This window comes from Pseudophryne corroboree, chromosome 2 (assembly GCF_028390025.1).
Source record: "Pseudophryne corroboree isolate aPseCor3 chromosome 2, aPseCor3.hap2, whole genome shotgun sequence".
In the NCBI taxonomy this organism is placed as follows: domain Eukaryota; kingdom Metazoa; phylum Chordata; class Amphibia; order Anura; family Myobatrachidae; genus Pseudophryne; species Pseudophryne corroboree.
The window spans coordinates 727,648,875-727,793,053 of record NC_086445.1 but is presented as its reverse complement, the minus strand read 5'-3'; the positions used below and the strand labels follow the sequence as shown (position 1 = coordinate 727,793,053).

Below are 144,179 nucleotides of genomic sequence, written 5' to 3'. Positions count from 1 at the left end.
CACTGTGACATAGAACCCACATTAAATAAATGAGACTCGTACCGAGGTTCTCACTCGTGTGGTTGGGGTTACCACATGATGTATACAGAATTAAAGCTCCAATCCCTGTCTGCCAGTGTGAGCTGTGCTGCCCTGGGAACCGGGACCTTACACCACGCCAGCGGCTTACGGGACAACCAACACAGGCTGTAGGCACAAACTGGTGATCAGCTTGGAGGCGGATACGTCTAGCAGGCCATGCCTCTACGCGTTTCGCATGTAGCTTCGCGTTTTGCATGTAGCTTTTTGAAAGGGGCTACAGCAAAAAGGTGGTTGATGGCTGCCTGTGTAGGGCACGTATGGGGCTACGCAAAGAAAAGTCAGCAAAAGGCAATCATATGATCTTTGTCACACAATATGACACTTAGTCACAGTCTATAGCGAAATCTATCAGGAGTCACTGGCTGGTTGTTAAATCGGATCCATGATTGGGTGCTGTTTTGGGAGATGTACCATTGATCGCCTACAGACGAGGACAGAACCTAAAACAACTTCTTATACAACCAATCCGCCAAACCAGTAACGATAATGGAACTGGTTGAATGAACGTAGACCTGGCTATATAAGATGCACGGGTTGCACTACATGTCGTGCGATGTTAACAGGTGGTACTTTCCCACAAACGCAAAATGGTAAACCGGTCAAAATAAGATATAAACTCCACTGTAGAATGGACCATGTGGTCTTCATGTTAATTTGTCCATGTGGGCTGGCCTATGTTGGCATGACGGCATGCACTTTTCGTGAGCGTATGGCAAATCACAAAAGCTCAATACATCAAGCTTTGCTTACAGGTGGCACAGATAAACCAGTAGCACAACATTTTTTGTTGATGGGCTATCAGGTGGCATCACTCAAATGCAGGATTATTGATTGGGTACTAGTGCCTAAACAGGGTGGTGACCGAACTGTTATTTTGAAAAAACTGGAGGCCCGATGGATTTTTAAGCTCGGAACGGTGGCACCTAATGGACTTAATGAGTCTAATGCTTTAAATATTTTTTTGCGGTAATAACAAAAAAATTTGGATTTTGGAATATATAAGAAAAGATGCACTTCACGACCAATACATGAAACCCCTTTTTTGTAATGTGTTGTATATAAATTTCTTGTATTGTTTTTTTGTATGTAGTTGTATGCTTAGGCACAATTGTGATAATTTGTAATGGGATAAGTATGTTCAATCTAGTACTGAAAGGCTTTTCATTCTAAAGAACACATATTAATGATGTGCATGCCCATTTTGATGAGTCTTTTAGATAGACACACGTTTTTGGTGTTTTAGAAGTTATTTGTTAATGGTGCATTTTTTGATGCATGGGCTCTTGTTTATTGCTCAATGGATTGGACATACTCACCTAATTTTGGCTCCCTTTGATTTCTCAATTGATATTGATTTAATATTGATTCAATATTAATGTTATTATTCTATGATCCTATAATGTATGTGGCATGTTAGGATAATGAGTATACAATATTTCATAATGCTGTGACTCGTTGTTATTCTATTTAATTGATTCCAGTGCACCCCCACTAAAACCATCTATGTGGACACCAATATGTGATGCTGATCGGCGCCGCTGAGTGTAGTCGCTGCGGCGGTTTGCGCTCCACGGCCTCTTTCCGGTTGACACGATGCATTTCAAATACCGGAGGTGACGTGGTGTGCACACCGCTGTGCGATCGCTCAGAGTGGAGGCGCTGGTCCTTTCGATGTAAGTGACCTAAAGGGTTCTTGATTAAACATAAAATGTATGATCCATTATATTTAGACAGGTGGTGCGCCGGATCTTATTGTAGATGCCAGATAGGATGAAAGGGGATATTGTATGATGTATACAGGATGTGATGTCAAGAAGTGAGCGTTTTGGCGCTGTTTTTGTAATTAGAGAGATATAAAGGGAGCCACGGGGCATTACCAGCCTTGCTGCTGGACTGTGATGAGGAATGCAACTAATGCCTGTCATGCTGTAATGACTTTTGAGCTGAGTATGCAAGTTTAACCAATAAATAGATTGCTGTTTATATGTAAATCTGGAGAGTGTCCCTTCTATATCTCTATATGTCAATACTTTGTTGTATTTTGGGTGACACCCCAGTGGCTATGGTTTGCAAGATGAGAGTGCGTCCCAATATGGATTTATATATATATATATATATATATATATATACAGATCTGTCCATTTAAGTCTTTGCTGCATTTGGGAGCTCATCGAGCGCACATAGTGTTGCACATGTAGGCACGCACCCGCTTTTATACACTATGCCACGGCATATATAAACATGTACTTGTTTAATAGACTCGACATATACAAGGTCACCTCTGTCCATCTGTAAAATTTTCTCTGCCTCATTGAACAAGTATACCTTTATTATTTATCCTGCAGTGAATGGGGATCTGTACTGAAGTGTGAAGAGTGTGATGAGTTCTGTAGCAGTGCCCTGTAATATGCTAAGAAGTAGTAATCCACCAGTATTACCCAAAGTAGCAGTAACACCCAGATTGCAGCCAGTTGTAGCAATAATAAAAATGTACCACCAGTAAGAATACCTGGTGCAGTGACAGTATTACACTGTAGTATTATTCATAGCACGTAGCAGCAATGACCAGTAATATAGCAGCAGTGGCTGGCAACATATGTTGCAGCAGTAGCATGCAACATGTATGCAGTGGCAGATCTGGTCTGCAGCATGTAAGTCAGTGGCAGCACTGACCTGCAGCATATAAGTGAGTGGGATCAGTGGCCAGCAGCATTTAAGTGAGTGGGAGCAGTGGCCAGCAGCATATATGTGAGAGTGACCACGAGACAGCAGCATATACAGTATATATTTAGATAGGCAAGTCCGACATATGCAGACACTCAAAAACAAATATTAGCAGTGGTGCACACCAATATAAATACATAGAGGCTCCACAGAAGGTGGCACTCTCCATGTAGGGGATGCCCAATTTATATCAGAATGGGCATGATTAAAAAGTTGTATTATTCGCATTGAGTTATGTATCAATGTATATTTTATTGTGGAAAATGTATTAGGCTGACAACTGGTTGAAACTTAATTACTTTGCAAGGACACTGATTGTTTACAATACAGCACAGAGGTATCACATCTCCTTTGATGTTAAGATACCTCCAAAGGGGTGTGGGCTGCATGTGGGCTGCAGTGGGTTTAAATCATACTTGCCTACTTTTGAAAAAGCATTTCAGGGAGATTGTGAAAGTAACACCTATCAGCGCGGCTGTGCACTGCTACATCTGAGAGGCGTGTCATAAAAATGACATATCCAAATGTAAATGAGCCCCAAAGTTTGTAAGATCTACTTGTTAAAGAAAAGACACTGATATTTTTCAGGAATTGTTCGTATCTTGGGGTCATTCCGAGTTGTTCGCTCGTTATTTTTTTTCCCGCAACGGAGCGATTAGTCGCGATTGCGCATGCGCAATGTCCGCAGTGCGACTGCGCCAAGTAAATTTGCTATGCAGTTAGGAATTTTACTCACGGTTTTTTCTTCGTTCTGGTGATCGTAATGTGATTGACAGGAAGTGGGTGTTTCTGGGCGGAAACAGGCTGTTTTATGGGTGTGTGCGAAAAAACGCTACCGTTTCTGGGAAAAACGCGGGAGTGGCTGAAGAAACGGAGGAGTGTCTGGGCGAACGCTGGGTGTGTTTGTGACGTCAAACCAGGAACGACAAGCACTGAACTGATCGCAGATGCCGAGTAAGTTTCAAGCTACTCAGAAACTGCTAAGAGGTGTGTAATCGCAATTTTGAGAATCTTTCGTTCGCAATTTTACTATGCTAAGATTCATTCCCAGTAGGCGGCGGCTTAGCGTGTGCAAAGCTGCTAAAAGCAGCTTGCGAGCGAACAACTCGGAATGAGGGCCCTTGTGTTTTAGAAGAGCTTCCATATACTATAAGTGGCCATGAGAAACCTTATTTAAAATACATGTAGCCATAGGGATCATTGTGCCTTATAACAATGCAGGGAAAAAGCACTGCTGAACGCATTTGAATGTATGTATCTCTGATTTATTTTTTTATCCCAAGAATGTAAAGTAAAATCAGGGAGATTGCTGATCTATTCAGGGAGTGAGGGAGATTGCTGCTATTTCAGGGAGTCTCCTGCAGAATGAGGGAGAGTAGGCAACTATGGTTTAAATATGAGAAACACTCCACAGATTTTGTGCATTGTCGTGAGGTAGATCAAGTGAGAGTACAGAAAAAATGGGATGTGACTCCACACAGGCAAAAAATATTCTATAAACAAATAATGGAAAAATAAAAGAAAAAACCAGCATTCAAAAAATAATTGACTAACCGTCAGTGTTACTGCTGCTGGCGGTGCACCATGAAGCCAATATTTGTAAGTTAAAATATACAAGAGAAAAGAGAGAGCTTCTTTGATGCACTCTTCAGACAGAAAAGGAATTTTGGTGATATATTGGTGAGAGACTTGATCCTATAATAACACCTGGATATCGGAAAAAGCCTCACTTCCCCAGCATTCTACACTGCAGTTCACCTGAATGTTGTTTTGTTCTTTTATTTTATTTCTTGAAATTGTGATTACTTGTGTGACTATATAAATTATTATTATTCTTGAAACCTTTTTTTTTTGTAACTATAAGGTTTGAAGATCTTCTTGAATTAAATACAATAATTCTAGTTCTAATTCTGTGTTTTATGACCCAAGACCCCAAGCTGCCTATGGTACATATTTTTCAAGTATAAATAATTGTGTGTGTGGGTGACAGCTGAAGTTTGCCCTGGGCCTTGTCCCAAAAGTCACTTCAGCTGGTGGCAGTGACTGTGTAGATTAACCACACTCGCTGAGGTAATCAAAGTGTCATGGGCGACGATTCTCAGATTGGCGTATCTGGATGATCGGCACGCTGGAGTTGTGACACTCCGGACTTGTAAATGGTAATAAAAAGATGTCCTTAGTCGTCAACATTTTGGGTTTACTCAAAACTCGTCATCAGTATACACAATCCTTACCAGTGCTTACCCTATGTAAAATCCTCATCACCCAGACGCATGGTTGCCAGTAACTCCCACAGGCTGCACCCGGCCCAGCTTCCAGAAATTTGGCACTGGTGCAGCATGGAACCGCCCACCATTACTATGGCAACTCGACGTCTATGAATACATCATAACCACAAACTTCACATAATGAAAATGTATTAAAGCTACAAAAGTACACACAAATAACAACATAACGATTATAGTATATGCAGAACATCTGGGGAAAAATATATATATATATATATACAGGCTGCTAGAACCTATTAAAGCCTTACACCTCCACTAATCAAAGTAAATGTTGATATATAACCAGACGGTATGCATGCTTTTTGTACATAACTTCTGTATAAATGCATACCGCTGGTTCTATATCAATACTTTGATCAGCAGAGGTGTAAGGCTTTAATAGGTTACAGAAATGGAATGAGGTAGCTATATGGCACCATTTCTGTGCATAAAGAATTTTAATCACTGGTAATATGTTTTGTTTTTAGTAAATATACTGGTCACCATGGAAACGCATAGTCCGGCCAGGATTGGCTTCCTGCACAGGCGCTGTCCGATCGTCCTAGCGTGGTAAGGCGCCTGGCAGGTGAGTACAATTCTGGCTAACGGAGAAGGTGTGTCTTAGGGTATATGGCAATTGTCTGTTTTAATTGCACTGTGTTTGTCCCTGACGACGGGCTGTGTTCCGAAACAAGTGTTGGACTGTAATGCAATAAAGGAAGGTTTCCCCTGATTTCTAGTCTACTGAGTGCTGCTGTCTGCTTGATAGATTATATATATATATATATATATATATATATATTATATATATATATAATATATATATATATATATATATATATAATTTATAATTAGCAGTGGGGTGTACCTGCTAAATTGATTGCACTCCCTAATTCAGTTAGCTATGGGATCTCTGCGAGCTGATCCCCAGAGGCAGGATTTTTCCTCCTAGCCTCAGAAGACAGGCTAGATGCATCATCGCTTGGAAAGTGATAAAATGGAGAGTGAAAAAGTACCAGCCAATCAGCTCCTAACTGCCATGTCACAAGCACTGTATGAAAAATGACAATTAGGAGCTGGTTGGCTGGAACTTTATCACTTTACATTTTTCTCACTCTCCAAGCGATGATGCATCTAGCCATCTGTATTTTAACAAGTGCGGGAACCATAAATACCATTTATCAGATTTTGCACTGTGCTGTACATGTGAACAAAGACATAATCCCCAACAAGTTATCTTATCCTCAATGTCAAGCACATAAGTCTGGACAGCCAGGTCACTAATGAGAACCTAGCACAGCCATTACACATTCTCCTGTCAAAGACAGTGACCTAGGCAAAGAGCTGTACATTGGTATAGTTAAGTAGCTGACTTTTTAAGGCGCATGTATAGCCCTCAAAACCACAAATACATATTTAATAGATCTATTAAAAGTCTGAATACACCAATAAGGATTAACCACAGCTTTTAAATATTGCTTAGCACTTGGAGGGGTTAAATTAACAAAACATATTTCTTCCTGGATCTGTGTACTAATTTTTGTCAAAGCAGTTGCAGGCCTGGCAGTGGGGCCTCCTTTCTCCAAACTTCTGCTATGCGTTAAGTGAAAAAAATGCAGTTGGACATGGCTGTGATTAATTCCTTTGCAGTCCCTTGCTGGCTGTATTGTAAGCATGGGCTTAGCTATCTGCTCCATCAGTTCCTCTAGGACTATGTTAACTGGACTGCACGGTTTTGCAGATAGGCGTAAATTAGGGTTCACAAGCCCAACGTTCCGTTATCTCCTATAGGAATACCGGACAGGTCTGTATGTCTACTTTGCAGTGTTTTCTAAGCAAGAGAGGGGTTAATTCAAAGCCTGAGGTGATCCCATATTTTACCACAGTGGTGGGGGTTACTAGCTGTGGTGAATATAACAGTGATTTTAGGGAGGAAGTATGGTATAATGTCTTCTATTTAGTCTATTATAGTTAGGCACACACTGAAGTGGTAAAGAACAGGTTAAGAGCATGACAATCAGTATTAAATGTAAAAACATTCTTGAGAAATAGGTAGCATGGGATATAAACATATATCAAACAGAGCAAAATTCCTTACATATACTATTGCCAAGATAAACTGATAGTTTCCAAGCCCCTAAACAAACCCTGCTTACAATCAATTTAGTTTTCTCTATAAACACTGTCTTTTGTCTGTCTGAGGCAGAATGGCGCATGGACAGCCTCACAGCTGCGTCCATATCTGTACATACCATGATTAGATGTCTGTCTTGTCTTGTGTAATTTCTTCCATTTGTAGGGTGCAAAGACTGTCAGTATACTGTACATTTATATGTTTTGTATTTGGAATCGACTATGTTCATGGACTTAAAGCACAATGTTATGTGAGCGACATACTGTTGCTATACTGAAGAATACAGACTGATCACATTTGGTGTACCATTTTTGGCTATGTAACTTATATATTGATGTTAGCATGTTGTGTTATCTGTATCGTAATAGGTAGAAGATTTAATAATCATTCCAAAGAACTGAAAATATTTACAAAATAAGTAGTTTGCATATCTTACGTTAATCACTATCACTGTGTAGGATATACCTGCTCTCCCCAAATAACTAGGAGACTCCTGAATCCTGAGAGGATATCCCAAACTGACAAAAGAGTAAACTAGTACCCTGGTTGCCACCTAACTCCCTTGTTAAGTTGGTGGTCTGGGCATTTGATGCAGCAGTTCGCGTTGAGTCTAGACATGTGAGCCGGACCATTTTTGCTCGATTTGGCTTTGATTCATTGTCCAGCTTTGGATTTGGATTTGCCAAACCGCCGTGACTGGTTTTGGATTTGGATTTTTTTTTAAATCGACAAAAATAGCTAAAATCACAAAATGTGGCCTTTTTTTGTTCTTAGAGTATAATTAACCTCAATAACAGTCATTTCCAGTCAATTTTTTACCACCTCACAGCTCACAATATTGTTTTCACCAATATTGGCCAAAGACTACAGTGAGCTGCCTGGTTACTAAATGAGTGGGCAACAGCACAAACGCATGGCAGTTTATCGCACATCTATGAAACTTTGACACAGCAGTGGCAGAAATGAAAGGTGATGCAAGATGGAATTGTCCTTGCCCCCCCCCCCACACCCTTATGTTGGAAATTAAAAAAGAGCATGCACACTTTAACAAATCTAGCACTTTAGGGTCAGGGACTGCCACTTTTGTGGCTGAAGTGCTTGGTTTGTTTGAGCCCCCACAAAACTAGCTACAATCGGCTTAAGGCAATAGCTCTACAGTGGCAAGATGTCATCGTCATTGCCACCCTTACCCTCATCAGTGTGTACATCATCCTCACACAATATTAATTCATCCCCACTGGACTCCACCATTACAGATGTCTCTGTACTTTGACATAATTGCCAGGAAAGTTCTACCTTGTGGAATTTTTCTCAACATTTTTCTCCACATTTTGAGGAAGTATCCTCCCATGCCATTTACTCACAAGGTTCCTGGCTGTGCTGAAAACCCTCTCCAAGTACACAATGAAGGGTGGGCAGCTTACGTAATGTCAGTTTGTACGAGAGCCTCCAAATTGCCTGACACCGTAGAGGTGTCAGTAATGTTGGACAATTCTTTTAGACTGAACCAGATGTCGAAATTTTGTGTTTTATTATCTGTATCACCACTGGGTCTTTTGAGAAAGTTTTTTTCCTGGCTTCTGCCATAGAAACTGAAGGAGGAGTCGTAATGCTGTGTATCACTTGAGCTGCCAACTTACTCACCAGGAGCTATTTTCATCTCTTAAGATCTGGGTCAGTTGGAAAGAAAGACACAGTATACGACTTAAATGTAGGATCAAGTACAGTTGTCAAAATGTAGTTATCTGATTTCAAGATATTGGCAACCCTTGGGTCCTGGAGAAACGAATAAAGGACTTGATCTACAAGTCTGGCATACTTTCCGGATTCACTTTGTTTCATCTCCTCCTTCAATTTCTCCAGATGATTTTCCAAAAGCCTATTTAGGGGAGTCACCAGACTCAAGCTATCAGTGTCGGAACTCACTTCCCAGGTGGCTACTTTGAAGGGTTTGAACACCTTGCACAAGATAGAAGATACTCTTCACTGTGCTGGGCTAAGGTACACTCCCCCTCCTCTCCCAATGTCATGGCTTGCTGGATAGCTATGGATGGCTTTTTGCTGTTCCTCCATCCACTGAAGCATGTACTTTAAAGGGTGGTGTTCCACCTTGTTACCACCTCTTGTTTCAGTTGATGTCAGGGCAAATCAAACTGTTCTTGCAGGTGCTGCAATCTCCTGCATGCTGTTTCTGAATGCCGAAAATGTTCCAAAAAATTTTCAGGCCACAGACAGCATCTCTTGAATGCCTGTCATTCAAGAAAAAACAAACAAACCTGTACCACCAAGCTGATCATATGAGCAAAACAGGGAATGGCTTGGAATTCACCAAGGTGTAATGCTTTCACAATATTTGTGGCATTATGAAATCACAAATCCTGAGGAGAGTTCAAGTGGGGCAGTGTTGGACTGGGGCATGAAGGGCCCACTGGGGGAATGCTGATGTAGGGGGCCATGCTTAAAGGTGTAACCAGGTTCCAGTGGGGGTGTGGCCAGCCACCACAGAGGTTTGGCTAACCATTACATGTTCTGTGCCCCATGGTAAATATATATTAATCCAAATTATTGTAAAGTATAATGTAACATATGTATAATGCATAAATCCAGTGCACTAGGATATTCTGGAACTTGATCCCTAGAGGAGGAGGGCCCACAGGCAGTAGGGCCCACCAGTGGTTTCCCCTGTTCCCCTGTGGGCCAGTCCGACCCTGGATGTTGCTATGACATTCTTTAATTTTTTTAAGAGGTTGTCAGCGGCAGGGACATGCGGTGAGGTATATGGCTCTGGAGGCACTGGCTAGTACCAGAGCCAAATATGCACACAATATATGAGCCAGAGGATTCACGTGGGCATTATTTGATGAGTTTTGATCAGATATGTGTGGAAATGATATGCTCACCTGCCATAGACTTTTTACTCCAGAATTTTTACTATAAAAATGATTAAAATAATACAAAGAAGATATTTATAACATATTCTTTGTATTTTTCATTTACTTTATACAGTCAAAACTAAGATGCAACATTAGTATGACATGAAAGGCTCCGCCTCACCTGTTTCCCCCCACCGCACGTCATTGGTCAGTGGTATGCCTATTAGTGAAGCCAGTAATACACAGAGTAGCCTGCCTCTGAATGAGCTGGTGTTGTTTGTTACCTGGGACACAGTACCTCAATTAACAGTGTAAAACCCACTGCATTAATGGCAAACATTGGGCGCAAATCTAATACTACAGTAGCATAGCCGTCATGGCATCACTGATCCGCTGTGCGACTGGGTGAGACCTGACTTACTTGCTTTCCCTTGCAAAGGATTCTTTAAGTCAATTGTTTTATGAAACTACTACGAGTGGTCTTCTTGGTCCACTTCTGGGATGAAGACCCATCCCCAGCAGCATCAGTAGCAACTTGCCTATGCTCATGTATTATTCTGAGGAATCCTGTTAGGAGTGGAGTAACCTAGCCTTAACAAATTGGATGTAGGACTACTTCAGATAATTTCTGAGGATATTGAGGATTAAGGTGTTAGCGGTGGAGATTGCAGATGTTGGGCTCTAATTGAGAGAAGAGACCTATCTGATGCTGGACTGCTAGTTGTTATTTTTTAACAACAATTTCTGATGTCATCAAAACTTGTCATAAGCTTGCTGCAAATTATGTAACAGGGTGGATGTTCCTAGATGCTTAATGTCCCTACCTTTACTTACTGTATGTTTACATACATATGGATTGACAAATGTCAGGATTGGGGTAAAAATAATTCTTATCATGGCCAAGAGCTGCTTCCACTGGTGCCTACCTTACACAAACAACACCCTCATCCTCAACATCCTCATTAATACCAGTGCAAGCTACACAAATATCCCCCTCATCCTCTTGCAATTCTATGGTGACATCCTCAATTTCTTTGTCATCAGCTATACTTCTGGTGCTCATCTCCACATTTGCAGAGGAAGAATAAATGGTGTAAGGTTGCTTCTCTGTGAGTACATTATCAGAAAGGTCAAGCTCACACATAGCACTCAAGGACACACTTAGGCTTTCAGGGATTTGTGACATTTCTGTTTCTGAATGCAGTTTGTTGGTTTTCCATTTTTTTTACACCTCTTCTAGACTCTGAAGAAAAAGGTCTTGCATCATCATGAGAGGCAGAAGAAGATGCCTCACTGACAGTTGCAGAATCACGACTCATAAATGAACCTTTCCTTGTCACTGCATGTGGTGAATGGCATGTTGGCAATTTTATGTTTTTTTCTGCTCTAAACCTTCCCTTTAGAAGATGTGTTTTTTTCTTTTTCACTATATATTAGGTTTTTGATTTTAGATGCCCTGACTTAGACCCGCTATGCCCTTGAGCTTCAGCTTTAACAGATGAGCATTGTCATCATGACTGTGCCCCAGTCATGATGTTCATATGCCCCAGTCATATGCCCCAACATCATGACTGTGCCCCAGTCATGATGTTCATATGCTTCTATAAACCCTGTGACTCAATGCAGTGACCTGCTAATTGAAAAATGGATAACGATCAGTTTAGAGAAGAGCAACCAAATATTAGTGCAGCAGCTGCTGCTGGTGGCAGCAGCTGCTGCACTAGTATTTGGTTGCTCTTCTCTAAACTGATCGTTATCCATTTTTCAATTCGCAGGTCACTGCATGGAGTCACAGGGCTTATAGAAGCATATGAACAAGCGCACCTAGGCTTAAGTGCACCAAACAGTGCAAACAATAGATTTTTTATTCTTCTGTTTTTTTACTTGCAGCTCGTTTCAAACTACGTGGATTACATTGCTTATGTATGTACGTACGTGAACAAAGCACGCTAGGATAAAGTGCACCTAACAAACAATACGAACAATAGATATGTATGTATATATATACATATATATATATATATATATATATATATATATATAAACACGTTGAGCCCGGCACTTCTCCGCATACAAAAGATTACCTTTGCCCGTTGCCTTCCGTTAAAAGGAGACTGACACAGCTTCCTTATAGAGACTTGCGTGTACGGCGGCACTCAGGTCAATAATATATATATATATATATATATATATGGACTTGCGTGTACGGCGGCACTCAGGTCAATAATGACCGGACACACAGCCACTGACAGCCACTGTGTGTCCTGTCATATATATATATATATACACACACATATATATATATATATTCTATATCACAACAGTGGGTTCAAGAGGCTAACCTATAACATTACAAGATACTATTGCCCGCAAAGGTACAGGAGTAGGTAGTTCCTGGCACCTTCTCATACCCATCCACTGTTATTGTCCCCTTCAGCACTTGCATAGGAATGGACTGGCATCGTGACCAGTGTAGGAGAGGGGGTGCTCTGGGAGCACAGGTAGGAATCTGTATAAATATATCAGTTTGTACAATAAATCTTCCTTCTCCGTACACCACGATGTTCTGGTTTCTTACTGGTATCACCAATCAGGCCAGCATATACATAAGCACTTTAATCATAGCACACCTAGCTACTCACTAACCGTCAACACTCTGTCCCCTGACCCATATACTCTGCAGCGCTGTATCAACCCCTTGTATCTGTATAACACTGGGAGATTAGACTCCTCCAGATACAGCAGTGCACCTAAACCAATCCCAGTGAGCTCAGTACCTCATTCCCATATCCACTATCAGGGGCATAGCTACACATTTGGGGGCCCCATAGCACAATTTCCACGGGGCCCCCAGTGCAACATCCCCTCCCCCCCTGCACTGAACAGCAGAAGCGCAGAAGCGGCGCCCGCGGCCGGCACTTACTTCGCCAGCAACACTGCACACCCAGAAAAGTGTCAAATGCTCGCTCGGGGGCCCCACGATGCGAGGGGAGATTGGGACTCGTGGAACGGTCGGCTGCTGCCTGCCCTGCTGGGATGCCACGCAGAGCCGGCCCTAACCAATATGATGCCCTAGGCAAGATTTTGTCTGGTGCCCCCTAGCACCACCGCTAGTTCTGCAGGAGATGCCAGACATGAGTCAGCTGGCAGCTCTGCTAACGTCGGGCGCCTTTTGTTTATGAAAATGCGTCTTATTTGCATTACTATGTGGCTAGGACACAGAAGCAGCTTCTGCTGATTAAAATGATATGCAGTATGCTTATATTCTGTGTGCGACTGCAGTTGTATCTGCATATAAAATGCTACATTACAGTGATTTCCAGGAACACACTGCAACGTAGCATTTTGTATGTAGATACAGCCGTAGTCACACACAGAATATAGGCATGCCGCATATCATTTTAATCATCAGAAGCTGCTGGTGCCCCTAAGCATACCAAATGCCCTAGGCATTTGCCTAGTTTGCCTATGCCTAAGGCCGGCTCTGATGCCACGTCTTTGCCTCCTCCCACAGACGTCTCTCAACAGAACAGCAGCACCGTATCAAGCAGTGACCAGTGTCTCTTCCGCGACCTGGCTGCTTTGTGCTGTAGCATGACAGGGTGCAGGGGAGCTACGGGCACTGCAGGCTTCTCGAGCCCCGTAGTAGCAGCATCCCCTGCACCTATGGTAGCTACACCAGTGTCCACTATTACTGTCTTGGTGCTCTGCCTTTCATCAGAATACCAGCAGCAGGTCCTAATGGTCAGAATCTCAAAGGATCCTTATGGTAAGTACTGGGTTTAGGGTTAGGCGCTAGGAAGAGCATTAAGGTTAGGCTGTGAGGGGGTGAGGGAGGTTAGAGATAGGCTGCAGGGGGTGGGGGGTGGTTAGGGAAAGGATTTGGGGTAGGGAATGAGCTAAATTACTTACCTGGACACATCAGGATTTTGGCTGTCGGCATCCTGACCCTGGGAATTTTCAATGCCAGGATCTCGCTCCCCACCCATATTTATACAGTCCAGAGTATCCGCACTCACAGTATGAAGGATGAGTGTGGGGTGCTTCAATAAAGGCCAAAGGTCCTAGTACATCCAAGAATAAATATGTGCAGGCACTCACCAATTTGATGCAAAAAACCTTTTCTACTTTAATCATAACTCACAGGCAACATAAAGTGCAGTTAATACAGTCAACGTTCTTCACAACATAACAGCAGACCATTGTGCAAACCAAGTAGTACGAATATATATAGATATTATTTATTTATAAGCTCATTAACAGTTTCTTATACAGCGTAGCATATTCCATTACAATTAAACAACAGTAATAGAAGAAAAAAGTAAAAGCAGACAAACATAGAGGTAGGAAGGCCCTGCTCACAAGCTTGCAGTCTATAAGGAAATTGGCTTTGATATACAAGGAACAGGTGCTACCTGTCGCATAATGATTCTGTCAGATTGCAAATGATATTAATGGGCTGTATGATATAGTCACACAGCAATGTTGGCTTGAGGTCAGGAGGATGTGAAAGTGAATACAGATAAAATATGTGAGGATATGTGTAGACTGTATAGAGAGGATAGCTTATGAAGGTTACAGTATGTGGTTGGTTCTGGAATCTGATAAGCTTGTCTGAAGAGGTGATTTTTCGCTTAAAGGTTTGGAGACTAGAGGAAAGTCTTATTGTTTGTGGGACGGCATTCCACAGAGTGGGTGCAGCCTGAAAATGTCCTGTTATCATAAGTGGGAGCGGTGGGTGACATCTTTTGAGATAAGTGAGGAGATGTATGTTGGTGCAGCTTGATTAATAGCCTTATGTGTAAGTTAAAGTATTTTATATTGATTATGGTAGAATCCAGGTAACCAATGGAGTGACTGACAGAGCGGATTAACAGACGATGAATGGTTGGTGAGGAAGATCAGCCTCACAGCTGCATTCAAAATGGATTGTAGAAGACTAGTGCAATACTCAATGTGGGAGATAATGTGTGCGGTTTTGCAGTGTCTTGTGTAAGGTACAATATGGTCATATTTTGGAAATGTTTTTTAGATGTATGTAACATGATTTTGAAACACATTGAATGCAGGGAACATCGGACAGTTCAGAGTCAAAGATGACACCTAGGCAGTGAGCGTGTGGGGCAGGGTTGATTGTTGAGTTATCAACATTGAGAGAGATATCAGGTTGGTAACTACTATTGGCAGGGCCGGATTAAGCCTTGGGGGTGCCCGGTGCACTTAAGATAGGGGGGCCCCCGGTGGAAGGTGGGGGGTGTATATTAGATTGTGTATACCTCCCAACATGTCCCATTCCAGGAGGGTCAAAATGCTCTCTACCTGGACTTTCCACTTAATATATGATTGGCGTCACCTGTGTTGAACTATTTCATTTATAAGAAAGGCATTTCAACACGGGGAGTTGTAATCATAAATAAAGAAGGAAGTCCAGGTAGAGAGCATGTTGTCCCTCCTGGAATGGGTCATGGTGGGAGGTATGGATTGTGTATATTCAATTTAAACCAATGGTTTATATTAGTTTTAACTAATAGTTTGATAATGCCTGGGTACTGTTTACAGCTCCAAGTAATTGAAAGACAACTATTTTATAAAATTTTCTTGTAGTGTAACAAAGACAACTTAACCTTAAAATACACATAGAAAAATTAAACAATTTATCTTGTCACATGCAAAAATAGCAGCAGCCTCTATACTACTTACACACTGCGACAGGACTCAGGAGGACTCTGTGTGTGTGTCTCTATCTCTAGACCCAAATGGTTTAGTTGCATAACAGTTTACACAAGACTCAGACACCCAAGCAGGGAAGAGGAGAAGCTGGGATCCCTGTGCCACTTACAGTTCTTTCCACCCTCCTATCTCTCCTCTGGTCGGAAAGCTCTGGCGGTAGCTCATGAAACATGATATTCCTGTGTCTCCGCCTTCACTGCGTACTGTTCTGCTCATATCCTGGCTTCTGGTTCTTCTGCTGCTTACGAGGGAAAGCTAGTGATGTCAGTGTGCTCTGGCTGGGGGAGGGGGGGAGGGGGGGGGGGGGGCATGACAAAGGGAGGCCGGGGTACAGTATGCCCTGCATCCCACCCCTTAATCTGGCTATGACTATTGGTTGGTGGATATATAATTAATTCTGTTTTGGAAATGTAATACCCCGCTGTAAGGTGAATGGGTAGTTTGGTGTATTACTCTTGAATATGACAGAGAGATAAGGAGGGTAACGCTGATTACAGAGAACTTTAACTGTCTTTAAATAACTTTCATTTTATTCAGGAAAATAGTGATTCAGATAAGGTGGAATAGTCACCATTAAGATAACAGCTACTTAGCATTATAGGTATACATTCAAGCCAATAACATATACAAGTAGTTTACACTCACAATAAATGTAACAATTTATTTGACTGGAACTCTGAGCCCAGAGCTGTTTGGATAGAATCCATTAGTATTTTGCAATTACTTTACCAGTACCGTAATAATTCAGCAGATTAAACTAGCATATTTAGATCATAAGTAGTAATTCCTTACGATTAACACTGTTTAACAAGTTATCAGTTAACTCATTTCTAATCAGTGACTCTTTATCTTTAATTACTCTCTTGCTATATACATGTTAAGGTAGGCTAGAGATAATGAAACTCAGTATATATTATACAGGGCCGGCCCGAGCTTAATTATTTTGGTAAGCACGTTTAGACTTTGGCGCCCCTTGACGGGATCAAATTGTAAAAGGGGTGTGGTCTCACAAGAAAGGGGTGTGGCCACACAATAGTACCCCCAAGTAGTGGCGGAACTAGCGAGTGGTGGGCCCAGGTGCGACAAAATGCTTTGGGCCCCCCCCCTTCATCCCATCCAAGTCCACCCCCTCACCCCTGGAGAGGATCTGGTGAGGGGGACCTGCTCAGGGCCAGAGAAATGGATACCTAGCAACAGTGTCGTAACTAGACATTTTAGCACTGTGTGCAAGAAACGGCATCAGAGCCCCACCCCTGCATGCAAAACAGGGGCAGTGCGCGCCTTAGGCGCGCGCAAAAATACATAGGGGCGTGGCTTTGTGGGGAAGGGGTGTGACCACAAAATAATACCAATTCATATAACGGTGCACAGTAGTCTCCATTATTCAAATTACGCCACACAGTAGCGCCACTATACCAGGTAGAGACCCTTTTACACCTTATGGCGGACAGATTCCCCTTTTTACACATTACGGCAGACAGCGTCCCCTTTTTACACATTAAGGCAGACAGCGTGCCCTTTTTACACATTAAGGCAGACAGTGTCCTCTTTTTACACATTACGGCAGACAGCGTCCCCCTTTTTACACATTACGGCAGACAGCGTCCCCCTTTTTACACATTACGGCAGACAGCGTCCCCCTTTTTACACATTACGGCAGACAGAGTCCCCTTTTTACACATTAAGGCAGACAGCGTCCCCCTTTTTACACATTACGGCAGACAGCGTCCCCCTTTTTAGAAAGAAAGAAAGAAAGAAAGAAAGAAAGAAAGAAAGAAAGAAAGAAAGAATTATACTTACTGTCTCCTCGGTGCAGCTTCTGGCAGAGATCCTGATTCCCGGGCAGGAGAGAAGGAGGAGGAGGGAGGCGGAGGAGGGAGCCGCAGCAGCGCTGTGTTATTGGTGGAGGTGCTGACGTCCCAGTCCTTCACCATAGGCTGTTCTCCGCCACTGTGAATGCTGGGATGCACTGACTCATTACATGCCGCTATGTGCTGCGGGCAACCGCCGCCTGCAGCACACAGCCGCCCGCCGAGGAGAGGAGCGCAGCGGCCACGGGGGGGGAAGGAGGAGGAGGGAGGTGGAGGAGGGAGCCGCAGCAGCGCTGTGTTATTGGTGGAGGCGCTGCTGTCCCCCTGCTTCACCATAGGCTGTCATCCGACGCTGTGAAGTGCATCCCAGCATTCACAGTGGCAGAGAACAGCCTATGGTGAAGCAGAGGGACAGCAGCAGCAGCGCCTCCACCAATAACACAGCGCTGCTGCGGCTCCCTCCTCCACCTCCCTCCTCCTCCTTCCCCCCATGGCCGCTGTGCTCCTCTCCTCGGCGGGCGGCTGTGTGCTGCGGGCGGCGGTTGCCCGCAGCACATAGCGGCATGTAATAAATCAGTTTGACTCATTACATGCTTTGGGCCCCTGGACAGTGGCGGGCCCCAGTGCAACGCACTGCTTGCACTGGCAGTAGTTCTACCTCTGCCCCCAAGGGTACAGGGAGTTAGTGTGTGACTGGGGAGGCAGAGGCAACTGAGGTAGTGGATGACTGAGGAGGCTGGCATGACAGGGAAATAGTGGGTGACTGTGGAGGCTGGGGTGAAAGTGAGATAGTGTCAGGAAGATCTATCCCAGTGCTTACCCTCCTCGGCTCCTAGGTGCACCCTAACACACACACACACACACACACACACACACACACACACACACACACACACACACACACACACACACACACACACACACACGTTACATGGAGCAGGGACACATACACACACTGTACAGGACCAGGGGCACACTGACACACACATACACTGTACAGGGAATCCTCACTCCCCAGGACGAAAAGTACCTCTGGTGTCTTGGAGTGGAACCTTCATGCGGTCAGTGGGGTTTGTGACCCGGCCAAATGCAGGACATGGCGCGCTTGCCAACCTGGCACCTGCCTACTGAGACCTGACACCACTACCCCATGACACCTAGCACTGCTGGCCCCTAGACCTGACACTACTACCCCCTGATACCTGGCACTGCTGCTCCCGAGACCTGACACTCCTACCCCCTGAGACCTAACACTCCTACCCCCTGAGACCTAACACTCCTACCCCTGAGACCTAACACTCCTACCCCCTGAGACCTAACACTCCTACCCCCTGAGACCTAACACTCCTACCCCCTGAGACCTGACACTCCTACCCCCTGAGACCTAACACTCCTACCCCCTGAGACCTGACACTGTTGCCCCCTGAGACCTTAAACTACTAACCTCTGACACCTGGCACTGCTGCCCCCTGAGACGTGACAGTAGCAGGTCCAAGCTACAAGCAGCAGCAAGAGAGTCTGGAGCAACAGAAAGAGAATCACGGAGCAGAGCTGGATTAAGGCTTCAGGGGGCCCGGTGTACTTACGACAGGGGGGCCCTAAGAGCTAAAATGAAAACCATAATTTCTTTAATCACTACAAAGTACAATATACACACACACACACACACACACACACACACACACACACACACACACACACACACACACACACACACACACACACATGTCTATATTATACTATACTGTGTATATTAGTGATGTGCACCGGCCATTTTTCGGGTTTTGTGTTTTGGTTTTGGATTCGGTTCCGCGGCCGTGTTTTGGATTCGGACGCGTTTTGGCAAAGCCTCCCTGAAAATTTTTTGTCGGATTCGGGTGTGTTTTGGATTCGTTTTTTTTTTTTACAAAAAACCCTCAAAAACAGCTTAAATCATAGAATTTGGGGGTCATTTTGATCCCATAGTATTATTAACCTCAATAACCATAATTTACACTCGTTTTCAGTCTATTCTGAACACCTCACACCTCACAATATTATTTTTAGTCCTAAAATTTGCACCGAGGTCGCTGGATGGCTAAGCTAAGCGACACAAGTGGCCGACACAAACACCTGGCCCATCTAGGAGTGGCACTGCAGTATCAGGCAGGATGGCACTTCAAATAAATTGTCCCCAAACAGCACATGATGCAAAGAAAAAAAGAGGCGCACCAAGGTTGCTGTGTGACTAAGCTAAGCGACACAAGTGGCCGACACAAACACCTGGCCCATCTAGGAGTGGCACTGCAGTGTCAGACAGGATGGCACTTCAAAAAAATAGTCCCCAAACAGCACATGATGCAAAGAAAAAAAGAGGCGCAATGAGGTAGCTGTGTGACTAAGCTAAGCGACCCAAGTGGCCGACACAAACACCTGGCCCATCTAGGAGTGGCACTGCAGTGTCAGACAGGATGGCACTTCAAAAAAATAGTCCCCAAACAGCACATGATGCAAAGAAAAAAAGAGGCGCACCAAGGTCGCTGTGTGACTAAGCTAGAAACATAGAATTTGTCGGCAGATAAGAACCACTTGGCCCATCAAGTCTGCCCCTTTTTTTTTTTTATATATATTTTTATCTCTAACCTTATTTGATCCTTATTTCTTTGTAAGGATATCCTTATGTCTATCCCATGCATGTTTAAATTGCTCTACTGTCTTAGCCTCTACCACCTCTGATGGGAGGCTATTCCACTTGTCCACTACCCTTTCTGAGAAATAATTTTTCCGCAAATTTCCCCTGAACCTCCCCCCCTCCAGTCTCAGTGCATGTCCTCGTGTCCTATTGCTTCTCTTCATTTGGAGAATGTTTCCCTCCTGGACTTTGTTAAAACCCTTGATATATTTGAAAGTTTCTATCATGTCCCCCCTTTCCCTTCTCTGCTCCAAACTATACATATTGAGATTTCTTAGTCTTTCTGGGTATGTTTTGTGATGTAGGCCATGCACCATTTTAGTTGCCCTCCTTTGTACAGTTTCTAATGTATTAATATCCTTTTGAAGATATGGCCTCCAGAACTGAATACAGTATTCTAGATGAGGCCGTACCAATGACCTATACAGTGGCATTATTACTTCTTTCTTTCTGCTGCTGATTCCTCTCCCAATGCAGCCAAGCATCTGACTAGCCTTCCTCATTGCCTTGTTACATTGCTTACCTGCCTTTAAGTCATCTGAAATAGTGACTCCTAGATCCCTTTCCTCCTCAGTAGTTTCCAGTATAGTGCCATTAATACTGTATTTAGCTTTAGGATTTTTGAGACCTAAGCGACACAAGTGGCCGACACAAACACCTGTCCCATCTAGGAGTGGCACTGCAGTGTCAGACAGGATGGCAGATTAAAAAAATTGTCCCCAAACAGCACATGATGCAAAGAAAAAAAGAGGCGCAATGAGGTAGCTGTGTGACTAAGCTAAGCGACCCAAGTGGCCGACACAAACACCTGGCCCATCTAGGAGTGGCACTGCAGTGTCAGGCAGGATGGCACTTCAAAAAAATTGTCCCCAAACAGCACATGATGCAAAGAAAAAAAGAGGCACACCAAGGTCGCTGTGTGACTAAGCTAAGCGACCCAAGTGGCCGACACAAACACCTGGCCCATCTAGGAGTGGCACTGCAGTGTCAGGCAGGATGGCACTTCAAAAAAATTGTCCCCAAACAGCACATGATGCAAAGGAAAATGAAAGAGAAAAGAGGTGCAAGATGGAATTGTCCTTGGGCCCTCCCACCCACCCTTATGTTGTATAAACAGGACATGCACACTTTAACGAACCCATCATTTCAGCGACAGGGTCTGCCACACGACTGTGACTGAAATGACTGGTTGGTTTGGGCCCCCCACCAAAAAAAGAAGCAATCAATCTCTCCTTGCACAAACTGGCTCTACAGAGGCAAGATGTCCACCTCATCATCATCCTCGGATTCCTCACCCCTTTCACTGTGTACATCCCCCTCCTCACAGATTATTAATTCGTCCCCACTGGAATCCACAATCTCAGGTCCCTGTGTACTTTCTGGAGGCAATTGCTGCTGGTGAATGTCTCCACGGAGGAATTGATTATAATTCATTTTGATGAACATCATCTTCTCCACATTTTCTGGAAGTAACCTCGTACGCCGATTGCTGACAAGGTGAGCGGCTGCACTAAACACTCTTTCGGAGTACACACTGGAGGGAGGGCAACTTAGGTAGAATAAAGCCAGTTTGTGCAAGGGCCTCCAAATTGCCTCTTTTTCCTGCCAGTATACGTACGGACTGTCTGACGTGCCTACTTGGATGCGGTCACTCATATAATCCTCCACCATTCTTTCAATGGTGAGAGAATCATATGCAGTGACAGTAGACGACATGTCAGTAATCGTTGGCAGGTCCTTCAGTCCGGACCAGATGTCAGCACTCGCTCCAGGCTATCCTGCATCACCGCCAGCGGGTGGGCTCGGAAATCTTAGCCTTTTCCTCGCACCCCCAGTTGCGGAGGAATGTGAAGCAGGAGATGTTGACGGGTCACGTTCCGCTTGACTTGACAATTTTCTCACCAGCAGGTCTTTGAACCTCTGCAGACTTGTGTCTGCCGGAAAGAGAGATACAACGTAGGTTTTAAATCTAGGATCGAGCACGGTGGCCAAAATGTAGTGCTCTGATTTCAACAGATTGACCACCTGTGAATCCTGGTTAAGCGAATTAAGGGCTCCATCCACAAGTCCCACATGCCTAGCGGAATCGCTCTGTTTTAGCTCCTCCTTCAATGTCTCCAGCTTCTTCTGCAAAAGCCTGATGAGGGGAATGACCTGACTCAGGCTGGCAGTGTCTGAACTGACTTCACGTGTGGCAAGTTCAAAGGGTTGCAGAACCTTGCACAACATTGAAATCATTCTCCACTGCGCTTGAGTCAGGTGCATTCCCCCTCCTTTGCCTATATCGTGGGCAGATGTATAGGCTTGAATGGCCTTTTGCTGCTCCTCCATCCTCTGAAGCATATAGAGGGTTGAATTCCACCTCGTTACCACCTCTTGCTTCAGATGATGGCAGGGCAGGTTCAGGAATGTTTGGTGGTGCTCCAGTCTTCGGCATGCGGTGGTTGAATGCCGAAAGTGGCCCGCAATTCTTCGGCCACCGACAGCATCTCTTGCACGCCCCTGTCATTTTTTAAATAATTCTGCACCACTAAATTCAATGTATGTGCAAAACATGGGACGTGCTGGAATTTGCCCAGATGTAATGCACGCACAATATTGGTGGCATTGTCCGATGTCACAAATCCCCAGGAGAGTCCAATTGGGGTAAGCCATGCTGCGATGATGTTCCTCAGTTTCCGTAAGAGGTTGACAGCTGTGTGCCTCTTCTGGAAAGAGGTGATACAAAGCGTAGCCTGCCTAGGAACGAGTTGGCGTTTGCAAGATGCTGCTATTGGTGCCGCCGCTGCTGTTGTTGCTGCGGGAGGCAATACATCTACCCAGTGGGCTGTCACAGTCATATAGTCCTGAGTCTGCCCTGCTTCACTTGTCCACATGTCCGTGGTTAAGTGGACATTGGGTACAACTGCATTTTTTAGGACACTGGTGACTCTTTTTCTGAGGTCTGTGTACATTTTCGGTATCGCCTGCCTAGAGAAATGGAACCTAGATGGTATTTGGTACCGGGGACACAGTACCTCAATCAAGTCTCTAGTTGCCTCTGAATTAACGGTGGATACCGGAACCACGTTTCTCACCGCCCAGGCTGCCAAGGCCTGAGTTATCCGCTTTGCAGCAGGATGATTGCTGTGATATTTCATCTTCCTTCCAAAGGACTGTTGGACAGTCAATTGCTTACTGGAAGTAGTACAAGTGGTCTTCCGACTTCCCCTCTGGGATGACGATCGACTCCCAGCAGCAACAACAGCAGCACTAGCAGCAGTAGGCGTTACACTCAAGGATGCATCAAAGGAATCCCAGGCAGGAGAGGACTCGTCAGACTTGCCAGTGACATGGCCTGCAGGACTATTGGCTTTCCTGTGTAAGGAGGAAATTGACACTGAGGGAGTTGGTGGTGTGGTTTGCAGGAGCTTGGTTACAAGAGGAAGGGATTTAGTTGTCAGTGGACTCCTTCCGCTGTCACCCAAAGTTTTTGAACTTGTCACTGACTTCTGATGAATGCGGTCCAGGTGACGTATAAGGGAGGATGTTCCTAGGTGGTTAACGTCCTTACCCCTACTTATTACAGCTTGACAAAGGCAACACACGGCTTGACACCTGGGCCAGTATTTACTAAAAATCCGAGTTTGGCCGATTTGTGTTTTTTTTTTCTAAGTCCCAATCCGGGAATTCACTAAGCACCAATCTCGACAGTGTCTGGTCTATTCGTAATGATTTGAATGACAACGTTCCGAAATACGAATGAATAGACCATCGGTCAAACGCGGCTGTTATTTCATAGAATACGGGAATTCACTATTCATTCGTATTTGGGTGTTAGTCTCTGAGTGCTCCAATGCGGTCATATTTTTTTGCGATTCGTTAAAAAATGCGGCAAAAAAAATAGACCTGCTTTTTTCAGTCGTGCTTACATGTGTTGCAAATAAAAAATCACTCACACCTGAATTAGGATGCCTATAAAAGGATGTTAGGCCCATTTCAATACACCTACACTCAGAAATGGCAGTAGGACTGTGGGCCAGTGATCTTTTGTGTGCTGTGGGATTCCTCAGACATCAGCCTGTAAGTACCCAGGGTCAAGAAACTGAACATGGTCAGCAGGTTGTACAGGTTCCGCGGAGGCTGCGCAGGCCTCGTTTTTTTAGGGGGCGTTTAAACTTGAACGCATTGTCCGATGATAAGGTCATACAGATGTTCCGTCTAAATCGTAACAACATTTTCCGTCTGTATGACCTTGTCAAACTGGGCCTAGACCCTGAGACAGCACGCTCTCGCCCTGTCTCAGGCCTGCACAAACTCCTGGCTGTGTTGCACTTTCTGGCTACTGGCAGCTTTCAGGCTGTGTCTGGGGATGTCATAGGAATCTCACAGCCCTCATTTTCCAGAATCTTAACACAGGTGATGTATACCTAATGACATCTTCTGTTTTGTGTTTGTTTTAATTTCTCGGTGGCCAGTTCTGTCCTAAAATCTAATGTTTATTGTTCTTTAAAATGTACACACAGGTGTTGGCTGTTTTGCAGCCCCACATCGAGGCCTCAATCTGCTTCCCTACCCAGGAGTCTCAGTGGCATGCCGTCAGGGTAGATTTCTATGAGCTGGCTGGCATGCCCAATGTGCTTGGAGCCATAGATTGCACACACATTCAGCTGAGACCACCTAGGGGCAGGCAGCACATATATACAAACCGCCATTTCGAACACTCCACAAATGTGCAGGTGGTTTGTGATGCAAATCTCAAAATAATGAGTGTTGTTGCTGGTTACCCTGGGGGCTGCCATGACTCCTTCAACCTCAGTCAGTCATCCCTCTTTGATAAGTTTGAGGATGGACAAATGCCAGATGGATGGCTGCTGGGTATGTAATTTGATATGTGTAGGCCTGCGTATACTTTGTCCAAATACAGGTGCAGATGTATTAACCTGTAGAAGGCATAAGGAAGTGTGAAACCAGTGATCTGTGCAAGGTGATAAAGGCACCAGCCAATCAGCTCCAATATGTGAATTAACATTTAGGAACAGATTGTCTGCTGCCTTTATTACCTTGCACATATCACTTGTTTTTCACTTCCTTATGCCTTCTACAGGTTAATACATCTGCCCCACAGTGTGTTACTTATGTGTTGCTGTATCTTAACATGAATCACGTTACTATATCTGTCTTTTAGGTGATGGAGGATATGGCTGTTTCTCTTGGCTTCTAACTCTATTGTCCCGACCTGATACCCCTGCTGAACACAATTACAATCATGCACATAAGTCCACGCGGAGTGTGATAGAAAGATGTTTTGGTGTGCTGAAATCTAGGTTTCGGTGTCTGGATAAGTCTGGTGGCCTTTTGTTGTATAGTCCCTCCAAGGTGACTCAAATTGTGTTCTGCTGCTGCTTTCTTCATAACATGTGTTTGCAACAACATCTGCCACATGTTGAGGAGGAGGAGGAGGAGGAAGAAAGCAGCCAGCAAGCAGAGGAATTAGAGACATCTGGTGATACTTGGAGTACTGATGTAGGGAGGCAGGTTAGGCAACAGATCATCAATCGCTATTTCTAAGGTAAGCTTGGTTTGCTTATTTCATTTGTTGTGTAATCATAAGTAGATGTTTTGTTTTTTTTATCCAAAACCATTACTCAGAATGTGTCTGTCTCCTTGACACATACAAACATACCCTCGCTATATGAAAAACAAATGTCGCATGTGTATTGTGTGTATTTTTAATCTCAAAACAACAGATTATGAGTGGCATGCATTAAGTCTGGATAAGTGATCGTAAACTTGCAGTGCTAATTTCTTACAAGCCCACATCATCCATTTAGTATTTCACTTTATCATTGTGTGTAACTTCCTAATGCACAGGTTCACAAACTCGGCCCTCAGGACCACACACAGTGCATGTTTTTCACGTAACCCAGTAGAAGCACAGGTGTATGAATTACTCACAAACATATGTTAAAAGGTTCACAGGTGGAGCTAATTATGTCACTTGTGATTCTGTGAGGAGACCTGCAAAACATGCACTGTGTGGGTTCCTGAGGGCCGAGTTTGAGAACCTGTGTTCCCAAAAAACACTCCTCAACATATAATATGTTAGCCTTGAGGAATACATGTGTCCCTATGTGTGATGCACCATCATATTTAAGACTCACAAACTTACTGTAATCAGGAATAATTTATTTCCTAATGTTTGATGCTGTAAACTTGATGATGTGTAAGTAAATACAGTTTGCCACACATATACATTATTATACACAGTTTGTGCTTTTTGTTGTAAAATTACATATTTGTTTGTTTCAGCATCACGTGTCAAAACATTCTTAATAATTTTTAACACACACAAACATGTCCCAACAATACTGACATTCATTTGGACAATGTTTTTCAAACAAAACAAAGGCAACATATTACAAGCTTTTTACGCAACTCAATTGTGTTCTTCTTGTAATGTTGTATAGATAAGATAGCTAAGATATGTATCACTAACATTGTATTTTGGATTGTCTGCAGGCAAAGAGAATGATTGGAATCTAGAAAGAGTAATGATTAGAAAAAAATCAAGTGGTCAGTTTACTTCCTGCTAACATGTATGTGTGGCTCCATCAACATTTCCCTCCTCCAATACCAAATAAAAATGGTAATGAATAAATGTGCGTCCTAAATTTATGTGTTTTTTTTGGCCCACTTATAATTAATGATGTTTAAAAAAGGGTAAAGGAGCTAAGTGTTAAATTATTTTAGCAACAAAAACACTTGCTAACTTTTTGAGTTACTTATCACAAATGTCTAGCTTGTTTTTTTCACATTTTTTTTGGTGGCTGCTTGTCCTGCCCTTTGCCTTTAGCACTGTCATGTTGTCGTGCTCTGGTGGAGCGTCTTGGTGGTGATGAGACTGGCGTGATATTTGAAGTAGTCGTACCAGAACTGCTGCTTATTTGCTGTTGGTGCATGCATCTGAGTGTTTCATTCAGGTTAGTGAGGGTGGCATTGAGTTCATGTGTAGCAGCATTTTGATTGTCTACTATTCGGAATAAACTTTCATTAATCTTTTGATTGTTTTGAAAAATGCTCATATAACTTTGCTGTTGTCTGTGCTGTTCTTCCATTATGCGCTGTAAGTTGCCCATGACCTGTGTAATATCTGTACGCATGAGTTCCATGGTATTGCCTATTCTGGTTGTTTGTTCATTTTGTCTACTCAGATTTCTTGATATTCTTCTGAGGTGAGATGGTAGGCTTGCAAACATTTGTGTCTGCTTACACAGGCAATCTTCATTAGTGGCCTGCTGTCTAGCCCAAATGGTCCAAAACACCTGATCAGGGCCTTGTGTTCCTGGTGTTGTTGGGCTGTGTTGTGGTAGTGGTGTGCTTTGCTGTGGTGGTGTACTCACAGGTGCTGGGGGGCTCATTCCTTGCATTAATGGCTGCATTTCTAAGATGTTTGTCTCCTCCATGTCACTGTGTTGCTGTTGTTGCGGAGGGATGCTGTTCCCAGGACTAGAAGCTGAAATGTTAAACAAATCTCCGTTAGCTATCCATATGTTTGAGAAATGTAAACAAATCACTACACATGGGGGGCAATTTACTAAGATGGGAGTTATATTTAAGATGGGATGTTGCCCATAGCAACCAATCAGCTTCTACTTCTCATTTATCTAGCACCTTCTAGAAGATAATACCTGGAATCTGATTGGTTGCTATGGGCAACATCCCATCTTCAATAGAATGCCCATCTTAGTAAATTTTCCCCATGGAACACATGTGATTCACTGTTGCTTTCAACTATTCTGCATAGCAACATCATCACTCATAGCTTAAATGCATACATATGCCTGTTTGTGGCAAATGTGTCTGGTTACTTAATTGTGAAAGCAAACACTTTAGTTTTATTGTAGCTCACACATACTCCACCATAAATACACATTGGAATACATAATGTCTTACCTTATAGCTTTGTTCAAACAAACATAGTAATGTTTTTATATGTATTTTGCAATGTTACCTCAAACACACATGTAAAATGTTGAAAAACAACCTTACTTTTTTCAATAAAACAAACATGCTTTTTTGTTGCAGCATCTTACACACAATGTCATACTGTATGGCTCAAGTGGACATACATATCTTTACTGGATGTGGACAAGGACATTTAGCTTGGATTACATTTCAGCTTTTACTTACTGCGGTAAGTATTTACTTTTTTGATGTGTTTTGACTTAATGCGGTTATGAAATATTTTAATTACGTACTGAATTTTTACAAATTTTTTACAGTTTGATACTCACAATCAAGATGAGGGGAGTGTGGATGATGCCTTGGAGGTGTGTCCAAAATTTGGAGTAGGGGGACAGAACATACGGACGATAATCTTCGTGGCGGGGGAGCCTGCTGTGTTTGGGCCGGGACATATGACCTTGCTTTCTTTTCGGCCACAGGTTTTTTGTGGTGATGTCTTTCAGAAGTGCCACTTCTGCTGCTCCATACTTCTTTTGATGGACCTTTTAATGAAAGTGCAATTTTGTTATGGCCATTCCATTACAAGCATACCCTATACTAGAATGGACACTTTACCTGCTTCCACAGCGTCATCATCATCAGATGTGATAGGAGTTACTGGCCGACGAGGAGTGCTGCTTTTTTCAGACACTGTATAAAATGAATTATATTAAAAAATCATGCTATTGTGTATACATCCACCCATTATGCTTATAAACATGTATTCTTTTAGAAATGCTTGGTTTTTAATTAAAACAAACATAAGGACCAGAAAAAAAAAAAAAAACAATGACCAAAACACATATGCACTATGGCAACATCAACACATGAAAACATGTACAGGACACTGACATAGGCCACAAGTTCAAGGAAAGGTTTTTAAAAATTAAAAAAAAAACACAACTTCATTTTGTATTGGAAGGAAAAATATTAGAGATGCAATATCTAATTTGCTCTGTGATGTGGCACTCCAAAGACACATTACCACTATATGAGCAAAAACAAAATGCAGCAATTTCTAAAAAAAAAACACTGCAGTGTGGTGTCACGGTACAAATACAAGCAAAAAAGAAAAAAAAATGTTTTTGTAAATTAAATAATTAACATTATCTAAAGATGACATTACACATGTAAGTGGTTTCCAAACCACTTTCCAGTACTCCAGCCTCTAACATCACAACCACTTTTTTTTTTAAAAACAACCACATGGATCACTTAAATATAAAACATAGTCACAATTTTTAAAAAACAAAAAACCAAAAGGAAAACATTATTGCAGGACAATTCAGAGACACACCAAGTCCAAACTACACATGCAAAAAATCTGTCTGAAAAACACATGACTAATAAACTAAGATGTTACATTGACTTTTATATAAAACATTAACCAAAACAATGTATTTGCTGACACACACTTGAAGATGGGAGTAATATGCAACGTCACATGACACACATTACAAAAAAAAACAAATAATAAAAATAAAAAAAAAATGCAAATACACATGCTCACCATTCTTCCTGGGCCTATCTGAATCCCGGACATGGGTTGCAGAGACAACTTCTGGAGGTATTACACTCCACATGGGCTCCTCATACTCCAGATAACTTGCAATATAAGGCTGCCCACCACCGGTTTTCCGAGCCGACTTGGCCTCCTTGGCCATTTTGGACTTGACACGTCGCCAGGGCCGGATTAACAATGGGGCGGATGGAGCTGCAGCTCTAGGCCCCCCATCAAAATAGGCCCATAGCTTCAGCTGTGCTGCTGCAGACAGGAAAAAATGTTTTCCTGCTACAGCAGCCTACTACTGACCGTCCGCGGTCCCCCTACACCCAGGTTGTGATTCCCCCTCCAGTAGCACCGCCAAACTAAACATGGCAGCCGGCGTAATCTTGACACATATGGTGCCGCAGCGGAAAGGCTTCACTAGCCCCCCTCCCTGCACCCCATCCGCTTACAGGAGGCGCAGCCGCACAGGGAGGGAGGGAGTGATGGGAAACGAGTGACGGCGCAAATGGGCTGACCATCCCGACCAGTGACCACTACCTTCTGTAACCTGTCCTGAAAGAAACAGTAACAGCAGACAGGAAACAAGTACTTGAAATCAGCCGGAGCCTGGGAAACTGACTGATCCCTCTGAGGTGACGGCAAGCCGCAGCAGCAAGCTGACCGCAGCGCTACTATTTCAAATCTGCCGCGGACCGGCGGCCAATCAGGAGATGCCGCGGCAGATTTGAAATAGTACAGTGTCCGGCTCCCTTCCCTGGGCCCTGTCAAAAGTGCGGCTACAAGGTTCGGCTCTCCGCATGCGGCCTGATTACGCCAGGGCTCCGGATCTCGCCCCCCTGACAGCTCCGCTGCCCATCTCCGGCTTTCGACTGATGACAACCCGGGTGGCCAGCTCACGCTCCACAGTACAGCTGCCCGGCTCCCGCATGCTGATACCCCGGCTACCCGGCAACTGGTGAGCAGTGGGGAACTCATGGAGCGTCAGGGTGGGGACAGTGTGTGTGTGTATATATGTGACTTTGTATGTAAATGTATATACAGTGTGTGTGTGTGTGTGTATGTGTATATATATATATATATATATATATATATATACCTGTGTGTGTATATGTATATATGTGTGTGTGTATCTACTGTATGTGGCTGTGAGTATGTAGATATGTGTCATAATGTGAATTTCGGCTCTTACCGTGTGCTCTAATGTGAATTTCGGCTCATACTGCGTGCTCTAATGTGAATTTCGGCTCATACTGCATGCTCTAATGTGAATTTCGGCTCTTACTGTGTGCTCTAATGTGAATTTCGGCTCATACTGCGTGCTCTAATGTGAATTTCGGCTCATACTGCGTGCTCTAATGTGAATTTCGGCTCATACTTCGTGCTCTAATGTGAATTTCGGCTCCTACCGCGTGCTCTAATGTGAATTTTGGCTCATACTGTGAGCTAAAATGTGAATTTCGGCTCATTCTGTGTGCTTTAATGTGAAATTCGGCTCATACTGTGTGGTATAATGTGATTTTTGGCTCATACTGTTAGCTATAATGTGAATTTCGGCTCATTCTGTGTGCTATAATGTGAAATTCGGCTCATACTGTGTGGTATAATGTGAAAGGGGCACCAGTACTAGATAGTATAAGGGGTCCTACTATTGTTGTGCAAAATGTGTATAACAGTATTTTGGATGAGACGCACTGTGTCCTTGAACATAGTTGGGGAAATCCAAATGGTCCTTGGGTGCCCTACAGCTATTCACCTGTAATGCAAGCGAGTATCGCAGACGCCCATTACTTATCACACCCAAAAGCACTGGGTTTAGCTACGTAAATCGCTAAACCCATATAAACTATTCGGCATGCTGATGAAATGGCAATTTTTTGCAGAAGCTGTGAGCAGAAATCATGCAGTCATGCCCTATCAGCAAAACAATTTATTAGTTCTGTTGGGCGCTCAAAAAACTTGAATTCCCCCCCCCCCCCCCCACAGTGACACTCTTCTGTCTGTCTTCTCTATATCTACCTTTCTTGATAGATACATCTTTATATTTTTCAAACTTGCCTACACACACACACACACACACACACACACACACACACACACACACACACACACACACACACACACTAAATACACAACTGGTGACATACCTGTATCAGTAGCCTCCCACTACCCTCCCCACGCCATGTTGGTCACACACCGCTCTGCGCTCCCGGGGACAACTTTATTGTGCATGCACGAATCACGGGAAAATGGCCACGGCTGCCACTTTCTGAGTGATATTTGAAGCTCTGCAGCTGGAGTCGGACCGACGGAGCGGTGAGTATAATCAAATGGGTGCAGTGTGTGGGTCCCCGTGGACCCAGTGTCCCATATGCACTGCACACCTTGCACCCATTATAGATACACCAGCGCCCCAGCCCCTGCAACAGCACACAATAGGCCCTTCATAAATTTCAGCTCCAGGCCCATGAGTACCTTAATCTGGCACTGCACGTCGCTTTATGTCATAGTATCGTTTGCGGCACGTGTCCTCCGTCCACTTGACCACCCCCTCACTATTGACAGCAGCAACTACTTTCGCCCACAACACCGTCTTCCTCCGTGTTGGTACCTTGGCGGACTCAGGGCCAAATAACTGCCTCTGATACTTCATCAGCTCACGCACCAATGCCACATTTTCAGCAAAACTAAACTTAACATTCCGCCCAGTCTTAGTAGTGGTGCGTGGCTGCGGAGCACTCTGACTGTCACTATCACTTGAGGCTGCTGCAGCAACCTCACCCACCTCCTCCACCTCACTAACCTCACTAACACTCACCTCCTCCACCTGACCAACCTCCTCCCCCTCACTCACACCCTCCACCTCTGAGTCACACATAATTGTGTGTGTAAACAGTAGAGATGAGCGCCTGAAATTTTTCGGGTTTTGTGTTTTGGTTTTGGGTTCGGTTCCGCGGCCGTGTTTTGGGTTCGACCGCGTTTTGGCAAAACCTCACCGAATTTTTTTTGTCGGATTCGGGTGTGTTTTGGATTCGGGTGTTTTTTTTAAAAAACACTAAAAAACAGCTTAAATCATAGAATTTGGGGGTCATTTTGATCCCATATTATTATTAACCTCAAAAACCATAATTTCCACTCATTTTCAGTCTATTCTGAATACCTCACACCTCACAATATTATTTTTAGTCCTAAAATTTGCACCAAGGTCGCTGGATGACTAAGCTAAGCGACACTAGTGGCCGACACAAACACCTGGCCCATCTAGGAGTGGCACTGCAGTGTCACGCAGGATGTCCCTTCCAAAAAACCCTCCCCAATCAGCACATGACGCAAAGAAAAAAAGAGGCGCAATGAGGTAGCTGACTGTGTGAGTAAGATAAGCGACCCTAGTGGCCGACACAAACACCGGGCCCATTTAGGAGTGGCACTGCAGTGTCACGCAGGATGTCCCTTCCAAAAAACCCTCCCCAATCAGCACATGACGCAAAGAAAAAAAGAGGCGCAATGAGGTAGCTGACTGTGTGAGTAAGATTAGCGACCCTAGTGGCCGACACAAACACCGGGCCCATTTAGGAGTGGCACTGCAGTGTCACGCAGGATGTCCCTTCCAAAAAACCCTCCCCAATCAGCACATGACGCAAAGAAAAAAAGAGGCGCAATGAGGTAGCTGACTGTGTGAGTAAGATTAGCGACCCTAGTGGCCGACACAAACACCGGGCCCATTTAGGAGTGGCACTGCAGTGTCACGCAGGATGTCCCTTCCAAAAAACCCTCCCCAATCAGCACATGACGCAAAGAAAAAAAGAGGCGCAATGAGGTAGCTGACTGTGTGAGTAAGATTAGCGACCCTAGTGGCCGACACAAACACCGGGCCCATTTAGGAGTGGCACTGCAGTGTCACGCAGGATGTCCCTTCCAAAAAACCCTCCCCAATCAGCACATGACGCAAAGAAAAAAAGAGGCGCAATGAGGTAGCTGACTGTGTGAGTAAGATTAGCGACCCTAGTGGCCGACACAAACACCGGGCCCATTTAGGAGTGGCACTGCAGTGTCACGCAGGATGTCCCTTCCAAAAAACCCTCCCCAAACAGCACATGACGCAAAGAAAAATAAAAGAAAAAAGAGGTGCAAGATGGAATTGTCCTTGGGCCCTCCCACCCACCCTTATGTTGTATAAACAAAACAGGACATGCACACTTTAACCAACCCATCATTTCAGTGACAGGGTCTGCCACACGACTGTGACTGATATGACGGGTTGGTTTGGACCCCCCCCAAAAAAGAAGCAATTAATCTCTCCTTGCACAAACTGGCTCTACAGAGGCAAGATGTCCACCTCATCATCACCCTCCGATATATCACCGTGTACATCCCCCTCCTCACAGATTATCAATTCGTCCCCACTGGAATCCACCATCTCAGCTCCCTGTGTACTTTGTGGAGGCAATTGCTGCTGGTCAATGTCTCTGCGGAGGAATTGATTATAATTCATTTTAATGAACATCATCTTCTCCACATTTTCTGGATGTAACCTCGTACGCCGATTGCTGACAAGGTGAGCGGCGGCACTAAACACTCTTTCGGAGTACACACTTGTGGGAGGGCAACTTAGGTAGAATAAAGCCAGTTTGTGCAATGGCCTCCAAATTGCCTCTTTTTCCTGCCAGTATAAGTATGGACTGTGTGACGTGCCTACTTGGATGCGGTCACTCATATAATCCTCCACCATTCTTTCAATGGTGAGAGAATCATATGCAGTGACAGTAGACGACATGTCCGTAATCGTTGTCAGGTCCTTCAGTCCGGACCAGATGTCAGCATCAGCAGTCGCTCCAGACTGCCCTGCATCACCGCCAGCGGGTGGGCTCGGAATTCTGAGCCTTTTCCTCGCACCCCCAGTTGCGGGAGAATGTGAAGGAGGAGATGTTAACAGGTCGCGTTCCGCTTGACTTGACAATTTTCTCACCAGCAGGTCTTTCAACCCCAGCAGACTTGTGTCTGCCGGAAAGAGAGATCCAAGGTAGGCTTTAAATCTAGGATCGAGCACGGTGGCCAAAATGTAGTGCTCTGATTTCAACAGATTGACCACCCGTGAATCCTTGTTAAGCGAATTAAGGGCTCCATCCACAAGTCCCACATGCCTAGCGGAATCGCTCCGTGTTAGCTCCTCCTTCAATGTCTCCAGCTTCTTCTGCAAAAGCCTGATGAGGGGAATGACCTGACTCAGGCTGGCAGTGTCTGAACTGACTTCACGTGTGGCAAGTTCAAAGGGCATCAGAACCTTGCACAACGTTGAAATCATTCTCCACTGCGCTTGAGACAGGTGCATTCCACCTCCTATATCGTGCTCAATTGTATAGGCTTGAATGGCCTTTTGCTGCTCCTCCAACCTCTGAAGCATATAGAGGGTTGAATTCCACCTCGTTACCACTTCTTGCTTCTGATGATGGCAGGGCAGGTTCAGTAGTTTTTGGTGATGCTCCAGTCTTCTGTACGTGGTGCCTGTACGCCGAAAGTGTCCCGCAATTTTTCTGGCCACCGACAGCATCTCATGCACGCCCCTGTCGTTTTTTAAAAAATTCTGCACCACCAAATTCAAGGTATGTGCAAAACATGGGACGTGCTGGAATTTGCCCATATTTAATGCACACACAATATTGCTGGCGTTGTCCGATGCCACAAATCCACAGGAGAGTCCAATTGGGGTAAGCCATTCCGCGATGATCTTCCTCAGTTGCCGTAAGAGGTTTTCAGCTGTGTGCGTATTCTGGAAACCGGTGATACAAAGCGTAGCCTGCCTAGGAAAGAGTTGGCGTTTGCGAGATGCTGCTACTGGTGCCGCCGCTGCTGTTCTTGCGGCGGGAGTCCATACATCTACCCAGTGGGCTGTCACAGTCATATAGTCCTGACCCTGCCCTGCTCCACTTGTCCACATGTCCGTGGTTAAGTGGACATTGGGTACAACTGCATTTTTTAGGACACTGGTGAGTCTTTTTCTGACGTCCGTGTACATTCTCGGTATCGCCTGCCTAGAGAAGTGGAACCTAGATGGTATTTGGTAACGGGGGCACACTGCCTCAATAAATTGTCTAGTTCCCTGTGAACTAACGGCGGATACCGGACGCACGTCTAACACCAACATAGTTGTCAAGGCCTCAGTTATCCGCTTTGCAGCAGGATGACTGCTGTGATATTTCATCTTCCTCGCAAAGGACTGTTGAACAGTCAATTGCTTACTGGAAGTAGTACAAGTGGGCTTACGACTTCCCCTCTGGGATGACCATCGACTCCCAGCAGCAACAACAGCAGCGCCAGCAGCAGTAGGCGTTACACGCAAGGATGCATCGGAGGAATCCCAGGCAGGAGAGGACTCGTCAGAATTGCCAGTGACATGGCCTGCAGGACTATTGGCATTCCTGGGGAAGGAGGAAATTGACACTGAGGGAGTTGGTGGGGTGGTTTGCGTGAGCTTGGTTACAAGAGGAAGGGATTTACTGGTCAGTGGACTGCTTCCGCTGTCACCCAAAGTTTTTGAACTTGTCACTGTCTTATTATGAATGCGCTGCAGGTGACGTATAAGGGAGGATGTTCCGAGGTGGTTAATGTCCTTACCCCTACTTATTACAGCTCGACAAAGGGAACACACGGCTTGACACCTGTTGTCCGCATTTCTGTTGAAATACCTCCACACCGAAGAGCTGATTTTTTTGGTATTTTCACCTGGCATGTCAACGGCCATATTCCTCCCACCGACAACAAGTGTCTCCCCGGGTGCCTGACTTAAACAAACCACCTCACCATCAGAATCCTCCTGGTCAATTTCCTCCCCAGCGCCAGCAACACCCATATCCTCCTCATCCTGGTGTACTTCAACACTGACATCTTCAATCTGACTATCAGGAACTGGACTGCGGGTGCTCCTTCCAGCACTTGCAGGGGGCGTGCAAATGGTGGAAGGCGCATGCTCTTCACGTCCAGTGTTGGGAAGGTCAGGCATCGCAACCGACACAATTGGACTCTCCTTGTGGATTTGGGATTTCGAAGAATGCACAGTTCTTTGCTGTGCTTTTGCCAGCTTGAGTCTTTTCATTTTTCTAGCGAGAGGCTGAGTGCTTCCATCCTCATGTGAAGCTGAACCACTAGCCATGAACATAGGCCAGGGCCTCAGCCGTTCCTTGCCACTCCGTGTGGTAAATGGCATATTGGCAAGTTTACGCTTCTCCTCCGACAATTTTATTTTAGGTTTTGGAGTCCTTTTTTTACTGATATTTGGTGTTTTGGATTTGACATGCTCTGTACTATGACACTGGGCATCGGCCTTGGCAGACGACGTTGCTGGCATTTCATCGTCTCGGCCATGACTAGTGGCAGCAGCTTCAGCACGAGGTGGAAGTGGATCTTGATCTTTCCCTAATTTTGGAACCTCAACATTTTTGTTCTCCATATTTTAATAGGCACAACTAAAAGGCACCTCAGGTAAACAATGGAGATGGATGGATACTAGTATACAATTATGGACGGACTGCCGAGTGCCGACACAGAGGTAGCCACAGCCGTGAACTACCGTACTGTACTGTGTCTGCTGCTAATATAGACTGGTTGATAAAGAGATGTCGTAGTATGTATGTATGAAGAAGAAAGAAAAAAAAACCACGGGTAGGTGGTATACAATTATGGACGGACTGCCGAGTGCCGACACAGAGGTAGCCACAGCCGTGAACTACCGTACTGTACTGTGTCTGCTGCTAATATAGACTGGTTGATAAAGAGATGTCGTAGTATGTATGTATAAAGAAGAAAGAAAAAAAAACCATGGTTAGGTGGTATACAATTATGGACGGACTGCCGAGTGCCGACACAGAGGCCGACACAGAGGTAGCCACAGCCGTGAACTACCGTACTGTACTGTGTCTGCTGCTAATATAGACTGGTTGATAAAGAGATGTAGTAGTATGTATGTATAAAGAAGAAAGAAAAAAAAACCACGGGTAGGTGGTATACAATTATGGACGGACTGCCGAGTGCCGACACAGAGGTAGCCACAGCCGTGAACTACCGTACTGTACTGTGTCTGCTGCTAATATAGACTGGTTGATAAAGAGATGTCGTAGTATGTATGTATAAAGAAGAAAGAAAAAAAAACCACGGTTAGGTGGTATACAATTATGGACGGACTGCCGAGTGCCGACACAGAGGTAGCCACAGCCGTGAACTACCGTACTGTACTGTGTCTGCTGCTAATATAGACTGGTTGATAAAGAGATGTCGTAGTATGTATGTATGAAGAAGAAAGAAAAAAAAACCACGGTTAGGTGGTATACAATTATGGACGGACTGCCGAGTGCCGACACAGAGGTAGCCACAGCCGTGAACTACCGTACTGTACTGTGTCTGCTGCTAATATAGACTGGTTGATAAAGAGATGTCGTAGTATGTATGTATAAAGAAGAAAGAAAAAAAAACCACGGTTAGGTGGTATACAATTATGGACGGACTGCCGAGTGCCGACACAGAGGTAGCCACAGCCGTGAACTACCGTACTGTACTGTGTCTGCTGCTAATATAGACTGGTTGATAAAGAGATGTAGTAGTATGTATGTATAAAGAAGAAAGGAAAAAAAAACCACGGGTAGGTGGTATACAATTATGGATGGACTGCCGGAGGTAGCTACAGCCGTGAACTACCGTACTGTGTCTGCTGCGACTGGATGATAAATAATGATATAAAAAATATATATATATCACTACTGCAGCCGGACAGGTATATATATTATATAATGACGGACCTGCTGGACACTGTCTGTCAGCAGAATGAGTTTTTTATAGAATAAAAAAAAAAACACCACACAAGTGAAGTCACACGACGAGTGTTTAACTTTTTCAGGCAATCACAATATAGTATACTACTAACTATACTGGTGGTCAGTGTGGTCAGGTCACTGGTCAGTCACACTGGCAGTGGCACTCCTGCAGCAAAAGTGTGCACTGTTTAATTTTAATATAATATGTACTCCTGGCTCCTGCTATAACCTATAACTGGCACTGCAGTGCTCCCCAGTCTCCCCCACAATTATAAGCTGTGTGAGCTGAGCACAGTCAGATATATAATATATACATAGATGATGCAGCACACTGGGCTGAGCAGTGCACACAGATATGGTATGTGACTGTCTTGTACTCCTGGCTCCTGCTATAACCTATAACTGGCACTGCAGTGCTCCCCAGTCTCCCCCACAATTATAAGCTGTGTGAGCTGAGCACAGTCAGATATATAATATATACATAGATGATGCAGGCATGCAGCACACTGGGCTGAGCAGTGCACACAGATATGGTATGTGACTGAGTCACTGTGTGTACCGTTTTTTTCAGGCAGAGAACGGATATATTAAATAAAACAACTGCACTGCTGGTGGTCACTGTGGTCAGTCACTAAACTCGGCACTCTCTTCTACAGTATCAGCCTCAGGTCAATCTCTCTCTCTCTCTCCTAATCTAAATGGAGAGGACGCCAGCCACGTCCTCTCCCTATCAATCTCAATGCACGTGTGAAAATGGCGGCGACGCGCGGCTCCTTATATAGAATCCGAGTTTTGCGAGAATCCGACAGCGTCATGATGACGTTCGGGCGCGCTCGGGTTAACCGAGCAAGGCGGGAAGATCCGAGTCGCTCGGACCCGTGAAAAAAAACATGAAGTTCGTGCGGGTTCGGATTCAGAGAAACCGAACCCGCTCATCTCTAGTAAACAGTAAACACAGGAAAAAAAAACCAAACAACACACTCCTCCACTACCACTACACAACTCACACACACACACACACACACACACACACACACACACACACACACACACACACACTGACAAGGGACGATAAAGAAAAATAACTTGGACTAAAAATGAGACAAAACCACAAAATACAAGACAACAAGAATGACAAGACGACTTTCAAACACAATACCACACTCAGAAATCGCTACCACCACTCCTCTTCAAACCACAAATTCACCTACCTCCACAGCACAACCTCCCTCCTCCTCACCACTAACTAAACCCACGAGGTGCGGACGGTTTGGGGCGTATTTATATGGTTGCGTACAGACACTCCTACCATCTGAAACACAACCAATCACGAACAGGGATGAAAATAGAAACTGAAAGTGAAAATGCGGCGGCGGGGGAAAAAAAAACCTGCCGCGTTTAACTTAGGAAAAAACCAGCAAATACATCAAAAACACGTACGCAAACGACAATGACGGCCGTAAATGTGCCAAAAAAACCTGACTGGCATCGACATCGGAAAACACGAAAACAATAAAGTCGACTGCTTTGTAACTTTGCGTATATGGGGGGTAATTCCAAGTTGATCGCAGCAGGATTTTTTTTTAGCAATTGGGCAAAACCATGTGCACTGCAGGGGAGGCAGATGTAACATTTGCAGAGAGAGTTAGATTTGGGTGGGTTATTTTGTTTCTATGCAGGTTAAATACTGGCTGCTTTATTTTTACACTGCAAATTAGATAGCAGATTGAACACACCCCACCCAAATCTAACTCTCTCTGCACATGTTATATCTGCCTCCCCTGCAGTGCACATGGTTTTTCCCAATTGCTATCAAAAATCCTGCTGCGATCAGCTTGGAATTACCCCCATGGATTCAAAAAGTTGCATGAAAATGCACCCGATACAAAACGAGTTTAAACACTACACAAACCGACTCAAACACGAATATTAGTAAATATTGCCCCTGTTGTCCGCATTTGTGTTGAAATAATTCCACACCGAAGAGCTGATTTTTTTTGCATTTTGACCAGGCATGTCAATGGCCATATTCGTCCCACGGACAACAAGTGTCTCCCCGGGTGCCTGACTTAAACAAACCACCTCACCATCAGAATCCTCCTTGTCAATTTCCTCCCCAGCGCCAGCAACACCCATATCCTCATCCTGGTGTACTTCAACAGTGACATCTTCAATTTGACTATCAGGAACTGTACTGCGGGTGCTCCTTCCAGCACTTGCATGGGGCATGCAAATGGTGGAAGGCGCAAGCTCTTCCCGTCCAGTGTTGGGAAGGTCAGGCATCGCAACCGACACAATTGGACTCTCCTTGGGGATTTGTGATTTAGAAGAACGCACAGTTCTTTGCTGTGCTTTTGCCAGCTTAAGTCTTTTCATTTTTCTAGCGAGAGGATGAGTGCTTCCATCCTCATGTGAATCTGAACCACTAGCCATGAACATAGGCCAGGGCCTCAGCCGTTCCTTGCCACTCTGTGTCGTAAATGGCATATTGGCAAGTTTACGCTTCTCCTCAGACGCTTTCAATTTTGATTTTTGGGTCATTTTACTGAACTTTTGTTTTTTGGATTTTACATGCTCTCTACTATGACATTGGGCATCGGCCTAGGCAGACGACGTTGATGGCATTTCATCGTCTCGGCCATGACTAGTGGCAGCAGCTTCAGCACGAGGTAGAAGTGGATCTTGATCTTTCCCTATTTTAACCTCCACATTTTTGTTCTCCATTTTTTAATGTGTGAAATTATATGCCAGTATCAATAGCAATGGCCTACTACTATATATACTGCGCACAACTGAAATGCACCACAGGTATGGATGGATAGTAAACTTGACGACACAGAGGTAGGTACAGCAGTGGCCTTTCTGTACCGTACTGCTATATATTATATACTGGTGGTCAGCAAACTGTGCAAAATTGAAATGCACCACAGGTATGGATGGATAGTATACTTGACGACACAGAGGTAGGTACAGCAGTGGCCTACTGTACCGTAATGCTATATATTATATACTGGTGGTCAGCAAACTGTGCAAAAATGAAATGCACCACAGGTATGGATGGATAGTATACTTGACGACACAGAGGTAGGTACAGCAGTGGCCTACTGTACCGTACTGCTATATATTATATACTGGTGGTCAGCAAACTGTGCAAAACTGAAATGCACCACAGGTATGGATGGATAGTATACTTGACGACACAGAGGTAGGTACAGCAGTGGCCTACTGCACCGTAATGCTATATATTATATACTGGTGGTCAGCAAACTGTGCAAACCTGAAATGCACTACAGGTATGGATGGATAGTATACTTGACGACACAGAGGTAGGTACAGCAGTGGCCTACTGCACCGTAATGCTATATATTATATACTGGTGGTCAGCAAACTGTGCAAAACTGAAATGCACTACAGGTATGGATGGATAGTATACTTGACGACACAGAGGTAGGTACAGCAGTGGCCTACTGTACCGTACTGCTATATATTATATACTGGTGGTCAGCAAACTGTGCAAAACTGAAATGCACTACAGGTATGGATGGATAGTATACTTGACGACACAGAGGTAGGTACAGCAGTGGCCTACTGTACCGTACTGCTATATATTATATACTGGTGGTCAGCAAACTGTGCAAAAATGAAATGCACCACAGGTATGGATGGATAGTATACTTGACGACACAGAGGTAGGTACAGCAGTGGCCTACTGTACCGTACTGCTATATATTATATACTGGTGGTCAGCAAACTGTGCAAAACTGAAATGTACCACAGGTATGGATGGATAGTATACTTGACGACACAGAGGTAGGTACAGCAGTGGCCTACTGTACCATACTGCTATATATTATATACTGGTGGTCAGCAAACTGTGCAAAAATGAAATGCACCACAGGTATGGATGGATAGTATACTTGACGACACAGAGGTAGGTACAGCAGTGGCCTACTGTACCGTAATGCTATAGATTATATACTGGTGGTCAGCAAACTGTGCAAAACTGAAATGCACCACAGGTATGGATGGATAGTATACTTGACGACACAGAGGTAGGTACAGCAGTGGCCTACTGTACCGTACTGCTATATATATTATATACTGGTGGTCAGCAAACTGTGCAAAACTGAAATGCACCACAGGTATGGATGGATAGTATACTTGACGACACAGAGGTAGGTACAGCAGTGGCCTACTGTACCGTACTGCTATATATTATATACTGGTGGTCAGCAAACTGTGCAAAAATGAAATGCACCACAGTGTTAGGGTCTCCTGCCCTGTGCTGCCACGTCGTCATGGCAACCGGGAGACAAGTGCTAGTGGAGTAACCTGAGCGCAGCTGATACTCCGGTTCGGGTCTTTTGCTGTGCAGTGGTTATAGGCTCTGTGCACGGCAGGGGATCCGGTGCTGGTTTTTGTGCTCACAGTCTGTGAGGTCTGAGTGGGGCGTGGACAGCACCTGCTTTATAAGGCCTCTTTTCAGGGTAAGCAGATGCTGCTGAATCTTTGTTGGTTAGTCAGTTCATGAAAGTTAGCCAGTACTGTGTAGCTTTGTATTTGTTTGTTGCTTACTGCAAATAGGCCTGGGGATTTGGTATTACACTCTGCCAATCCAGACCTAGCAGTAAGACTGGAGTCAGTCGTTTAGCTTGCTGGGGTTCTGTTACTACTCTGTGAACTTAGCAAGTTTGCGGCTGTATTCTAAGACTTGCCTGTCTAATCCTGTCTCACTGTGCTAGGTGTCAGGGGTCAGTTTAGTGGCAGTAAGCTAAAACCTGTGCACTGCAAGTGAGAATTAGGATTGTGGAGATTCTCCTTGTGTCTATCATTCCATCTCTGACCAAGGAGTTTACTGCCACACCCGTTGGTAACCCTTTAGGGTTTTGCTGTTGCCCTTAGCAACAGCATTTCGGGTTCTCTACGTATTAAAACACAACATCTTGCTTTTCCATCTGAGCAGTTCTAATACAAGGGAGATACCCAGTACCTTAGCCTCTGGGCTTCTCTGTTCACTTTGTGTGTATTTTGTTACCCTATCACCTTCTGTGTACATTATGTCATATCCCCCAGTTTGTCTGTGAGTCCATCTGTTTTGCATAACAGTTCAAACACCAGTACTTTCCTGCAGGCACTGGTGTGCATAACACACAGGTATGGATGGATAGTATACTTGACGACACAGAGGTAGGTACAGCAGTGGCCTACTGTACCGTAATGCTATATATTATATACTGGTGGTCAGCAAACTGTGCAAAACTGAAATGCACCACAGGTATGGATGGATAGTATACTTGACGACACAGAGGTAGGTACAGCAGTGCCCTTCTGTACCGTACTCCTATATATTATATACTGGTGGTCAGCAAAATTATGCACTGTACTCCTACTATATACTGTCTACAATGCAGCACAGATATGGAGTGTTTTTCAGGCAGACAACGTATACTGGTGGTCACTGGTCAGCACTGTACTCCTCCTATATAATATTATACTGGTGGTCCCCAGTCCCCACAATAAAGCAGCACACTGAGCACAGATATGGAGTGTTTTTCAGGCAGACAACGTACACTGGTGGTCACTGTCAGCAAAACTCTGCACTGTACTCCTGCTATATAATACAGCTGCTCCCCAGTCCCCACAATTAAGCAGTGTGAGCACAGATATATGCAGCACACTGAGCACAGATATGGAGCGTTTTTTTCAGGCAGAGAACGGATAAAACTGGTGGTCACTGATCAGCAAAACTCTGCACTGTACTCCTCCTATATTATACAGCTGCTCCCCAGTCCTCCCCACAATTAAGCAATAAAGCACAATCAAGTTCAACAATAAATGGAGAGGACGCCAGCCACGTCCTCTCCCTAACATTTCCAATGCACGAGTGAAAATGGCGGCGACGCGCGGCTGCTTATATAGAATCCGAATCTCGCGAGAATCCGACAGCGGGATGATGACGTTCGGGCGCGCTCGGGTTAACCGAGCCATACGGGAGAATCCGAGTATGCCTCGGACCCGTGTAAAATGGGTGAAGTTCGGGTGGGTTCGGTTTCCGAGGAACCGAACCCGCTCATCACTAATATATATATATATATATATATATACAGTGCAAAGGATGGCGGCACTCCGAGTCTTGTAATAATGAATTAAGTTTTCACTTTATTAGCTCAACAGGAGATAACAATGTGACAAGGATAAACAAATATATACCCACACCAGGGCATGTCATAATTACCTGATCGCATCCGCTGTTAGCGCCCCGTCCATGTCGTCTCCCAGCAGGCCCGAAATGTTGAGCTAATAGATTGAAAACTTTATTTATTATTACAAGACTCGGAGTACTACATCGGATCTAATCCATGGAGGGCACCGGAGCATTTAACTACTTATAAAATGAGCCAGTGCCGGTCTGAATCCACGGTGTGTGTGTATGTATGTATATATATATATATATATATATATATTTATACACACACACACACACACACACACACACACACACACACACACACACACACACACACACACACGCATACATATATAAATGCATATATATATATATATATATTCAATTTAATATCAAGAAGGCACTCACCAGACTTGTAATGAATATGCAAAAAATTTGTTTATCAAATCTCACATCAGCAGCTAAATCATGGCATATTCATTACAAGTCTGGTGAGTGCCTTCTTGATATTAAATTGAATATATAACGGGACCTTGTGGATGCAAGCTTTCTCCCTGGAATTTTGGCACCCCAGCAGATGATATTGGATATACAGTGAGTGCCACTTAATTTGTTTCGAGATATATATATATATATATATATATATATATATATATACATATATATGTACACATACACACACACATGCATTTGCACACACACTATAATAATATATATATATATATATATATATATATATATTATACGTATACACACATACCTAAACTTTAAATGCAGCCAGCCTTACTTTTATTGGATAGCAGTCGCTCAGCTATCCTGCGTACAGCGCCGGCGTTTGGCAAGGGGGAGCCAGGACAGGTAGCTAGGAGCCAGGACAGTCACCCTGTATGCAGCGCCGGCGTTTGGCAGTGTGGAGCCAGGACAGGCAGCCGGGAGCCGGGACATCCATTGCTCAGCTGTCCTGTGCGCGGCGCCGACGTTTGGCAGTGGGAAGCCAGGAGCCGGGACAGCCAGAGCTCAGGTACACTGCTTGTGGCGCCGGCGTTCAGCAGTGCAGCCGGGAGCCAGGAGCGCAGCAACGCTGCGGTGGGTAGCGGGGGGACCTTTTAAAAAAGGGGGCCCAGGGCCCCCCCACCCTTAATCCGGCTCTGTCACGGAGGTCAGCACGGTGCCCGTGCATCTGCAGGCTCTCACCTTCCCAGCTCCACAAGTGAGATGTCCGAGCTGGGGCACAGACTGCAGCGGCAATGGGGGCTCCCGTGCACTTTCCGAGCTCAGATCATGACAGGCGTGCACTCTGCCTGCCTCCTCCTGCTGTCACTTACAAGTTAGGTTGTGTCTATGTTACCTTCAACTATGCCCGGTCACATGGGGGCCTGCCTGTCACTCGTCTTCACACACTCCCTGTCACCAACTGGAGCTCCGCACGCTGATCTCTGACAGAAGCCGCCACTGCCAGAGCTGGCGGTGTGTATGCAGTATGGGCTCTCGGGTATGCACAAAAAGAAACAGAGAAGGATTGGACTTGAAGTGGCGCACTTAAACATTAAATTGATACATAAATTATAACTTTTATTAGAGTATATTTGTTAAAAAGACCTGTAGCTGTGAAATATTAAAACCAAAAACATATAAATTGACAAAACAAAGTGTGATATGTGTGAATAAAAACACACACTGTGCTAACTGTGTAGTGCTACACATATATAATATATTATAGGTACTATGACCCTTGAATCAAATTATATGTGTTGTTAGGCTGAATGCCCAATGGCGCTTTGAAGTCACTGATCAGTTGTACTAGATAGGCTTACTGAGGGTACTGTAAAGTGCAATATTCCAATAGAAAGCTCCCCTTCAGTTTGGGCGCTGTGACCCCTCACTTATGTGCAATCATATGCTTGTACAGCTATGAGTCAGTGTTTATCCTCACTAATGATCTCAATGTAATTAGCTGTTCTCAATCAATTTACAGCAGGTAATATCTGAAGTCAGTATCACTTTAAGTGAATAATCTGTTTTGGCGCTATGACCCCTCACTTATATGCATTCATATGCTTGTACAGCTATGAGTCCGTGTTTCTCCTCACTAGTGATCTCAATGTAATTGGCTGTTCTTAATCAATTTACAGCAGATAATAACTGAAGTCAGTGTCACTTTAAGTGAATGATAATTAATATTCACTTATATGCTTATACAGCTATAGATCAGTGCTTCTCCTCACTAGTGATCTCAATATAATTAGCTGTTCTCAGTCAATTTACAGCAGGTAATTAATAAAGTCAATATCACATTAATCAGAATCAGAATCAGAATCAGCTTTATTGGCCAGGTATACTTACGTATACTAGGAATTTGTCTTCGGTTTGCTATACAACAGCCAAGTAGGTAACAGGTAAGCAGGTGTGTGTGTGTGGGGGGGTGCAAGTAAAGTTACACAGATAGGTATACCGTAGGGACACAAGTGAGTTACATGTACGTCTAGTCAGTCAATGTTCAGGAGTTCAGCAGGCGGACAGCTTGGGGAAAGAAACTTTTGAGGCTTCTGGTGGATCTGGCGGGGACAGCCCTGTAACGCCTGCCTGAAGGAAGCAAGTTAAACATGCTGTGGCCGGGGTGTAGCTGGTCTTTTACTATCTTCATTGCCCGCTTTTTAGCTCTGGACAAGTACAGGTCCTGGACTGAGGGAAGGTCGGCCCCGATGATCTTCTCTGCTGTTCTGATCACCTTTTGGAGCCTGCATATGTCCCTCGCGCTGGCGGAGCTGTACCATACGAGTATCGAGGAGCACAGTACCGACTCCACAATCGCGGAGTAGAAGAGGAGCAGGAGCTTCTGTGGGATGTTGAACTTCCTTAGTTGCCTGAGGAAGAACAACCTCTGCTGCGCTTTCCCAACAGTGGCATCAGTGTTGGACCCCATTTAAGGTCCCTGGAGATTGTGGTCCCTAGAAACTTGAAGGAGTCCACTAGCGATACCACACTGTCAGCAATCGTTAGCGGAGGTGCACTTCTTCCTGAAGTCCACTATCATCTCGACAGTTTTGAGGGGGTTGAGGTCAAGGTTGTTGTGGATGCACCACTGGGCCAGCCGGTCTACTTCCTGTCTATAGGCCGATTCGTCCCCATCCTTGATGAGGCCGATGACGGTGGTGTCATCGGCGAATTTGATGATCCTTACTGATTGCGCCTCTGAGGTACAGTCATTTGTGTACAGGGAGAAGAGCAGGGGTGAGAGGACACAGCCCTGAGGGGCCCCTGTACTGATGGACCGCGCTTGAGAGGTGAATTCCCCCGCTTTCACCACCTGTGTCCTATCTGTCAGGAAGTCTATTATCCAGGAACAGGTAGCTTCTGGGACCCCTAGGCGAAGTAATTTGGGGTGGAGGATGCTGGGGACGATTGTATTGAAGGCCGAGCTGAAATCGAGAAACAGGACCCTCGCGTAGGTACCGGGAATGTCTAGGTGCTGTAGAATGTAGTGCAGGCCCAGGTTGACTGCATCCTCGACACACCGATTCGAGCGATAGGCGAACTGCAGGGGGTCCAGTTGGGGGCCAGTCACAGTTTTCAGGTGATTCAAAACCAGACGCTCGAACGTTTTCATGACCACAGACGTCAGTGCTATCGGCCTGTAGTCGTTCAGGTTCGTGATAGTGGGTTTCTTGGGGACCGGGACTATAGTAGACCTTTTGAGGCAGGAAGGGACTTTCTGTAGCTCCAGCGATTTATTGAAGATCTTGGTGAATATGGGGGCGAGCTGACCCGCACATGCTCTTAGGGCAGATGGTGACACTCCGTCAGGACCCGGAGCTTTCCTGGTTTTGGTCCTTTTGAACAATGCCTCCAGTAATCACAATGTTCATTAGTGATATTGTTAATGAGAGACACTGTAATGTCCAAGAATGCATATAAACTGACAGTTTTCCACAATATTCACTACTATTATAGTGGAATATAGATCATAGCTGTAAGGCACAGGGTTTAGTGAGCTGTTTGAGTATTGCACTAATGCCGTACACTGGAACACTCCATCAGCTGTTAATAGCAGTATATCCTAACTAGCTGTTTGGTAATTATCAGCTGTGTGATGGAAACCTATATATCAAATGAACAGCATTTAACCTGAGTAGCACATAAACACTGCTAGATAATTGTTCTATACTTGTAAAGTAACAGGCAGTGCTGTAAAGATGTTTATGCTGCTACATTAAGCAGTGTGTCTTAATCTTGCTACAATGTTGCTAGTACATGCAGCTTGCTGAGTCATATGTGGTTAAATAATCCTCTCAGTGCAGGAAAGCTTGTGAGCTCCATCAGTGTCATGAGGCTTCACGATAGCCAGCTCAGCTTTAGTATAGATCTCGCTCTATTCCTAACAACACAATACATTTAGCACATTGTTATTATACACAGCAGCACAGTGTGACTCGCCGACACGTGTTTCACAGTTACGTTTTTTCAGGGCTAACCTCTCGGGTAGGCTGGAGGTGTGATCCACTCCAGGCTGTCGGTGCCCTCCTCACTGTGGCGCCTAACTCAGCCGCGTACCCCGCGTAACGGGCGGGCCGGCTCTGATATTATAACTTACTCCTTTAGGACCTGCCCCAATCTCCCTGCTGCAGGAGAGGGCAACTATACAAGGGCGCCTCAGCTCTGTAGCACCATTCTCATACTCATAGGGTGACAGTGAAAATGTCAATTAGGATAACAATAATTTTGTAGTCCTAAATAGTTCCTAGTGTAAGCTGCAGAGATTGAGTATCTGTATTCTCTTGAAGGCAGCGTAATAACTAGTAGTTCATATATGTCACGATCCGGGTATCTGGACGCCATTATTTACCTTTCAGGTGTCTCCTAAGGTTGTCCCAGCATCCTAGGCCCGGTTCCCTGCTATATGGCTAGCATCCATACGTCATGTCTCATCTCTGCTGATCCGTGGATATTGCCTTTCTAATGCCCGGGCGACTGGCATAGTGTCACCTGCCTGTGGGGCCTCGGGCATCATCTCCATATTCTCATCGTATTACAAGGTATGTGGCACTCCTCACCTACTGCGGCCGCGGCCGTCCGAGCTGAAGGTTGAGACGCAAGTCAGCGTTCTCTGTGTTCACCGCCGCCATTACAGATCAATCTCCATGTGGTGTTACAAACAAGGTTTCCCTCCACTGGCCGGTATGGGCGCAGCCATCTTAGTTTCAGTCACATGATCCTGACCTCCAATCCATAGCTCCGCTGGAGTCTGCCTAATTGGTCATCCAATCCCGGTATACCTAAGGGTATAAAGGGACTGAGCATGCACTAGGAAATGGTCAGTGCTTTGGTTGTCAAACCCTGTTTCCAGTCTCTCTCTCCTGTGGTTGTTTTGTTCCAGGTGTCACAACTGAGGGCTGGAGACCGTGACTGGGAGCCTCAGTTGTAGGGGTTGACGGGTACCTGAATGTTGGAGGAGCGATGGGACTCCTGGACATGCGTAAAGACAGTAGCAAGGATGCCCGAAGGCGTGACCACGACAACTGGAAATATCTTTCAGTGATTTTATTAAATGAAAGTCATAAAACGTGCAAAAACAATAGAAAGTCACAAGTGGAAATTTAGGTGTGCAACTGGTTAATACCAGTAACCTGGAAAGTAGAGAAAAGTTCTGTAAACTGTAAATGAAGCTAGGGTTCGCTGGAAAATTGAAATAGAAGCTGGAGTGCGCTGGAAAACTGTAGTTGTTGAAGAGTGGCTGCTGGAAAGCCGGAATACAGACACAGGTGAGTAAGGTGATGTTGTAGAGGGTTAATCACAGAGGTGTCGTGTTACACCACAGAGTGTAACACAGAGGAGTCAGGCTTGAACGCAGGAGAGTTCACTGGAGAATTTGTAGAAGACTGCACACAGGAACCACTGGAGACAAATGAAGCACTGACATCTATCTGGCCCAGACACAGGATACTTATACCTGCAGCTATGCAGGCATTGGCTGGGCAATTATGCAGATTTCAGAGCCAGTAGATTGGAGGAGCTGGAACATGTGATTGCATCCAACATGGCTGCGCCCATGCTGGAAGTAAGATGGAAAACCTGGTTTGGAACACAATGTAGAAACATAGTAGTAATGGCGGCTCCGGCCGCAGAGGACAGGAGACGCCAAACAACAAGTGCATGCTGAGACACGTGGAAGGCAGCGGAGGCCGCGGAGGGTGTACAACCAGAAGGGAAATGGTGTCTCAGTATCCGGATCGTGGCACCAGGTTTCCAGCTCCTGTCTCCAGTTACCACTAAGAGACCCGCACCAGCTTACCACCTTGCGGTGCAGCCTGACTCTGCAGTCTTCTATGACTACTCCAGGTTCCAGCTACAGATCCATCTGCTTCCAGCGGTCAGCTTCCAGCAGTGATCAACTACCTTAAAGTGCCGGTGCTTCTCCAGCGGATACCTACATACCATCGGTACCCGCAAACCAATGGTACCTGTATATCATCATTTCCCATATCTTCGCTCCCTAGCTTCATTCTACTACCTGGCTGGTTCCATCCAGCATCCACTCCATGTTTTCAACACCTGGCTGGTTCCATCCAGCATCCACAGCAGTCACCTCAACTACAGCATCCAGTGATACATCTGCCGGTGTGTTCCTTGGCTACTCTCACTACTACGGACGGGTCTGGTAAGGACATTCCATCTCTGGGACATTAAGAACTGTACCTTATCCTTCCAGTACCCTGTGGCTCTTGCCAAGTTATAGTGATCCAGGAACTGTTTCATTTTAACTACTGCATATCTTTATTCATTTACCACTGCTGTGAATACATGGAGTTCTGTTAATAAACTTTTATTGACTTTTAAATCCTGGTTGTCATGGTCACGCCTTCGGGCAATCTTCCTACACCGTACTTACATGTCTAGGGGTCTGATTAAACCTCCCAAGTTTAGTTTCACCTCAGCCCCTACAACTGAGGCTTCCTCCCGTCAACTCAGGCCCTCAGTTGTGACAGTAAGCACTGACCATATGAATCCAGCCAGAGACCAGGATCAAGCAGCCAGGCCGATGCAAGAACTGGCAGCCAGACTCGAACATCAGGAGGCTGCACAAGGCCACATTATCCGCTGTCTCCAGGATCTCTCTACTCGGCTGGATGGGATCCAAACGACTCTCCGTGGATCAGGGACGTCCGGTGCGTCCACCACAGTGACACCAGTTGTGACCCCACCCACCTTACCCATTTCTGCTCCACGTCTTCATCTTCCAACGCCAGCTAAATTTGATGGGTCTCCAAGATCTTGCAGGGGATTTCTCAATAAATGTGAAATTCATTTCGAGCTACAACCTGGCAGTTTCCCTAGTGATTGCACTAAAATTGCTTATATTATTTCCCTCCTTAGTGGCTCAGCCCTTGATTGGGCATCACCTTTATGGGAGAAATCCGATACCCTGTTGTCCTCATATACTGACTTTGTAACGACATTCAGGCGCATCTTCGACGAGCCAGGCGTGTAACTTCAGCTTCTTCTGAGATTCTCCGTTTACGCCAGGGAACACGTACTGTGGGACAGTACCTAATACAGTTCAAGATCCTGGCATCCGAACTGGCATGGAACGACGAAGCTCTGTATGCTGCATTCTGGCATGGTTTATCTGAACGCATGAAGGACGAATTAGCTACCAGAGACTTGCCTTCTAAGTTGGATGAGCTAATATCTCTTTGTACAAAAGTTGATCTACGGTTCAGAGAAAGAGCCACTGAGCGGGGAAGGTCATCTATCCCAAAATCTTCTGCTCCTCCTCCTCGTCAACCGTCTTCATCCAAAGGTGAGCCCATGCAAATTGGTCATTCCCGTCTATCTCCAGCTGAGCGCCGAAGACGTCTTTCTGAGTCCCTATGTCTTTATTGTGCAGATCCGTCTCATGCAATCAATGCCTGTCCCAAACGTCCGGGAAACTTCAGGTCCTAGCCCGCCAAGGAGAGGGCCGGCTAGGAGTAATGCTCTCCTATCCATCTCCTCATGATAATAATCTCCCAGTCTCGCTTCAAATTGCTCAACGTTATAGGAACGTCATTGCCCTCCTAGATTCCGGAGCAGCTGGGAATTTCATAACTGAAGCATATGTTAAACGGTGGTCCCTACCCACTGAGAGACTTCCCTCGTCCATTTCTTTGACTGCCGTGGATGGCAGTAAGATTTTTGACGCAGTTATTTCTTTAAGAACTCTACCAGTCCATCTGAGAATTGGAGTTCTCCATTCAGAATTTCTTTCTTTCCTAGTGATTCCAAGAGCCACACATCCAGTGGTTTTGGGCCTTCCATGGCTTCGTCTCCATAACCCATCGATTGACTGGACGACTACTCAAATCCTGGCATGGGGTCCTTCCTGTACTGAGACCTGTTTGTCCAAAGTGCTTCCTGTTTGTTCTTCCTCCTCCAAGTCGTTGGATGTTCCACCTCCTCCGTATCAAGACTACGCGGACGTGTTCAGTAAAGCTTCTGCTGATATCCTTCCTCCTCATAGGGAATGGGACTGTCCAATCGATCTCATCCCAGGGAAGGTTCCACCTCGAGGCCGAACCTATCCGTTGTCTTTACCAGAAACGCATTCTATGGAAGAATATATTAAGGAGAATCTGGCAAAGGGTTTCATTCGACCTTCTTCTTCCCCAGCTGGCGCAGGTTTCTTCTTCATTAAGAAGAAAGACGGTGGCCTGCGGCCACGCATCGACTACAGAGGCTTGAACGACATCACCGTCAAGAACCGATATCCTTTACCCTTGATTACAGAACTCTTCGATAGAGTCAGTGGAGCAACCATCTTCACGAAATTAGATTTGAGGGGTGCCTACAACCTCATCCGGATCCGAGAGGGTGACGAGTGGAAGACTGCCTTTAACACCCGTGATGGACATTATGAGTACCTCGTCATGCCTTTCGGATTAAGTAACGCTCCAGCTGTGTTCCAGCATTTCGTGAACGAGATCTTCAGAGACATCTTATATCGTCATGTCGTGGTTTATCTAGACGATATACTTATCTTTGCCAATAATCTGGAGGAACATCGTTTCTGGGTAAAGGAAGTTCTGTCTCATCTCCGTGTCAATCATCTCTATTGCAAATTGGAGAAGTGTGTTTTTGAAGTCAAATCCATTCCGTTTCTAGGCTACATTGTGTCCGGTTCCGGACTAGAAATGGATCCTGAGAAATTACAAGCAATCCAGAATTGGCCGATACCTTTAACCCTCAAAGGGATCCAGAGGTTTTTAGGATTCGCCAATTATTACAGAAAGTTTATACAAGACTTTTCCACCATTGTGGCGCCTATCACTGCGTTAACCAAAAAGGGTGCTAATCCGTCCAAGTGGTCTGAAGAAGCTATGCAAGCCTTTCATCTGTTAAAGCAACGATTCATCTCTGCTCCGGTTTTGAAACAGCCCGATATTAACTCTCCTTTCATCCGGGAGGTGGATGCCTCTTCCGTTGGAGTAGGGGCGGTACTTTCTCAGAGAGCTAAAGATGGTCATCTACAGCTGAACGCAATTATGCCATTGGCGATCAGGAGTTGCTAGCAATCAAACTCGCTCTGGAAGAGTGGAGATACCTGCTGGAGGGAGCTTCTCATTTGATCACCATACTTACCGATCACAAGAATCTTTTGTACTTGAAAGGCGCACAATGTCTTAATCCTCGCCAGGCCAGATGGGCACTTTTCTTTTCCAGGTTCGACTTTAAACTCCAGTTCTGTCCGGGCTCTCAGAATCGCAAGGCCGATGCCCTTTCCCGCTCTTGGGAGCAAGAAAATGAGTTGGAGTCTTCTGACAAGCATCCTATTATTAATCCGTTGGCATTCTCCACGGTAAGGATGGACTCTACGCCCCCACCAGGGAAAAGTTTTGTGAAGCCGGTGTTAAGGAAGAAGCTCATGCATTGGGCACATGCTTCCCGTTTTGACGGACATACAGGCATTCAGAAATCCCTTGAGTTTATCTCTAGGTCTTATTGGTGGCCAACTCTGAAGAAGGACGTCATGGAGTTTATTGCTTCTTGCCCAAAGTGTGCCCAACACAAAGTCTCCCGCCAGTCGCCTGCGGGGCAACTGGTTCCACTATCTGTTCCCCGTCGACCGTGGACCCATTTGTCGATGGACTTTGTTACAGACCTGCCTATGTGCAACAAATTTAATACCATCTGGGTAGTGGTTGACCGGTTTACCAAGATGGCACATTTAATTCCTCTCACCGGTCTTCCGTCAGCTTCCAAGTTGGCTCAAGTATTAATTCAAGAGATCTTCAGATTACACGGTCTTCCCGAGGAAATCATCTCTGATAGAGGAGTACAATTTGTAGCCAAATTTTGGTGAAGTTTGTGTCAAGCCCTCCAAGTCAAATTAAAGTTCTCTACAGCTTATCATCCTCAGACCAATGGTCAAACTGAGAGGGTGAATCAGGACTTGGAGGCCTTCCTCCGCATCTATGTGTCTTCCTCTCAAGATGACTGGGTTCAACTCCTTCCCTGGGCCGAGTTCAGCCATAACAACCAATATCATTCCTCATCTTCTTCAACACCATTCTTCATCAACTATGGATTCCACCCTAAAGTTCCAGAATTCCAGCCGCTTCCAGCGACTTCTGTACCAGCAGTTGATATCACCTTGCGCCAGTTTTCAAATAACTGGAAAAATGTCCGAGCGGCTCTGCTCAAAGCATCATTCAGATACAAGAAGTTTGCAGATAAGAAGCGTAGGGCAGTTCCTGCTCTCAAGGTGGGTGATCATGTGTGGTTGTCTACGAAGAATTTGAGATTAAGAGTTCCAAGCATGAAGTTTGCACCTCGTTACATTGGCCCTTTTCAAATTGAACAAGTTATCAATCCTGTTGCTTACAAACTCCAGTTACCCCCATTCTTGAAAATTCCTAGGACATTCCATGTTTCCCTTCTAAAACCGCTGATTCTGAATCGATTCCATTCTGCACTACCTTCGGCTCCTAAAGTCCAGACTCAACGGGGAGTTGAGTATGAAGTTGCCAAGATTCTGGATTCACGTTTCCGCTATGGTCAGCTACAGTATCTTATTGATTGGAAGGGCTATGGTCCTGAAGAACGCTCCTGGACCAATGCTTCAGATGTCCATGCTCCTACTTTGGTCCGGAATTTCCACTCCAGATTTCCTCAGAAGCCTAAGAAGTGTCCTGGGGCCACTCCTAAAGGGGGGGGGGGGTGTGTGCTGTCACGATCCGGGTATCTGGACACCATTATTTACCTTTCAGGTGTCTCCTAAGGTTGTCCCAGCGTCCTAGGCCAGGTTCCCTCCATCCTTACGTCATGTCTCATCTCTGCTGATCCGTGGATATTGTCTTTCTAATGCCCGGGCGACTGGCATGGTGTCACCTGCCTGTGGGGCCTCGGGCATCATCTCCATATTCTCAACGTATTACAAGGTATGTGGCACTCCTCACCTACTGCGGCCGCGGCCGTCCGAGCTGAAGGTTGAGACGCAAGTCGGCGTTCTCTGTGTTCACCGCCGCCATTACAGAGGAATCTCCATGTGGTGTTACAAACAAGGTTTCCCTCCACTGGCCAGCATGGGCACAGCCATCTTAGTTTCAGTCACATGATCCTGACCTCCAATCCATAGCTCCGCTGGAGTCTGCCTAATTGGTCATCCAATCCCGGTATACCTAAGAGTATAAAGGGACTGAGCCTGCACTAGGAAATGGTCAGTGCTTTGGTTGTCAAACCCTGTTTCCAGTCTCTCTCTCCTGTGGTTGTTTTGTTCCAGGTTTCCAGCTCCTGTCTCCAGTTACCACTAAGAGACCCGCACCAGCTTACCACCTTGCGGTGCAGCCTGACTCTGCAGTCTTCTATGACTACTCCAGGTTCCAGCTACAGATCCATCTGCTTCCAGCGGTCAGCTTCCAGTAGTGATCAACTACCTTAAAGTGCCGGTGCTTCTCCAGCGGATACCTACATACCATCGGTACCCGCAAACCAACGGTACCTGTATATCATCATTTCCCATATCTTCGCTCCCTAGCTTCATTCTACTACCTGGCTGGTTCCATCCAGCATCCACTCCATGTTTTCAACACCTGGCTGGTTCCATCCAGCATCCACAGTAGTCACCTCAACTACAGTGTTACCAGCTTCCAGTGATACATCTGCCGGTGTGTTCCTTGGCTACTCTCACTACTACGGACGGGTCTGGTAAGGACATTCCATCTCTGGGACATTAAGAACTGTACCTTATCCTACCAGTACCCTGTGGCTCTTGCCAAGTTATAGTGATCCAGGAACTGTTTCATTTTAACTACTGCATATCTCTATTCATTTACCACTGCTGTGAATACATGGAGTTCTGTTAATAAACTTTTATTGACTTTTAAATCCTGGTTGTCATGGTCACGCCTTCGGGCAATCTTCCTACACCGTACTTACATGTCTAGGGGTCTGATTAAACCTCCCAAGTTTAGTTTCACCTCAGCCCCTACAACTGAGGCTTCCTCCCGTCAGCTCAGGCCCTCAGTTGTGACAATATAGATATATATGCATATATATTTGCTTTGTCTTTTGTACAGTTGACTCTGAATTACCTCAAGAGAGGTTTGTGTATGAAATTTATGGATCCTGATGATTTAAGCTGTGCTCTTCAGGTCATATATATATTGTATAATGACCAGTACTGTTTATCCTTTGGTCTCCAATCGCTTGCTCCGAGTCTCCTGTTGCGAAAGCCTGTCAGCAGTAAATCACCTCCCTCCTTCGGGATCAGTACGTATTACCGCCGGTTGAAATACCGGCGGTCGAAATACCGACACCGGGATCCCGACCGGCACAATCCCGTCAGGGGGGCAAGCGGAACGCAGCCCCTTGCGAGCTCGATGTGCTCGCCACGCTGCGGGCATGGTGTCTTGCTACGCTCGGCACACTAATTTATTCTCCCTCTATGGGTGTCGTGGACACCCACAGAGGGAGAATATGTCGGGATTGTGCCGGTCGGTATCCCAGTGTCGGAATTCCGACCACCGGGATTCCGTCCGGCGGGATCTTGACCGCATCCCCCTCCTTCCAGTTGATTTGGTCCAGAGCGCCATCTCTTTGGCTGCCACCGACTAGTTATCTTATAGGGATAATGGACCGCCTCTCATTGCCTGCCGCCTAGCACCATAAGCAGAGGGAAAGTACCACTGCTCTGTCCTCAAATATAGCGTCATCGCTTCCCTTCACTTACTGGGAAACGTTGGGACTCACTTACCCCTGCAAAGCAGGTCCGCTCCCGCAGACTGCCCCCTGGCCGTTGGGGAGGGCTGCTATTTATAGACTCTGACTGATGTAACCGTTTACCTCAGCAATCTGCAGCTGCTTCTAGCAGCTTCTGTCATGTGACCTGCTGCTGGCTCACCCCTCTGTCACTCACTCCTCAACACAGTATATAGGGGGTCATTCCGAGTTGATCGCTCGCTAGCAGTTTTTAGCAGTCATGCAAACGCTTAGCCGCCGCCCTCTGGGAGTGTATTTTAGCTTAGCAGAAGTGCGAACGAAAGGATCGCAGAGCGGCTACAAAAAAGATTTGTGCAGTCTTAGAGTAGCTCCAGACCTACTCAACGCCTGCGATCACTTCAAAATGTTCAGTTCCGGATTTGACGTCACAAACACGCCCTGCGTTCGCCCAGCCATGCCTGAATTTTTCCTGGCACGCCTGTGTTTTTTTCCGGGTCTAGGACTGAGGGTCGACAGCACAAAGGTCGACACACCTTAGGTCGACGCCAATTGGTCGACACACCTTAGGTCGACATGGACAAAAGGTCGACATGGACAAAAGGTCGACAGGAACAAGGTCGACATGGAAAAAGGTCGACATGAGTTTTTTTATGTTTTTTTGGTGTCGTTTTCTTCGTAGAGTGACCGGGAACCCCAATTAGTGCACCGCTTCGCTCGCCATGCTTCGGGCATGGTGCCTTCACTCCGCTACCGTTTCACTCAGCACACTTTACCGTTCCAATCGTAGTCCACGTGGATCGTTAAGTATGAAAAGGTTCAAAAAAAGAAAAAAATCGTGAAAAACTCATGTCGACCTTTTTCCATGTCGACCTTGTTCCTGTCGACCTTTTGTCCATGTCGACCTAAGGTGTGTCGACCAATTGGCGTCGACCTAAGGTGTGTCGACCTTTGTGTTGTCGACCTGGAGTCCGGATACCGTCTCTTCCAACACTCCCTGAAAATGGTCAGTTGACACCGAGAAACGCCCCCTTCCTGTCAATCACTCTGCGGTGGCCATTGCGACTGAAAAGCTTTGCTAAACCTTGTGTAAAAATACATTGCCCGTTGTGAAAGTCCGTCACGCGTGCGCACTGCGCCGCATACGCATGCGCAGAAGTGCCATTTTTTACTTAATCGTAGCACAGCAAACATTTTCAGTTAGCAATCAACTCGGAATGACCCCCATAAACAACATCATTATGAATATTAACCACTACATATGTGTAATTCTATGCATATCTTTACATGTACAAATATTTCTCTTAGGACCCAGCATGGGTAGGTACAGTCAGTGTCTGGGGTACCACAGAAATATTAAGTTTGAGGTGGCGAGATGATATCCAAGATGAAATGGCAGAAAGACATTCAGTGATGCAGACCAATAGAAATGGTGACAAATCACGGAAGGATAGGTAGATTTGAGTATCATGTACGTACAGATGATACTGAAATCTGAAAGAGCTGATTAGTTTGCCAAGAGATGTGGTATAGATTGAGAAAAGCAGAGGCCCCAAGTCTGAGCCTTACAGTACTCTGGGCGGGATGTATTAAGATACATCACCGCCCCTCGCCACTTACCGCAGCGATGTTGATCGCATATATACTAACATATGCAACCAGTATCGCAATGCGGTGATGGAGGCCCCCTGCGATACCTGTGAGGTGGTCTGCAGGGGGTCTCCGTCACCTCCCTGGGGTCTCCACACTGCCTGGACACCGGGACACAGCAGCAGGCTGCACCCGGCGCCTCCTCCTCCCCCCTGCAGCCAGAAGGACCTTCATGTCTATTTAAAATAACAGGTATCTATCAAAGGGCCATACCTCCCAACATCATTAGGTAGGAACCCAAGACTCCCATGCACAGTGTAGCTGCGTGCTCCCGGAAATGGGGGTGGCCTCAAGGAAAGGGGGCATGGCTTCACAGAAATGCCATGAACCCATTTTCATCAGTATGGGGGCATAGCCTGCGCTCTATAAGCTGCTGGCCATGCCCCCTGCTCAAGTATCTCCCGTGAATAGACGATGCGCACATGCACACAGCATCTATTCACTGCTGTCCTAAGCAGAGCAGCAAGTGTCGGGAGCCTGCCAACTGCCCCACCACTAATGCGGGACACTGCCACCCATGGGTGGGACAGTGGAACAGTCCCCCAAAAATGGGACTGTCCCACAAAAATCAGGAAAGTTTGGAGGTATGAAAGTCTGATGTTCACAACACGTTTGTGGAAGTGTGTCATGCCACAAACAAAGGAGATTTCTGAGGACCTCAGAAGAAGAGTTGTTGATGCTCATCAAGCTTAAAACATTTACAAAACCATCGCTAAAGAGTTTGGGCTCCACCAATCAACAGTCAGACAGATTGTGCACAAATGGAGGAAATTCCAGACCATTATTACCTTCCCCAGGAGTGGTCGGGTGAACATAGATCACACCAAAAGCAAAGCATCTAATAGTTCATAAGGTTACAAAGGATCCCAAGGTAACCTCTAAGCAACTGAAGGCCTTTCTCACATTAGCTAATGTTAATGTTCATGAGTCCACCATCAGGAGGACACTAAACAACAATGGTGTGCATGGCAGGATTGCAAAGAGAAAGCCACTGCTCTCCAAAAAGAACATTTCCAACCATCTGCAGTTTGCTAAAGATCACCTGGACAAGCCAGAAAGCTATTGGAACAATGTTTTGTGGACAGATGAGACCAAAATATAGCTTTTTGGCTGAAATGAGAACTATTGCGTTTGCAGAAAGGAGAACACTGCTTTCCAGCATAAAAACCTCATACCATCTGAGAAACATTGTGGTATCATGGTTTGGGCCTGTTTTGTTGCATCTGGCCCAAAACAACTTGCCATCGTTGACGGGACAATGAATTATGAATTATACTAGAATGTTCTAAATGTCAGGACATCTGTCAGTGAGCTGTATGTCAAGAGACATGCAGCAAGACAATGACCCAAAGCACACAAGTCATTCAACCAAAGAATGGTTAAAGAAGAATACATTTAAAGTTTTGAAATGGCCAAGTCAAAGCTTTCGCCTTAATCCAATCAAAATGTTGTGGAGGGACCTGAAGCGAGCAGTTCATGGGAGGAAACACACCAAATAACAAAGTCGAAGTTGTTTTGTACGGAGGAATGGAGTGAAATTTCCTCCAAGACTATGTTCAGGACTAATCACAATTACAGGAAACGTTTACATGCAGTTACTGCTGCACAAGGGGTCATACCAGATACTGAAAGCAAAGGTTCACATACTTTTGCCACTTACAGATATGTGATATTGGATTATTTTCCTCAATATAAAAATTAGCATGTCTAATTTGTTGTCTCATTTGTTTGATTTGGTTTTCTTTGTCTACTTTTAGGAATTGTGTGAAAATCTGAGGTAGTTTTAGGCCAAATTTCAGCAGAAATGTAGAAAATTCCAAAGGGTTCTCAAACTTTCAAGCACCACCTTATACAGTATTTCTATATTATACAGTAGGCATGTTGACATAGTGCATTTAGTATTTTTTTTTTTAAACCTAACCCTACCATATCTATAGCCTAACCCTAATATTTTCTAATGGGTGGCTTTGACCGACACCTATAAATAGTGGTCGACATTATGAGTGTCGCTCTAAGTGCTGTCGACCTAAAGACCGGATCCCTTGGTACAATTATACCTACAAAATTGTTTAATTTGTATTGTATGATATTCAAGTGCTATAATAGTGGAAAAGACATTTGTGCATAAATTAACCATATTAGCACTTACCCTCTGATCTCCTGTGTATTTAACCCGATTTCTTCAACCCTATTTTCCTTGTTACCTAGAAAATGGCAACAGGAATCAGTGCTAAACAAGATTTTGCATCAAATCATGTGCATTTTAAAACTATCAGCCATAGCTGTTGATGATCAACATCTTTGAAAAACAGCAAAATTAAAAAATAAATGGTGATTCATTGTGCCCTACGGATGCTCTTCACACCGGCGTAAAGGGCTACGCCCCCTTAACCATTGTAAGCCCTTGTGGTGTGCAATAATTTTATTATATGGAGTATTACCTCCAATCATAATTGTGTGAGTAATTAAATATTGCACGGACAAAGGGTGTGCAATGGTTAATGGGTCGTATCCTCTTGCAACGGCGTGAACAGCGCATGCAGGGCCTGATGAATCACCTAGTAGGTACTGTGGCTGGGGGGAGTGGTGGGTGCGGGGGAGACGTGGATGGGGGAGGGGTCCAGGGGTGCCACGGGTGGGGGAGGGGTGGTTTTGGGAGTGCAGTGGGATGGGAGAGGGGCTGGTGCGGTGATGCCATGGGTGGGGGAGGGGCGGGGTTGTTGCGGGTGGGGGAGGGTGTGTGTGTGGGTGCTGCAGATGTGACCCGGAGGTACTGCAAGTGGGGGAGGTGCAGGTAATGCTTCTCCTCTTGGAAGCAGCTAAGCTGCTGTCCTCCCTTTGGCAGTGGCTCTCCCGGAGACTCGCACAGCAGCCAAGCAGCCAGTCTCTATTGTTAGCGCCGGTGTCCCAATGCGCCGCATTGCAGGGAAGAAGATGCACTCAATAAACTACCAGCAGCCCTTAGCACCAGAATGCTTTGGTGCTAAGGACTGCTGAGAGCTGTAGTTTATTTAGTGCGCCTACTTCCCTGTAATGCGGCGCGTTGGGACACAGGTGCTAACAATAGTGACTTGCTGGCAGAATTGACTGACTCGCTGAATCAATGTAAAAGTTGAGAGTGCTGTGCAGTGTCAGTGACACTGCACACCCACTGCACTGCACAGCACTGTCACCTTTTACATTGATTCAGCGTCCAGACATTATCCTTCGTGATATCACCCACTCTATCCGTTACATTAGCCATCTCAGTACTTCCAGGCCGGCAGCCCAGGTGCTGTGTTGCGGAGTCAGGGCCTCTGGTGATATGGGCGCAGCTGTGGCGGGGAGGCACTTCTGTGACATCATGCGCAGAGGAGGCTCCGGGGCTCAGAGAGTATGCGGCGCAGGGAGGGCTATGAAAGGCTTCCGCTGTGCCGCTTTCATACACATCTATGCCGGTGGCCGCAGCAGCTTTTGTTCCACCTGCGCCGCAGCTAGGGAGTGGGGATTGTTGATGCCGGAGGGGGCAGGCGGATTGACAGCAGGACATAGTACACTGCAGTAAAAGGATTTTTTTTCCCCCTATCTACAGCGCAGAGACTTGCTGCAGATTCAGTGGCATACCCTCCAACTGTACCTTTTTGGCAGGTACAGTACCTTTTTTTATGGTCTGTACCGATTTTTGGCTCTCCAAACTTCCATTGAAAGTATAGGAAAAGTGGCGTGGCCACGTCACTTTACCTGTGGCCAATCCCCATTTTCGATTTGTAGTGATTTTTATGTGTAAATTGTTGGAGGATATGTTGCTGCAGATGCAGTGGGCCTATTTTGGGGTGTTGACCTGGAGTTGCAGCTCCATCAGCCCCATTGTTAATCCTGATCTGGGAACACACACCAGCCAAAGGGCAGAGCCTCCCATTGGATGTAACCTGTGTGGGAGGGTGTTTGTCGCCCAATCAGCTGTGGACTGGGTGTGATAGACCTGCCGCTAACCCAGTTCCTAGCCACGCCCAGCATTATCCACACGGTCAAAGAGTGACAGATCTGGGCTATTATATAGGAAATAGCCCTATCTATAGGTGGATTTTTTTTTTTTAAGAATCCTAATAAGTGTTATAAAAATGTCACTGTTTTTTGCTGCATATTCAATTCAAAATATTGCCATATTTATATAATTTACAAAGCGGGACATATCTCACAATAAAGGTATGTTGCAGCGTAGACTTTTCAAATACTTGCAGATGTCTTTTGCAAATAGGAAAGACATCTTTAGTGGTAATGTGTTTGTGCTCATTTGCAAATGCGCAGTGCGGCAATGTGATTCACCTCTCATGACATCACATGCCGGAGCGGTCATTATCTTCCATGCTCTCCATTACTGCCAGCTGGAAAGTGTGCATAATGGCCCTCATTCCGAGTTGTTCGCTCGCAAGCTGCTTTTAGCAGCATTGCACACGCTAAGCCGCTGCCTACTGGCAGGGCCGGTGCAAGGTGTTTCGGCACCCTAGGCAAAACTTAAGCCTACCCCCTTCCTTATTCACATTACAACACAATAGTGCCTCTCATTAATGTTTCATCAAACAGCAGTGCCCCTTATCTAAGTTATGTCACAAAGTAGTGTCCCTTATTCACATTACACCACAGTAGAGCCCATTCACGCCCTGCCACACAGTAGTAATCCCTGCAATGTACTGTGAGTGCTTCCAGGGTACACATTATACATAAAAATAAAATGACATTATATATGTATATGTATGTATGTATGTATGTATGTATGTATGTATGTGTGTATATATATATATATATATATATATATATAAATATATATATATATATATATTGTCGAAGTCAGAAAAATGTCTTAATGCACACTGCCATATTTGCACCGCACACTGGTCCGTGCTGCGCATGCGTACGCTCTCCCGTGGAAGCGCATACCCGCAATAGCGTGCACTCGCACGCGCAGTATGCGCATTTACGGTAGAGTTTATGTGATCGTAGCGTGCGACTCATTCGTTACAAATATTCACAATTAATGTATTTCATAGATCATGTTCCCCTCAATAGTTTCTGTAAGTTTGGTTTAGATAGAATGTCCCTGAGCGGAGGAATCCCTCTTTGTATTGCACGAAGGGTCTAACAGGAGTCATACAGCAGTGTTTGATACCCATCGGAAGAGTATTTAATTAGCAATATTCCGGTGTTGGTTTGGAGCGTATTAATCGCTCGTGCGAATAGTTATGGACATAAGAAGTTTATGTCCATTTCTATGATTTGCACATACTCAGGTATGCGGCGGGAAACCCAGTTCCCCACCCACCTGAGCTGTTGGAAATCAGCACAGCCCACCTGTATGAATCAACCTATGACCTTTGTTATAATGCGAAGCCGAATTCCTGCGTCCAATGGACAGTGAGACTGTAGGGACCATTAGATTGCATTGTGTGTGGGGCATAAATAGGCAGGCCGACCATATCCAAGAGCACTCTCTCATCAACGGTTATCTGCTGATAATCGGGAGCTGGATATCGAGGCGCTGGCGATCATACCCTTTGTGCGTAAGTTCTCTCCATAATCATTGTCTTTCTGCGAGCCAATTTCTCTCTCTCTCTCTCTATCTCTCTCTCTCCTCTTTTCTCTTATATACCTTATAGTATTATAGTATTGTATTGTATTGTATCTAGGTCAGCGTAGTATTGTCTATTTGTATTTATTGTTTAGTTCTGTGGTTAGGAAGTCTCTGTTATATTGTAGTGTATCATATGTACTGTTATCCTTTTTTTACAAGTATATTAGATATAATACAGTTAATAGGCTTTGGAACCCTAAACCAGTATCTGTGTATTTTCTATAGTGTTAAGTGTTCACTTGAGCGTCGGTGACGCACAAGCAGCTTTGTAGTTAGTCAGGTTACACAAGGTTGCACTTACACCCTGTACTCACATTAAGGTATGCAGTGTATTTCATTGATATAAGGTTTTACATAAAGGTATAGTGTTGTGAGCGTCGGCATCGCTGGTGACCTCCTCGTGGTCTCGAGCGTAAGCTACGCCATAGCGAATCATTTCCCTAGACATAACCAATAACGTGTCCTGTGATCACTGGGCCGCGAGCGAACGTGACGCTTGAGCGTCTCGCCTACGGCTGAGCGATCGTTACGCAAATAGCGTACCATTACGGTACTTCTTAAGTAAACAGCGTACAGTGTTCTTAGACTTCTTAAGGTGTTTTATACGACAAAGGAATTCAGCATTGTCAATTGGGGGCGTGTCCTATCCTTCTCATATCTGCACTGGGTAGATCAGCAGACATTATCCCTCCAGCAAAGGGTGGGAGGTTGTCTCGCAGTTGCTGACGGGATAAGCGTCTGCTTTCGCTTAGATTAAGAGTGCTGAAGGAATCCGGGACCGGAAGTAAGAACAAAACGCTTGTGTCTTTTTAAAACTGTTTATTTTTCTTTTGTCTTGCGTACGCACGCATATATCTGCATTTCTGTTTCATTTTTCGTATATCACTATTCCTGTTTGCCAAATTTTATAGTTGATAGAAAGGGCTAAAAGGAGATTTGCTGTTATTTAATAAGTAGAGGTAATAGTTAAAGTATAGAACAACACACGGCTTGTCCGAGAGACGAGGCAGCCAGTGTGCAGTGTGGATTGCGGTAGATGATCAGGGATCGTCTACATTGATAAAATATATATTGTGTTACGGTGGATCCTTTGCATTGCGTACACGTGTCGCTAACAAAGACTAGCGTACGCAATCCGAAAGGCAGACGCACGCAGCGTACACTACGCAACGTAGCGTCTGGTTACGCCCACGTAGCTCAAGTCACGAAAAGTTGAATTAGCGCAAAGCGATAATTAGCGCAAAGGCGATAAGTAACGCACAGCGGTAAATAACGCAAGGCGATAAATAACACAAATTGATTTCAGCTTTCCAAAACTTAGTTTAAATACCTTGTTTTACTGTAGTACCTCTGGGGAGAGCTATCAGACTACGGGAAATGATTTTTCTGATCAGAAAACTATAAGAATGATATTGGGTTGAAAACGGTATGAGTGTATTGAATCCCGCTTTGTGGACTTTGTGATCTAGGTGATAATCCCGCTTTGTGGACTTTGTGATCTATGTGATAATTTGTGATCTATGTGGAATGTGATGAGCACGATCTGAGTGAAAACGTGCAACAGAGTGTGATAAAGTTTTCGTTGTATTACGCTCTGGCTGTTTTGGAGCACAGTAGGGAGACTCCAATGATCCTACCATTTATGGGCAACAAGTGTCTATAAGTGGTACGATTGGACCGCACGGTTGTATGTGTGACCAATAACAACGGGTTATGAGGTCGTATATCCATGCGTAAATCTTGCCCTCATACGTGTTGTAGGGAGCACATGCAAGCGTGATTTGTGTAAAGAAAAAGGAAGGGGATTTTCTCAGGAAAATCTCTAGAGATAGGGCCTGCAACGGCTACACGTGTCTGCTAGAAGGCGGAACGGAGATACCCGGAGCAGAAGAAGTTTTAAGGAAGTTCTGTGTTTGGTGCATTTTAGGAAGTTTTTTCTGTGTTAAAAAGGTCCACAATGGCAGCCAAGTGCACAATACAGAGACGGTCGGAGGTCGGGATTCAGACTCCAGAGGCTTGCAGACCCCGAGGGTCTGCTCGGTTAGTAATGTGGGGGAAATATGGTCCCCACTCTGAGACCTTTTGTGATGAATGGACACGAATGACTGCGGGGGATAAGGCACCATTTCCCGGGATAGGTAGTTTTGACTCAGAGGTGTTGCATAATTTAAGGCAAAGGATATGTCTCATCAAATCAGCAAAGAGACGAATCAAGCATTATGATTGTTTACAAATATGGCAACAGGAGAGTGAAATGCAAAGAAATATAACTTACTTACCTAACTTTCATCTTGAGAGAGGAGAAGTGGCAATGGAGGGGATTGTGGTTGCGGAGAGAAGCACAAGGGTGAACAATAAAAATGCTCTTAGCAACAGTAGTACAGATAATAAGAATAAGTGTAATAAATGTAACAAAGATAATTGTAATACTGTTGAATGTACAACTATTAACCCATGCAAGTCGCACCCCATGTTAAACTTTCCTCAGGAACACCAACCAGAAAGTGAACCAAGAACGATGTCGGCACTTCTTTCAGAAGCCATCACACAAGACGTCCAGGTGGACACGACCCAGTCGGTAAAAACTGTAATCAAACCCCCTAATGGAGGGTCAGGTGAGGTCGTGTTCACAGGTATGTATGGTAATATACATCACGCACAAACAAATGTACCTTATATCCTAGAACCAATTCAGAATGACATTACTGGACTTAATCCTGTTAGGGTAATTGCAGTACCAAATGGGGAAACTGACTCTTCAGGAATCACTCCTGTCAGGAACATCGCCATGTACTGCCCTTTTTCCCGAACAGAATTAAGAGCAATTCTGTCTGAATTTCCTGATCCCAGGAAAGATTTAGTTGCTTGTCAAAGATACATTAGAGTGCTAGGACATACTGCAGAGCCAAGTAACAAAGATTGGAGGACAGTGCTGAGGGCATGTTTACCCCCCGATGTTGATTCATTGAAATTTATCACTGATTGTAAGCTAGATGAGGAAGTGCCACTAACAAACAAGTATAACCAAGATAATATAAAAAGAATCAATCTACAGTTGAAAGAATATTTTCCTACAGTAGCAAAGTGGAATAAAATCTATACAATAAGACAAAAAGAAGGTGAATCCGCAGAAGAGTATTTTCACCGGGCTCTGCAGGATATGGCTAGGTACACTGGTATAGATGACATTGAAACTAATGTACACCACAGAGAGGTAGCTGTGTCCGTATTAGCGAGCAACTTGAAAGACACACTAAAAATTAGGGTACAAACTTCAATACCTCATTGGAGAGGTATCTCGGTGGCGGCATTAAGAGAGTCCGCTATCGAGCATGACCGAAATATCCAAAGAACCAGGGAAGCGCAGGGAGAGCGGTTGATGACACTGAACATCCAAGCACTAGAGGATGCATCAAGTCGACCGGAACCCCAGGCCCCTAGCACATGGAGAAGGCCAAGGATTTGTTACCATTGTAGAAGAGAAGGGCATTATGCCAACAACTGTAATAACCCACATAAAGTTAGACCCCCTAGACCAAGAAATGAGCAAAGTTACAACATACACCATTATAATCAGGGATCATATAGGAAGAATTTTGGGCCACACCCATAAAATATAGTCAAGAAAGGTGATCATTAGGACTGATGGTAAGCCTGAGGTAACGATTAATAAAGTGGGAGGTCATTCACTAAAGACACAGGGATGACCAGGTGAAACGTTGTAAATGTATTTGTGAAAAATGTTTTTCTCTCCCTCTCTCTATCCCCATCTCTGACTAGTAGTGGTAAGAATTCACACATTGCATATCCACTTGGTCCTTGCAGAAGTCTACCAAACCCCAGCATGACCTCCGCCACAATGTATTCTGGCCAGATACAGACAGTGGAATAATGCAAGTGCTGGTGGGGAGGGACTGCTCAAGGAGACCATTAGACACGTAGATACGACAGCCTGATAGTCTGACAATGTTTTTCTAATGCTAACAATGTTTTCTTACAATGTTTAAAAATGCTTTGTTTCTCTTCTCTTATTGGTGGTTATTGTCGGGTTATGTAATGTATATATGCACATGAATTGTTCTCTATCTCTTTTGTTTTTTTTATTTTCTCTCTCTTCTCACTCATGTTTCCATGGTTTAAAGATGTTATGTCACCCCTCAGTTGGACCAATGGTAATGCCAGATTTTTGCTCCTTACAGAAAGATCGTCGGTTAGGAAGGAATATTGCATCACCAGAATGATCGTTTTTGAAGACTGAGAGACAACACCTTTGAGAGGACAGCAGAACAAGAAGAACAACAAGACGAGAGAACTTATTATCGTAACAAGTTCTCTCCCCCTCAAACTGATTTTCTTATACCCCATTTACAAATTTCTTCTTTTCTCCTCCTGTAAGATGGACTTGCCCCAAGAGACTGTGATATGGATTTTTTCCCGTTAACCATGATGTTGACCAGAGCAGTCTGTTTCGGTGAGAGTACCAGTGAGGTCGAGAAAGGATCCAGAAAGGTCCTGAGGACTGAGACGGAGGTGTAAATTTCCAATAGCAACCCAATCACCAAGCAAAGGCGAGTACCGGGCACGATCTAACCACCCTGTTATCTGTAAACATTTTCTTTGAAGGATTGTTAGTTTAAGAAGAAAGACCGTATCTGTAGGCTCTGTAACAAGAATGCCAATCCAGTCTTAATAACCATATGGACCGGCATCCATTGAGTGACTATCACTCTCTAGTGGGTAGCGTATTAAACCAAACAGATTGTTGGGTATGCTCTCAAGTACCTCAGGGTCACAGCAAATCAGGGCTAGTACCATTTCCTTTAACGTTAGGGGAGGTACTTGAGCTAAGTGGTGGGAGACCGGTGGACCGGAGGTTTAACATCTCCAGCCCTCCTAGTTTGAAGCTCCACCAGTACCATGTGGATAGGTCCCTCATATGTTTTAACATCTCCAATCCTAGAAAACCGGGAAATTGGGAAGTGTCATGGAGCAACCTTACCATGACCTTTTCACACAGAGCAGATAGAATGCCTACAGATACAGAGCTCGTACGCCACATAGCCAGTAGAGGAAAATCTTTTCGGTATCGATATACCTTAGGAAATAGGATTACTAAAGTTGGAGAGGTATCACCAGGATACTGTGCACATATCGTACAAACTGATACGTGCATTAGACAGATGGAAGAATTAGGGTCAGGAGATTTCACCTGGAAGGTTTGTAACATGGTCATGTCCTTCTCCGTCCCTTATGTTCTCCCCGATGATGCATATTTCATATGCGGGAGAAAGGCGTACAAGTGGCTTGCCCCAAACTCTGAAGGATTGTGTTATATTGGAAAAGTATTGCCTGAAGTGATGACTGTAACACATGACAAAATGAAAGACATACACCGTGGTGCCCAAGCTCCTTATACTCACACTCACTACGAACACCGAGTTAAAAGACACCTGTCAGAAAGGTTAGAGCATCCGGCCTCTGATCTTATCCATGAATCCACCGGGATTCAGGTTCTGGTAGCGTTAGATTCCACTCGTACCGCTCGAGGAGTGATGAATTATAAATACATTTCCGCACTCGCCAATTTGTTAGATAATATCACTGAAATGTATGATGACACGTTTAGATACACTGGAAGGGAACTCCAAGCTTACAAAACAGAACTAGTTCAGCATAGGATGGTTCTTAATTACCTTACAGCAGTAACAGGCGGATATTGTGTTACATTGGCAACACAGTACGGCATAAAGTGTTGCACGTACATCACAAATAGTACCGAGGATCCGGTAGAGGTCATAGACCAAAAGATGGATGATATTCTGCAATTAAAATGGGAATTTCGTCGAAAACACAATCTCACCCTTGTTGCTGTAGGTAATGAGCTGACTGGTTGGGTGTCATGGTTGAACCCGCGAAATTGGTTCTCCGGTTTGGGAGAGTGGGCTCAAGGAGTCATAATGGATGTTGGAAAGTTTCTACTGTGTATCTTGGGTGTCGTTATATCGATTGGATTGATATTTAGATGCGGGCAGGCTTTGACGAAGTGTAAACAAAGTACGAAAGTGATGAGCTTGAGGAGTGAGGAAACTGTAATTAACCTGGATTTGATTTATGACCCAATGCTAGAAACCATGACGTAATGATGTAATGAGTATACGGTCCGTCTTTCACCCATTTCTATGTTTTCCTCCGAGGTACAAAGACCCACGTAGACGAAGGATTTGATGAGCCAAGGGGCCGACAACGGAAAGATGGAAAGAGGAAGAGCAGACGACCTGATATACAAGATTTTGATGGACAATGCCATGGGTACCCCAGTTTCCCTAGGAACTTTAAAATCACGCTAGCCCAACATTTTTTTGTAAATCCATGGACGTTGATTGCTTTACTCACGATTTATGAGCAAAAGCACAAAGAAGAAGACTCCAAGCAAATGACACCAATCAAGACCTCAATCGACGAATGTACATTTCCCTGACATAGAATATCATTGCATTTTCCATAAGTGTTCTTTATCTTCATCTCTACAACCCTCAGGTAATGACACACATAGTCGATAGGGAATACAGGCACAGATATCAGCAACCACATACCTCCCCCATTCATGTATCATCAACTAAAATGTGCATCCCCATTTTGTTGCAACCACAGCCGAAATGAGCTCGGTAGAGTTTGACAGCCCATCCACAGACCCTTAGTACGGGATAAGAAGGAATTCAAATGTATACTTCGCAATACCTCGAAGCTTGATTTACCACACGTACGGCACGATGATACATGACCCCCCCAAACATGGACTCATACACACATGCTTCTACTTTCTCACTAGGTCATACCCTCTTCACACCTTCTCCTCTCTCCTCCCCTACCCAACCATGGAAATCAATTAACCCCTGACTTACATTTTTCTCCTTAAATGTTTTGTGGCAGTTATTATTGACTGCCAAAGGGTGGACTGTCGAAGTCAGAAAAATGTCTTAATGCACACTGCCATATTTGCACCGCACACTGGTCCGTGCTGCGCATGCGTACGCTCTCCCGTGGAAGCGCATACCCGCAATAGCGTGCACTCGCACGCGCAGTATGCGCATTTACGGTAGAGTTTATGTGATCGTAGCGTGCGACTCATTCGTTACAAATATTCACAATTAATGTATTTCATAGATCATGTTCCCCTCAATAGTTTCTGTAAGTTTGGTTTAGATAGAATGTCCCTGAGCGGAGGAATCCCTCTTTGTATTGCACGAAGGGTCTAACAGGAGTCATACAGCAGTGTTTGATACCCATCGGAAGAGTATTTAATTAGCAATATTCCGGTGTTGGTTTGGAGCGTATTAATCGCTCGTGCGAATAGTTATGGACATAAGAAGTTTATGTCCATTTCTATGATTTGCACATACTCAGGTATGCGGCGGGAAACCCAGTTCCCCACCCACCTGAGCTGTTGGAAATCAGCACAGCCCACCTGTATGAATCAACCTATGACCTTTGTTATAATGCGAAGCCGAATTCCTGCGTCCAATGGACAGTGAGACTGTAGGGACCATTAGATTGCATTGTGTGTGGGGCATAAATAGGCAGGCCGACCATATCCAAGAGCACTCTCTCATCAACGGTTATCTGCTGATAATCGGGAGCTGGATATCGAGGCGCTGGCGATCATACCCTTTGTGCGTAAGTTCTCTCCATAATCATTGTCTTTCTGCGAGCCAATTTCTCTCTCTCTCTCTCTATCTCTCTCTCTCCTCTTTTCTCTTATATACCTTATAGTATTATAGTATTGTATTGTATTGTATCTAGGTCAGCGTAGTATTGTCTATTTGTATTTATTGTTTAGTTCTGTGGTTAGGAAGTCTCTGTTATATTGTAGTGTATCATATGTACTGTTATCCTTTTTTTACAAGTATATTAGATATAATACAGTTAATAGGCTTTGGAACCCTAAACCAGTATCTGTGTATTTTCTATAGTGTTAAGTGTTCACTTGAGCGTCGGTGACGCACAAGCAGCTTTGTAGTTAGTCAGGTTACACAAGGTTGCACTTACACCCTGTACTCACATTAAGGTATGCAGTGTATTTCATTGATATAAGGTTTTACATAAAGGTATAGTGTTGTGAGCGTCGGCATCGCTGGTGACCTCCTCGTGGTCTCGAGCGTAAGCTACGCCATAGCGAATCATTTCCCTAGACATAACCAATAACGTGTCCTGTGATCACTGGGCCGCGAGCGAACGTGACGCTTGAGCGTCTCGCCTACGGCTGAGCGATCGTTACGCAAATAGCGTACCATTACGGTACTTCTTAAGTAAACAGCGTACAGTGTTCTTAGACTTCTTAAGGTGTTTTATACGACAAAGGAATTCAGCATTGTCAATATACAGATGTAGCCACCTTTATCTTGAGTGGCTGCGGCGTTTGTCCCGTTCGACCATACGCAGCGTACTGTGGCGTAGCGAGGCGCGCCTAGTCACAGAGAGGCTATCTAATCGCACGGAGACAGACATTTGACGTTTGGCGTTACCTTTACGTGTAATACCTGCGATCAGCCACCAGATGTCGCTTTTTACAATCACCACTGCGCATGCGTGTGGTCTCCCGTAAAATACAATACTGAAATACATAATAAGGACTACTTTACTAAGGCGTCTCATTACGCTGCATACAGTAAATACTGTACTCATTATGCTGCATTATTTAATACAGTACTGTACTGTATATACAGTACGACACCGACGCAAATATTACAGCATACAGTATATGATCCATCTACAATACTTTATGAATACTGTATGTGAGCGTCCAAGTCCCGCAGACAAAACATACAGTACTGTAAAACCAGTAGTGTACACTGTCGCAAATGGATGTGTGTTACAAGTTCACTATTGCCTCTCAAGATTAGGAATTTTGTACAGTATGTTATCGTCCTAATCCCGTAGCCATTACAGCATAATCAAAACCAACGGATTTATACATTTGTCTGCGGCGAAGTGGTGAAGTGTTTCGCTTCCTATACTCAGAGTCCAGGGTTCGATTCCTTAAGTACGAATGCATGTTAGTTTTTTTCAGACACTTTATTATTATTTTTATTCACATACTGTAAACCAGGGCATACAGTAGCTGCATGAGCGGTTCTATGCGATCGAGTCCGGTGTACCATAATGTGCAGGTTCTATGCAGGTTAAGGTTCTATGCTCCGTACAGTACACATACAATTCTGTAGCTGGGCAGACTGAATAGAAATGGCTACCACCTATGACTCCTTGCCCCACAGAGGCCCTAGGCTACGGAGCAAGTAATAGTCCAGATTGTACAGACTATGGGGCAATGCTGAAGGAGCGTCACAATCCCCTAGCTAAAATACACAGTATGCATATTATGGTACACCGGACTCGATCACATACTGTAGCACACTGGCAAAATGGCCACCGCCCCTGAACCCTTGTGCAGGTTATGGGGCAATGCTGAAGGAGCGTCACAATCCCCTAGCTAAAATACACAGTATGCATATTATGGTACACCGGACTCGATCACATACTGTAGCACACTGGCAAAATGGCCGCCGCCCCTGAACCCTTGTGCAGGTTATGGGGCAATGCTGAAGGAGCGTCACAATCCCCTAGCAAAAAATACACAGGGGAGATAGGGATAAGCTACTGTAGGATTGCATACAGTATTACGGTACACCGGACTCAATCGCCAAGCACACTGTCAAAACGACCACTACCCATGAACCCCCACCTCCTGAACCCCCACCTCGTGGCAGGCAGCAGTTGGGTATGGAATGAGAAATGGCATAAGCTGTGCAGGCTACGGGGCGATGCTGAAGGAGCGTCACAATCCCCTAGCCAAAATACACAGAGATAAGCGAGGTCTATGCACATTACAGTACGTTACACCGGGCTCGGTCGCATAGCAAACTGACAAAACACAAGTTTTACAGTACATACAGTAAAGCAGGCCAAAGCTGCAGGAGAGTTTCTACTGTAAAGGTTCTATGCACCGTACGGTAATGTACACATACTGTACCTGTACAATTCTATAGCAGGGCAGACTCAATTGAAATGGCTACCGCCTGTGACTCCTAGCTCCTAGGAGGCACTCAGCTATGGAGCAAATAACAGCACAGATTTTGCAGGCTACGGGGCAATGCTGAAGGAGCGTCACAATCCCCTAGCTACAATACACAGGGGTGATAGAGATAATCGAGTGGCTGGAGGGGGGTCCCCTTGATTTAAGGGGCCCCCACTCCTCCAGGGTACTCCGGCCAGGTGTGACTAGTTGGGTATTTAATTCCATGGCCGCAGGGACCGGTATAAAAGTCTCCCCCGGCTGTACATTATCTGTCCAGCTAGTGGAGCCCAGTGCTGATTCAAAAAATATGGGGAACCCCTACGCTTTTTTGTCCCCCTTATTTTTTGCACCAGGACCAGGCGCAGAGCCCGGTGCTGGTTCTAAAAAGATGGGGGATCCCGTGTCCATTTTTTCCGTATTCCTGCCGGAATTCGACTGCAATTGCATATACAGTACTGTACCCCTTAATGTCACTGCTTACAGTATACAGTATTTAGACATGAGCTTGTGTACAGTATCTGTCATGAGGTGCTTTTTTCACTGACACTATAACTTTTTTCTATTGTAATATACTGTACAGAGGCGGCAAACTAGCCAAACGGGAATAATCAGCTTCTGCAGAATAAAATGAGATGCTACAGTACATGCCTATATTCTGTGAGTGACTGCGGCTCTATGAAATTAAATCAGAAAATTTAAATATGAAATGCATTACTAATGTGTGGCATTACTGTACTGTATGTGTATAAGGTGTACTACAATATTTTCTGGTGTAACATAAGGAAAGGGCACTACTGCATGGTCTAATGCAGTGGTTCTCAAACTTGGTCCTCAGGACCCCACACAGTGCATGTTTTGCAGGTAAACCAGCAAGTGCACAGATGTATTCATTACTAACTGACACATTTTAGAAGGTCCATACAGTAGGTGGAGCTAATTTTTTCACTTGTGATTCTGTGAGACCTGCAAAACCTGCACTGTGTGGGGTCCTGAGGACTGAGTTTGAGAACCTGTGGTCTAATGTAAATAAAGATGAATGTGGTGGGGTGTAATGTGAATAAGGGGCATTACTGTTAGGAGTAATGTGGTACTATGATATGATGTCATGAGAATAAGAGACACCACTGCATGATATAATGTGAATAAAGTTGCAGTACTGTGTTGTGTCATTTCATCTTCGGGTATTATTGTGTTACCATGCCCCTTCCCAGCAAGAACATACTGTACACTGTTTTGGGCTGGCACTAAATGTGCACATTGTTCTTATTTAGATTATAGGGGGTAGGAGCGCCAAAATGGGTGATGGTGCTGGGAAAGGGGTGCAGGGTTAGAGGCGGAACTACGTAGCATCTGTGCAAGAGGGCATCAGCCAAAATCTAGCCTAGGGCATCATGTTGGTCAGGTTTGGCTCTGATAATACTGTATACTGTACTCTTACTGTACTTTGCATTCAATACAGATACTGTTTGCACACAGGTTTTACATGAATCATTGGCAATGCTGCAGGAGTGTCTCATTAGGCAATCTAAAATATACCACGACTATGGGTGGGGATACAGTAGGGAAGTTCTGTCACCATAAGCTGTCTGCTGTGTATAGCATATTTCCATCTGAGATGCATTTGTGTGTTTGTAATAAGAAAAAAACATTTTACTGTACATTTAGTGGATACAGTATTTCTCCCCCATAATGACGTATCATACTGTACAGGTACCCTCATGTACTGTACCGTACCATACTGTAAAATTGAATATTTATTGGAAAAACATCAATATTAATGTAAAAATAAAGTATTACAACATCCGATTCCATGTACTGCACTGATCAAAATGTACAGTACTCTTATTCAGGACTTATAAAACTGAAAATAACTGTTCATACACATCAATAACATTACTACTGTATAATATTCTACATTAGTTTATGCAAAAATCAGACAAAGGCAATTTTATCATTTTTTTTAATAATGCACCAATTTAAAATTTTAAACAGAAAATACAGTACAGAACTACATATTTGTGGCTTGACCATTTCTTTCGACTACAACAGGTAATACTTTATACAGGTGATTTATATAATTATTACAATGTTCAGGTGTGAGTACTTCTAGCCAAAATTTCTTTATCCCATCCACCAGTTGCTGTTTTGTTGTTGGCTTTGCAACACTCCTAATGTACCTCTTCAATTGAGCCCACACTAATTCGATTGGGTTCATGTCTGGTGATCTATATAAAAATAAAAAAAAAGCGTATAGAAAAAATTAATTACATTACAGTAAATAGAGAAAATTAAACATACAATATTGTACTGTTTATTAAACAAAATTTTTTTTTACAGTACTAGAGTGCTATCCAAAATTTTACTTGTACACTGTTGAAAGAATACTCACTCTGGTGGTGTGCGTTCCCAATTCATACCTTTCTCTTCCATAAATTTGGCTGAAGCGGAGTGTTTAGGATCATTGTCTTGGAATATCCTATGGTGAGTTGGGTAATATTTATTCACAAATGGCACCATACATTCCTCTACTATTGTTTCTTGGAAAAATTTCTTATCCATGATTCCTACAGAAATCAAAAAATGTTGTTCATTAATAAGCAACTCCTTTTATTGTGCAGTTACACGTACTCTACAGTACAACATGTATTTTTACAGAACACAGGCACAGAATAAAGTATAGTACTGTACCTTCGAAAAATAATAGGGGACCAGCTCCTAATCGTGATATGCCTCCCCATACATGGACTTTCAATGGATGCTTTGGGCGTGGTTTTAAAGAGATATGGTTACGTTTCCTGAATGACATTCTGGAGAACCGCTCAAGGGCAACAGACGATTCATCTGTGAAAATGACATCATCAAATGTTTCACCACTCTCAATCCATCGCCGTGCCTGTTCCACTCTCTTTTCTTTATTCACATCTCTTATCATTGGAGATATCCTGTGAAGAGCCAAAAATAATGAAATCAGATACAGTTATGAAATTACAGATTTACAGATTACTGTATATACAGTAGACTGTATGTGCAGTATACTGTATTATATACCTACTGTATACATTAAACTGTACATACAGTACATTAAGTTACATACAGAGTAATATATATATACATACTGTACATACACACAAACACACACACACAGTATACAGTATGTAATCATCACAATAAGCCGGCAATGCTTCATTGCTGTCTCTGAGTGCCTATACAGTAGGTATCTCTTTTGGGATAGAATATATACAGTACTGTATATACACACACACATACTGTATATAGTATAAAGTACACACTCTGTATAATGATTTATGGCATTATTATATCACGTATCAAGGGATTATTAACAGTGCATTTACTGTATGGTTTATACTGCTTTCAGTATTTTACCTTGTTGCGCCAAAGGTCCATCCCATTTTCCGTCGCATCCTTCTGATGCTGGTGGCCGATATGTCCAGGTCATACTTGGAATGGAGAATTCGTTTTATTTGCAGAGCAGTACGCTCATCATCCTCACGAGTTAGTTCCTCCACAATTTGTTGCACTCTCCTACAGTACAATACAGTATGAAAAATATGAATTCATGAACAGCACAATCACAGTTACAATTGATGAAGTTTTTATTTTATTTCAAAAAAATTGTTTATGGTATAAAGCAAGTCATTTAAACATTACAGTAGTGTACAGTACGTACCATGTGCATTTTGTAGGAAATACAAATCTGGGCGTTGTTCTCTCGAATGCATGATAGCGCACCGTTTCTAAAGTGACTATAATGCCACTTTCCTTGAGCCATGCATGGATCTCTTTGATGGTTTTATTTTCTTTTTTCATGTTGGCGATTATCTTGCTCATCGTTTTGTTGATAGTTACTGGCATGTTGTCCAACTATAATTCCTGTATGGAGAGAAAACATTTGTGAATACTGTAGTCTAAAATTTACACATCTGAAAATGCATAAGAGTTTTATGATAGAAGTTAATACTGTACATGTTTACTATCCAGTACCTGATGTTCAAATTTAAGTATTGTATACTGTACAGTACTGAAAATACCACTTCAGTGTTATGGACTGCAATTAGTTTCCTGTAGGAAACAGATACAGTACAGTAAATAACCCTCCTTGGAAGTGCATGGGCCCTGTGAGACTTACAGTAGTGTACAGCATAAGGGTCGACTGACATGATGTACAAGCATTACATACAGTACATGTCAGTACTGTATGTAAATTCTTCAATTATTGCCTAACAACAATGCTGCTTACTGTATATTAAATACTGTAGGCCTAGAAATGTGCATCTCAATATAGTAGTTAAAAACACAGAGGCCTATGTGGATAAGCGAGTTCTATGCACACTAAAAATGGCCACCGACCGTGAACCCCCAGCACGTGGCAGCGCTCGGATATGTAGTGAGATACAGTATGGCATACATTTCACACTCCAGGGGGCAATGCTGAAGGAGCGTCACAATCCCCTAGCTCAATTACACTGGGATAAGCGAGGTCTATGCACATTACGGTATACCAAGCTGGATCGCTTAGCAACCTGACAACATGGCCGCCGACCGTGAACTCCCAGCACGTGGCAGCGCTCGGATATGTAGTGAGATACAGTATGACATACATTTCACAGTCCAGGGGGCAATGCTGAAGGAGCGTCACAATCCCCTAGCTCAATTACATTGGGATAAGCGAGGTCTATGCACATTACGGTATACCGAGCTGGATCGCTTAGCAACCTGACAAAATGGCCGCCGACCGTGAACTCCCAGCACGTGGCAGCGCTCGGATATGTAGTGAGATACAGTATGACATACATTTCACAGTCCAGGGGGCAATGCTGAAGGAGCGTCACAATCCCCTAGCTCAATTACATTGGGATAAGCGAGGTCTATGCACATTACGGTATACCGAGCTGGATCGCTTAGCAACCTGACAAAATGGCCGCCGACCGTGAACTCCCAGCACGTGGCAGCGCTCGGATATGTAGTGAGATACAGTATGACATACATTTCACAGTCCAGGGGGCAATGCTGAAGGAGCGTCACAATCCCCTAGCTCAATTACATTGGGATAAGCGAGGTCTATGCACATTACGGTATACCGAGCTGGATCGCTTAGCAACCTGACAAAATGGCCGCCGACCGTGAACTCCCAGCACGTGGCAGCGCTCAAATATGGAGTGAGAGATGGTATACATTTTAAAATACACCGGGATAAGTTGTACAGGCCATGGAGCAATGCACAGGGACATTCATCATTTACGTATATAAATAATTGTAAACCGTAAATGAAAGAATTACCGGTCAAATACTGTATGACGAAACTGTGTCAATGAGCTGGAACAGTATGAGCTGGAACAGTATGGCCTGTGAAGAAGTTTTCGAAGGCAGAAACAGAGAGCAAATTACTGTATCAGGAGATTTCTGAAAGGTCGGAGAAGATCCACACAGCAAGTCTGCTTACGAGGAAACAGCTTTGCAAAGTGGGTAGCGGGGCGGTGACTGAGACGCTCTTTTATTCACATTCACACAAAAGGAATTCTTACCGCTGTGATTGGTGCCAATATAGGCGCATTCATCCTTACACCAATCACAGAGCATACTGTACTTTTGAATGTGAATAAAAGAGCGTCTCAGTCACCGCCCGCTACCCACTTTGCAAATCTGTTTCCTCGTAGGCAGACTTGCTGTCTGGATCTTCTCCGACCTTTCAGAAATCTCCTGATAATTTGCTCTCTGTTTCTGCCTCCGAAAACTTCTTCACAGGCCATACTGTTCCAGCTCATTGACACAGTTTCGTCATACAGTATTTGACCGGTAATTCTTTCATTTACGGTTTACAATTATTTATATACGTAAATGATGAATGTCCCTGTGCATTGCTCCCTGGCCTGTACAACTTATCCCGGTGTATTTTAAAATGTATACCATCTCTCACTCCATATTTGATCCAGCTCGGTATACCGTAATGTGCATACTGTAGACCTCGCTTATCCCGGTGTAATTGAGCTAGGGGATTGTGACGCTCCTTCAGCATTGCCCCCTCGACTGTGAAATGTATGTCATACTGTATCTCACTACATATCCGAGCGCTGCCACGTGCTGGGAGTTCACGGTCGGCGGCCATGTCGTCAGGTTGCTAAGCGATCCAGCTCGGTATACCGTAATGTGCATAGACCTCGCTTATCCCAATGTAATTGAGCTAGGGGATTGTGACGCTCCTTCAGCATTGCCCCCTGGAGTGTGAAATGTATGCCATACTGTATATCTCACTACATATCCGAGCGCTGCCACGTGCTGGGAGTTCACGGTCGGCGGCCATGTTGTCAGGTTGCTAAGCGATCCAGCTCGGTATACCGTAATGTGCATAGACCTCGCTTATCCCAATGTAATTGAGCTAGGGGATTGTGACGCTCCTTCAGCATTGCCCCCTGGAGTGTGAAATGTATGCCATACTGTATCTCACTACATATCCGAGCGCTGCCACGTGCTGGGAGTTCACGGTCGGCGGCCATGTTGTCAGGTTGCTAAGCGATCCAGCTCGGTATACCGTAATGTGCATAGACCTCGCTTATCCCAATGTAATTGAGCTAGGGGATTGTGACGCTCCTTCAGCATTGCCCCCTGGAGTGTGAAATGTATGCCATACTGTATCTCACTACATATCCGAGCGCTGCCACGTGCTGGGAGTTCACGGTCGGCGGCCATGTTGTCAGGTTGCTAAGCGATCCAGCTTGGTATACCGTAATGTGCATAGACCTCGCTTATCCCAATGTAATTGAGCTAGGGGATTGTGACGCTCCTTCAGCATTGCCCCCTCGACTGTGAAATGTATGTCATACTGTATCTCACTACATATCCGAGCGCTGCCACGTGCTGGGAGTTCACGGTCGGCGGCCATGTTGTCAGGTTGCTAAGCGATCCAGCTCGGTATACCGTAATGTGCATAGACCTCGCTTATCCCGGTGTAATTGAGCTAGGGGATTGTGACGCTCCTTCAGCATTGCCCCCTGGACTGTGAAATGTATGCCATACTGTATCTCACTACATATCCGAGCGCTGCCACGTGCTGGGAGTTCACGGTCGGCGGCCATGTTGTCAGGTTGCTAAGCGATCCAGCTCGGTATACCGTAATGTGCATACTGTAGACCTCGGCTATCCCGGTGTAATTGAGCTAGGGGATTGTGACGCTCCTTCAGCATTGCCCCCTGGACTGTGAAATGTATGCCATACTGTATCTCACTACATATCCGAGCGCTGCCACGTGCTGGGAGTTCACGGTCGGCGGCCATGTTGTCAGGTTGCTAAGCGATCCAGCTCGGTATAACGTAATGTACATAGACCTCGCTTATCCCGGTGTACTATGTGCAGTAGTACTGAATGATTGCTATCACTTGTGGTGAAACACCTATCTTATCAAATACAGTAACTACTGTACAGTATAGTTGTTCGCACAGGTGATGGTAATCATACTGTATATTTAAACTGAAGTCCGTAACAGAGCATTCTGTCCCTCCTGCAGAGGTTCATGTTGGGAGGCACAGGGAAAAAAGTATAATACTGTACAGTATTTGCACTTTACTGTTGTGCACTTTATTTGAAAATGTACAGTTGTTTGCTATTTTTAGCATGCTGTGCTTTACATGTATTCTTATTGTGGTTTTTATATTTTTAGACAAAAGACAAAGAATGCAGACTACCAGATTTTACGGGAGTGCCAAAACCCACGCATCAGTGGCACCGAAACTTGCTGCAGTAGTCCCACAAAAGAAGAAGAAAACTGCCAAGGCGGCTCAGAAAGAAAATGTGGTGAAACCACGAAAAAATGCCAAGGCAAAGAATAATAAGTTGGAGCTGATATGTGGTGTGGCAAATGATGTAATTGTTCCATCTCCTGCAGATCACAGTGTTCAGCCAATGAATCTGGAAATACCGGTGCTAGAGGACGTGACAAACACGCTGCATCAGGAAGCTTCTTTTTTGGACCATGTAGCCACCCCTGGACAAGAAGACATGACACATTCACCACGAAGAAGGTTGCATTTCACAGATGTGAACACCAAAGTGCAGGACTGCCAGTGTACCTGTCCTGTTTTACTAAAGGAGCTACTCAGTAAGGTGACCAATATGGAGTCAGAAGTTGGTGGACAGGTCAATCAGCTGCAGACCGATGTGGCTGGCCTTAAAGAAGGCATAAAGGAACAGATGGTAGAAGCCATGAAGAAAGTCATTGAACAAACGAGGGAAGAATGGCAAGTTGGAGTTTGCCGCACCATAATTGCAACACACCACCAAGCGGTTCAAGTCAGCGGCCTGGACGACCGAGGCCTGGAGGACCGCAGAGGAGGCCTGGAGGACCGCAGAGGAGGCCTGGAGGACCGCAGCGGACTGGACGAAGTCAGCGGCATGGACGACCACAGAGGAGGCCTGGACGACCGCAGAGGAGGCCTGGACGACCGCAGAGGAGGCCTGGACGACCGCAGAGGAGGCCTGGACGACCGCAGAGGAGACCTGGACGACCGCAGAGGAGACCTGGACGACCGCAGAGGAGGCCTGGACGACCGCAGAGGAGGCCTGGACGAAGTCAGCGACTTGGACGACCGCAGAAGAGACCTGGAGGACCGCAGAAGAGACCTGGAGGACCGCAGAAGAGACCTGGACGACCGCAGAGGAGGCCTGGACGACCGCAGAGGAGGCCTGGACGACCGCAGAGGAGACCTGGACGACCGCAGAGGAGGCCTGGACGACCGCAGAGGAGGCCTGGACGACCGCAGAGGAGGCCTGGACGACCGCAGAGGAGACCTGGACGACCGCAGAGGAGACCTGGACGACTGTAGAGGAGGCCTGGGGGACCGCAGCAGCGGACTGGACGAAGTCAGCGACTTGGACGACCGCAGAGGAGGCCTGGAGGACCGCAGAAGAGACCTGGAGGACCGCAGAAGAGACCTGGAGGACCGCAGAAGAGACCTGGAGGACCGCAGAGGAGGCCTGGACGACCGCAGAGGAGGCCTGGACGACCACAGAGGCCTGGAGGACCGCAGAGGAAACCTGGAGGACCGCAGAGGAGCCCTGGAGGACCGCAGAGGCCTGGACCACAGCAGCGGACTGGACGAAGTCAGCGACTTGGACGACCGCAGAGGAGGCCTGGAGGACCGCAGAAGAGACCTGGAGGACCGCAGAGGAGGCCTGGAGGACCGCAGAGGAGGCCTGGAGGACCGCAGAGGAGGCCTGGAGGACCGCAGCGGACTGGACGAAGTCAGCGGCATGGACGACCACAGAGGAGGCCTGGACGACCGCAGAGGAGGCCTGGACGACCGCAGAGGAGGCCTGGACGACCGCAGAGGAGACCTGGACGACCGTAGAGGAGGCCTGGGGGACCGCAGCAGCGGACTGGACGAAGTCAGCGACTTGGACGACCGCAGAGGAGGCCTGGAGGACCGCAGAAGAGACCTGGAGGACCGCAGAAGAGACCTGGAGGACCGCAGAAGAGACCTGGAGGACCGCAGAGGAGGCCTGGACGACCGCAGAGGAGGCCTGGACGACCGCAGAGGAGGCCTGGAGGACCGCAGAGGAGGCCTGGAGGACCGCAGAGGAGGCCTGGAGGACCGCAGAGGAGGCCTGGAGGACCGCAGAGGAGGCCTGGAGTACCGCAGAGGGCTGGACGACCGCAGAGGCCTGGATTCAAGTGTGCTGTTGCCAGGAACACCAATGATGACCAGCACACCTGCTCACAGGCCACTTCTCAATACATTCGGAGGCTCTCTGAACAATATTGCCCTGGCTGTCATCTCAACTTCCCTGGACGACCATCTGTACAGAGCTTCAAATGGACATATTCAGAAATATGCATATTCTCTGTTCCAGCACCATGTACGGTACGACAAATACTTGACGTGGGCCAATCGTGTGAACTTTGATGGTTCCAAGGGCAAACTTCCGCTGCCCAAAAATCTGGTACATGACATCATGGCTAGGTGTGAACGCCGCGTGAGGATTGGTGATCCAGAAAAGAGGAAGATAAGGGATACCATAAACTCTGTGCTGAGAACGAAGAGGAAAATGACTTGGAAGCTCGACTATGATGAAACCAGATCATTACCTACCTCCTAGCTTCAGCACATCAGCTTCACACAGCTGAAGCTAAAAAATTGTGTCAATGTACCTGTATGACCTGTACATTTTCTGGGGCTGCATGCACTGTGCTGAATCCACTTGGAGCAGCTCGGTTACTCAAAGGGGAGTGCATGAACTTGGCTCACCACATTCCTGGTAATGTAAGGGCCTGTTACAAGTTGCCCCTTTTATTCCTGTTGATTTTTTGGGCGCTGCTGTATCTATCCAGTAGCAGCCGAGTCCATTGTGCTGTGTCCATCTGGGGCCTTGGGCTGCGTTTCCATCCAGGGGCTGCTGTTGTCAGTCCTCTATTCTGGTGTCCGTATGCGACAGTGTTAAAAAGCAAAAGACAAAAACGAAAAATAATTCAAAAAAGCAAAACCTAAAAATAAAGTACAAAAACCATCACCCCGCACCACCACCACAAAAAAATAAATTATAAAAATGTTAAAGTTGATATTGTTACTGTATTTGTGCTGTTACCTTTTGATTAAAGTACCGTACAGTATGTGTGATGTTGGCTTTCTTATTACAATACAGTACAGTATGTGTGATGTTACATGTTCCAAATGATTTTGTCCGTAAATAAAGTGTTTCTTAAAATAAACATGACGTGGTTTCCAATGTTTGTATTCCCAACTTCCTGTACTGTATAAATTAGTACTACTGTATGATGGGAATTCAATTAAGAGTGGTATACTGTATGTAAAACAACTTGGTTAGGCATCTTGCATTTCATATTTTAATAAAAACCACAGGAAACTTCTATTTTTAAAAGTTTATTGAAGAAAAAAAAGGTGTTTTTTTTAAATAAAGTTTGAAAGTTAATTAAAACAAAAAAGTAGTTTGTTCTTCGTTACATTCTTTTCTTGTGTATATAGATATCTGTGGGAAAAAAAAAAAAAAAGTATTAAAGTAAAGACACTCATGTTCATTTGTTTTCCAAGAAAATTTGTGGAACCACACAGCCCAGCAATAAGTCATGCTGGGCTGTGTGGTTCCACAAAAGGCATGCGGTCCAAAGTGAAATAGTGGTGTCAGTGGTCAGCACTTTGACACGCTAACATTTGTGGAACCACACAGCCCAGCAATAAGTCATGCTGGGCTGTGTGGTTCCACAAAAGGCATGCGGTCCAAAGTGAAATAGTGGTGTCAGTGGTCAGCACTTTGACACGCTAACATTTGTGGAACCACACAGCCCAGCATTAAGTCATGCTGGGCTGTGTGGTTCCACAAAAGGCATGCGGTCCAAAGTGAAATAGTGGTGTCAGTGGTCAGCACTTTGACACGCTAACATTTGTGGAACCACACAGCGCAGCAATAAGTCATGCTGGGCTGTGTGGTTCCACAAAAGGCATGCGGTCCAAAGTGAAATAGTGGTGTCAGTGGTCAGCACTTTGACACGCTAACATTTGTGGAACCACACAGCCCAGCAATAAGTCATGCTGGGCTGTGTGGTTCCACAAAAGGCATGCGGTCCAAAGTGAAATAGTGGTGTCAGTGGTCAGCACTTTGACACGCTAACATTTGTGGAACCACACAGCCCAGCAATAAGTCATGCTGGGCTGTGTGGTTCCACAAAAGGCATGCGGTCCAAAGTGAAATAGTGGTGTCAGTGGTCAGCACTTTGACACGCTAACATTTGTGGAACCACACAGCCCAGCAATAAGTCATGCTGGGCTGTGTGGTTCCACAAAAGGCATGCGGTCCAAAGTGAAATAGTGGTGTCAGTGGTCAGCACTTTGACACACTAACATTTGTGGAACCACACAGCAATGGCTGACACACATAAAATGCCTGACACACACAAAATGCCTGACACACACAAAATGCCTGACACACACATGCTGGAGGGAAAACACATGTTTGCCAAACAGTCGACAGCACATGTCGGCCAGATGGCCGACCAAACTTGCTCCAAATCACCCCAAACTGGACAGAAAGCACGCCAGCACACTCAGGAGGTACACCACAGCTAAATTACGAGATAATTTCATTACAAACAGCCAGATCTTGCAGATTATCTGCCAGATAATTGTATGGTGTACAGTATGCCTATCTTATACAGTAGAAAAAGATACTATACAATGGAGTACAATAACAAACATTTATTAAAAAAAAAAAAAAAAATTTTTAAATGATCTTAATAACAAATTAAAAAAGTGGTCCACTAAGAGGTGGACCACCACCCGCAGGAGCAGAACGGCACGCTGCAACTGTTCTGTGGGAAAAAAAGGACAGTATTACAAAACAAATACTGAATACTTTACAGTGTAGTAATGGCAATACAGTACTTTACTCTATATTAGACAATCTTGTTATTTACAATGTACAGTACTGTATTGTCAGTACAGTAAATCAAACACTACTGTATGCTGTCGAGGTAATTTAAACATTGCTTTAGTTTACCTCTTGTATAAGTGGGCTGCTGCCTGCCCGCTTCTGGGCCAGCCCACCTATCTTGCCCCTGTCTGGGGCCCCCATAAATCATTGGCACTATATTGGAGAAAAAAAAACATTTAGTCACATTCAAATACTATACAATTATTACTGTATACTGTAGGTACAGTATTATACTGTATTGCTGGTATTCAAAATATAAAGTACTGTACAAGAGTTTAGCTTCAATAGGTCATAAACAAATTGTCAAAGGAATAAAACACCACAGTACAAATACTGTAGACATTTACTGTATGTATTAGCAGTCATGACATTTCATGACCGCTTCAGAAAAAAGAGGGTTACAGTACTGTAGGTGGTGTTGTAGGGAGTACTATCAATAATAGTGGACTGTACTCAGAGCCAGCCATAAATAATATGATTCCCTAGTCAAGTTTTTGGATGCTGCCCCCTTGCACAGACGCTATTTCCGCCTCTGATCCTGTACCCCTTTCCCAGCACCATCACCCCTCAACCATAGCAGTCCTCATTTTGGTGCTCCTCCAACCTACAGTACTGTATGTTTAAAATAGCAACAGTGTGCACATTCGGTGTGCATCCCAAAACGGTGCATGTTCTTGCTGGGAAGGGGCATGGACACACAGTAATTCCCCAATCTGAAATGACGCCACACAGTACTGCAACTTTATTCACAACATATCATGCAATAGTGTCTCTTATTCTCGTTATGCTTGCTTCGCTCACCATGCGGTGGGCACGGTGCCTCGCTACGCTCTGCACACTATTATATCAGTAGTCCGGAAAGGCAGCATGCATTTGTGGAGTGAAGAGGGTGAAAAAAGAGAGAAAGTACAGTATGTACTGTAAGGTTATGTCAGAGGGTGTGAAGATGATCAGCTCAGTGTTATACATGTTACAGTAAGTTAGAATACAGTACAGTGCATTATGTATTTATATTTTATTACCAGGTGTCTCCTCCACTGGTTGGCGACGGACTGTAAAAAGATAAAATACAGTTAGTCATATCAGTTTGACTTAAAATAATGTTGGAGAAAAAAAATACTGTAATTACAGTACCAACTATTGCTACTGTACAGTATATTTACCAAAAATGTATTCTGGCTCGTCGTCTGTGGGTAAAAGAGAAGAATATTATAAGATACAGTATACAGTAAAAAGTATAGTAATAGTACACTAGTGTCCAGGCCCAGTGTCAGGTGGGTAAAAAAAGGTATGCTTGTGACAGGCATGGTGATTCCAAGGGACCCCACCGAGACCATCAGAAAATTTGTGAGTGACCCGTATGCCGGTGATTATGACTAGAATAAGGTAGCAACTCTTTTTTCTTTTGAATTATGTATACTGTACAGTACTGTATGTGCATATTGTACAGTACACTTAAAATATTTAGCAGTTACTGTAGTGGTAATTTTTGGGATGACAGTATTAGCATACTGTAAGCATCCAACTGAGGCCCCCAAACAGATGCCGCCACTAGGTACAGTACGTGCCTCTCGTGCCTAATGGGAAATTCATCACTGACAGTATCTAGAGAGATGAATGGAGAGACAGTGACAAGGGGTGAGAGAGAGAGAGAGAGAGAGAGAGAGAAATTGAGTAAGATGGGTGTTTTTTTTAGAACAGGATGTTGTCCATACAGTAGCAACCAATCAAATATTACCTACTGTACTGTATTATCGTCTGTAAGTGTAACTAGATACTGTAAATGTTAATGTGGGATGTGATCGGTTGCTACTGTATGGGCAATATCACCAGTTCAAACAAAAACAATTTTCATCCGATTTCTACGCATTTGCCAGAAAAATCTGATGAAAAGTGCTACTCTGATGGCATCAGATCAATGTCAGTAATAATTCTTACCACTAAATGCAGCAGCATCATCATCATCATCATCCTCCTCCTCCTCCATGGCCTGTTCCAGTGTAGGGCCTGTGAAAAAAAACATTAATGTGAAAAAAAAAAAGGTTCATTCCAGGAAATACACATACCCTCCAACATGACCCGCCCCACTAGGTACAAAATGCTCTGGTTCTGGACTTCCCTCTTAATTTATTATTGCCATCACCTGTGAAGAAACAGCTTTCTTATCATATAACTAGTTCAACACAGGTGATGGAAATCATAAATTAAGAGGGAAGTCTAGAAACAGAGCAGTGCGGCGGGTCATGTTGGAGGGTCTGCATACAGAAACATAGAATTTGATGACAAATACTGTAAGAACCACTTTGCCCATCTAATCTGCCTCTTTTTTTTAACCTTTTTTTTACATCAAACCTTATTTGATCCTTATTTCTTTGTAAGGATATCCTTATGTATGTCTCTTCCATGCATGTTTAAATACTGTAGCTCTACTGTTTTAGGCTCTATCACCTCTGATGGGAGGCTATTCCACTTGTCCACTGCACTTTCTGTGAAGTAATTTTTCTTAAAATTCCCCCTGAACCTCGCCCCCCTCCAGTCTCCGTGCACATCCTCGTGTCCTATTGCTTGCAGTGTCTTCATTAGGAGAATGTTTCCCTCCTGGACTTTATTAAAACTAGAGATGTGCACCGGAAATTTTTCGGGTTTTGTGTTTTGCTTTTGGATTCGGACTTGTTTTGGATCCTGGTGCTTTTTTTCAAAAACCTCTCAAAAACAGCTTAAATCGTAGAATTTGGGGGTATTTTTGATCCTACTGTATAGTGTTATTAACCTCAATGACCATAATTTCCACTCATTTCCAGTCTATTCTGAACACCTCACAATATTATTTGTAGTCCTAAAATTTTCACCGAGGTCACTGGATGACTAAGCTAAGCGACCCAAGTGGCCGGCACAAACACCTGGCCCATTTAGGAGTGGCAGTGCAGTGGCAGACAGGATGTCACTTATAACAATTTTCCCCAAACATCACATGATGCAAAGATAAATAAATAAAAAAAGAGGTGCAAGATGGAATTGTGATTGGGCCCTCCCAACCACCCTTATGTTATATAAACAGGGTCTGCCACACGACTGTGGCTGAAATGACTGGTTGGTTTGGGCCCCCACCAAAAAAAGAAGCAATCAATCTCTCCTTGCTCAAACTGGCTCTACAGAGGCAAGATGTACCGGACTGGACTTACTTAATGGGTGCAGTGAGGTGATGGACATAGAGTCCTGGTCCTCCTCCTCCGCCACCGCCTGTGACAGTGTAGGGCCTGTGAAAGCAAAAATTCCATGAAATATACTTTTGTATTCTGTGTTGAATACAGTAAAGCAAAAATTCAGTCAGGAATTGGAGGAGGAGAGTAGATTTCGCACACAGAGACGAGAATGTCGAGGCCAGAATCAGGGGGTAGTGGAGGAGGGTTAGGATACCGTACCTCACCCTGTTGGGATTGCTGCAATCAGGATGCCACTGTCGGTCACCTGACCGCTAGAATCCTGACTGCTGGTCACGCAAACCCAACCCATTGGTTTAACACAATGTACAGTACAGTACAATACTGCAGTTTACTTACCAAGTTGGGGAGAGGGTTTTTCATCTTCATCCTCACTGTCAATAATTACTGAGTTGAAAATAAAAAAATATTATAAACAAAATACAGTAGAGTACAGTTACTACAAAATTGCACAGTAGTACAGTGCTACAGGAGGCAGAGATATATTCATAATACAGTAGGAGCAGAATGACTGTCCAGCGGTAGGGGACATACAGTACTGTATTTAAAAGACCTGCTGTCTGGATCCCGACATTCAGAATGCAGAGTGTGGATTCAGAGTATGATTGGAGGGTTAGGCTAGTGGAGGGTGGGTAGGATGCACAATTTTGGGCACCATAATACAAAATGGATATCGTGGAACTACAAAAGGTTTAGTGGCGGGCGACCAAAGTGATGAAGTGGATTGAGAAGATGGAATACAAGGAAAGGCAGGCTAGGCATGTTTACATTGGAAAAGAGGAGATTAAGAGGGGACATGATTAACCTTTACAAATATACTGTATACAGTAAGGGGACAATACACAGGAACTGTTTTTGATAAGATGGACACAGAGGACACGTGCACAGTAACTCTTGTTGAAGTAGAGGCGATTTCGCACAGAGGCGAAAAGGGGTCTTCACAGTGAGGGAAATACTGTACAGTACATGTTTGGAATTCCCTGCCTGAAAAGTAATAAAAGTGGACTTGGTCAATACTTTTAAGAATGGGCTTGAGAAAATCCTACTGTACTTACTATAATCTGGCTCCTCTTCCTCCCCCGACTCAATGTAAATGAGCTCCTCCTCCGCCTCTGTATCAATTACGAGGCGGTCTGTGTGTAAAAGATGACAAGTATTGTAAAATACAAAAATTACAGTAATACTGTAGGAAACTAGTGTGTCTGTAACAAAAAGTAATTATTACCACTTCCGGAGCTCTCGGATGGTGTCGGCGGTGGTGGTGGTGGTGTTGGTACTGTGGGAAAAAAAATAACAGTAAGTGAAGCTGTCAATTGGAAACATGTACTGTACAGTATCCAGGACACATGTACAGTAGTGTAACAACGATGACAGTAGCACCAGAATTCTCGTTACACAATACCTGGCAGCGCAGCAGGTGGTGGTGGTGGTGGTGGTGGTGGTGGTGTTGTTGGTACTGTGGGAAAAAAAATAACAGTACTGTAAGTGAAGCTGTCAATTGGAAACATGTACTGTACAGTATCCAGGACACATGTACAGTAGTGTAACGATGACAGTCACACCAGAATTCTCGTTACACAATACCTGGCAGCGCAGCAGGTGGTGGTGGTGGTGTTGGTACTGTGGAAAAAAAAATAACAGTACTGTAAGTGAAGCTGTCAATTGGAAACATGTACTGTACAGTATCCAGGACACATGTACAGTAGTGTAACAACGATGACAGTAGCACCAGAATTCTCGTTACACAATACCTGGCAGCGCAGCAGGTGGTGGTGGTGGTGGTGGTGGTGGTGGTGGTGTTGTTGGTACTGTGGGAAAAAAAATAACAGTACTGTAAGTGAAGCTGTCAATTGGAAACATGTACTGTACAGTATCCAGGACACATGTACAGTAGTGTAACGATGACAGTCACACCAGAATTCTCGTTACACAATACCTGGCAGCGCAGCAGGTGGTGGTGGTGGTGTTGGTACTGTGGGAAAAAAAATAACAGTACTGTAAGTGAAGCTGTCAATTGGAAACATGTACTGTACAGTATCCAGGACACATGTACAGTAGTGTAACAACGATGACAGTAGCACCAGAATTCTCGTTACACAATACCTGGCAGCGCAGCAGGTGGTGGTGGTGGTGGTGGTGGTGGTGGTGTTGTTGGTACTGTGGGAAAAAAAATAACAGTACTGTAAGTGAAGCTGTCAATTGGAAACATGTACTGTACAGTATCCAGGACACATGTACAGTAGTGTAACGATGACAGTCACACCAGAATTCTCGTTACACAATACCTGGCAGCGCAGCAGGTGGTGGTGGTGGTGGTGGTGGTGGTGGTGGTGGTGTTGTTGGTACTGTGGGAAAAAAAATAACAGTACTGTAAGTGAAGCTGTCAATTGGAAACATGTACTGTACAGTATCCAGGACACATGTACAGTAGTGTAACGATGACAGTCACACCAGAATTCTCGTTACACAATACCTGGCAGCGCAGCAGGTGGTGGTGGTGGTGTTGGTACTGTGGGAAAAAAAATAACAGTACTGTAAGTGAAGCTGTCAATTGGAAACATGTACTGTACAGTATCCAGGACACATGTACAGTAGTGTAACAACGATGACAGTAGCACCAGAATTCTCGTTACACAATACCTGGCAGCGCAGCAGGTGGTGGTGGTGGTACTGTGGGAAAAAAAATAACAGTACTGTAAGTGAAGCTGTCAATTTGAAACATGTACTGTACAGTATCCAGGACCAAAAAGGGGTCCGGCCAATAAACAATCTGCATCAGAGAAGCAAGATACAGTATGCTTAAAGTATACAGTACTATATACTAGATCGCCAACAAACGTAAATTAACAAACAACTATCACTGGAATTGACCATCCTCATCCCGTAGCGAAGCACGGGTATTCAGCTATCTACAATGTTATTTATACTTTGTGTTTAATATTTACATTTAGTTTTGTAAACAGACATTCTTAACATTAACGGATTGCAGCGAGTTATCTGTGATGGTCAGGACAGGGGGTTGGGACTATAGAAATCACTATGTACTGTACACTACTGTATTTGACAATACTTACCAGCTTGGCGGCGCCTGTCCCGCCTCCTGTGACGTCGTGCTACCAGCCCTGTAAAAATATATATATACACAGTATAATGGCAGCATACTGTACAGCCAATGAAATTCAACATTGACAGCATCTTTATGACATCACAATAAATGGAATTGTTCATTCTAGTACCCTGCACCTAATCACTCAGGAGGGCATAGTGTACTGTACTGTCTTCAAAACTTAAGGGGCACATTTCTAAATGTGACATACAGTACAGTACACTTACAGTATCGCTACAGTACAGTAGGTCCAGGGTATTAGACAGAACACTACCTTTATAGACATTGTAACACACATAAGCATTGCCCTTATAAACATTATGACACACATCAGCATGCAGCCCTCCCACCCTTAACCATCTCAGTACTGTTCATTACATTACAAATTGATTTCATGACAGATGATGCAGTACTCACCTGAATTCATCTTATTCACGTCATGTCACAGTAGTGCAGTTTATTCACGTCACAGTACTGTCCTTGATTCACGTTGTGTCACACAGTAGAGCACCGTATTCACGTCACAGTACTGTCCTTGATTCACGTTGTGTCACACAGTAGAGCACCGTATTCACGTCACAGTACTGTCCTTGATTCACGTTGTGTCACACAGTAGAGCACCTTATTCACGTTACTGTACTGTACGTCACAGTAGTGCAGTAGTATATCCACATTACGTCACAAAGTAGAGATCTGCCACAGTCATGAACCTTATAGCACATTATGCAAGAGTAATGCACGTCAGAACACATTAGGCCACTGTAACATCCCTTAGAATAATTTCTGCCAAAGTAACATCCCTTAGAACACTGTACTATCTGAAACACAAATTTCTGCACACTGCACGACACACTGCAATTAAACCACACAATGCACTGCACGACTGCATAGTGTATGCACTGCGTGATATGACAAACTGCACATTTCCCTGCAAAATATGATACAATGTACACTACACAAAAAACTGCAATTACCACATGTGTATACAGTACACTGCACGACAGTGCTGGCCCTAGCCAGATACAGATACAGCCGCAGTCACGCAAAATATAGGCATGCCGCATATCATTTTAATCAGCAGAAGCTGCTGGTGCCCCTAAGCATAGCAAATGCCCTAGGCATTTGCCTACTGTAGTTTGCCTATGCCTAAGGCCGGCTCTGCTGCACGATGTGATTCACTATGCATTACACTCACTGCACAATACCATATACTGAATGTACACTGCATGACACGCTGCAATTACGCAGCACGATACACTGTGATACATTGCATATACTGTACACTGCATGATACTGTACACTGCACAATCGTAGACCACGTGGATTGTAAAGAACTACTGTATATACACAAGTTTAAAAAATAACAATTGTTTTTGTAAAACGCATGTCGATCTTTTTCCATGTCAACTTAACGACCATGTCAACCTACAGTAACTGGTGTCAACCAATTTCAAAAGCCGCACCATCTAGGTCGACGCAAAAAAACAAATTGACCTTTTGACCCGGGTTAATGTTTGGTCCTTGTTTAACCATTTGTTTACCACAAATACTGTACAGTGCTGTATAGACCGGATACCTGCTGCTACAGCAGCCCCTGCTATAATGTACTGTACCTGTAACTACAGTAACTTAAAGTACAGTAATCTACAGTAATGTACTGTACTTACAATCCCTTATGGCCTGCAGGCGTCGTGGGGTCCTCCTCACGAGGTCACTCCATCTCCTCTGGAGAGACCTCACCGTTCTCCTCCGGTTGTAGGTCCGGAGGATAGCCCTACTTGCCCTCCTGTATGCTCTCACCTTCTCCTCGTTGCTGGCGAGAGTTCTGTCCCGCCAGCGAACGAGGAGACGCAGCTCACCCAGAGCATAGGGACGGTCCCGTACAGCAGCCATGACCGTCCTTATGCTCAATGAGCGTCTCAGACGTCGTGCGCCTCAGACGTCGTGCGTCTCAGACGTCGTGCGTTCCAGGCATTCAACGTACAGTACTGTAGTTACTGTACTTTGTGACAGTTTCCCTTAGTTTTAAATATGCCCTTTCTTTGACCACAGTATTTTCCACTGTCTTGCCCTACGCCCTTCCCTCCTGGGAGCCTTCACAGGTCTTCTGCTATACACAAATACCGAAGATGCACAGTCCGTCAGAATACACTCATTTCATTCCCGCTGTTTAGGTGCATTTAGCGTAAAGAATCGCTCCTGCAGATGTACTTTGATTTATGTGAAACCTGTGTGCATCCTTCCATTGGATGTACTGTATTGGAGAGAAAAAAAAATGTTAAAGTGAATGTCACGGGAACACATTAAAAATAAGGTTGGCACTTCCTTCCCATTGGTGTTGGTTTACAGTATGCCGTAGTGTACTCGGACGCTCATGTAATTGCATTTCAAAGGCACAGTATTTTCCATCGTCTCCCCCCTACCCCCATCGCCCTTCCCCCCTGGGGGCCTGCACAGGGAGGAAATTCAGGTCCTGTGCAATACACAAACGCTGAAGATCTACAGTACTGTTTTGCTTAGTTGGTAGCGTCCGAATACACTCATTTCATTCACGCTGTTTGGGTGCATTTAGCGTAAAGAATCGCTCCTGCAGATGTACTTTGATTTATGTGAAACCTGTGTGCATCCTTCCATTGACTGTCTTACAATGTAAATAAAATAATACAGTGCATTATTACAGAAAAAAAAAAAAAAAAAAAAGAAAGAAAGCACATCATGTCTCGAACCCTGGACCCCCAGCGAGGGAGGTGGGAGCCTTCACCCCTAGCCCACGACGCCTCATGAGAGATTTCCAATTTCATGTGTGAAAGTACTGCAAACAGCGCCCGGCCCCCGCCCCATTGCTGTTGGTTTATGCCTTAGAGGACTCGGACGCTCGCATTTGTAAAGCACGGTGTTTTCCTCCGCCTTCTGCTAGCCTGTTGCCCTTCCCCCATGGGAGCCTGCACAGATCATGCAGTAGACAGGGAGGGAATGCAGGTCATGTGCAATACACAAACGCCCACTGTAGTACTGTTTTGCTCACTTACAGTACCGTACTGTAGGTTGCATTTAGCGTAAAGAATCGCTCCTGCAGATGTACTTTGATTTATGTGAAACCTGTGTGCATCCTTCCATTGGATGTACTGTATTGGAGAGAAAAAAAAAATGTTAAAGTGAATGTCACGGGAACACATTAAAAATAAGGTTGGCACTTCCTTCCCATTGGTGTTGGTTTACAGTATGCCGTAGTGTACTCGGACGCTCATGTAATTGCATTTCAAAGGCACAGTATTTTCCATCGTCTCCCCCCTACCCCCATCGCCCTTCCCCCCTGGGGGCCTGCACAGGGAGGAAATTCAGGTCCTGTGCAATACACAAACGCTGAAGATCTACAGTACTGTTTTGCTTAGTTGGTAGCGTCCGAATACACTCATTTCATTCACGCTGTTTGGGTGCATTTAGCGTAAAGAATCGCTCCTGCAGATGTACTTTGATTTATGTGAAACCTGTGTGCATCCTTCCATTGACTGTCTTACAATGTAAATAAAATAATACAGTGCATTATTACAGAAAAAAAAAAAAAAGAAAGAAAGCACATCATGTCTCGAACCCTGGACCCCCAGCGAGGGAGGTGGGAGCCTTCACCCCTAGCCCACGACGCCTCATGAGAGATTTCCAATTTCATGTGTGAAAGTACTGCAAACAGCGCCCGGCCCCCGCCCCATTGCTGTTGGTTTATGCCTTAGAGGACTCGGACGCTCGCATTTGTAAAGCACGGTGTTTTCCTCCGCCTCCTGCTAGCCTGTTGCCCTTCCCCCATGGGAGCCTGCACAGATCATGCAGTAGACAGGGAGGGAATGCAGGTCATGTGCAATACACAAACGCCCACTGTAGTACTGTTTTGCTCACTTACAGTACCGTACTGTAGGTTGCATTTAGCGTAAAGAATCGCTCCTGCAGATGTACTTTGATTTATGTGAAACCTGTGTGCATCCTTCCATTGGATGTACTGTATTGGAGAGAAAAAAAAAATGTTAAAGTGAATGTCACGGGAACACATTAAAAATAAGGTTGGCACTTCCTTCCCATTGGTGTTGGTTTACAGTATGCCGTAGTGTACTCGGACGCTCATGTACAGTAATTGCATTTCAAAGGCACAGTATTTTCCATCGTCTCCCCCCTACCCCCATCGCCCTTCCCCCCTGGGGGCCTGCACAGGGAGGAAATTCAGGTCCTGTGCAATACACAAACGCTGAAGATCTACAGTACTGTTTTGCTTAGTTGGTAGCGTCCGAATACACTCATTTCATTCACGCTGTTTGGGTGCATTTAGCGTAAAGAATCGCTCCTGCAGATGTACTTTGATTTATGTGAAACCTGTGTGCATCCTTCCATTGACTGTCTTACAATGTAAATAAAATAATACAGTGCATTATTACAGAAAAAAAAAAAAAAAAAAAAGCACATCATGTCTCGAACCCTGGACCCCCAGCGAGGGAGGTGGGAGCCTTCACCCCTATCCCACGACGCCTCATGAGAGATTTCCAATTTCATGTGTGAAAGTACTGCAAACAGCGCCCGGCCCCCGCCCCATTGCTGTTGGTTTATGCCTTAGAGGACTCGGACGCTCGCATTTGTAAAGCACGGTGTTTTCCTCCGCCTTCTGCTAGCCCTCCATTCCCATTATGCATTAGCGAACTCAGACGCTCATATATTTTAAAAGCACGGTGCTTATACATTGTACTGTACATTCTTCCTTTTACACAATTACTGTAGTTGCGTCTCCATACACATACAGTACTGTACAGTACTCCATACTTTTTCCACCGCCTCCCGTTACGCCTACAGTATTGCCAGAGCTGTAGATCAATCCGCCGCTATACTGTACGATCGAAAGTACTGGATTAGTGGAGCATTAGCCACACAGTGGTGGAGATGTGTAATGCATGATGAGTATCTAGATCGTCTCAACGCGCCTGCCTGTGATTAAACTCAGCTATCGCCTTAGCGTGGCTAAACGCCCGTCTCGGCGGAGAAACAGTCAAGATAAAGGTGGCTACATCTGTATAAATCCAACCTCTTTATAACACAGTATATCCTTTTCATGAAACCCAGTGAGTAAACTTGATCAGGACAGTGAAACGTACCCTTGCTCGCTGCAGGGTACTATTCCCATTACATGTCCACGTGATAGTGAAACTGATAGCCCAGGGGGTCCCACATTCTTAACTTGAGCATATATATATATATATATAGCTATAGCTATATAGCAGTCCATTGGTAGGAAACGGACATCCGTCCTATTTACTTCTTCAATGTTTCAATTTATTTTTTAAATTGTCATCAGGAAATAATACAAATACAAAAAAGTATCTTTATATAGATATACCATTCAGGAATAAGGTACCAGTCAGGCGAGAAAACCACCCTCCCCGCCGGTGTGTGGATCGCATTGACGTCATTAACAAATGACCACCAGAAGTCTCAATGACGTCAATGTGGGTGCGGTAACCATAGCAACCATAGAAAATACTTTTATCACCAAAAGTGCTCAAACATCGATCTCATTTATATAGGTTTGTAAAGTTTTAAAAACACACTAAACCGACAAAGTACAACATTAAAAATGAAGAATACTGACACTGCTCTTACATCGGGTGAAGGCAGCAGCTATTTACGGTAAATGGCCAATCAATATTATCACTCAAAAAAACCTCCGTATATGAAAGGCTATGCAGCGGATGAAATGAAACATTTGTATCCAAAAAACCTGTTACAATTAACTCTAAGACATTGTTACATTAATAATGTTACTTGTGAATACTGAAAAGAGCTTATTCTGAAGTGCATCCACTAGTTAAAGCATGGTTCTAAGGTTTATCTACCATTACCCTATTATATCTAACATAAAACGAAATAAATAGAATTAACCCTTACTATACTGCTCCTTTAGGGCAATGCCTCCAGATTATCTCTAAATTTTATATGTGAAAACTTGTCTAACACAAAAAGAGATTCTTCCAAAGCATACATAAGTAGCGTATGTGTGTATATATGTATATGTATATATATATATATATATATATATATATATATATAGTATAATTTTGTGGACCCCCTTATTTATTTTCTGTTAATCACCCCTATCATTCCCACCACCCCCTTCCTTTATATAAATTATACCTATCAACCCTTATGTACTTTAATAGCAAGATGCCATAGACAATTTTTATTAACTTTTTTTGCTGACTGTGGCTGATACAGTGTGCCATAGATGTGAGGTTCCATGGCAGCACTGCGTCGCTCCTCTCACACTGACTGACCTTGCAGGAGCAGGAGGTGAAGCCAGCCGGGTTCAGGCAAATATAAGGGAGCCGGGAGCAGGCGATTGGCCACCAGCAGCTTGTGGTAAATGGCGGCGGCTGAGGGAGAATAGAAGGCTGGGGGCAGCGACCGGACCTCCCTGCTTACGGCCTTGAGAGGGTCTGCAGAGCCAGAAACCCTGGGTGCAGGGGGAGGAGGGAGAGAGTACGATGCTGTTGCTTCCTCTCCGGCCAGTATAGAGAGACACAGCAGCATTGCACAGCAGGCTGCCTGCCAGCCGCTGACAGTCGGTAAGGGTGGCCCCAAATGCTTAATGTGTACCGCAGCCTGGCTGAGTGGGAGACGCAGCTATTCCTTCTTGTTGGCGCTTGTTTGTTTCCGCGGTCTGTCAGCAGAGGGGGGGTGGAAAACGCAGTTCACCCTGGCCAGAGGCGATGTTGACTGAAAACGGTGGCTGCAGCTGGCCAGACCCGCGCTGAGACCACCGCTAGGATAGCCTAGCAAAACATAATTTTAAGTAAAACTGATTTTGCAGGAGCATGCCGCCCTCTAGTGGCCGGCGCCCATAGGCAGCTGCCTAAAGCTGCCTAATGGTAGCGCCGGCCCTGCCTACTGGGAGTGAATCTTAGCTTAGCAGAATTGCGAACGAAGTATTCGCAATATTGCGAAAAGATATTTCTTTGCAGTTTCTGAGTAGCTCGAGACTTACTCTTCCAGTGCGATCAGTTCAGTGCTTGTCGTTCCTGGTTTGACGTCACAAACACACCCAGCGTTCGCCCAGACACTCCCCCGTTCCTTCAGCCACTCCCGCGTTTTTCCCAGAAACTGCAGCGTTTTTTCACACACTCCCATAAAACGGCCAGTTTCCGCCCAGAAACACCCACTTCCTGTCAATCACACTATGATCAGCAGAACAAAGAAAAAACCTCGTAATGCCGTGAGTAAAATACCAAACTTCTTAGCAAATTTACTTGGCGCAGCCGCAGTGCGACCATTGCGCATGAGCAGTTAGTGGAAAATTGCACCGATGCGACGGAAAAGAACGAGCGAACAACTCGGAATCAGGACCAATGTTATTTACAGATGCTGTGTAATGTTTCACTGCTACCAAAGTAGCAGTAATAGGGATCGAAGGGACAGCTGAACTTTGGATCATCCATCTCTGTGCTGGTGTTTTAGTTTCCATCGCTAATAAATATGGCCTTTGCTAATGGCACTTGAAGATTTGTTTAGAAGGGTTGCTTCCGAATAAACTTTACTATTAGTTCATGGTAAATCTGGACTGATTGCATTTCCCGTTATTGATACGGAAAATGTGGTCAGCATTGGGAAGAAGAACTGAAAGCAGAAATGGCTTAAACCAGAAATCTGGGGGCTGGTTCTGGTGCTAGTCACATGGCTGTGCAAACCTATGGTAGGAATTCATAGGCCCAGGCTTCTTTGGTTGGTGAAGCTTTCCCACCCTTACTTCCCTGTTGCTGCTTCTCGGTTGGTCAATTTTGTTGGCTATATTGGGCGGAAAAGAATGTCAGAACATCAGACCAGAAGCAAATTCTCATATTTATTGTGCAGTCATCTTTGTGACTTATGATTTATGAACTGCACCACCCTTACAGAACAGTGATACCTCCCTCACTGGGTGGGTAGTCCAGTTTAGAAGTTGGAGTTAGATATTCTAATTTATGTTTTCATATAGACACCTTGGGGGCTCTCCACCTACAAGGCTTTTTTGTGTACACTATGCTTTATGACTATATTGTTAACTGCACCATCTTTATGGAGGCAGTGACACCTTCCTCATGGGATGGGTAGTGAAGTTTAGTAATGGAAGTTGGATACCCCAATTTTGTGTTAAATATGCACCTTGGGCTGTATCCACCTATAATGCATTGTTTGTTGTTGTTAAAGTACAGTATGTATTATTTAAGGTTCTACAATGCATTATGTAGCTACAGTGCATCCGGAAAGTATTCACAGCTCTTCACTTTTTCCACATTTTTTTATGTTACACTAATCAAAATACACACATATCTTTGGGCAGTTTCGCCCATTCCTCTTTGCAGCACCTCTCAAGCTCCATCGGGTTAGATGGGAAGCGTCATTGCACAGCTATTTTCAGATCTCTCCAGAGTTGTTCAATTGGATTCAAGTCTGAGCTCTGGCTAGGCCACACAGGGACATTCACAGAGTTGTCCTGAAGCCACTCCTTCGATATCTTGGCTGTATGCTTAGGGTCGCTGTCCTGCTGAAAGATGAACCGTCACCCCAGTCTGAGGTCAAGAGCGTTCTGGAGCAGCTTTTCATACAGGGTGTCTCTGTACATTGCTGCATTCATCTTTCCCGCTATCCTGACTAGTCATCCAGTTCCTGCCGCTGAAAAACATCCCCACAGCATGATGCTGCCACCACCATGCTTCACTATAGGGATGGTATTGGCCTGGTGATGAGCGGTGCCTGGTTTCCTCCAAACATGATGCCTGGCATTCACGCCAGAGAGTTCAATCTTTGTCCCATCAGACCAGAGAATTTTGCTTCTCATGGTCTGAGAGTCCTTCAGGTGCATTTTGGCAAACTCCAGGTGGGCTGCCATGTGCTTTTTACTAAGGAGTGGCATCATCTGGCCACTCTACCATACAGGCCTGATTGGTGGATTGTTGCAGAGATGGTTGTCCTTCTGGAAGGTTATCCTCTCTCCACAGAGGAATGCTGTAGCTCTGACAGAGTGACCATCGGGTTCTTGGTCACCTCCCTGACTAGGGCCCTTCTCCCCCGATCGCTCAATTTAGACGGCCAGACTGCTCTAGGAAGAGTCCGGGTGGTTCCGAACTTCTTCCATTTACGGATGATGGAGGCCATTGCGCTCATTGGGCCCTTCAAAGCAGCAGATATTTTTCTGTACCCTTTCACAGATTTGTGCCTCAAGACAATCCTCTCTCGGAGGTCTACAGACAATTCCTTTGACTTCATGCTTGGTTTGTGCTTAGACATGCACTGTCAAGTGTGGGACCTTATATATAGACAGGTGTGTGCCTTTCCAAATCATGTCCAAACAACTGAATTTACCACAGGTGGACTCCAATTAAGCTGTAGGAACATCTCAAGGATGATCAATTGAAACAGGATGCACCTGAGCTCAATTTTCAGCTTCATGGCAAAGGCTGTGAATACTTATGTACATGTGATTTGTTAGTTTTTTATTTTGAATAAATTAGCAAAAATCTCAAAAAACTTTTTTCACATTGTCATTATGGGGTATTGTGTGTAGAATTTGGAGGGAAAAAATAAATTTATTCCATTTTGGAATAAGGCTGTAACATAACAAAATGTGGAAAAAGTGAAGCGCTGTGAATACTTTCCGGATACACTGTAGTATAGGGGACATCCCTCACACCGATAGGAGGTTTAGGGATGCAAATTTAAAGGCATGGAGGAGATTTTTGCTAAATCACCTCCAAAAAGACAGATTCAAGAGATACTTGATTTGTGTGAAAACAGCTGAATAAATATCCCCCTAGGACTGATTCATACTAGTCTTTTTACGGACGGAACTTGTGATTTTTGCACATTGTGCATGTGTCTGAACTGAGCATCTGCCTGCAATTTCTTTGTCGTACTCATCTTCACTTGCGACTGAGTGGGTGTAACTGGGCATTTGCACATAACGTGTAAGGAGACTGACGCTGGAATCCCGGCAGTTAGTGAAATACCGGTGCCCGTAATCCCGACCACCTCCAGGTATTCCAAGTGAGTAGGTGGGTCCACGCCACCAACCGATTGGGAATATAACCTGTGGCGAGCGAAGCAAGCCACCGGGCCCGAAGCAAGCGTGCAAGGGAAATCGCTGCCTCGCTGTCCGGATTCAAACAGACGGGATACCGCTGTCGTTATACTGATAGCCAGCATCCCGTCTGCCGGGATATCATATGTATTCCCAATCTAAGGACTATGCTGGAGACCAATGTTGCATTCTTTATAATGTTTATAATTTCCAGACCACTTTGATGTATGATGGATGAATAAGTATTTATTATATGAGAAACACTTATCTGGATACTATACCTATCCAAAACATCATGGCGATGTTACAGTCTAATAGGCCCTACACACTGGGCGATCTGACTGCAAGATATGAACGATCTCGTTAATTAATGAACGAGATAACGTTCATATCATGCAGTGTGGAGGCAACAGCGATGAACGATGCGCGGCCCCGTGCTCGTTCATCGCTGGTGCCCCATCGGCTGTGCATGCAGGCCAATATGGACGACCTCGTCCATATTTGCCTGCACTTCTATGGAGCCGGGTGACGGGGGGAGTGAAGAAACTTCACTCCCCCCGTCACTGCCCCCCCCCCCACCGCCAGGTCGCCCGTCGGCCGTATCTGGCGTTGGGCAGCTCGGCGGCGGATCGTTAAATGTGTAGGGCCTTAAGAGGTTGTCGGTTACACATGAGCCTGGATTTGGGTTTATAACAGCAGATTTAATAAAAATAAGGGAATTAAAAAATAAAATCAAATAAAACGGGAAAACTAGACATTTATAGTAATATAAATTTGAAAGTAAAAATATATTTTGATTAGATGAAGAATGTTTGACTTTATTGCCTAAGATAAACAATAGCCGACTACTTGTCACTTCAATCCTCTCTCTCGGAGGCTTATCAGAAATGTATTTCTCACCCTTCTGCACCACATAAATAGCTTACCTGGAATCTTACCTTGAATCTAAACTCCACTTTGATGCTGTACTGTCTAAGATGGAAATGTCATACTCCTTCACTAAAGACCATAGATTTTTCAGATTTGATAATAAGATAGGGAAACTTCTCACTAACTTGCTCCGGGGTGAACGTCCTCCTATGGTGGTTCACCCTTTGAAACTACCAGACGACTCCACAACTGGTGAAAGCAAACTGATTACCCCGATCATGGCACGGTTTTATGCAGACCTATATTCAGATTCCGCACCAGCTTCTAGGGAGAATCCCTCATTTTGGGAAGGTCTACCTATCCCCCAATTCTCTCTGCCAACATCGGAGTTGCTCACTGCCCCGATTACTGAACATAAGGTTTAGGGGGTAATTCAGACCTGGTCGCACGCAGGCTATTTTTTGCATTGCTGCGACTAGGTAATCGCCACCCACAAGGTAGAGATGAGCGCCTGAAATTTTTCGGGTTTTGTGTTTTGGTTTTGGGTTCGGTTCCGCGGCCGTGTTTTGGGTTCGAACGCGTTTTGGCAAAACCTCACCGAATTATTTTTGTCGGATTCGGGTGTGTTTTGGATTCGGGTGTTTTTTTCCAAAAACACTAAAAAACAGCTTAAATCATAGAATTTGGGGGTCATTTTGATCCCAAAGTATTATTAACCACAAAAACCATAATTTACACTCATTTTCAGTCTATTCTGAATACCTCACACCTCACAATATTATTTTTAGTCCTAAAATTTGCACCGAGGTCGCTGTGTGAGTAAGATAAGCGACCCTAGTGGCCGACACAAACACCGGGCCCATCTAGGAGTGGCACTGCAGTGTCACGCAGGATGTCCCTTCCAAAAAACCCTCCCCAAACAGCACATGACGCAAAGAAAAAAAGAGGCGCAATGAGGTAGCTGTGTGAGTAAGATTAGCGACCCTAGTGGCCGACACAAACACCGGGCCCATCTAGGAGTGGCACTGCAGTGTCACGTAGGATGTCCCTTCCAAAAAACCCTCCCCAAACAGCACATGACGCAAAGAAAAAAAGAGGCGCAATGAGGTAGCTGTGTGAGTAAGATTAGCGACCGTAGTGGCCGACACAAACACCGGGCCCATTTAGGAGTGGCACTGCAGTGTCACGTAGGATGTCCCTTCCAAAAAACCCTCCCCAAACAGCACATGACGCAAAGAAAAAGAGATAGAATACTCGTAACTAGTATGTATGTATAAAGAAAGAAAAAAAAACCACGGTTAGGTGGTATATACAATTATGGACGGGCTGCCGAGTGCCGACACAGAGGTAGCCACAGCCGTGAACTACCGCACTGTACTGTGTCTGCTGCTAATATATAGACTGGTTGATAAAGAGATAGTATACTCGTAACTAGTATGTATGTATAAAGAAAGAAAAAAAAAACACGGTTAGGTGGTATATACAATTATGGACGGGCTGCCGAGTGCCGACACAGAGGTAGCCACAGCCGTGAACTACCGCACTGTACTGTGTCTGCTGCTAATATATAGACTGGTTGATAAAGAGATAGTATACTCGTAACTAGTATGTATGTATAAAGAAAGAAAAAAAAAACCACGGTTAGGTCACTGGTATATACAATTATGGACGGGCTGCGGAGTGCCGACACAGAGGTAGCCACAGCCGTGAACTACCGCACTGTACTGTGTCTGCTGCTAATATATAGACTGGTTGATAAAGAGATAGTATACTCGTAACTAGTATGTATGTATAAAGAAAGAAAAAAAAACCACGGTTAGGTCACTGGTATATACAATTATGGACGGGCTGCGGAGTGCCGACACAGAGGTAGCCACAGCCGTGAACTACCGCACTGTACTGTGTCTGCTGCTAATATATAGACTGGTTGATAAAGAGATAGTATACTCGTAACTAGTATGTATGTATAAAGAAAGAAAAAAAAACCACGGTTAGGTGGTATATACAATTATGGACGGGCTGCCGAGTGCCGACACAGAGGTAGCCACAGCCGTGAACTACCGCACTGTACTGTGTCTGCTGCTAATATATAGACTGGTTGATAAAGAGATAGTATACTCGTAACTAGTATGTATGTATAAAGAAAGAAAAAAAAACCACGGTTAGGTCACTGGTATATACAATTATGGACGGGCTGCCGAGTGCCGACACAGAGGTAGCCACAGCCGTGAACTACCGCACTGTACTGTGTCTGCTGCTAATATATAGACTGGTTGATAAAGAGATAGTATACTCGTAACTAGTATGTATGTATAAAGAAAGAAAAAAAAAACACGGTTAGGTCACTGGTATATACAATTATGGACGGGCTGCCGAGTGCCGACACAGAGGTAGCCACAGCCGTGAACTACCGCACTGTACTGTGTCTGCTGCTAATATATAGACTGGTTGATAAAGAGATAGTATACTCGTAACTAGTATGTATGTATAAAGAAAGAAAAAAAAACCACGGTTAGGTCACTGGTATATACAATTATGGACGGGCTGCCGAGTGCCGACACAGAGGTAGCCACAGCCGTGAACTACCGCACTGTACTGTGTCTGCTGCTAATATAGACTGGTTGATAAAGAGATAGTATACTACTAATATTATATACTGGTGGTCAGGTCACTGGTCACTAGTCACACTGGCAGTGGCACTCCTGCAGCAAAAGTGTGCACTGTTTAATTTTAATATAATATTATGTACTCCTGGCTCCTGCTATAACCTATAACTGGCACTGCAGTAGTGCTCCCCAGTCTCCCCCACAATTATAAGCTGTGTGAGCTGAGCAGTCAGACAGATATATAATATATATAGATGATGCAGCACACTGGCCTGAGCCTGAGCAGTGCACACAGATATGGTATGTATGTGACTGAGTCACTGTGTGCTGTGTATCGCTTTTTTCAGGCAGAGAACGGATTATAAATAAAAGTGGTGGTCACTGGTCACTATCAGCAAAACTCTGCACTGTACACTACTGAGTACTCCTAATGCTCCCCAAAATTAGTAAATCAAGTGTCTAAACGGAGAGGACGCCAGCCACGTCCTCTCCCTATCAATCTCAATGCACGTGTGAAAATGGCGGCGACGCGCGGCTCCTTATATAGAATCCGAGTCTCGCGATAGAATCCGAGCCTCGCGAGAATCCGACAGCGTCATGATGACGTTCGGGCGCGCTCGGGTTAACCGAGCAAGGCGGGAAGATCCAAGTCGCTCGGACTCGTGAAAAAAAACATGAAGTTCTGGCGGGTTCGGATTCAGAGAAACCGAACCCGCTCATCTCTACCACAAGGGAGGGGGGATTTGCTGTGCAGGGCTGCAAACACTTGTGCAGAGAGCTGCACAAACAAAAAGTTTGTGCAGTCTCTACACAGCTCAAGACTTACTCAGCTGCTGCGATGATCCGGCCAGGAGCTGACGTCAGGATCCCTCCCTGGAAACGGCCAGGCAGGCTTGCGTTTTCCTCGACACTCTCAGAAATGGTGAGTTGACACCCCCGGACGGCCTCTTCCTGTCAATCTTCTTGCGTTCGCCTCTGCGAACACTTTCTTCTGCGCATTGCGGCCCGCATGCATGCGCAGTTCGGACCCGATCGCACGGCTGCAAAAAACTGCAGCATGCGATCGGGTCTGAATGACTTCCTAAGACTGTTGTTAGTAATTTGAAAACAGGAAAGGCTCCGGGACCGGACGGTCTCACAGCCGAATACTGTAAATTACTGAGACCTTTCATTACACCTATATTGACTGTTGTCTTCAACTTTATTTTGTCTAATAATCTGATGCCCAAATATTTCAATTTGGCAATTATAAAATTGTTTCCGAAGCCGGGGAGAGATCTTAGTGACCCGGCGTTTTACCGCCCAATCTCTCTATTGAACCTGGATTACAAAATATTAACCAAGATACTGGCAGAGAGACTGAAACGAGTATTACCCTTGATTATATACACGGACCAATCTGGTTTTATTTCAGAAGGGCCTTCTCGGCTATCCATCGTACATTCCAGATAAAAAATCCCCCTCCTAGAGCTATCCTCTCCCTGGATGCCGAGAAGACCTTTGACATGGTCTTCTGGGACCACCTATATTTCACTATGTCACAATTTGGTTTCCCACAGAAATTCATTCAATATATTAAAACATCATAATACTTTTCCTACATCTCAGGTCTCATGTAACGGTCTCATGTGACCCGGTAGTTATTCACAGAGGTACGAGGCAAGGCTGCCCATTATCACCCCTCCTTTTCGCTGTAGCTCTTGCGCCTTTGGCAATAGTGTTGCGTAATTCTCCTTTATACCAAGGGATCCTAATAGGACCAATTGCCCTTCAGGTTGCGCTATTCGCTGATGACATGCTCCTTTTTTTGTCCCTCCCTGAACACTCGTTGCCCGTTGTCCTTGATATAATTGGTGCGTTTAGTCATTTTTCGGGTTTTAAAATTAATATAGGCAAGTCAGAGATTCTAAACCTGTCAGGTGGCCTAGATTTTATTTCCAATAATCCTTCTTTGATTGACATTAAAGTGGTGCATTCACATTTTAAATATTCGGGTGTACAAATTCCTGCTAGGCTCTCAGATTTATACTCTACATTTTCCTCCACATATAAGTAAAATTTCTAAACTGTTGGATGGGTGGAACTCCTTACCCCTTTCCTTGTTAGGCAGATGAGCCGTAATAAAGAATGGGATCTTTCTGAAACTGTCGTATCTTATACAGATGCTCCGCATACGTCTCTCTAATCTCAACATAACAGGTATATATAAAATGTTTCAAAAGTTTGTTTGGAGGAATTGAAATCGCGTATAGCTCGTGTGAAATTGCCGTCTTCTAGCAAAAATGGGGGACTGGGTCTTCCTGACCTTCTGTTGTTTACACACTCAGTCTTTTTTAGATATGCCTCAGACTGGCTGCTCAGAAAAAATACATATACTGATTATAGTCTTGACTCGGCCCTGTTTTCCCCCCTTTTCCCCCATGTCACGACTAGCGAAGTTTGAAGATCCGGCAGCTGAGACTTGCCCCAGGAGGTAGTTGGCTGTGGATGAACGAGACGAGGGGGTTGGATATAGTTTCTTCTCACGGGACAAGGGGCAATGAAGAACGTAGGCGGAGCTAAGAATCAGTGGATTGTAGTTCTTATGGACAGGGCTGAGGTAGAGAACTGTGGCTGGTGAACGATGACTTAAAGACGTAGTTGTAGACAAAGAACTGTGGGTTGTGGCTTGAAAGACGAGGTTGTGAAAAATGAACTGCGGAACTGTGAATAGTTGTTAGAGACGTGGCTGGAGACAGAGGACTGTGGACTGTGGCTTGAAAGACGAGGCTGTAGATTATGAACTGCGGAACTGTGGATGGTGGTTAAAGATGTGGCTGGAGATGAAGATCTGTGGAGTGTGGCTAGAAAGACGAGGCAGAAGACCCGGGACCGACCGTGCCCAAAGAGTCTTACTGGACTGGGTTTTCCAGGAGCGCTTCCACAGGCAGCAGCAGGCTAGGAACGGCAGGGCTGCAGCAGCAACAGAGAACCGGCCAAGCAGGGTCAGGAGTAACCAGAATACGGCAAGAATCCTGGGAGCACAGGCTAAAGCACCTACAACAGGGTTGTAACTTGAAGCACTGGCGTCCCTGTCCTAAACCAGCCCCCTTTTACAGGGAGAACTTCCCCTGGACTGGTTGGAAGAAACAGGAAACAAGAACTATGCCTCAAACTTGGTCTCAAACATGGCGGCGCCCAGTAATGCAGACCTTTCTGCATAGCCACACAGCTCACTGCCCCTGGTCTCCTAGCAATGGCTCAGCAAGAGCGACCCGCTGCAGCGGCGTCCCGCCGCCACGAGCGGACCCCTCACCGCCGCTACTGCTGCCCTCGGACCCGGCGCAGCAGCCCACCTCCGCCGCTGCCCGCACGCCGCCTGAGAAGCCAGCCCCAGCATACCGGTAAGACTCCGGACGCTGACACCCCAATGCTTTGTTACATACTCCCAAAGCCCAGATCCCTACTGCTATACTACTTAATCCTCTATTCAATGATATCTACCACACTTGGCTAGCAATTAACAAATTACTTCATCGCCACCCAGGATGTAGCAAACGGGTCTCCCTGTGGGGCAACCCTTTATTTTCCCCCAACACAGATAATCCTGCTCTGTGTCGCCTTTTCCAAATAGGCATACTCGCCACTGCTGATGTGTTTGATCCAGGAGGGAAACCGTACACATTTCCTGCTCTCTGCGACAAATTTGATTTGTCACAGACCGGTCTTTTCCCATTTCTTCAAATAAAACATTATATTTCTTCATTGGCTGATTTTGCTCCGGGGGGAGTGGCCCCTGACGTTATAGATCAATTATTGCACTTTTTAAAGCAAGTTCCATACCGTACAAAATATCTCTATCTTCCCTTACTGGATTGTCAAGCCTAAAAAATGCAGGTATCTGTGGTAGAAATCTGGTCCAAGGATATACCGGCTCTTCATCAGAGCACAGATATCTTTCACTATTATAACAGGGTCATGAAAGCACTGGGTTCCCCATTATTACAAGAAGTACACGTTAAAATTGTTCATAGAGCATATATTACCCAGATGCAAGCACTGATTATCTGCCTGATGTACGCAAATGTTGTTTGAAATGCTCTACGACCACTGCCACTTTTATGCATTACATTTGGAATTGTGGTCAAATCAAACGGTTCTGGAATAAGGTTATAGCTTATGTTAATAGCTTGTTCTCTTTATCCTTTCCTATGGACCCTCTTCCTTGTATTTTTGCTAATTTTAAAACTTGGCTTGCTAGTGGCATTGATCATGGGATGATTACTTTTCTCACTGTTCTTGTTACAGTGGCAAAAAAAAAAAAATCATCCTACATCATTAGATCTCAACTTCCTCACCCTCTTTACTGGAAGTCAAAACAATGCTACTCAAACTATTATATTTTGAGAGGCATTACTCTTCCAGTTATTGAGAAAGGGGTGGTCCCCTTTTATCGGAAATGAGGTCCTTATATTGAGGTGCTTGATGACTCTACTCGCTGTCAGATATTCATACTATTTGAATCTACTGATTGGTGGTTACATCGGAAAATGCTGAATTCTGTTTGAATTTTTATTATATCTGCCCCGCTAATATTAATCTTCCTCCCCCCACCACCCAATATGCAATATTTTTGGCGCCCACCTGATCCCGTTAATGATCTAATAGATAGACGGCCTTGGACATCTCTGTATATGTATAAAACCTTCCTTGGATAACCCCCCTCCCCTACTATTTCCAGTTACTGGTTATCATCTTTTGTTATTAACCACACCCCTATTTTGTGGGGCAGCCACTGTAGGCTATTGCCAGTAATACCCAGAGATAGCTATTGCCAACATCGGGGCTTGTTCTATAGCGAGGCAGGGCCAGATTAAATCCCAGTACACACTACAGAGATGTGTGCTGAGCAATCTGTCACAGACCGCTCAGCACACATCTCTCCCCCTGCTCAGCACAGCGCGATGTGTGCTGAGCGAGGGGACAGACGGATGAGGGGGCTGCTCATTTCACCCAGCGGGTCATTATCCAAAGACAAAGGACCTGTAATCGCGTGATAACACATGGGATCCAGAATAACCTTCTCATCCCATGTGTTATTGTGGCTCCAATGGTGGCTGCTTATTGCAGGTTATACTTCAGAAGCATAATCCCTGATAAATGCCGCATATTGAGGCTAATTGGATAGTCCCTGCCGAATCCATCACCTGCAGTAAATTACCACAGCTACAGTAATAGGATACCGGCCTAAGATGGAAAATAACGTTTATTTTTGTATACTTCCACTTTATATTTGAAAGTTTTATCTTGCTTTTTCTAATTGAAGTCTTTGATTTCAGTTATTGTGGGAGCTCCTTTCTGTGGAACCTAATAGGCACTACACACTGGCCGATCCGCTGCCGAGCTGCCCGATGGCGACCCGGCGGCGGGGGAGCAGTGACGGGGGGAGCGAAGTTTCTTTATCTCCCCCCTTCTTCACTCCCCCCGTCACCCGGCTGCATTGAAGTGCAGGCAAATATGGACGAGATCGTCCATATTGGCCTGCATGTACAGCCGACGGGGGACCAGCGATGAACGAGCGTGGGGCCGTGCATCGTTCATCACTGTTGCCTCCACACTGCACGATATGAACGTTATCTCGTTCATTAATGAACGAGATCGTTCATATCGTGTAGTCATGTCGGCCAGTGTGTAGGGCCCTTACGGGGGTAATTCTGAGTTGATCGCAGCAGGATATTTGTTAGCAGTTGGGCAAAACCATGTGCACTGCAGGGGAGCAGATATAACATTTGCAGAGAGAGTTAGATTTGGGTGGGTTATTTTGTTTCTGTGCAGGGTAAATACTGGCTGCTTTATTTTTACACTGCAAATTAGATTGCAGATTGAATACACCCCACCCAAATCTAACTCTCTCTGCACATGTTATATCTGCCTCCCCTGCAGTGCACATGGTTTTGCCCAACTGCTAAAAAAAATCCTGCTGCGATCAACTCAGAATTACCCCCTAAATCAGCTGCGCCATTTACAGTTTTGCACCATATGGTCCATGGTAAATCCGGCAAAGGAAACTTCTCTTGATGCCCTAAACATGTGCCTATTTTGCTAAATGGTTAATCCAGCCTGGGGAGGAGTACTGTATCCAGTGAATACACCTGTTTAGGACTCTTCTCAAAAAACAGAGTCCTTAAAACTTTACACTCTCATGACAGTCAATAATGTATATAGTTGTGTCCACTTGCATCTTTGTTGGAAGCATAACAAACTTACCCATGCATCGTGGCAGACAAATTGCTGCACACACGGGCGACACAGTATGAAATACTGCGGCGCCATTTGCACCATGAACTCCTATAGGATCATGGGTGCACCGGCACACTCTCACGACATGCATGCTGTGGTGTGCCATAGCGGCAGCAAAGACGCAAGTGGACATATTTGTATGATATTACACCAATACAACATCACATTTTACTTATAGATAGAGAATACTACGCCCCTCTACATGACATAACCAATGGAAAATGAGGGACAGCTGCAAACTGTGACATTTTGTTAGTAGGAGACTCTCTTTGGAACAGTAGTATTTGATTTCCTAAAATGTAATCCTACTCTTGTCATTCCATTTATGTAATGTTGAGTTACACCATCTAATACAAGTTTTGTTATTGTAAATTATCCATTCAGTTTCTTTCAATATTTGTTGTAATATTTAAGTTCTTCTTCAAACCTTGGAGGTGCTATGGAGAGTTACCAGCCAGGATATTAATCTGTGCCTTACAGTACAGCAAGACACTGATGGATTATGCAGTGGTGTCTGAACTTTGAGATATGAGACCACACACAAATAATACACACATGCTTTGAAAGCTAACACAAAAGTGTGTACCAGGTGACTACTACTGAGCATAGGGTGTTCCTGTTTCTTACTTATCAATAACACAGGTCATACTGTATTATATAATATGTTGAGTATGTTAGAAATGTTCAATATCACACTGAAATGTTATTACAGGTTGGGTAATGTATGTGTCTGAACTAGCACTTCACTTGTCACAGAAACCACAAATATAATATGTGTGTGTGTGTGTGTGTGTGTGTGTGTGTGTGTGTGTGTGTGTGTGTGTAAGAGTTTATCATTATTTAACCCTTTCAAACTGCAAATGTTTTTAACTTATAGGAGTTGCACCTTATTCGATGCAGTTTTTGTGACAATGAAATCTGAAAAGTTTACTGTACTGTATATATTTGTTACATAGGCATAATCATGCCTCTTATATAAAGAATATATTAAATCGCAATTTACTGTACTATGTTAATTTTACAAGGGGTGGGAAAAATGTAGTGCCTACATCTCATAATATTAAAGATTTTGGCATGCGCTGTCTATGGGCACTTTAGGTCAAAGTTTGGAGCAAAACACAAAAAAATTGGAACAGTTGAAAATCTTGCAGTTTTAGGGCTTTATTCAGGTTGCATCACAATTGCGATGCCACCGCAATTTGCCCTATCAGGCGCCAGTGCGCACGCGCAGGTCCCTTCCTGCATATGCATGCATGACCAATGCGATCAGATCGCATTTGGCTGTGAACGCCTCTGCCTGACTGACAGACAGATGCGTTCATGGGGCGGCGACATGGTGTTGCAAGGGTGAGACACTTCAAACGAGGGTGGGCCGCCGCTGTTTTTGGGGTGGCTGCGTGGCGTCACACGCAGCTGCTCCAAAGGAAAAAAATGGCGGTGATGCGCCTGCCTTCGCAGCCAGACTGTGAAGACAGGGTTGTCCACAGTTGCTATGACCACAATAATATTGCGGTCACAGCCGCTGGGCGGGACGGTCAGCATGCGGGGTGGCTTTGCCCTTCGCTGGGCGGCCCCCAGCATGCAATAAAAATTATTGCAGATTCTGATTTTCAGCAGAATCTGCATTCTAACCTTTGTCCTCTTCCTGTTATGCAGAATTATACAGTTTAGGTTTGTTTGTGATAGCACAGTCTATACCAAAAAAGCATTTTTTAAAATGTAGAAATAATACGTGACAATCCAATCATGAAAGGCTGTTTTGAACATTTATGATATGATCAGATGTATGACCACCATAGTACCTTTATTTACCACAATTGCCGCAAATGATGTTAGACATTATGGTGGCGAACTAGTGAACAAATCACTGAATTTGTATAGGCAAGTGAAAAACAACCACATGTTTTGTTACCACTGTTTCAAAATGAAATTGATTATAATAATTAGAGATGAGCGGGTTCGGTTCCTCTGAATCCGAACCCCCCCGAACTTCAGCCTTTTTACACGGGTCCGAGGCAGACTCGGATCTTCCCGCCTTGCTCGGCTAACCCGAGCGCGCCCGAACGTCATCATCCCGCTGTCGGATTCTCGCGAGGCTCGTATTCTATCGCGAGACTCGGATTCTATATAAGGAGCCGCGCGTCGCCGCCATTTTCACACGTGCATTGAGATTGATAGGGAGAGGACGTGGCTGGCGTCCTCTCCGTTTAGATAGAGAGTGAGACACTTGATTTACTAGTAATTTAATTTGAGTAATTTTGGGGAGCATTAGGAGTACTCAGAGAGTGCAGAGTTTTGCTGATAGTTATACTAGTGACCACCAGTTTTATTTATTATTTAAAATCCGTTCTCTGCCTGAAAAAAAACGATACACAGTCACATACCATATCTGTGCTCAGCCTCAGTGTGCTGCATGATAATATCATCTATGTATATCTGACTGTGCTGAGTGCTCACTGCTCACACAGCTTAATTGTGGGGGAGACTGGGGAGCAGTTATAGCAGGAGTACATAACAGTGCACACTTTTGCTGCCAGTGTGACTGACCAGTGACCACCACTATATTGTCTGCCTGAAAAAGTTAAACACTCGTGTGGTGTTTTTTTATTTTTATTCTATAAACGCATTCTGCTGACAGACAGTGTCCAGCAGGTCCGTCATTCATTATATTATAATATATACCTGCAGTAGTGATATATATATATTTTTTATATCATTATCATCCAGTCTATACTAGCAGACGCAGTACGGTAGTCCACGGCTGTAGCTACCTCTGTGTCGGCAGTGCTCGTCCATAATTGTATACCTACCTGTGGTGGGTTTTTTTTTTTCTATCTTCTTCATACTAGTAGTTTAGGAGTCTGCTGCTGACAGTGTCCAGCAGGTCCGTCATTATATAATATATACCTGTCCTGCAGTAGTGATATATATATATTTCTCTAACGTCCTAGTGGATGCTGGGAACTCCGTAAGGACCATGGGGAATAGCGGGCTCCGAAGGAGGCTGGGCACTCTAGAAAGATCTTAGACTACCTGGTGTGCACTGGCTCCTCCCACTATGACCCTCCTCCAAGCCCCAGTTAGATTTCGTGCCCGGCCGAGGTTGGATGCACACTAGGGGCTCTCCTGAGCTCTTAGAAAGTTATAGTCTTAGAATTTGTTATTTTCAGTGAGACCTGCTGGCAACAGGCTCACTGCAGCGAGGGACTAAGGGGAGAAGAAGCGAACTCGCCTGCTTGCAGCCGGATTGGGCTTCTTAGGCTACTGGACACCATTAGCTCCAGAGGGATCGACCGCAGGCCCAGCCTTGATGTTCGGTCCCGGAGCCGCGCCGCCGTCCCCCTTACAGAGCCAGAAGCAAGAAGATGGTCCGGAAAATCGGCGGCATGAAGACTCTGTCTTCACCAAGGTAGCGCACAGCACTGCAGCTGTGCGCCATTGCTCCTCTCACACACTTCACACTCCGGTCACTGAGGGTGCAGGGCGCTGGGGGGGGCGCCCTGAGGCAGCAATAAAAACACCTTGGCTGGCTAAAATACCTCAATATATGGCCCCAGGGGCTATATATGAGGTAAATACCCCTGCCAGAATTCCATAAAAAACGGGAGAATAGGCCGCGAAAAAGGGGCGGAGCCTATCTCCTCAGCACACTGGCGCCATTTTTCCCTCACAGCTCGGCTGGAGGGAAGCTCCCTGGCTCTTCCCTGCACAGTAAGAGGGAAAAGAGAGGGGGGGCATTAAAATTGGCACTGTATACAGTATATTATATAAAAGCTATTAGGGACATAACTCAGTTAGTCCCTGTATATATATAGCGCTCTGGTGTGTGCTGGCATACTCTTACACTGTCCCCCCAAAGGGCTTTTGTGGGTCCTGTCCTCGTTTAGAGCATTCCCTGTGTGTCTGCGGTGTGTCGGTACGGCTGTGTCGACATGTTGAATGAGGAGGCTTATATGGTGACAGAACAGAGGCCGATATATGTGATGTCGCCCCCTGTGGGGCCGACACCAGAGTGGATGGATAGGTGAAAGGTATGAACCGACAGTGTCAACTCCTTACATAAAAGGGTGGATGACGTAACAGCTGTGGGACAGCCGGCTTCGCAGCCCGCGCCTGCCCAGGCGTCTCAAAGGCCATCAGGGGCTCAAAAACGCCCGCTCTCTCAGATGGCAGACACAGATGTCGACACGGAGTCTGACTCCAGTGTCGACAAGGTGGAGACATATACACAATCCACTAGGAACATCCGTGACGTGATCCCGGCAATAAAAAATGTGTTATACATTTCTGACTTTAACCCAAGCACCTCTAAAAATGGGTTTTAGGTTTGGGGAGAAAAAACAGGCAGTGTTTTGTTCCCCCATCAGATGAATAAATGAAGTGTGTGAAAGCGTGGGTTCCCCCGTTAAGAAACTGGTAATTTATAAAAAGTTACTGATGGCGTACCCTTTCCCGCCAGGTGGATAAGTTACGCTGGGAGATATCCCCTAGGGTGGATAAGGCGCTCACACGTTTGTCAAAAAAGGTGGCACTGCCGTCTTAGGATACGGCCACTTTAATAGGTACTTGTTGATAAAAAACAGGAGGCTATCCTGAAGTCTGTATTTACACACTTAGGTACTAGACTGAGACCTGCAGATAGTGCTGCTGCAGCGTGGTCGGTGACCCTGTCAAACAGGGATACTAGTTGGCAAACATAAAAACATATTAAAGACGTCGTCTTATATATGGGGGATGCACAGAGGGATATTTTGCCGGCTGGCATCCAAAATAAATGTAATGTCCATTCTGTCAGGAGGGTATTAGAGACCTGTCACTGGACTGGTGATGCTGACTTAAAAAGCGCATAGAGAGCCTTATAAGGGTGAGGAATTATTTGGGGATGGTCTCTGGGACCTCGTATCCACAGCAACTGCTGGGAAGAAATAATTTTACCTCAGGTTTCCTCACAGACAAAGGTACAGTCCTTTCGGCTTCAGAAAAGCAAGCGGGTCAAATGGCGCTTCCTTTCTGTACAGAGACAAGGGTAGAGGGAAAAAAGCTGCACCAGTCAGCCTGTTCCCAGAATCAAGATTCTTCCCCCGCCTCCTGTGAGGCCACACCATGACGCGGGTGCTCCACAGGTGTAGCCAGGTACGGTGGGGGGCCGTCTCAAAAATTTCAGCAATTAGTGGGCTCGCTCACAGGTGGATCCCTGTTTCTTTCAAGTAGTATTTCAGGGGTACAAGCTGGAATTCGAGATGTCTCCCCCCAGCCGTTTCCTAAAATATGCCTTGCTGACAACTCCCTCAGGCAGGGAGGCTGTGCTAGAGGCAATTAATAAGCGGTATTCCCAGCAGGTAATACTCAAGGTGCCCCTACTTCAACAAGGACGGGGTTACTATTCCACACGGGTTGGGGTACCGAAACTGCATGGTTCGGTGTGACCCATTTTATATTTAAAATCCTTGAACACAAAAATTCAAGTTCAAGATGGAATCGCTCAGGGCGGTTATTCCAAGCCTGGACGAGGGGGATTACATGGTATCCTGGGACATCAAGGATGCTTACCTGCATGTCCCCATTTACCATCCTCGCCAGGAGTACCTCAGATTTGTGGTACAGGATTACCATTACCAAGTCCAGACACTGCCGTTTGGACTGTACATGGCACCGAGGGTGTTTTATCAAGGTAATGGCCGAAATGTTGATACTCCTTCAAAAAAAAAGGGAGTTGTAATTATCCCGTACTTGGACAATCTCGTTATAAGGGCGAAGTCCAAGGAGCAGTTGGTAGTCGGGGTAGCACTATTTTGGAAAGTGCTACAACAGCATGGTTGGATTCTAAACAGTCCAAAGTCACAGCTGGTTCCTATGACACGTCTACTGTTCCTGGGGATGGTTCTGGACATAAACCAGAAATAGTGTTTTTCCCGGAGGAGAAAGCCAAGGAGTTGTCATCTCTAGTCAGAGACCTCCTGAAGCCAAAATAGGTAGCGGTGCATCATTGCACGCGAGTCCTGGGAAAAATGGTAGCTTCCTACGAAGCAATCCCATTAGGCAGGTTCCATACAAGAACTTTTCAGAGGGACCTGTTGGACAAGTGGTCCGGATCGCATCTTCCGATGCATAGGCTGATAACCCTGTCTCCAAGGACCAGGGTATCTCTACTGTGGTGGCTGCAGAGTGCCCATCTTCAAGAGGGCCGCAGGTTCGGCATACAGGACTAGGTCCTAGTGACCATGGATTCCAGCCTTTGAGGCTGGGAGGCAGTCACACAGGGAAGAAATTTCCAGGGACTTTGGTCAAGTCAGGTTATTTCCCTACACATAAATATTCTGGACCTGAGTGCCATTTACAATGCCCTGAGGCCGGCAAGGCCTCTGCTTCAAAACCAGCCGGTACTGATCCAATCAGACAACATCACGGCAGTCGCCCATGTAAACCAACAGGGCGGCACAAGAAGCAGGATGGCGATGGCAGAAGCCACAAGGATTCTCCGATAGGCGGAAAATCATGTGTTAGCACTGTCAGCAGTGTTCATTCCCGGAGTGGACAACTGGGAAGCAGATCTTCTCAACAGACACGACCTCCACCCGGGAGAATGGGGACTTCCTCCAGAAGTCTTCCAATAGGATTGTACACCATTGGGAAAGGCCACAGGTGGACATGATGGCGTCCCGCCTCAACAAAAAGCTATAAAAGATATTGCACCGGGTCAAGGGACCCTCAGGCGATAGCTATGGACGCTCTGGTAACACCGTGGGTGTACCAGTCGGTTTATGTGTTCTCCCCTCTGCCTCTCATACCAAAGGTACTGAGAATAATAAGAAGGCGAGGAGTAAGAACGATACTCGTGGATGGCCAAGAAGAGCTTGGTACCCAGAACTTCAAGAATTTATATCAGAGGACCCATGGCCTCTGCCACTCAGACAGGACCTGCGGCAGCAGGGGCACTGTCTGTTCCAAGACTTACCGCAGCTGCGTTTGTCGGCATGGCGGTTGAACGCCGGATCCTGAAGGAAAAGGGCATTCCGGAGGAAGTCATTCCTACGCTTACTAAAGTCAGGAAAGAGGTTACAGCAACTCATTATCACCGCATATGGCGAAAATATGTTGCATGGTGTGAGGCCGAAAGGGCCCCTACAGAGGAATTTCAACTAGGTCGATTTCTGCATTTCCTGCAAGCAGGAGTGACTATGGGCCTTAAATTGGGTTCCATTAAGGTACAGATCTCGGCTCTGTCGATTTTCTTTCAAAAAGAACTAGCTTCAATACCTGAAGTTCAGACATTTATAAAAGGAGTGCTGCAGAGTCAGCCCCCGTTTGTGCCTCCTGTGGCACCTTGGGATCTCAACGTGGTGTTGAGTTTCTTAAAATCACATTGGTTTGAACCACTAAAAACCGTGGATCTGAAATATCTCACGTGGAAGGTGGTTATGTTATTGGCCTTGGCTTCTGCCAGGCGAGTATCAAAGTTGGCGGCTTTGTCTTGTAAAAGCCCTTATATGATTTTCCATATGGCTAGGGCAGAATTGAGGACTCGTCCCCAGTTTCTCCCAAAGGTGGTGTCAGCGTTTCACCTGAACCAGCCTATTGTGGTGCCTAGGCTACTAGGGACTTGGAGGACTCCAAGTTGCTAGACGTTGTCAGGGCACTGAAAATATATGTTTCCAGAACGGCTAGAGTCAGAAAATCTGACTCGCTGTTTATCCTATATGCACCTAACAAGCTGGGTGCTCCTGCTTCTAAGCAGACTATTGCTCGTTGGATTTGTAGTACAATTCAGCTTGCACATACTGTGGCAGGCCTGCCACAGCCAAAATCTGTCAATGCCCATTCCACAAGGAAGGTGGGCTCATCTTGGGCGGCTGCCTGAGAGGTCTCGGCTTTACAACTTTGCCGAGCAGCTACTTGGTCAGGGGCAAACACGTTTTCAAAAATTCTACAAATTTGATACCCTGGCTGAGGAGGACCTGGAGTTCTCTCATTCAGTGCTGCAGAGTCATCCGCACTCTCCCGCCCGTTTGGGAGCTTTGGTATAATCCCCATGGTCCTTACGGAGTTCCCAGCATCCACTAGGACGTTAGAGAAAATAAGAATTTACTCACCGGTAATTCTATTTCTCGTAGTCCGTAGTGGATGCTGGGCGCCCATCCCAAGTGCGGTTTATCTGCAATACTTGTACATAGTTATGGTTAACTAAATCGGGTTATTGTTGAGCCATCTGTTGAGAGGCTCTATTGTTTCATACTGTTAACTGTGTTTCATATCACGAGTTGTACGGTGTGATTGGTGTGGCTGGTATGAGTCTTACCCGGGATTCAAAATCCTTCCTTATTGTGTACGCTCGTCCGGGCACAGTACCTAACTGAGGCTTGGAGGAGGGTCATAGTGGGAGGAGCCAGTGCACACCAGGTAGTCTAAGATCTTTCTAGAGTGCCCAGCCTCCTTCGGAGCCCGCTATTCCCCATGGTCCTTAGGGAGTTCCCAGCATCCACTACGGACTACGAGAAATAGAATTACCGGTGAGTAAATTCTTATTTTTTTATATCATTATCATCCAGTCTATACTAGCAGACGCAGTACGGTAGTCCACGGCTGTAGCTACCTCTGTGTCGGCAGTGCTCGTCCATAATTGTATACCTACCTGTGGTGGTTTTTTTTTTTCTATCTTCTTCATACTAGTAGTTTAGGAGTCTGCTGCTGACAGTGTCCAGCAGGTCCGTCATTATATAATATATACCTGTCCTGCAGTAGTGATATATATATATATTTTATATCATTATCATCCAGTCTATACTAGCAGACCCAGTACGGTAGTCCACGGCTGTAGCTACCTCTGTGTCGGCAGTGCTCGTCCATAATTGTATTCCTACCTGTGGTGGGTTTTTTTTTTCTATCTTCTTCATACTAGTAGTTTAGGAGTCTGCTGCTGACAGTGTCCAGCAGGTCCGTCATTATATAATATATACCTGTCCTGCAGTAGTGATATATATATATTTTTTATATCATTATCATCCAGTCTATACTAGCAGACGCAGTACGGTAGTCCACGGCTGTAGCTACCTCTGTGTCGGCAGTGCTCGTCCATAATTGTATACCTACCTGTGGTGGGTTTTTTTTTTTCTATCTTCTTCATACTAGTAGTTTAGGAGTCTGCTGCTGACAGTGTCCAGCAGGTCCGTCATTATATAATATATACCTGTCCTGCAGTAGTGATATATATATATTTTTTATATCATAATCATCCAGTCTATACTAGCAGACGCAGTACGGTAGTCCACGGCTGTAGCTACCTCTGTGTCGGCAGTGCTCATCCATAATTGTATACCTACCTGTGGTGGGTTTTTTTTTTCTATCTTCTTCATACTAGTAGTTTAGGAGTCTGCTGCTGACAGTGTCCAGCAGGTCCGTCATTATATAATATATACCTGTCCTGCAGTAGTGATATATATATATATTTTATATCATTTTCATCCAGTCTATACTAGCAGACGCAGTACGGTAGTCCACGGCTGTAGCTACCTCTGTGTCGGCAGTGCTCGTCCATAATTGTATACCTACCTGTGGTGTTTTTTTTTTTTTCTATCTTCTTCATACTAGTAGTTTAGGAGTCTGCTGCTGACAGTGTCCAGCAGGTCCGTCATTATATAATATATACCTGTCCTGCAGTAGTGATATATATATATTTTTTATATCATTATCATCCAGTCTATACTAGCAGACGCAGTACGGTAGTCCACGGTTGTAGCTACCTCTGTGTCGGCAGTGCTCGTCCATAATTGTATAACTACCTGTGGTGGGGTTTTTTTTTTCTATCTTCTTCATACTAGTAGTTTAGGAGTCTGCTGCTGACAGTGTCCAGCAGGTCCGTCATTATATAATATATACCTGTCCTGCAGTAGTGATATATATATATATTTTTTATATCATTATCATCCAGTCTATACTAGCAGACGCAGTACGGTAGTCCACGGCTGTAGCTACCTCTGTGTCGGCAGTCACTCGTCATCCATAAGTATACTAGTATCCATCCATCTCCATTGTTTACCTGAGGTGCCTTTTAGTTGTGCCTATTAAAATATGGAGAACAAAAATGTTGAGGTTCCAAAAATAGGGAAAGATCAAGATCGACTTCCACCTCGTGCTGAAGCTGCTGCCACTAGTCATGGCCGAGACGATGAAATGCCATCAACGTCGTCTGCCAAGGCCGATGCCCAATGTCATAGTACAGAGCATGTAAAATCCAAAACACCAAATATCAGTAAAAAAAGGACTCAAAAATCTAAAATAAAATCGTCGGAGGAGAAGCGTAAACTTGCCAATATGCCATTTACCACACGGAGTGGCAAGGAACGGCTGAGGCCCTGGCCTATGTTCATGGCTAGTGGTTCAGCTTCACATGAGGATGGAAGCACTCAGCCTCTCGCTAGAAAAATGAAAAGACTTAAGCTGGCAAAAGCACAGCAAAGAACTGTGCGTTCTTCGAAATCACAAATCCACAAGGAGAGTCCAATTGCATCGGTTGCGATGCCTGACCTTCCCAACACTGGACGTGAAGAGCATGCGCCTTCCACCATTTGCACGCCCCCTGCAAGTGCTGGAAGGAGCACCCGCAGTCCAGTTCCTGATAGTCAGATTGAAGATGTCAGTGTTGAAGTACACCAGGATGAGGAGGATATGGGTGTTGCTGGCGCTGGGGAGGAAATTGACCAGGAGGATTCTGATGGTGAGGTGGTTTGTTTAAGTCAGGCACCCGGGGAGACACCTGTTGTCCGTGGGAGGAATATGGCCATTGACATGCCTGGTGAAAATACCAAAAAAATCAGCTCTTCGGTGTGGAAGTATTTCAACAGAAATGCGGACAACATTTGTCAAGCCGTGTGTTGCCTTTGTCAAGCTGTAATAAGTAGGGGTAAGGACGTTAACCATCTCGGAACATCCTCCCTTATACGTCACCTGCAGCACTTTCATCATAAGTCAGTGACAAGTTCAAAAACTTTGGGCGACAGCGGAAGCAGTCCACTGACCAGTAAATCCCTTCCTCTTGTAACCAAGCTCACGCAAACCACCCCACCAACTCCCTCAGTGTCAATTTTCTCCTTCCCCAGGAATGCCAATAGTCCTGCAGGCCATGTCACTGGCAATTCTGACGAGTCCTCTCCTGCCTGGGATTCCTCCGATGCATCCTTGCGTGTAACGCCTACTGCTGCTGGCGCTGCTGTTGTTGCTGCTGGGAGTCGATGGTCATCCCAGAGGGGAAGTCGTAAGACCACTTTTACTACTTCCACCAAGCAATTGACTGTCCAACAGTCCTTTGCGAGGAAGATGAAATATCACAGCAGTCATCCTGCTGCAAAGCGGATAACTGAGGCCTTGGCATCCTGGGCGGTGAGAAACGTGGTTCCGGTATCCATCATTACTGCAGAGCCAACTATAGACTTGTTTGAGGTACTGTGTCCCCGGTACCAAATACCATCTAGGTTCCATTTCTCTAGGCAGGCGATACCGAAAATGTACACAGACCTCAGAAAAAGACTCACCAGTGTCCTAAAAAATGCAGTTGTACCCAATGTCCACTTAACCACGGACATGTGGACAAGTGGAGCAGGGCAGACTGAGGACTATATGACTGTGACAGCCCACTGGGTAGATGTATGGACTCCCGCCGCAAGAACAGCAGCAGCGGCACTAGTAGCAGCATCTCGCAAACGCCAACTCTTTCCTAGGCAGGCTACGCTTTGTATCACCGCTTTCCAGAATACGCACACAGCTAAAAACCTCTTACGGCAACTGAGGAAGATCATCGCAGAATGGCTTACCCCAATTGGACTCTCCTGTGGATTTGTGGCATCGGACAACGCCAGCAATATTGTGTGTGCATTAAATATGGGCAAATTCCAGCACGTCCCATGTTTTGCACATACCTTGAATTTGGTGGTGCAGAATTATTTAAAAAACGAGAGGGGCGTGCAAGAGATGCTGTCGGTGGCCAGAAGAATTGCGGGACACTTTCGGCGTACAGGCACCACGTACAGAAGACTGGAGCAACACCAAAAACGCCTGAACCTGCCCTGCCATCATCTGAAGCAAGAAGTGGTAACGAGGTGGAATTCAACCCTCTATATGCTTCAGAGGTTGGAGGAGCAGCAAAAGGCCATTCAAGCCTATACAACTGAGCACGATATAGGAGGTGGAATGCACCTGTCTCAAGCGCAGTGGAGAATGATTTCAACGTTGTGCAAGGTTCTGCAACCTTTTGAACTTGCCACACGTGAAGTCAGTTCAGACACTGCCAGCCTGAGTCAGGTCATTCCCCTCATCAGGCTTTTGCAGAAGAAGCTGGAGACATTGAAGGAGGAGCTAACACAGAGCGATTCCGCTAGGCATGTGGGACTTGTGGATGGAGCCCTTAATTCGCTTAACAAGGATTCACGGGTGGTCAATCTGTTGAAATCAGAGCACTACATTTTGGCCACCGTGCTCGATCCTAGATTTAAAACCTACCTTGGATCTCTCTTTCCGGCAGACACAAGTCTGCAGGGGTTCAAAGAACTGCTGGTGAGAAAATTGTCAAGTCAAGCGGAACGCGACCTGTCAACATCTCCTCCTTCACATTCTCCCGCAACTGGGGGTGCGAGGAAAAGGCTCAGAATTCTGAGCCCACCCACTGGCGGTGATGCAGGGCAGTCTGGAGCGACTGCTGATGCTGACATCTGGTCCGGACTGAAGGACCTGCCAACGATTACAGACATGTCGTCTACTGTCACTGCATATGATTCTCTCCCCATTGAAAGAATGGTGGAGGATTATATGAGTGACCGCATCCAAGTAGGCACGTCAGACAGTCCGTACGTATACTGGCAGGAAAAAGAGGCAATTTGGAGGCCCTTGCACAAACTGGCTTTATTCTACCTAAGTTGCCCTCCCACAAGTGTGTACTCCGAAAGAGTGTTTAGTGCCGCCGCTCACCTTGTCAGCAATCGGCGTACGAGGTTACTTCCAGAAAATGTGGAGAAGATGATGTTCATTAAAATGAATTATAATCAATTCCTCCATGGAGACATTCACCAGCAGCAATTGCCTCCACAAAGTACACAGGGAGCTGTGATGGTGGATTCCAGTGGGGACGAATTGATAATCTGTGAGGAGGGGGATGTACACGGTGATGAATCGGAGGATGATGATGAGGTGGACATCTTGCCTCTGTAGAGCCAGTTTGTGCAAGGAGAGATTAATTGCTTCTTTTTTGGTGGGGGTCCAAACCAACCCGTCATTTCAGTCACAGTCGTGTGGCAGACCCTGTCACTGAAATGATGGGTTGGTTAAAGTGTGCATGTCCTGTTTATAAAACATAAGGGTGGGTGGGAGGGCCCAAGGACAATTCCATCTTGCACCTCTTTTTTCTTTCATTTTTCTTTGCGTCATGTGCTGTTTGGGGAGTGTTTTTTGGAAGGGCCAGCCTGCGTGACACTGCAGTGCCACTCCTAGATGGGCCAGGTGTTTGTGTCGGCCACTAGGGTCGCTTAGCTTACTCACACAGCTACCTCATTGCGCCTCTTTTTTTCATTGCGTCATGTGCTGTTTGGGGAGTGTTTTTTTGAAGGGCCATCCTGCGTGACACTGCAGTGCCACTCCTAGATGGGCCAGGTGTTTGTGTCGGCCACTAGGGTCGCTGAGCTTACTCACACAGCTACCTCATTGCGCCTCTTTTTTTCTTTGCGTCATGTGCTGTTTGGGGAATGTTTTTTGGAAGGGCCATCCTGCCTGACACTGCAGTGCCACTCCTAGATGGGCCAGGTGTTTGTGTCGGCCACTAGGGTCGCTGAGCTTAGTCACACAGCTACCTCTTGTGCCTCTTTTTTTTCTTCTTTGCGTCATGTGCTGTTTGGGGAGAATTTTTTGGAAGGGCCATCCTGCCTGACACTGCAGTGCCACTCCTAGATGGGCCAGGTGTTTGTGTCGGCCACTTGGGTCGCTGAGCTTAGTCACACAGCTACCTCATTGCGCCTCTTTTTTTCTTTGCGTCATGTGCTGTTTGGGGAGTGTTTTTTGGAAGGGCCATCCTGCGTGACACTGCAGTGCCACTCCTAGATGGGCCAGGTGTTTGTGTCGGCCACTTGGGTGTTAGGGTCTCCTGCCCTGTGCTGCCACGTCGTCATGGCAACCGGGAGACAAGTGCTAGCGGAGTAACCTGAGCGCAGCTGATACTCCGGTTCGGGTCTTTTGCTGTGCAGTGGTTACAGGCATGGGATCCGGTGCTGGTTTTTGTGCTCACAGTCTGTGAGGTCTGAGGGGGGCGTGGACAGCACCTGCTTTATAAGGCCTCTTCTCAGATTAAGCAGATGCTGCTGAATCTTTGTTGGTTAGTCAGTTCCTGAAAGTTAGCCAGTACTGTGTAGCTTTGTATTTGTTGTTGCTTACTGCAAATAGGCCTGGGCATTTGGTACTACACTCTGCCAATCCAGACCTAGCAGTAAGACTGGAGTCAGTCGTTTAGCCTGCTGAGGTTCTTTTGCTATTCTGTGAACCCAGTAGGTTTGTGGCTGTACTTTCAGACCTGCCTGCATAATCCTCTCTCACTGTGCAGGGCGTCCATGTGTCAGTTTAGTGGCAGTAAGCTGAACCTGGGCCCTGCAAGTGAGAATTAGGATTGTGGAGACTCTCCTTGTGTCTATTATTCCATCTCTGACCAAGGAGTTTACTGCCACACCCGTTGGTAACCCTTTAGGGTTTTGCTGTTGCCCTTAGCAACAGCATTACGGGTTCTCTACGTATTAAAACACAACATCTTGCTTTTTCCATCTGAGCATTTCTAATACTAGGGAGACACCCAGTTTCTTAGCCTCTGGGCTTCTCTGTTCACTCTGTGTTGGTTTTGTTACCCTATCACCTTCTGTGTACGTTATGTCATATTTCCCAGTCTGTCTGTGAGTTCATTTGTTTTGCATCCCTCTCTGTTCAGACACCAGTACATTCCTGCAGGCACTGGTGTGTATAACAGTTCAAACACCAGTACATTCCTGCAGGCACTGGTGTGCATAACATATTCAGCAGCCCAATACTCCTGTTGAAATTTTGTGGGAATATGGAGCATACCCCTCAAAATACGTTGCAACAGGTGGTCGATCAGGTGCAGGTCCTGACTCGTCAATTTAATGATTTGTCCATTAAAATGCACACCTCCCAGGCCGCTGGCGGAGCTCCCGCAGCAGCAGCACCTTCAGGGGTTAAGGAGCCGAAAGTAAATCTTCCGGATCGTTTTTCTGGAGATCGCTCGCAGTTCTTTTGTTTCAAGGAGAGCTGCAAGTTATATTTCCAGCTTAGGCCTCAGTCTTCTGGGTCAGAGATTCAACGGGTGGGCATAGTGATTTCCTTGCTACAAGGAGACCCACAGGTCTGGGCATATGGGTTGCAGCCTGACTGTCCGTCGCTTAAAAGTGTTGATGCTTTTTTTACGGCACTGGGCATGTTGTATGATGACCCTGACAAGACGGCCTCAGCCGAGGCTCAGATTTCGATCCTTAAGCAAGGGCGAAGGCCAGTTGAGGTTTACTGTACGGAGTTTCGGAGGTTGGCCCATGATACCCAGTGGAATGACTCAGCCCTGAGACACCAGTACCGAAGAGGTCTTTCTAACCAGATAAAAGACCAACTGGTACAATATCCCTTGCCTGATAGCTTGGATCAGCTCATGCAGTTATCCATCCGGGTGGATAGACGGCTGAGAGAGCGTAGGCTTGAAAGGGAGACCGAGGTTTCCTTCTTTCCCAAGGGAACCTCAGACTCTGAGGAATTTTCCGAGGAGCCTATGCAGATTGGGGCTACTCGCCTCTCCTCGCGTGAGAAGACGCGGAGGAGACAGCAGGGGTTGTGTTTGTACTGTGGGAATAAGGGTCATGTGGTAGTATCATGCCCAGAAAAGCCGGAAAACTTCAGGGCCTGAGGGTGATGGGAAATATCCTGTCAGGCCAGAAGTCAGAATTTCCCAAGAAGACTTTTATCATTCCGGTGACCTTGAAGATCCTCGGTCAAACTGTCAAGACTGAGGCCTTTGTGGACAGTGGGGCCGACGGAGTTTTTATGGACCGCCAATTCGCCCTGAAACACTCTGTTTCCTTAGTACCCTTGGCGTCGGAAATTGAGATTTGTGGGTTAAACTGGGAACCATTATCCCAGGGTAAAATTACCTCTTGCACTAGCCAGATTTCTTTGTTTATTGGAGCCACACACTCTGAAAAATTGTCCTTTTATGTGACTGTCTGTACTTTTGCCCCATTGGTGTTGGGGTTACCCTGGTTAAGGGCCCACAATCCTCAATTTGACTGGGTCTCTGGGGAGTTCTTAGTTGGGGTACTGATTGTTTCAGGAGTTGCTTGAGCCTTCCAGTCAGGCTCTCGCAGCTAAGTTTGCCAGGATTGCCAGGGTGTTATGCAGATTTTGCGGACGTGTTCTCCAAAAAAGTTGCAGAGGTACTACCTCCCCATCGCCCCAATGACTGTGCCATTGATTTGTTGCCGAATGCTAAGCTTCCCAAGAGCAGGTTGTACTCCCTGTCACGTCCTGAGACTCAGGCTATGGCAGAGTACATTCAGGAGAACTTGGCTAAAGGATTTATCAGACCTTCACAGTCTCCAGTTGGGTCGGGGTTCTTCTTCGTGGGTAAAAAGGACGGTTCATTGCGACCCTGCATTGACTTCAGGGAATTGAACCGTATCACGATTAAAAACTCATACCCACTGCCTCTCATTTCGGTCTTGTTTGACCAGCTTCGTACTGCCACCATTTTTTCTAAGATTGACCTACGCGGTGCGTACAATCTAATCCGAATAAGAGAGGGGGATGAATGGAAGACTGCCTTTAATACCCACGCAGGGCATTATGAATATTTGGTGATGCCTTTTGGGCTCTGTAATGCCCCGGCAGTCTTCCAGGATTTCATGAACGATGTGCTCAGGGAATATTTGGATAGATTCTTAGTTGTATACTTAGATGACATCCTAATCTTCTCCCATTCCCTGGAGGAACATCGGAAGCATGTACGCTTAGTCCTCCAGAAACTCAGAGACCACCGGCTTGGGGCGAAGCTGGAGAAGTGCGAATTTGAAGTTCAGCAAATCGCATTTCTAGGATATATTATCTCCCCAGAAGGTTTCCAAATGGAGGGTTCCAAGGTACAGGCAGTCCTGGATTGGGTGCAGCCCACTAGTTTGAAGGCGCTTCAGCGTTTCCTGGGCTTTGCAAATTTTTATAGACGATTTATCGCTGGATTTTCGTCTATAGTGGCGCCCTTGGTGGCACTCACTAAGAAAGGGGCGGATGTTGCTCACTGGTCTCGTGAGGCCAAAGCGGCTTTTGCCCGTCTCAAAAGGGCATTTGTCTCGGCCAAGGTGCTGCGACACCCAGATCCAGAGCGTCCTTTTGTGGTGGAGGTGGATGCCTCTGAGATGGGTATTGGGGCAGTGCTCTCTCAGATGGGAGTGTCTGATAATCGCCTTCATCCCTGTGCTTACTTTTCCCGTAAATTTTCGCCTGCCGAGATGAATTATGACGTGGGTAACCGGGAATTGTTGGCTATTAAGGATGCACTCGAGGAGTGGAGACACTGGCTTGAGGGGGCTAAGTTTGTGGTCTCAATTCTCACCGACCATAAGAATTTGGCATATTTAGAGTCAGCGAAGCGTCTCAATGCCAGGCAGGCACGATGGCTTTGTTTTTTGCTCGCTTTAATTTTTTGATAACATATCGCCCTGGGTCAAAAAACATCAAGGCTGATGCGCTCTCGCAGAGTTTTGCTCCAATCCAGGAGACCACCGAGGAGCCGTTGCCCATTGTGTCCCCATCATGTATTAAAGTGGGCATTACCCAGGACCTCTTGTCATTAGTCCTTAGAGCACAGGAGCAGGCTCCTCCAGACCTTCCGGTAGGTCTTTTGTTTGTGCCTCCTAGGTTAAGACAGCGAGTGTTCCTGGAATTCCATGCCAAGAAGTCGGCAGGTCACCCGGGTATTGCCAGAACTCAGGAGTTGCTATCTAGGGCGGTGTGGTGGCCCTCGGTGGCTAAGGATGTGGATCAGTGGGTTCGGGCATGTGACATCTGTGCCCGAAATAAGACTCCTAGAGGGGTTCCTGTTGGCCCATTACATCCACTCTCTATTCCATCTAAGCCATGGACCCACATTTCAATGGATTTTGTTGTGGACTTGCCCAAATCCTCTGGGATGACAGCCATCTGGGTTGTCGTTGACAGGTTTTCGAAGATGGCGCACTTCGTTCCACTGGTTGGGCTGCCATCGGCCAGACGCCTGTCTGAATTATTTATGCTGCATGTTGTGCGCCTCCACGGGTTGCCACTTGATGTGGTCTCTGACCGCGGATCCCAGTTTGTGGCCAAATTCTGGAGGGCATTCTGTTCCGATCTCCAGATTTCTGTCAGCTTGTCGTCAGGCTACCATCTGCAGTCTAATGGGCAGACTGAAAGGGTGAACCAGTCCTTGGAGCAGTTCCTCAGGTGTTATGTCTCCAAGTGTCAGACTGACTGGGTTGCTCATCTGTCAATGGCGGAGTTTGCCTATAACAACGCGGCTCACTCTGCTACAGGGATCTCTCCCTTCCTTTGTGTGTATGGGCATCATCCTAAGGCCAATTCTTTTGACCCCCTGGACTCCACGCCTGGTGGTTCCTCTGTCGTTTCGGTCCTTAGAGGTATTTGGAGGAAAGTGAAGAAAGCCCTTGTATCTGTGTCATTAGTGACCAAAAGGGTTTTTGATAAGCGGAAAAGACCCTGCAGCTTCAAATTAGGAGACTTCGTCTGGTTGTCTACCAAGAATTTGAAGTTGAAACAGCCATCTCATAAGTTAGGCCCCCGGTTCATCGGCCCTTATAAGATCACCAGGGTTATCAATCCGGTGGCATTTCAGTTAGATCTGCCCCGTTCTTTGGGTATCAATAAAACATTTCATTGTTCCCTTTTAAAACGGGCGATTAGTAATCCTTCTTCCAGAGGAAGACCTTCCCCTCTTCTGATACGTGGCCAGAGGGAGTTTGTTGTTGAAAGGATTCTTGACTCCAAGATGGTTCGGGGTCGGCTGTCATTTTTGGTGCACTGGAAGGGGTATGGCCCGGAGGAGCGGTCGTGGGTGCGCAGTTGTGATCTTCATGCCCCCAGACTGATATGCTCTTTCTTCTCGCAGTTCCCCGATAAACCCGGTGGTAGGGGTTCTTTGACCCCTCGTCAGAGGGGGGGTACTGTTAGGGTCTCCTGCCCTGTGCTGCCACGTCGTCATGGCAACCGGGAGACAAGTGCTAGCGGAGTAACCTGAGCGCAGCTGATACTCCGGTTCGGGTCTTTTGCTGTGCAGTGGTTACAGGCATGGGATCCGGTGCTGGTTTTTGTGCTCACAGTCTGTGAGGTCTGAGGGGGGCGTGGACAGCACCTGCTTTATAAGGCCTCTTCTCAGATTAAGCAGATGCTGCTGAATCTTTGTTGGTTAGTCAGTTCCTGAAAGTTAGCCAGTACTGTGTAGCTTTGTATTTGTTGTTGCTTACTGCAAATAGGCCTGGGCATTTGGTACTACACTCTGCCAATCCAGACCTAGCAGTAAGACTGGAGTCAGTCGTTTAGCCTGCTGAGGTTCTTTTGCTATTCTGTGAACCCAGTAGGTTTGTGGCTGTACTTTCAGACCTGCCTGCATAATCCTCTCTCACTGTGCAGGGCGTCCATGTGTCAGTTTAGTGGCAGTAAGCTGAACCTGGGCCCTGCAAGTGAGAATTAGGATTGTGGAGACTCTCCTTGTGTCTATTATTCCATCTCTGACCAAGGAGTTTACTGCCACACCCGTTGGTAACCCTTTAGGGTTTTGCTGTTGCCCTTAGCAACAGCATTACGGGTTCTCTACGTATTAAAACACAACATCTTGCTTTTTCCATCTGAGCATTTCTAATACTAGGGAGACACCCAGTTTCTTAGCCTCTGGGCTTCTCTGTTCACTCTGTGTTGGTTTTGTTACCCTATCACCTTCTGTGTACGTTATGTCATATTTCCCAGTCTGTCTGTGAGTTCATTTGTTTTGCATCCCTCTCTGTTCAGACACCAGTACATTCCTGCAGGCACTGGTGTGTATAACAGTTCAAACACCAGTACATTCCTGCAGGCACTGGTGTGCATAACATTGGGTCGCTGAGCTTAGTCATCCAGCGACCTCGGTGCAAATTTTAGGACTAAAAATAATATTGTGAGGTGTGAGGTGTTCAGAATAGACTGAAAATGAGTGGAAATTATGGTTATTGAGGTTAATAATACTTTGGGATCAAAATGACCCCCAAATTCTATGATTTAAGCTGTTTTTTAGGGTTTTTTGAAAAAAAACACCCAAATCCAAAACACACCCGAATCCGACAAAAAAAATTCGGTGAGGTTTTGCCAAAACGCGTTCGAACCCAAAACACGGCCGCGGAACCGAACCCAAAACCCGAAAAATTTCCGGTGCACATCTCTAATAATAACAATAAAATAATGAATCTGACTATTGCAATGTTACTGAACCAGTATAACGTAGATGCATGTGACAGATAGCTCAGGTTATTTTCTGCTGCAAAACAATGAATTGTGATATATTAATAGGTTTTTACCAGTGGCGGTTCCTACCTTGTTACCATTGGAGGCTGCCCAGGCAGCAGTCCAATGTATGTGGTCCTTATCCATTGCGCTTGAGTGAAAACAGAAAAACAGGAAAAAAAACTTAATTGGCTAGACTTTTATGTTCTCTGCCAAGTTTGGGGGTATGACCTTGTTCTTGCATCATTAGTTCCCATCCCCATAACAGCAAAATGCTGCAATTTGCAGGTCCGTGTGAAGGGGGTAGGGCAAAAATAGGTTTTTAGTACTACCGGTAAATCCTTTTCTCCTAGTCCGTAGAGGATGCTGGGGACACCAAAAGGACCATGGGGTATAGACGGGATCCGCAGGAGACATGGGCACACTAAAAAGACTTTGACTGGGTGTGAACTGGCTCCTCCCTCTATGCCCCTCCTCCAGACTTCAGTTATAGGAACTTTGCCCAGGGGAGATGGACATTTCGAGGAAAGAGTTATAAACTAATGGTGAGATACATACCAGCTCACACCACAAAACACACCGTACAACTGGATTAGAAGGAATACAAGATAATAGTATGAACTAACAACAGCAACAAGCTGAATATAACTGATACACAACCTTTGTTTAACCGAAAACAACAAGTATCAATACAACTGCAAGCAACAGTCCACACTGGGATGGGCGCCCAGCATCCTCTACGGACTAGGAGAAAAGGATTTACTGGTAGGTACTAAAATCCTATTTTCTCTTACGTCCTAGAGGATGCTGGGGACTCCAAAAGGACCATGGGGTCTATACCAAAGCTCCAGACCGGGCGGGAGAGTGCGGACGACTCTGCAGCACCGATTGAGCAAACATGAGGTCCTCCTCAGCCAGGGTATCAAACTTATAGAACTTAGCAAAAGTGTTTGAACCCGACCACGTAGCTGCTCGGCAAAGTTGAAGTGCCGAGACCCCTCGGGCAGCCGCCCAAGACGAGCCCACCTTCCTGGTAGAATGGGCCTTCACTGACTTCGGCAATGGCAACCCAGCCAAAGAGTGAGCATGCTGAATCATATTACAAATCCAGCGTGCAATAGTCTGCTTGGAAGCAGGATTACCAATCTTGTTGGAAGCATACAGAACAAACAGTGTTTCCGTTTTCCTAACAAGGGCCCTCATTCCGAGTTGTTCGCTCGCTAGCTACTTTTAGCAGAAATGAAAACACAAAGCCGCCGCCCTCTGGGAGTGTATCTTAGCATATCAGAATTGCTAACAAAAGATTTGCAATTGCTAACGAAAGATTAGCAATTCTGCTAATATTCGCAGAATTGTTACCGAAAGCAATTTCCTTGCAGCTTCTGAGTAGCTCCAGACCTACTCCTAGATTGCGATCACTTCAGTCCGTTTAGTTCCTGGTTTGACGTCACAAACACGCCCAGCTTCCGACCAGCCACTCCTCCGTTTCTCCAGCCACTCCTGCATTTTTACCTGGCACGCCTGCATTTTTTAGCACACTCCCTGAAAATGGCCAGTTTCCACCCAGAAACATCCACTTCCTGTCAATCAGCAGAGCGATTGAAAAGCTTCGTTCGCCTGTGAGTAAAATAGCATAGTTTTGTGTAAATTTGCTTAGCGCGTGCACCCAGAGATGCATACGCATTGCGCAGAACTGCCGGATTTTAGCCTATTAGCAATTCTGCTAAAATTAGCAGCGAGCGAACAACTCGGAATGAGGGCCAAGGGCCGTTCTGGCGACATAAATTTTTAAAGCTCTTACGACATCAAGAGACTTTGGAACCGCGACAGCCTCCGTAGCCACAGGTACCACAATAGGTTGATTTATGTGAAACGAAGAAACCACCTTCGGCAGAAATTGTTGACGAGTCCTCAATTCCGCTCTATCCACATGAAAAATCAAATATGGGCTCTTGTGAGACAAAGCCGCCAATTCTGACACTTGTCTGGCAGAAGCCAAGTCAAAAGCATGACCACTTTCCAAGTGAGAAACTTTAACTCAACCTCTCGCAAAGGTTCAAACCAGTGAGACATAAGAAACTGTAACACCACTTCAAGATCCCACGGTGCCACAGGTGGCACAAATGGAGGATGGATATGCAGCACTCCTTTCACGAAAGTCTGAACTTCAGGAAGGGCAACCAATTCTTTTTAAAAGAAAATCGATAAAGCCGAAATCTGCACTTTGATGGAACCCAATTTCAGGCCTGCATCCACGCCTGCCTGCAAAAAATGGAGGAAACGACCCAAGTGAAATTCCTCCGCAGGAGCCGTTTTGGTTTCACACCACGACACATATTTTCTCCAAATACGGTGATAATGTTTTGCCGTGACCTCCTTTCTAGCCTGAAGGAGAGTGGGGATGACTTCCCCGGGAATACCTTTACGAGCTAGGATTTGGCGTTCAACCTCCACGCCGTCAAACGTAGCCACGGTAAGTCCGGAAACACGTATGGCCTCTGCAGTAACAGGTCCTCTCTTAGAGGAAGCGGCCAAGGATCTTCTATGAGCAATTCCTGAAGATCCGGATACCAGGCCCTCCTTGGCCAATCTGAAACGACGAGTATTGTTTGAACCCTTGCTCATCTTATGATCCTCAGCACTCTTGGAATGAGAGGAAGTGGAAGGAACACATATACCGACTGAAACACCCACGGAGTTACCAGGGCGTCCACTGCACTGGCTTGGGGTCTCTTGACCTGGAACAATACCTCGGAAGCTTCTTGTTGAGGCGAGACGCCATCATGTCTATTTGAGGGATTCCCCAACGCCTTGTTACTTCTGCAAACACCTCTGGATGAAGGGCCCACTCTCCTGGATGGAGATCATGTCTGCTGAGAAAGTCTGCTTCCCAGTTGTCCACGCCCGGAAGGAAAACTGCTGACAGAGCGCTTACGTGTCGTTGTGCCCAGCGGAGAACTCTTGTGGCCTCCGCCATCACCGCTCGGCTCTTTGTTCCGCCCTGGCGGTTTACGTACGCCACCGCTGTTATGTTGTCCAACTGGATCAGGACAGGTAGACCTTGAAGAAGGTTCTTTGCTTGCAGAAGGCCGTTGTAAATGGCTCTTAACTCCAGAACATTTATGTGGAGACAAGATTCTTGGCTTGACCATTTTCCCTGGAAACTTCATAATTGTGTGACTGCACCCCAGCCTCGGAGACTTGCATCCGTGGTCAGCAGGACCCAATCCTGGATTCCGAATCTGCGTCCCTCTAGAAGGTGAGAACTTTGCAGCCACCACAGGAGAGAAATTCTGGTCCTGGAAGATAGATTTATTTTCCGGTGCATGTGCAGGTGAGACCCGGACCATTTGTTCAGCAGATCCCACTGAAACACCCGGGCATGAAACCTGCCAAACGTAATGGCTTCGTAAGCCGCAACCATCTTTCCTAGCAATCGAGTGCATTGATGAATCGACACTCTTGCCGGTTTCAGAATCTCCATGACCATGGACCGGATTTCCAGAGCTTTTTCCGCCAGAAGAAACACTCTCCGCCGTTCCGTGTCTAGGATCATGCCCAAGAAGGGCAGCCCATTTGTCGGAATCAACTGAGACTCTGGCAAATTGAGAATCCAACCATGATGTTGCAGAACCATCAGGGAGAGTTCCACGCTTCTTAGCAACTGCTCTTTTGATCTCGCCTTTATCAGGAGATCGTCCAAATACGGGATAATTGTGACACCCTGCTTGCGTAGGAGTACCATCATTTCCGCCATCACCTTGGTGAAGACCCTCGGGGCCGTGGAAAGCCCAAACGGCAACGTCTGAAATTGGTAATGACAATCCTGCACCGCAAATCTTAGGAAGGTTTGATGAGGAGGATATATCGGGACATGTAAGTAGGCATCCTTTATGTCGACTGACGCCATAAAATCCCCTCCTTCTAAGCTGGAAATCACAGCTCGAAGAGATTCCATCTTGAACTTGAAAGTTTTAAAGTATGGATTGAGGAATTTTAGGTTCAGAATTGGGCGGACCGAGCCATCCGGCTTCGGCACGACAAAAAGGCTCGAATAGAACCCTTCCCCCCAGTGGGACGGGGGCACCGGGACAATGACCCTCTGTTGACACAGCTTTTGTATCGCAGCGATTACTACTTCTCTTTCTGGAAGAGAAACTGGCAAGGCCGATTTGAAAAAGCGGCGGGGGGGCATCTCCTGAAACTCCAGTTTGTACCCTTGGGACACTATGTTTAAGACCCAAGGATCCAGGGCCGATTGAAACCAGACCTGACTGAAGATTCGGAGATGGCTCCCCACCGGCACGGACTGCCGTAGGGAAGCCCCAGCGTCATGCGGTGGACTTGGTAGAGGTGGGGGAGGACTTTTGGTCCTGGGCGCCAGACACAGCAGGCGACCTTTTTCCTCTTCCTCTACCTTTGGAAGCGAGGAAGGACGAACCCCTTCCTTTTTTGTATTTATTGGGCCGAAAGGACTGCATCTGAGAATGGGGCGCCTTTTTCTGTTATGTGGGAACATAAGGAAGAAAAGATGACTTACCCGCAGTAGCGGTAGACACCAGGTCAGCAAGGCCGTCACCAAACAAGACACTACCTTTATAAGGGAGAGCTTCCATAGCTTTCTTGGAGTCAGCATCTGCATTCCATTGATGAATCCACAGCGCCCTCCTGGCCGAGACCGCCATGGCATTGGCCCTTGATCCCAAGAGGCCAATATCCCTCGCCGCATCCTTTAGGTACTCTGCAGCGTCCTTGATATAACCAAGAGTCAAAAGAATGTTATCCTTATCAAGGGTATCCATATCAGAAGCTAAATTATCAGCCCACTTAGCAATAGCACTACTCACACACGCCGACGCCACGGCAGGCCGGAGGAGTGCACCCGTAGTGACATAAATGGCCTTTAACGTCGTCTCCTGCTTGCGATCCGCCGGGTCCTTGAGGGCAGCCGTGTCAGGAGACGGAAGCGCCACCTTCTTGGACAGTCGGGACAGAGCCTTGTCCACGTTGGGTAACGACTCCCATTTCTCCGTGTCGTCAGAGGGGAAAGGATATGCCATAAAAATTCTCTTGGGAATCTGCCACCTTTTGTCAGGTGACTCCCAAGCCTTTTCACAAAGAGCGTTCAGTTCATGAGAGGGGGGAAACTTCACCTCCGGCTTTTTCCCTTTAAATAAACAAACCCTTGTATCTGGAACCGGAGGTTCCTCAGAAATATGTAAAACATCTTTAATAGCCACAATCATGTACTGAATACTCTTAACCACCTTCGGATGTAAAGTGGCCTCATTGAAGTCGACACTGGATCAGAGTCCGTGTCGGTATCTGTATCTGCCATCTGGGTAAATGAACGTTTTTGTGACCCTGATGGGGTCTGCACCTGAGACAAAGTGTCCTCCATGGATTTTCTCCATGTTTGAGTCTGAGAATCAGATTTATCCAGCCTCTTAGACAATAATGCCACGTTTGCATTCAAGGTACTCAATATATTTACCCAATCAGCAGTCGGCTGTGCCGACAGAGTCATTCCCAAATCTTTCTCCGTGCCCCCAGTAACTTCCTCCGTGGAGGAACACTCAGCCTCAGACATGTCGACACGCAGTACCGACACACCCACACTCACACCGGCCAAATAGGGCACAGACCCACAGGGAAGCCTGTAGAGAGAACACAGAGGGAGTATGCCAGCTCACACCCCAGCGCCCATATACTACTAAAGAAATAATATATGACGGCTGCGCTGAAATTTACACATATATAGCACCAAATTTCATGTGCCCCCCCCCCCCCCCACCCCCACCCCCGTTTTGCTCCCCAGATACTTGTAAGGAGAGTGGAGGTCCGGGCCAGCGTCTCTGCAGCGGTCTGTGAAGAGATAAAATGGCGCTGGTAAGCTGTGCAGCTAAGCCTCGCCCCTTCCCGGCGCTCTGTAGTCCCACTTAAATTTTAAAATTTTTAGACTGGCGGGGGTATCGTACGCGGAGCCCGGGCACCGAATATGCCTCTTTTGCCAGTGAAAAAGCCCCTCAGTAACTTGCTGCCCAGGGCGCTCCCCCCCAGCGCCCTGCACCCTGTAAGTGCTGTTGGTGTGTGGGAGCATGGAGCGCAGCACGACCGATGCGCTGTACCTCCGTTACTGAAGTCTTCTGCCGTCTGAAGTCTTCTGTTCTTCTAATACTCACCCGGCTTCTTACTTCTGGCTTCTGTGAGGGGGTGACGGCGCGGCTCCGGGAACAAGCAGCTAGGCTCACCAAGTGATCGAACCCTCTGGAGCTAATGGTGTCCAGTAGCCTAAGAAGCAGAGCCCTTAACTAAGAAGAAGTAGGTCTGACTTCTCTCCCCTCAGTCCCACAAAGCAGGGAGCCTGTAGCCAGCAGGTCTCCCTGAAAATAAAAAAGCCTAATATAAAGTCTTTCCAGAGAAACTCAGTAGAGCTCCCCTAGTGTGTGTCCAGTCACTCCTGGGAACAGAATCTAACTGAGGTCTGGAGGAGGGGCATAGAGGGAGGAGCCAGTTCACACCCAGTCAAAGTCTTTTTAGTGTGCCCATGTCTCGTGTGGATCCCGTCTATACCCCATGGTCCTTTTGGAGTCCCCAGCATCCTCTAGGAAGTAAGAGAAATTACACTTTTTGTTTCATTTAGCCCCACCTCCTCCATACACACTTGCTAATCATGGCATTTTTTCCCCATCCTGCCCACTTCACTAAAAAGGTGGAAGGGATGTGGGAGATCCATTTACTCTTCTGAGGGCACCGGCGGACTACCCAAACAATCGTCAGTCTCCTGCAGCTACCGGGAAAGTAGGTACTATATGTATGGGCTAGAGGTTGGATCGACTGCAGCTCCTAAAAGCCTAATATTACTACATATAATGCCAAACATCAGCTGGAATAAAGTGTGAATGTGTGAAGCTCACTACCACCAGTGACATGCGGTGAGGTGAATGGCTGAGGTGGCAAACTTGGGGATAGGTCTGAATGCTGGGAGTCTGACTCACTCCCTACTCACTGTAACTCTCCCCACACTACACTATGCTACAGTGTCCATTGAGTCTCCAACCTGCATTCCTGTGTCTTCTTTTGCTGCTGCTGCTGCTGACTGAGCTCCAACTATAGTGCACTTCCTGGTCACATGACACCTCCAAGTGTCCATCAATGCACAAGGCCCGCCCCCACACTAAGAGGCATGCCTCTAGTACAGGTGTGGGCAATTATTTCAGCTGAGGGGCCACTTGACATTTCCTGTCAGTATCCGAGGGCCACATACAAAATAGCAGCTCGCCCCACTTGCCAAAAATATAGGGACGTGGCTTCATGTGGAAGGGGTGTGAGCAAAAAATAATACAGATTCATATTAGGCTGCACAATAGTCTCCATTATTCAAATTGCGCCACACAGTAGCGCCACTTACACACATTACTCCTGGTAGAGCCCCTTTTACACACATTACGGCAGGTAGAGAGCCTTTTTACACATTAACATTTTATTTAGGATAATTATTGTGCAGCAAGCAAATTATCCAGTTTCTTATGGCCCCTGGGGAAAGGTGTGACACGGTGACAGAACACGGTGGGGGTGACACAGTGACAGAACACGGTGGGGGTGACACAGTGACAGAACACGGTGGGGGTGACACGGTGACAGAACACGGTGGGGGTGACAGAACACGGGGGGTGTGACACAGTGAGAGAACGCGGTGGGGGTGACACGGTGACAGAACATGGGGGGTGTGACATGGTGACAGAACACGGGGAGGGGGGGTGACAGTGACAGAACACGGGTGTGTGATACGGTGACAGAACACGGTGGGGGTGACATGGTGACAAAACACGGGGAGGGGGGGTGACAGTGACAGAACACGGGTGTGTGACACAGTGACAGAAAACGGTGGGGGTGACACGGTGACAGAACACCGGGGGTGTGACACAGTGACAGATCACGGGGAGGGGGGATGACAGTGACAGAACACGGATGTGTGACACGGTGACAGAACACGGGTGGTGTGACACAGTGAAAGAACACGGGGAGGGGGGGTGACAGTGGCAGAACACGGTGAGGGTGACAACACGGTGACAGAACACGGGGAGGGGGGTGACAGTGACAGAACACGGGGGATGTGACACAGTGACAGAACACGGTGGGGGTGACAGTGACAGAACACGGATGTGTGACACGGTGACAGAACACGGGGGGTGTGACACAGTGAAAGAACACGGGGAGGGGGGGTGACAGAACACGGTGGGGGTGACAGTGACAGAACACGGGGGTGTGACATGGTGACAGAACATGGTGGGGTTGACAGCGACAGAACACGGGGAGGTGACACAGTGACAGAACACGGGGAGGTGACACAGTGACAGAACACGGGGGGTGTGACACAGTGACAGAACACGGGGAGGTGACACAGTGACAGAACACGGGGGGGGTGACACAGCGACAGAACACGGGGGGGTGACAGTGACAGAACACGGGGGGGGGGTGACACAGTGACAGAACACGGGGGGGTGACATAGTGACAGAACATGGGGGTGACATGGTGACAGAACATGGGAGGGGTTGGTACAGCGAGAGCTAAAGATCTCTCCCCCAAACCTAAAAACAGTCTGACGCCACTGCCCGCACACACAAATATATGCACACTATCACACACACACTTTCTTTCACTTTTCCCATTAACTTACTGATCTGGCTGGCAGTGGCAGGAAGGATGGATCTGTAGCAGTCTGGCTCTTGTCCTGTGTAGCTCCGCCCCCTGAGGTCCCGTGTAGCCCTGCCCCCTCATCGGCACGTAGTCCCGCCACCTTCTCGGCTGAACACAGCCGTTGTCACTGGGGACTCTGGAGGAGGCTGCTACAACGCAGCAGCAGGAGCAGCAGGGGAGAGAGGCGCCGCTGGCAGCTTGGAGGTACTGCAGTGCAGAGCAATGACAAGCAGCTCAGCAGGTCGGGCCGCTTGTCATTGCTTGCTGGTGGGAGGCAGTGGGCCGGGCAGGATCGGTTTGCGGGCCGCATCCGGCCCGCGGCCCGTATTTTGCCCACCCCTACTCTAGTAGCTCCCTTTCTGTGCAGCTTTATTGCCCATGGTGAGCCCCCGCCCCCATCTCTGCAAAGCAGTGCCTGACTGTAGAGCCTGACTGTAGAACCGAGGCAGAGCTGTTGCTGCCTCATGTTTAGTTTCCCTGCAGCTCCAGGGACGTCCACAAAGCTGCTGAGTGTTAGCTATAAAAGGATTACAATAAACAAAGAAGATGTTTATGTTCTAAATATCTTCTTTGTATTATTCTAATCGGTTTAAATAAAATCTGAGGAGTGTCGGGCTGTGGCATGAAGGGCCCACCGGGGGAAAGCAATGGTAGGGGCCCATATTTTGGAGTGTGACCAGTCTTCAGAAGGGGTGTGGCCAGCTGCCACAGAGGCTTGGCTAACCATTAGAGAGTGCATGGTCCGGGCCACTTGATAAATAGATAAAGTAAATGCTGATAGTGCATGCATGATAATGTACCAAATAAATAACAGCAATGCACTATAGAAAATACATCATAGTCCTGTGCAGTATAAGGTAACATTTATAATGTATAATTCAAGTGCACAGTCTGAAACCTGATCCCTAGAGGAGGAGGTGGGCCCCCAGGCAGTGGGGCCCACCGGTGGTTTCCCCTGTACCCCTGTGGGCCAGTCCAACCCTGTCTGCTTCCCCTGCCTACCCTGACTGCACGTCCCTGACTACTGC

General features: G+C 45.6%; 2 long non-coding RNA genes across 2 annotated transcripts; both read right to left on the bottom strand.

The window, feature by feature from the left end:
- Positions 1-28,573: 28,573 nt before the first annotated feature.
- Positions 28,574-100,744, bottom strand: LOC135051146 (uncharacterized). The gene is made up of 3 exons (XR_010242067.1): positions 100,379-100,744; positions 28,854-28,928; positions 28,574-28,780 (listed from the first exon to the last, which is right to left on the bottom strand). It is a non-coding gene; the product is annotated as an uncharacterized LOC135051146 (long non-coding RNA).
- LOC135051145 (uncharacterized) lies at positions 88,769-89,754 on the bottom strand. The gene is made up of 3 exons (XR_010242066.1): positions 89,685-89,754; positions 88,910-88,933; positions 88,769-88,798 (listed from the first exon to the last, which is right to left on the bottom strand). It is a non-coding gene; the product is annotated as an uncharacterized LOC135051145 (long non-coding RNA).
- Positions 100,745-144,179: the final 43,435 nt, after the last annotated feature.